The following is a 144,179-nucleotide window of genomic DNA, read 5'->3' as shown; positions in this document are numbered from 1 at the left end:
AGTACTAACAATACTTCAACGACTTCATTTCCTGAATAATTGGTCATTCTGTGAAGAAATATCAAAGACGTAATGCATATTTGAAAGATAACACTAACCACAAGAGTGGTAATAATTTGTTAATACTTACATGAAAAACGCTCAACGACTTTTTCAACAGTTGTTAAAAAAATGCTTACTATTAATAATCACTCATCTCAACACTAAATTCGTCACTCCGTTCAAAACGAAAATCGACATTTTTATTCAAAAACTTACTTTTACCTCTAAATGAGCATAAAGAATTGAATACACGTTACATCTCGACGTTGACAGAACGGACAACCTTCCATACTTCCCGAATCCGGGGTCGAGAATAGCGATTCCTATGAAAAATAGTTAACCTTCACATGTTCTTGAGTGATCAACCACAAGTTACACCTTGCCTGAACGTAGAATTTTTTGTTGTTTCCGAATCCGTGATAAAAAAAGTAGGATACTCCAGGAAAAAACAAAGTTGACCTTCAAATGACCTTGGCGGGTCTCCCGGACCCCACGCATGATAGGTTATTTAAACATAGAATTTTCCGCTCTTTCCGAATCCGGGGTCGAAAATAGGGGTTCCTATTTGAAAAAACAAAGTTGACCTTCAAATGACCTTGGCGGGTCTCCCGGACCCCACGCATGATAGGTCATCTAAACGTAGAATTTTCCACTCTTTCCGAATCCGGGATCGAAAATAGGGGTTCCTATTTGAAAAAACAAAGTTGACCTTCAAATGACCTTGAAAATGACCCTCGAGGTCAAAGTCAAGGTCACCATAATATGTCACCCTCGGAGACGAGTAACTTTTATTCGAAACATTTTTCGCTAGCTCTCATAGTTTTTGGGTTATCTTGGTGCGTAAGTTAAAATGGGACACCCTGTATAAGCTCCAAGGAATGAGTGGCCGATATTATCATATCACAAACAAGTTGTCATGACATGACAGTTGAGAACAAATTCATTGGACGTATGCTGTAGAATGGCTTTCTTGCACTGTGAATGCTTTAGTTTTGATAAAATAATATCGGCTAGCCATTTTTCCATTAATATTCTACAATGCTTGCTTCCACATTGTATTACCATGAACTTGATCCGAACTTTCATGTCATGAAAACTGGTTTTTGGTATGATAATATTGGGGAGACATTCCTTGGAGCTTATTTAATTAGATAGCAAGTAGAATTATTATTCACCACAATTTCCCAAGTTCTATACACTTACAAAAGTCCATATTACTTGCTACTCAATTATACGAGGTGTGTTCAAAAAGTAAGGTGACTTTTCAAATTTCACGGGCAACGTACTTTCGATTATCGATTTTTTTGTTTTGTTATGTTGGTACACTCTTCCCGAACATCTGTACCAAGTTTCAAGTGTATAGCATTTTTTGTTTGGTTGTGAGAGGCGTAAAGGTTATAAGTGTTTTGCGTGCTCGGCGATTTCTTGCTATCGAAAAATATGGATCAAAGGATTTGCATCAAATTTTGTGTAAAAAATAAACTAAAGTGCTCCGAAACACTTGAAATGTTAACGGTGGCATACGGTGAAACTATTCTGAGTAAAAGAAATGTTTACAAGTGGTACACTCTTTCAAGATGGCCGGGAAGATGGCAATGACGAGCCTCGCTCTGGACGCCCAAGCACGTCAACAACTGATGAAAACGTTCAAGCAGTGAAGAAAATTGTTCTGGAAAAACGTCGAATCACTATCAGAGAAGTTGCTGAGGATGTTGGTATATTGCTTGGCTCGTGCCATGAAATTTTTCCTAACGTTTTGGGCATGAGACGTGTGTCAGCGAAGTTTGTTCCGAAATTGCTAAATTTTGACCAAAAGAACCGTCGCATGAGCATTGCTCAAGAACTGTTGAATGACGTCAACGACGACCCAGATTTACTCAAAAGGGTCATAACTGGTGACGAATCATGGGTATATGGTTATGATATCGAAACCAAAGTCCAATCGTCCCAATGAAGAGCCCAGATGAGCCAAGACCGAAAAAAGCACGCCAAGTTCGATCAAATGTCAAAGTTTTGTTCACTGTTTTCTTCGATTACCATGGCGTGGTGCATCAGGAGTTCTTACCATATAGACGTACGGTCAATAAACAGTATTATCTTGAAGTTATGCGTCGTTTGCGAGAAGCAATACGAAGAAAACGCCCAGAATTGTGGAAAAACAATTCATGGCTTTTGCATCACTATAATGCCCCTGCTCACTCATCTTTGCTTGTGAGAGATTTTTCGGCCAAAAACAACACCACAATCATGCCTCAGCTACCATATTCATCGGATTTGGCCCCATGTTACTTTTTCTTGTTCCCAAAACTAAAGAGACCTATGAAAGGACGGAGATTTGCAACGATTGAAGAGATAAAGACTGCATCGCTGAAAGAGCTCAAGGCTATACCGAAAAGTGCTTATGAGAAGTGCTTTGAGGATTGGAAAAACCATTGGCATAAGTGTATTGTATCTGAGGGGGATTACTTTTAAGGGGACAACATAAATATTGATAAATAAATAAATATTTTTTCTTAAAAATACAAAGTCATCTTACTTTTTGAACACACCTCGTATGAGCTCCAAGGAATGTCTGCCCGATATTATCAAATCAAAAATCCAGCTACATGACATGAAAGTTCAGATCAAGTTTACGATGATACAATGAAGAAGCAAGCAGAGTAGAATGATGATGAGAAAATGGCTAGTCTATACAATGTTATCAAAATTCCAGCATATGTCCAAATGAATTTATGCTCATCTGTCATGTCATGATAACTTGATATTTGATAAGGTAATATCGGCCACCCATTCCTTGGAGCTTATTTAAAATTAGGAATCAAGTAGGATTAATTATTATTTACCACAATTTCCCAATATACAGTCACAAAAGTCAATATAAATGCGAAAATAAATTAGATTTTGTTGTATGCTATACCATATATTCTATGAATGATTTTAATTTAGCGAATCTGATGAATGAGTAATTTTAGCGAGAATTATCAGGTAATTGATTATAGTTCAATCTACTTACTTAGCACAACGTGAATTAACCATCTTGAGTACGCAGTAGACAAAGGATAAAGTCTTTTAGTGAGAAAGAAAGGGTAGAGATTGAAACACCGGAAATACCAGAGACAAATACACGGTTGGTGGGAATCCAACCTGGAAAAGACAATGTGCGCGGGCTCTTGGCTAATTCATACATCATCCGTTTGGCGGCGTTAGTCTGATAAAGGGGCGGGGCTGCAGCAGTATCAGCATTCAAATTCAATGTTATTGACAATATTAAATAATTGAGGTAATTGTGGTCAAATAAATGTTTTAACTGCTCAAATAATTATAATTGAATCATCAAAATTTTAGAACTAATATATTCTATGATTGGTAGTACATTTGACCACAATTACCTTGTTTATTTATTATTATTAATAATATCCAATTTGAATTCTACCGCTAGCCCTCCTTTTGTGATTGACCAACTATTCCTAAGCCAACCAATCACAGGTTGTAATTGTATTTTCTTAAATCCAACAGCAGACCTCGAAAGTAGCTCCGCAATGTAAATACAATCTCGTTTGAGGGGACAGAAAGGACGGTATATGAAGTAACTCAGAGAATATAAATCTGTTATTATTAAATTGTCATCTTATTTAGTTCGTTATATCAAAGGTTCGTCTACTTCGCACTCTCACTATAATATAAACATCTCTATTTCCCCAATTTAAATACGCGTCTTCAAGCGGATCCGACGGATACATAGAACAATTTCAATCGCTTGAATCTATAAACTAACTTTACATTCTAGACCGCTGATTCTCTCACCTCACACTCCTATTTACGCAACGCAAGAGATGCAACGTCCCCCAGTATCATCTCCCTTTCACACACAGGGCTCACTTGGATACATACTGGATGATGCTCCGACCGACGGGCTCGCCGTTCGAGTTCCCCAAAGTAGTCCGGATCGATTGACTCCCGTTAGACTTTCACAAGGTAACTTGTGGTTTCGTTCGTAGACAGGACAGCCTCCTGGGCAGAGTGCTCTTACTCGATACTGAGGTTGTGGACCAGAAAGTGTTTCTCTGAGGAGGAGAATATAGCCCCGGACTTGGAGATGGTGTGTCCCCGCCGAGCGCCGATCGACTTCTGTCAAACTGACCGAGCCGTCTACAACCACGACTTCACAAGCATTGCGCCCGACCGGACACACTGTTCACGAGCCCTACAAGCGGGATTTATCGTTTGCGCGCTCGATTCAATGGCACACGTTACAAGGTATCAGTGCGCGGTGGTGCCTTATAGTTCCTATACATATACATATACTCCCGTAGTCACCTATTCATCTATACTATGCTGGACCATTGCTCTCAAGGTTATGATTATGTCTGCCATCAGCAACATGTACTTGTACGTTTACCATAAATGTACACGATACGCCCTAATCCAGTATTTGAGGTATATAATATTAAAATGAAATACTACGTAGTAACGTAGCAATAAAATATAGAGATTGCTTATAGGCGGCGAGAATTTGAAGCGCAAAGACGTTTTCGCGTGCGAACATGTGAGCCTTGCTAACTTTTTGTGCGTGAGAAGAATTTTCATCGCGATAATCGCATGCAAAAACTATCGCGGCCTGGACAATCATCTTTTCGCAAATGTATGCACGAGTCTTTTGCTCTTGTATTCATTAAGGGAAACGATAACTAAATTTTGTAAATATTAGTACTGTCAACTTGGGTTTTGGTATTTTACAATCGGTTAAATATTAATTCACTCTGATGATTTATAACTATAAAATGTGTGTGTATGTGTTTGTTATTTCATATTAGTACGTAAGGATTATTTATAAAGTCGATAAGTGCATTATATGTTATCTCATGCATTCATAACAAGATGAAATCAAATGTTGGATCACTGTGTAAGAATGAGTATTGAATTAATTATGAATCATTGAATGAAATTTATTATGAAATGCATTGTATACAAATAACATTGTATACATATCGAACATTTAAATAATATCATGTAACATATTATAATAAATTTATTCATACACCATTAATTTAGATAAATACTGACAAAGAATGGCTGACAATCGACGGACTCTACGCTCAACAAGACATTACAGAAGGAGGTATCGGGCAAGATTACGGGAAAGGTCTGATAGCGATTCTAGTATAGAAATTCAATGGTATCGTGACAATGCCGAAGTATGTATGAAACTGCTTAATAGTAATCACCTTGAATATTGGTTCAAAATGCATTTCATATTAAAATATGATTTTATTTTTTTCCTAGCAAGCCGTTGTACCTGTGGCTGATAGCTCAAGTTCAGATTCTTCATTATCCGGTAATACTTACGAGGATCAGTCATCAAATACTCATTCTCCTCAAGTAAATTTATATCAAATATTACGTTTATTGAAATTGAATTGTTACCTTACAATTATTTTCTATTATTATTTTCCAGAGCTCTGTATCATCTGATACTGCTGTTCCTGTACCTGTACACGATGACAGAGTGGAAATATCAACGTCGGACGAAACAAGTCAAAACAGTGAAGTAAGTTTTATAAACAATCAAAGAAGTAGTGTAGTAAAGGTTGATAATGCACAGCAGTTCATTTACCAACCACGTGGTTTAGTAGGTACAAAATGGTAATTTTATATTTTGAAGGCTGTTTCATATTCATAACATTTATTTTTATTATCCGATGTGTTTTAAAATTATCATAACAATTCAATTTTGTTCCAAAGGACAAAAAAAAAAGATTTGTTACAGCTACATCAATGTTTTTATATAATATAACGAACTTAATTGAGCATTTTCATATTTTCTGCCAAATGTTTATTTCAAAAGTTATACATATTTGAAGATCTACAGTTTAACAAACTATCAATTTTACTAAGTTTTTGATTATATATTGTAGCACAAAATGATAGCAGACATCGTTCATTTTTAACCCTTAACTGCTCTGTGGGGTAGATTTACCCCAGACAATTTTTAACAATAAATAAAATTTTTTTTTTTTTCAGCAATTTTTTTCAGTGTGTTTAACATTAAAAATTGTTAACTTGAATATTTATTTTTGTAGTAAAAGGTTTAAAATATACTAGAAAAAATTTTCATAGCAAAATATCTAAAATTCTCTGATTTATTCGATGTTTTTCGGGCTGGGGTAGATTTACCCCACCCAGCAGTTACGTGGCCAAAATGAGGTGTACAAGTTAAGGGTTAAAGTGTGCAATTGATAAAAAATTCATTTTGACTAATAACTACTATCCCATTCATTCGTTGAAAAATTCATACAAAAATCCGCTTGAAAAATGGTTTTGGAAAATCATTTCAGTAAATAAATTTTTGGTAATTATAATTGCATGACAATTTTAAATGACGTCTTTCTTACGGGGAAGCATTAGCATATATAAAAAGACGTAATTTGTCCAGTATCAAAGCTATATAAAATTATGTTTTTTCTTACAAAACCTGCTTTGCTAGAATGAGGTTGATAGGTTACTCATTTTTCGATGACGTTATAAAGTTTTTGTCGACTTTTATGATCCCTATTGAAAAAAAAGACTACTTATAAGGACGTACTTGTAGAACGTCCTTTAAAGACGTACTTTCACGTACTAAAATGAGACATTTAGGACGTCTCTTTTTGGATAAAATACGTCTTTTTAAATAAAAAAAGAAGTCATTTTCACCAGCCAAATTATTTTTGATGCAAAAAATGACATCATTTTCAGAAAATTTTTCTCTCTCAACAAAGTCAAAGACGTGATTTTTTATCATTATTTTGCAGAGTTAAGGACGTCATTTTATAAAACACCGTCCGACGAAAGATGTCTTTTTTTAAAATAACGTCCTTAACTCTGCAAAATAACGATAAAAAATCACGTCTCTGACTTTGTTGAGAGAGAAAAATTTTCTGAAAATGATGTCATTTTTTGCATCAAAAATAATTTGGCTGACGAAAATGACGAAAGTATAATCTAACAGTATTATGAAATTTTTTAAGAACGACAGAATCGGTATACGCGATTTATTAAGAAACAAACTTGATGATGAGGACGCAAGCGAAGATGATGTTTTGGAATATCAAAATATCATACTGGGTAGACCGGTACATGCACCATTGGCTCGAAATAGGATAAAAGATATACTATCTGACAAAGAAGAGGAGCTGATGAATGCTGTTTTATCGTTTGCGTCGAAATATCATTTACTCCAAATACGAGGATCGTTTAAAAAGACCGTGCAAAGTCAGAGAGATGACGCTATTAGTGCGTATCAAGGTTATTTTCAGTTAATGGCATATCTTGGAAGAGCACACATCAAGTTTCAGCCAGATCGGCCAATTACTTTGCGTTTTGCATTCGTTTCAATCAAAAAAATCGAGTGGTTGTAAAAAAATGGACGTAAAAGAATTTCGTGTATTGATTAAACATTACTTTTTCAAAGGCAAAACGCCTCAGGCGATTAAGCAGAAGCTTGATAAACATTATGGTGATTGTGCATCTTCGATTAGAATGGTTTATAAGTGGTTTCAAAATTTTCGGAGTGGCCATATGAGCACAAAAGACGCTGAACGTTCTAGACGCCCTGTTGAGGTTACCATTTCAGAAATCATTGATAAAATCCATGATATGGTGATGGCTGACAGAAGAGTGAAGGTGCGTGAGATTGCTAGTACTGTAGGCATCACGAGCGAACGGGTAGATAATATTTTGCACCAACATTTGGACATGAAAAAGCTATCCGCTAGATAGGTGACGCGATTGCTCACGATTGACCAAAAACGAGATCGTGTGAAGTGTTGCAAGAATGGTTTGTAGCTGTTCCAGCAAAATCCGCAAGACTTTAAGCGTCGTTTCATCACTGTAGATGAAACATAGATACATCACTACACTTCTGAGACCAAAGAATAGTCTAAACAATGGGTTACCAAGGGGGAATCTGCTCCGAAAAAGACGAAGACAATTCCTTAGGCCGGGAAGGTTATGGCGACTGTCTTTTGCGATTCGCAAGGAATAATCTTCATCGACTATCTGGAAAAGGGTAAAACCATTACAGACGAATATTATTCATCGTTATTGGATTGTTTGAAAACCGAGTTGCTAGAGAAACGTCCACGATTGGCCCACAAAAAAGTCCTCTTCCACCACGACAATGCGCCAGCTCACGCCTCAGCAGTTGTGGCCGTAAAACTGATGGAGATAGGGTTCCAACTCGTTTCACATCCCCCCTATTCTCCAGACTTGGCTCCGTCGGACTACTATTTGTTCCCTAATATGAAAAAATGGCTGGCGAGGAAAAGATTTTATTCAAACGAGGAGGTGATTGCAGAAACGAATGCCTATTTTACAGACTTGGATAAATCCTATTATTTGGAAGGGATTAACAAACTAGAAATATTCTGTATTTTCAATCCCGAATGTGAAATAGTACATTATTTTGAAGAAGAGTGGGATCATTTTCAGTCTGTCGTTGAAGCTCCAACGCGATATAACGATGATATAAATGAATTTTACAGCGGCTTAATGTATAGGCGATTGAGGGAATTATTATCCGAAAATAAGAAGGATCGATTTGCAACAGCTATATTTAATAGTGACACATCGCCAGTATTTGAAAGCTCTTCATTTTCTGTAACGCCAATTCAAATACAGGTTAATGAATTGCCTTTTAAATTAAGAACATCACAACCAATCGTATGCGGTTTATATTTTAGCAAAAGTATAATTGATGTGAATGTGTTTTTTGAACCGTTTGTTACACGGATGAATACATTTTCCGACAATGGAATGATATGCAATATAAATGGTACGTTACATACCATTTACCTTTATGCGATTTGCTTGTGTATTGATTCTGTAGCACGCGCCCCGATGCAGGGGCGGACATAGTTCAACGGCTATTATGGATGTAGTTGGTGTCTACACCCGGGGTATTGGATTGCTGCAGGTAGAGGGGGTTGTGTGAAATATTTCGCAGTGGACGATCTTATAGCAGAAAGAAATGAAACAGACACTCAAGAATATATGCGACAAGCTCGCGCTACAGGGCAAACGATTTTCGGAGTTAATAATGAATCGGCTTTGATTCGATTAAGAGCCTTTAATATAATTTCAGGTTTTGTACCTGATGCCATGCATTTTATGGACTTGGGAGTAGGAAAACAGTTTATAAAATATTGGTTCGATGTCAAGAATATGCCCTTTTCATTAACTAATGCCGAAATCGATGCTATTGATAACTTTATAAAAACTTTAAAAGTCCCTAACAAACTTTTAAGAAATTCACGATCTATCAAAAATAGGAAATTTTGGAAAGCCAGAGAGTATCAAAATTGGATTCTTCATTACAGTACAATAGCTTTGTTCATGATTCCTCGCATGCGATGCTATGTTATACATTGGTCTCATTTCGTAAGAGCTTACTACATTTTATTGAAAGAAAATATATCTAGATTTGAACTCCGCGAAGCACACCGTTTACTAATAATATTTGTCGTTCTTACAGAATTCTTATGTGAGAGTAGTGCGATGACGTATAACGTCCACCAATTGCTACACGTAGTGCAAAGTGTAATTAATTGGGGTTCCTTATATTATTTCGGGAAAGCTTCGCGCCCTGTGAATAGATGGATAGAATATTTGCAGTTGTCAAATTTTTCAAGAGTTTACCGAAAATTAGTTAAAATGGAATGTATATACTTGTCGTGTAATAAGGCAAGACTTAGATCTAATAATTCATTTGCTAAAACAATCAACAATGATTACATACAAATTGATTCTTTTATAGTAGATATATTGAATGAACGAGAATATACTATCTGTAAGCCTGTAAATGTTGAAAATATCTTTGATATCCACGAGCATGTACCTAATTTTCAAATTAAGAGATTAGTGTCTATTAGTCAAGACTTGCACGCTATCGATACTAATATTATTGCCACAATTTGCGTTCACATGGTTTCTGGATCTGACTCGTACTTGTGTGCTGTTTCAAATAAATATTCTTATTGAAATCGATAATATGTAATGAATTTTCATGTGTAAATAAAATATGTCGAAACAATTGTATAATAAACAACATCATTTAATTTAAATATTGATGAAAAGAATGAAAAACTATTTAAATATTGTCTTTCAAAAATAAGTAAAGAATTACGTGTTTAGCGAGATGAAATGATGTCTTTGATTTCAAAACAGATGTCTTTCGTTTGAAAAAAACGTCTATTTTCAAAAATACGTCATTTTTTATATCCTACAGAATGACTAATTGAAAAATAAGATGTATTTGTAAAATGAAAGACGTGATTTTAAAAGGGTTACCAATAAGTCGTTTTTGAAATATACGTCATTTATTTAGAAAAAAGCGTCATTAAGCTACTCGTATAGAATTAAATTTTCCAAAAAGACGTCATTTTTTGGAAAATACGTTATTTATTTTTCGAAAAGACGTCATTTTATGGAAAATATGTCGTTCATTTGAAAAAAATGACGTCATAAAACGTTCGAATTTCAAACGTAAATTGGCATTTCTAAAGACGTCGTTTATAGACGTCATTTAAAGACGTCTTTTGAAGACGTCTTTTTCTTCAGTAGGGCAGCGCAGCCGAAATCATTCCGCAAGTTATTAAATAATGGGCTAAGATAAATATGTGGTGGGCCCTTAATTTATGTAAACACATTCAAATAAATAAATGTACATAGATTAATAATTATATGAATGAAAGATAGACAGACCTATAAATAAGCAATTAATGAGGGCATCGCTAACAGTAAAATCCAGTGGCTTACCGCCGGGACACAGGCACTACATTCAAAACATATTTATTTATCTTCATTCATTTATTCACCAGACTGTTTCCTAACTGCTATTTCCTTTATTTATGTGTTTTTTACGGTATTTAAATATTTTTATTTAAGTATTTGTAGCACAGAAGTACAAAGTTTTCACCAACAACTAGACAATCGCTACCTACCAGAAGCTGGTTTCTACTGCAAGATAGTTTGCTTTATAATTAATGAATTTGGAAAATCGCTGATCTCTAAGGCTTCAGCAAATGAGGCTGTATTCAAACAGTTTCAAAAGATAACATGGAAAACACATTAGCTGCAGAAGCAGAGACCGGAAGATGGAGTCGTAGAACAAGCAAATTAAAAAAAATGAGTTCACGTGACGTTGATGACTTTCCCGAACTAACGAAAAAAAGACCTGATAACATTGTTCACTGGAACTTATCAGCTGAAGCAAGCAATTTCTTATTTGGCTGAAATGATAGACGCTAATGATGCGATAGATTTGCAGTATCATCAGGAATCTAGTAATATTCTCAAATTGCGAGTAAGATCCAGGCATGTTGAAAGAAAAACTTATAACTCTTATAGACAACAAGCCTAACACGATTGGCTCGGCTGGAATTAACCGATATTGTTGTGAATGTGCTAATGGGTTGCGAACCATTGGCTGTTGCTCTCATGTGGCCGCCATTATCTATTATTTATCACATGCTCGTTATCTTTCTCGAATTGTTCGGCTTGCAGAACATCTTACAAAGATTTTCGAACACGATAGCTTTGTTCCCGTCGTAGAAGAAGATAGTGATGAGGATTGGTGAGTGCCTTACAGTCATAGCTTATAAAATTGATATACATATGCAAAATTGAAATAAGTTATAAAAGCTTTTGAACTCAAAATCAATATTATTTTGTTCAAGATTGCATTACTCCAGGAAACCAAAATAAGACTAGTTCTATGATATCGAGCCATTATATATTATTATCATAATATATTATTATTACAGACAAAACAGTGTGTAAGTTTCTTCCACTGAAATTTACAACTACTCATCAATATTTTCCGAAGAATCGTAGATATTTTTGATAAATTATAATTATTAGTAAATAATTTTTTATTTTAAATATCAGATAAAAGCGATAGAAGGTTTGAAGAACAAGAAAACTGATCGACAGTATGCAGCGACGCAATAACGATCGAAATCCTCAATAATGGAGGATCAGGGAAAATACAGGTGCGTTATTGAGGTACGTGTTGAATCGATTCTAAGACTTCTAAACCTTCCAAAAGATTATTAGGACCCCTAGAAGGTAGCTTCACTTAATACAGTGATGATATTTATTTTACCGTAGGTTCAAGCTACAAGGCTCTAGAGTCAAAAAACCTGTATTTTTTATTGGTTTTTATTTTTTTTTGAGGTTGTTCCACCACTTCTAAAAATCTGGAAAAATTCACAGACATTTCTGAGTTGCAAATACACAATATATATTTATTTCAGAAATGAGTATTTTTTTGTTTTTAAAATATCAACTTTTAAAAATTTCGAACGCTTGTAAAGATTTGAATTTCGTGCCAAACATTTTTTGTCTCACACCACTTGATAGGGTTTGAAAAACTCTACAATTTGAAAAAAAATTTTTTTTTAAACTCAAAAATTGACCGAGATATCGTCGGAAAACTGAAAATGACGTTTTACGGTCTAGAGGGCCGAAAAATGAGATTTTAAATCTGAAAATCGGTTTCGAAGGATAATTTTCGAGGAGGAACATGACGGTATAATCAGTTTTTTTATGCCGCCGGGGTAGTTTTGACCATCTTAGTATACGGCTAGACCCTTTAGTAAATTATAATTCTTGTTTGAAACATTTTATATTCTTTATTATAGCTAGAACAGCTGACAATAAATGAGTCAATAAATATAAGATAATTACATCTAGAGCGTAATACCGAATTGAAATTTCCAGTGTAAATTGAACAAAATGTAAAGAGTTGACTTCGGTCCAAACAGAGTCTAACACTGAAAATGTTGAAAGTAATTGTGAAACAGTGTTACACTATGTTTAATTATTAAAATTTTATAAATTGATATTTATTGTTTTTAATTTTTTTTTAATTTAGATATTACAGGTTTGAACTGAATGCTGAAGTGTCAAAACAAACTGCTGACGATAACAATAACAAAGTCAACTCTTTATATTCTGTTCGATTTGCTCTAGAAATTTTAATTCAGCAACACCTCTTTCTTTGGACTTGATTATTGCCACAGGGTCCTTCGTCGATCATGTCAAATACCTCAAGTTCTTTCTTACGCAAATTAGCGAAGCACACCTGACCGTAAATCGCCTTAAGTCTCGCATTTGTATGCCAGAAGTGTGCTACTTGGGCGTGTTGGTCAATCGTGATGGGAGCCATCCGGACTCAGATAAAGTGAGGCCATTTCTCGAATACCAGACACCAGCAAACCTTAAGAAGTTGCGTAGGTTTCTAGGCATGACATCGTGGTACCGAAAATTCGTTAAAGACTTCGCTTCTACGAGTATTCTCGTTTAGTGGCTCCACTTACTACTTTTATTCGTAAAGATGCGAAATATGAGTGGGGCGAAGAGCAACAGGCTGCTTTTGAGCAAATAAAAGCTCTACTTGCCACTGCTCCAGTCTTGACTAAGTCGGACTTTGACGCCCCGTTCACTGTCGAGAGCGATGCAAGTGACACTGGTCTTGATAGCATCCTGCTCCAACGCGTGGAAGGCGAAGACCGAGTGCTATGTTATGCCAGCCGCATTCTGACTCTTGCTGAACGTTGGCTTTCGGTGACCGAGCGAGAGTGCTTAGCCGTTATACGAGGGTCGTTTGAAAAGTCCATACAAAGTCAGAGAGATGGCGCTACTAGTGCGTATCAAGGTTATATTCAGTTAGTGGCATATCTTGGAAGAGCACACACCAAGTTTCAGCCAGATCGGCCAATTACTTTACGTTTTGCATTCGTTTCAATCAAAAAAATCGAGTGGATGTAAAAAAATAGACGAAAAAGAATTTCGTGTATCGATTAAACATTACTTTTTCAAAGGCAAAACGCCTCAGGTGATTAAGCAGAAGCTTGATAAACATTATGGTGCTTGTGCACCTTCGATTAGAATGGTTTATAAGTGGTTTCAAAATTTTCGGAGTGATCATATGAGCACAAAAGACGCTGAACGTTCTAGACGCCCTGTTGAGGTTACCATTTCAGAAATCATTGATAAAATCCATGATATGGTGATGGCTGACAGAAGAGTGAAGGTGCGTGAGATTGCTAGTACTGTAGGCATCTCGAGCGAATGGGTACATAATATTTTGCATCAACATTTGGACATGAAAGAGCTATCCGCTAGATGGGTGCCGCCATTGCTCACGATTGACCAAAAACGAGATCATGTGAAGTGTTGCAAGAATGGTTTGCAGCTGTTCCAGCAAAATCCGCAAGACTTTAAGCGTCGTTTCATCACTGTAGATGAAACATAGATACATCACTATACTCCTGAGACCAAAGAACAGTCTAAACAATGGGTTACCGAAAAAGGCGAAGACAATTCCTTAGGCCGGGAAGGTTATGGCGACTGTCTTTTGGGATTCGCAAGGAATAATCTTCATCGACTATCTGGAAAAGGGTAAAACCATTACAGACGAATATTATTCATCGTTATTGGATCGTTTGAAAACCGAGTTGCTAGAGAAACGTCCACGATTGGCCCACAAAAAAGTCCTCTTCCACCATGACAATGTGCCAGCTCACGTCTCAGCAGTTGTGGCCGTAAAACTGATGGAGATAGGGTTCCAACTCGTTTCACATCCCTCCTATTCTCCAGACTTGGCTCCGTCGGACTACTATTTGTTCCCTAATATGAAAAAATGGCTGGCGAGGAAAAGATTTTATTCAAACGAGGAGGTGGTTGCAGAAACGAATGTCTATTTTACAGACTGGGACAAATCCTATTATTTGGAAGGGACTAACAAACTAGAGTAGCGTTGGATGAAGTGTATAAGCCTAAAAGGAGACTATGTTGAAAAATAAAAAAGATTTATTAGAAAAAATCAAGCAGTTTTTATTTTTGCACGGACTTTTCAAACGACCCTCGTATGGTCTGTGGAAAAATTTCAACCATACATAGAAGGTTACCACTTCACCGTAGTCACCGACCATTATAGCCTTGTTTGGCTGAAGAATCTGCAACATCCCAACGTAAAACTACGTTGTTCGTCCTTGCGACTGCAATCCTATGACTTTGATATCGTGCATAGGAAAGGCAAGAACAACGTCGTACCTGACGCGCTTTCGCGCATGTTCGAGACTGAAGAGGATCAGCATATAGCCATACGTACATCCCGTTACAACGCAAATAGACATGGGCAAGCGATTAGGCACCTCATGTATTATAGTGTTGTGAAACTACCCTCAGTTACTCCTGTAACGTAAAGTAGCCGATTGGGTGAAGACTTGAGTATTTCGACAAAAATTTGTTATTATACAAATATTATTCAAAAAGAATAATTTACATTAATAATTATGTCTTACAGCATAAATACATTAAATATAAGCGTGCGGAAATGACCCCAGCCACCCCTAAGTCCCTTTGGATATAGCCGTTTCAGTAAAATTTGCAGTTATTCCTCCATAATTTCTTATTACACACTTTTTGTTATACAAATGAGATTTTAAATTGTGCGGCATATCACCGACATATAGCACAAATAACATGCGTGTGGAACCACCCAAAACCATACTTACGTCCATTTGAACATAGCCGTTCTGCTGAAATTTTCAGTTTATCGAGCATAATTTGTTATTACATACTTTTTAATTCACCAATGAGGTTTGAAATTGCGCATTATCAAAATTTAATAAAAATAATATGAGCTTGCGGAACTATCGCCAGTCATCCTTTAAACCATTGAAACAGAGCCGTTCCAATTAAATTTTCAGTTATTCCTGTATAATTTGTTATTAGCCACTTTTTATTTTACGACTGATTTTTTAATTTACGTATTATATTGTAAATTTGTAGGAAAAGTAATACGAGCGTGCGGTACAACACCAGCCAACCGTATGTCCATTTGAACATAGCCGTTTCTTTGAAATTGTCAGTTATTCCTGTATCATTTGTTATTACGCACTTTTTATTTGACAAATGAATTTCCAAGTTACATATAACATCAACAGACATGTAGCACAAATAATATGAGCGTGCAGAACTAAATCAAGCCATCCCAAAGTCCATTTTAACATTGCCGTTCCCATGAAATTGTCAGTTTTTATGAATTTGTTATTAGACACTTCTTATTTTACAAATGAGGTTTTAAATTGTGCATTACATCATCAAAATTTAATAATAGAATAATTAAAAATGAAATGAGCTTACATAATAATAAAAATAATTTGAGCTTATGGAACTATCGCCAGCCAACCCTCAGCCCATTGGAACAGTGCTATTCGAATGCAATTTTCAGTTTTTCCTGTATAATTTGTTATTACACACTTTTTATTTCACAAATGAATTTTTTAATTGCGTATCACATCATCAATATTTAATAATTATAATATGAGCGTCTGTGCACTTTCTCAGCCATATGTGTATTTGAACATAGCCGGTCCAGTGAAATTGTCAGTTTTTCGTGCATAATTCGATATTACATACTTTTTATTTCACAAATGAATTTTATATTTGCGTATGATATTTTCGAAAATTACGTAACTACCTCTAGCCATCCCCAAGTCCATTTTGATATAGTCGTTTCAGTAAAATGTTCAGTTTTTGTGCACAAGTTGTAATTAATCGCTTCTTATTTCACAAGTGTGATTTGAAATTGCGCATCACATCGTCAAAATTTAAGAATAATAATATGAGCGTGCGGAACTGCTCCAGTTGTCCCTAAGTCCTTTGAAAATTGCCGTTCTAGTGAAATTTTTAGATTTTCGTGCATAATTTGCTATTAGATAGCAAAAAAAGTTTCTATTTTCCTATTATATTAGCTTTGCCGACGCTCGGGAACGACAATTTCCCTCTCTGCAGTGGAGAAATAGTGCATATATCTCGATGTTAGCGGTATTTAATTATTTGAACAATTTTAAAAATTTTGATTCACTATGAAAATTGTTGATATGAAAGACGATGTTAATATAGATACATATTTTTTTGGCGATGCTTGAATAATCATACTTCTTTCGTTACGTTCTGAGAAATTTCTCGTATTTCTCAATATTAACTATTTTTATCGTTTTAAACAATAACTTGATATTTTTAATGGTATAAAAATGTTACAATATTGAAGATTATATTAAAACGAACATACGTTGATTCTACCGATGGTTGTCAAAGCCAACTTTCTTTCTTACAGGGGAATAGTGCATACATCTCGATATTGTTAGCTTTTAATAATTAAACAATGTTTTGATATGTTCATGCGTTTTAAACTATGATAACATTGAATATTGTACTAAAATAAACCTACCTAATTTCTGCCAATGTTCGAAAAAGCCTCTGTAACGGCGGCTCGACATAAAAAGAGACCAGGAAAAAACAGGCCACACACTTAGCTCGTAAATTAGGATTATAAATCGCGTACAGCTGATAAATTAGGATTATAAACGCCAGTTTTCGTCTCGCGCATCTGGCAATTTTCGGATGTTTAGAAGTGTACCATAATAATCAGAGCAAGTTTACAATCGCACCATCTGGAATAGCCAGATTGCGAACATCTCAGGAAAATGGAGAGCTGCAGCGCTCATGTGCATCCTATCTATAATACAATAATTTTATTTTAAATAATTTATTTTCAATTTTATTAATTTCTTTTAAATTTAAGGAAGTATATTTGCTTGCAAATCTCTCAAAAATATGCGAGACTTGTCTGTTTCAAGTAGTATTCACGTAAATTACAAAGACTCTTTTGATTAATAGTTTTTGTTTATTGCTCGAATAGCTTTAGTTTTATATATAAATATCAATATAGAAATATATAAGAATTCATTATATATTTCCGTATTAATTAAGATTTTTATAGTGAATTTTGTATGTTTAATCGTTGAATACACTCAACTTTGCGTTAGAAAATTTAAAAATGGCTTGAATGAAAGTTAATGATTATATTCATAAAAACTAACTCCGATTTTTTAGTATATCTTATGGGTTTTTGGTAATTAATTAATAGTTAGAACTATTAAAATCTTGTTTGTTTCCAGATAAATATGATCCTTAACTTTTGTTCTGTTCTTTAGTTTTATTATAGACTAAATAATATTTTTTTATTAGTAAGATTAGAGTACCACGCACACAATTTCATTTAAATAAAATTAATTTAAATTATTAAAGATGAAAATAGTACATAGACGGCCATCTGTGTGAAGAGGGCCCAAAATACTTGAATGAGGCCACTCCCGCATACTCCGCCCCCGACCAATTAAGGTTCGAATTTCGCTTACGCTTGAAACACTCCCCAAATTTTCCAACCAACTAAATCAGGAAAATTTGAGTTCTTCCTACCCAAAAATGACAAGGAATTTAGAGTGGGACTCTCTTGCGAAAAGTATAAAAGGAAGCTCTTGAAGAAAATTAGGCAGTTTTTATTCCAGTTCGTTCCAGTTTGGTATTTTATAAAAAGGACCTCCTTGTGTGTGGAAAATAAGTACAAAAAGTAAGTAAACGAATTTAAATAAAAACACCAAAGCTCTGATTTCTTTCATTTAATTTTTCTCTAATTTTCGGTTAATTTCTTTCCTCATTCTTTTCTTTCCTAGTTTCGCGTACGGTTTTTTTTTATTTTAGATAATTACACTCGATTGCCAAGCGTGTGGTCAACTGCATATTAGATAGGCTCTCTGTTACGTTATTTTATTGCCAAGAGTGTGGTAAAATAACACGAAGCACAATTATATTACCAAGCGTGTGATATAGTAAAGCTTCACTCCTCCGTCGCCGAAAAGAGAATTTCCCGCGATAGTGGCAACGCACGTCCCGGTTATTGTCCGAAAAGATAGACCAAAAAGTGCGCCTGAGAAATGTCTCGTCAACCGACGTCACACCTCTCTCTCTTCAGAGTGTGAATGTAAAAAGTAATTTCCAAATTCTAAAATAATTAATTTCTTCGTTTTTTTTCTGAAATATTCTCTATGTTATTAAATATGATGACAGATCATTTTAAAATACATTAACCTGTTAACCGGGGAAATCTTTTTCTAATTACGCAACATAAAACGGGCGCGTCCTTTTCCACTAAGACGTGTATGAATGACGTATTACCATAGTAATAGTAAAATATACGTCCCACCCGTTCCAGGGCGCAATATAAATATCGAGGACGTATTCATATGTCCTATCCGTAGCCGATATTGTTTACTTTTGACGTATTTATACGTCCCGCTCGATTAACAAGTTAATATAATATATTGATAATAGGTATAATTCATGTTAGCCTTTGTTAAAAATCTGTAATTAAATTTTGAAATTGCTTGACGAATGATAAAAAAAAATTCTTTATTCTTTTATTATATTTTATACCGTATTCATGTCTATTTTCGCCGTTTCATTGAAGCCTATCTAGTTTTCAATTTTGTGTATATAATGTCTTAACAATATATAATTTATATAATTTGTTTCTCCGCAAAATGTCTATTAACGAATGAATTAACATGAAGTGAATTTGAAAAATAAATATTAATTTCTTAACAATTATTTTATAAATAATACTCTATATTTGATAATGCTCTTTTAATAATGTGAGAAAAGAATTTGATAAATGTTGATTTATTAAATGCTGCAACGGGGTGATGATCCGTTTTATTTCTTTGCTTTGCTCGACGCGCAATCGTACCGGAATGCGCGCGGTGAAATCGAAATATTCACGTTTGCTAACCGGAGAGCAAGAGGGAACGGGGATCAGTCAACAAACTTACTACTAATGATAACAGTAAATTTCCGTTTCGATTAAACATGGACTAGTTTATTTTCTATGAAATCTACAATACGCTTAGCCCGCGTGTTTATGTTTATACAGCGCGCGCGACAATATCATGCATCGCTAGTTCGTTTACAATTCTTTGTACGCAACGTTCGTTCGTATGCACGCTACCGATTTTCGCAGAATCGCCGATACAAGGGAAGAGCTATCAAGCGCGGTGGTTGGACAAAACTCGCGACGCGAAGCTGGCCAGCTTACCTTAAGCGTATGATCGCACTATCAGGGGGTTGGGAACAGGTTGTTGCCGCTTCCGATATCTCAGGTCACCTTCTCTCTAAGAAATGTTTATATTAGAGGGTGGAAGGGTTCCACGACCTCGTGGTTGGCCTACGATGGCGCTGTCTCGATCCACTCCACACGAGGACTATCACGGGAATTATTCATTTGCTATCACACACTTGATTGTTCGTAGCGCCGTCCAATCCGTTTTCCGTCTTCCCCGGCCGGTAGATACTGCCCTTGTAGGCAGCCGCGTGATTGAGACGATAGTGCAAACAAGACGTTTCCCGTCACAATGTATTGCTATAACTTGTAACATATAGCAATAGTAAGTGTATATTCATGCACGCGTAACTCACATAAATGGCTACGAGGTCGGAAGCGAGGGCAGCCAAAGCAGCGACGGCGGCATCGAGAACAAAGACTACATTTCTGTCTAGACCATTTAAGGTGTACGAGTCATAAATAAGAAAGAAGAAAACCACAGTATTACTATGCGCATGATTTTTCTATATCAACGAAAGATTTCATAAAATCAATTATTTTTTAAATTTCAGCATTGTTTCGAAATTATAACAATTTTGTCATGCAAACCAGGGAAGAATTCTATTTTATTAAACAAATGATATCGTAATTATTTTAGTTAATTTTTCTTGTGAATGTATGAATCATGAAATAGAATGAATAAAGAATCTTATTAAACTTAATAAATACTCCACTGAATAATGTTTTTTTATTCCAACGCAGATTTATATTGTTAAGATAAAAGTAATTTTTTTTATGTCAAAGTATAATTGTAATTAGTTTAATAAATAAAAAAAAATTTCCGTTTGCGAGTCTTGAACCTGGGAATTAAAATCTATAGCTCAGCACGCTACAACATCGGTCCTGGTGTACATGAAGTAGTATCTTTGAAGATAGTTAATAAATTTGTTGACTCGGGTATTTGGCATAAGAATTTTTAGATAAGGTTGACTTGAACTAATTATATAAATAATATCAGTGGTAATTTTCTGCAATTCAATGAAGGTATAGGAATAAATGGTTATTTATTTAAGTAGTTTACTCCTATTAGTAATAAGTAAATTAGTTTATAATAAAACGACTGTTTATTAAGAATACAATTGACAGACTGACTATAAAATGTTTTTTTATAAAACGAAATGAATGTTCGTTGCTATGCTCACACTTTTTGTTTTTCCACCACGTTCGAATGTTGGTTCGAATGCTCGGTGCGCTCGCCATACTACCCCCCCTGGCAGAGAATTTGGCTACAAATTTAAAATGTCTCGAAATTTGACTCTTCTGCCAAATCGTGTAGTGCGTTCGGGAACTTGCGTTGGCTCTGTAGGCACAACATCAGGAACAGGAACTGGTATTGGTTCTGTAGGTACAGAATTAGAAATAGAAACAGGAACAGGAATTGGTTCTGTAGTGCGCTTGCCACAAAGGCATTTTATTAAATTTATTCAGAATAAAATGCATAAATTCAACTTTTTTAAATCAATAGAATACAATAAATGAATTCACTGAAGCATCACTGACGCAGTACTGAAATAAAAAAATATGTAATAATGCGTATAAAATAGTTTTACTAAAATATGTTGCATGTTTCCTATGTAAACATCTTATTTATCTAATAAAATATTCATTAGAATAATACAATTAGTTGCATGGTAAAATTCGCGTTGGAATAAGTAATATATTTTATAACACTCAGCAGACTATTCATTGGATTCAAGGAGATACTTCATTCATTCTATTGAATAACTCATAGTTGTTACAAATTCTTTGAACTTATGAAGTAATTTTTCAAAATTAATTAAATATTTCATAGACTCTATAAAAGATATAGTTGTCCAGGCAATGTATAAACAATTAAATTCATTTTATTGATCATATAATCTTGTTTCATAAAAGTGCATAAACTTTCATTAATTCAATAAATTATTTAATTCCCAATTCTTTTAATTAAATATTTAATCTTCTCAATAACATTTTTACTGAATCAAAAAAGCGACTCTATGATTTTAACTAAATAATGAAGTATAAAACCAATTTTGTTGAATCAATTAAATCGTAAGTAATTCAATTAAATTTTTTTCTCAGTGTATGTAACGAAAGCTCGTTCGTTAACTATTATTTAGAGGTAGGCAAGTGAGTCGTACTCGCTCATAGCAATTGAGGCGGGAAGGGGGAAGAGGCAAAGAAATAAAAATGGTTAATAATTTATTACACACATACACATTCGTATCTTAACAAATATAATTCCAATCAATTCAAGGTCACATTACACTTAAATTTCGCAATTACCGCACATTAACAAACCGCATAGAATCAGTTGCATTACACGAGCACTTAATCCGATAAACACAACGACGTTCTTAACACCTATTACAAAAAGAACAAATTAACTAACTTATCGCGCTTACTAATCTATACAAAACATGACGCGAGTCGCTCGGCAGATGACCGCCTTGACGACGAACCGACTTAAACTATTTAGCTAAAAGCGAAAGTCGCCCGGTGAGGGATCGCCTGGACGATTTCTCTTTGCGCGATTTATTACCCGACCACCATTAGGGTAGGTAGCCGGCGTGTGTACACCTTGCTACCCACCTAATATAAAATTACGCGCAGTGTCGTCGATGAAAAGAGAGAAAAAGAAAGAAATTAATTTGAAAACTCGACCTTTAGTTCTGGAGCGGGAGTCCTGGCTGCGCCTTGCGCACGGTGTAGCAGGTTGTCGCTGAGCAACTCCTGCCGGCTTTCTGGGTAGCGTCCCGGGCAGTTGCAGGACCAAGTCGTCTTCTCTCGGTTTCTTCTCGGCTCTCTGTCCTCGGCTGAACTTCTGTCGCCGCTGGCCATCCACCGTCCTGTTCCGAACGACTCGGAAAACCTTCTGAGTCTCTCCTCGACTTACTATCGCCTGTGTCGCTCGTTTTTCCTCGCGATCTACAGCTTCTTCCGTCGTTCTTTTCTCTCCCCACTTTACCTACTTATTAGGCGGCGCGCGACCAATGCGCTAATTGATTCGAAACGCGCGCCTGCCTAATATTACGTAGGGCACGCACGCCCCCGACTATTTCTCTCCCTCTCTAACATCTCTATACTCTCTGTCTCCAGCATAGCAGCTTCGGGCCTGCTCGGCCCCGCTCGGCAATCTCCGTCAGCTGAAACAGAGACCATGCATTAGACGCATTCTTAAATGCGCCTAACGCTGGTCACCGTGCCTTGCCGAGAGAGGGAACTTGGGAAAATTCCGACGAGAACAAGCGCAACGCTTGCTCTCATCACATGTATAATAAGTATTTATGCAGGAATTACTTTAAATTTCATTGAAACGGCTATGTTCAAATGGATTGAGAGATAGCTGGTGTAGTTCCGCACGCTGATATTATTTATTTATTCATTTATTTATATTCTTATTATCAGAGTAACTATATAACAATATTGTAACCCATCAGAGGTAATATATATCTGTGCCATGGTCTAGCATATAATTATAAAAGAAAAAAAGAAAAAATAAAAGAAGGAAAAAGAAACTTATAAACTAAGGCAAATAATATTTAGAAAAAACAACAATCGTACAGCTTGCCTAAACTTGGCTGAATACTACCATGTTAACCAGCAAAAATGTAATCTAAATATTGTACTATTCTTCACCACTTTCTTCTCTTTTGCATATATTATGCTTTCTATCTTGTTTAGACGAGCCGGACAAGGCAGTCCAACCGTACATGTTTTACTATAGTGTAAGTTTATTTTTACTATAGTATTTACTATACTACTATTAAAATATTGTTAACGAGTTCAACAGTCATGTTATCAATAGTGTCAAAAACAGTTTCAATGGGTTTGTATTTTACCTTATAATTGGATTCTTCTGATTCTGATATTGAAGTTGTGGCTTTTATAAATTGTATATATTTAGTACCCTTAAAGTAAGGTTTGGTGTCTAATTTTAGATCTATTTTCATTATCTATTAAGTCAGTCCGTCATTCCAAAAATGTATTAGCTATGTCTGTTATAACTTTTAGTACTTCATCACTCTTTTGTTGCATTTTACGATAGTATAGTTGTACGAAGTTACTCTATTATGAGCTCTATTGTATAAGTTGCAAAAACCATGGGCACATAAAAATGTTCTAACGTCCAGTAAAATCTTGTTAAAGAGATTTGTATCCTCATGGACATCCGAATTAGGATACAAAAAATCCTCGAACATGGTGATTAATAACTGACTGATTTCTTTACAATCGATTTTGTGCAAGCGTGATTTTTCAAGACTCTAGTTTCAGGGATTCCTTTTAATTCATGGTTTTAATGTTTTTTAATATTACTTTTGTTGGCCATTGTTTTAAAATAATTTGATAGATTGTTGAAGAGTGTAATAGCTCTGTTTAAACTGTTTTTTATACTAATTCTTATTATTCTTTTAAGTAGTTGTATACTATTATATCTTGTTTTTTTATCTTGTACGCTATAGATATGAGATAAAACTTCATAGTGAAATAATAGTGATTCTAGAAAAAAGGTTTGGTAAATATTTAATAGCTATTTTTTCGTTATGAAATGGTTTTGGTTTACTATTCTCATTCGGCCCGCATGTTTATGTTTACAAAGCGCGCGCGCGACAATAACATGCAGTGTTGGATCGCTCGCCGCTCTTTGTTCGCCGAGTTAATACATGCACGCTTCTTACTGAGTACGGGGAATTAGTTATTAGCAATCATACAGTAATCGCGATATTAACCCATTAACGCTCACAGGACGGTTTTTCGAGACCTGAGTTTGAACTATTCTCATGTCATGAATTCTCGTGGAAAAAATTCAGGAACTATTGTTTCTTATGTTTTCGAGTGTCCTCTTTCCAATGATGCTGGTTAAAATTGTCGCTGAAAAACTTTTACGGTCCAAAAATCAAAAATAAATAAAAAAAACATGATTTTCTGATTTAATTTTTTTTTTAAATCGACTTTTCGTTCCCTAAGCATTTTTTTTAATGCCTAAAACCCTTATAGATCGCGGCCTCGAGGTTTTAACTACAAGTTACTATGGTTCTCCGGATATGAAAATTTTTCGTATAAACAAAATGGCGGCCGAAGTGAAAATATTTATCTAAAACTTTACAAATTTTTTTCTCGAATACTATAGATTTTCATGAAAATTTTTAAAGAACAAAAATGTCTTAGAATTAGTTATAAAATACTCTCAAATTTTTTCAGAATCATCCGAGAAAATTTTGGGATTTCGGAAAATCTCTGAATTGAAAATTTAAAAATTATGTCGGAAAATTTTGAAATAATTTGAGAGCGTTCTTTGTTTGTTTTTAAGACATTTCTATTCTCAGAAAAATGTTCCTAAAGAGTATACTTTTCGAGAAAAAAAATGTTAAAGTTTGCTAAACAAATATTTTGTTTACCAAAAACCATGCACTTTACGAAAGTTTTTCTGAGAATAGAAATGTCTTAAAAACAAACAAAGAACGCTCTCAAATTATTTCAAAATTTTCCGACATAATTTTTAAATTTTCAATTCAGACTTTTCCGAAATCCCAAAATTTTCTCGGATGATTCTGAAAAAATTTGAGAGTATTTTATAACTAATTCTAAGACATTTTTGTTCTTTAAAAATTTTCATGAAAATCTATAGTATTCGAGAAAAAAATTTGTAAAGTTTTAGATAAATATTTTCACTTCGGCCGCCATTTTGTTTATACGAAAAATTTTCATATCCGGAGAACCATAGTAACTTGTAGTTAAAACCTCGAGGCCGCGATCTATAAGGGTTTTAGGCATTAAAAAAAATGCTTAGGGAACGAAAAGTCGATTTAAAAAAAAAATTAAATCAGAAAATCATGTTTTTTTTATTTATTTTTGATTTTTGGACCGTAAAAGTTTTTCAGCGACAATTTTAACCAGCATCATTGGAAAGAGGACACTCGAAAACATAAGAAACAATGGTTCCTGAATTTTTTCCACGAGAATTCATGACATGAGAATAGTTCAAACTCAGGTCTCGAAAAACCGTCCTGTGAGCGTTAATGGGTTAAGCTGGCCAGCTTACCTTATTAACCCATTAAAGCCCACGCTAAGACTGGTTGAGATAGCGACAAACAAACTGTGCTATCTTTTGCATAAGTGAAAAATAAAATATACGTATTTTTTTTTATGTTATTTTCAATTGTTTATAACAAATTATTTAAACAAATTACAAAAAAATTCATAATTATCAAAATCTAAATGCGGGAATCGATTCTGGAGATGAAATCAAGACGAAAACCTATATAACACTTTTTTGTCAGAATTCAATTTGTTAGTGTAACGTAGGAATAAACAATTGCATGTTGGGGAGAAAAAGTGACCATGTCAAGTCCCAAGCAAAATCTATCTGGAATAGCAAAAAATAAACTGTGCTATCCTTTGCATAAGTGAAAAATAAAATATACGTATTTTTTTTTATGTTATTTTCAATTGTTTATAACAAATTATTTAAACAAATTACAAAAAAATTCATAATTATCAAAATCTAAATGCGGGAATCGATTCTGGAGATGAAATCAAGACGAAAACCTATATAACACTTTTTTGTCAGAATTCAATTTGTTAGTGTAACGTAGGAATAAACAATTGCATGTTGGGGAGAAAAAGTGACCATGTCAAGTCCCAAGCAAAATCTATCTGGAATAGCAAAAAATAAACTGTGCTATCCTTTGCATAAGTGAAAAATAAAATATATATATTTTTTCTTATGTCATTTGCAATTGTTTATAACAAATTATTTAAACAAATTACAAAAAAATTCATAATTTTCAAAATCTGAATGCGGAAATCGATTCGGGGGATAAAATTGAGATGAAAACCTATATAACACTTTTTTGTCAGAGTTCAATTTGATATCTTTATGTAGAAATAAACTATTGACAAATAAGTGTTTTCATTCTCACACATGGTATCTGGAATCATATCAGTATTTTTTACTGATAAATTTTGAGATCTTATACTGTAATTGGATAAGTTTATTTCATTTCGTAAATCCTTCCGTGTTAGAGATCACGTTTGAGTGGCGGGCTAACGGTTGAAAACATTTATACATTGGATCTATTCTTTGAAATAATAATTTCGGAAAACTTTTAGTTTTTATTTTGTTCTAAATTGGTAACGTTACTGATAATGCCGAGACGGAGAATTAGCGATCTACCAAATTTAGTTGAAGATTCTGATAGTGATGAAGGTCAACATATTGATATAGCATTCATTCCTAATGAATATGAAAGTTCAGATGGAGATTCGGACGGTGATCCAAATGAAGATACATTATCAAATGAATTACCATCAGGTTCTTACGAACATGCTAAAAGTACATACACAAGTACTCAGAAATTGTTGGAACCGAATCATAAGTACAGTTGGAAAAATGATGCTTTGAATGATATTTCTCCGCATGTCGAGAGCAACTTCAATATTTCACCTATTTCATCATTGCAATCCAAAAATGCTTTTGAGTTGTTTGAGGTTTTCTTTTCGAAATCAATGAAAAACCATATCATTGAAGCCACTTCTGAAAATCATTTTGATTTATGTATGGATGATCTAGAAAAATTTATTACAATCATAATGATTACTATCTTCAATTCTAGAAAAAGTATTCGTGATTACTGGTCAAAAAAGCGAATACTTCAGTGTCCAGTAATTGCGGAACTTATGTCTAGAAATAATTTCGTTGCCATAAAAAAGAACATACGATTCTATAAACTTCAAGAAACTGATCAAAATGATAAAGTCTGGAAGGTTAGAACTCTGTATGATATGTTTCGTGAGAATTGTATGCAATTTGGTTTCTTTGACTATAATTTATCAATAGATGAGATAATGGTAAAATACTTTGGTAGGTTTGGTATCAAGCAATGTATAAGGAATAAACCCATTAGATTTGGAATAAAAGAATGGGCAGTCTGTTCTTCTGATGGGTATATATATGATCTTGATATTTACACTGGTAAATCAGGAATCGATGAACGAAATCCTTTAGTTGCCGTTGGTTTAGGGTCTAGAGTGGTGATAAAGTTACTTTCGAATTTATTAGAAAAAACACAGAGAGAAGAACTGAAAAAGTATCATATTTATTTTGACAACTTTTTCACAAACCCAGATCTTATGATTCATTTGAAAAAAAATGGTTTATCGGCGACAGGAACTGTTCGGCATAATCGTGTGAAAGTGAAAGTCGAAATGCCAAAAAAAGCTAAAAGAGGATACACTATTTCAATGCATGAAGTGAATTCAAAATTGAATTATATTACAGTTATGGACTCAAAGCCAGTATCGATTCTCTCTTCGAAATATGGAAATGAACCAAAAGTTGAAATGCAGAGATGGCAGGAATCATCGAAAAAATCTATTCTTTTTCCTCATTGTTTCTCTATGTATAATGAACACATGGGTGGCGTCGATCTACATGATCAACACTGTAATGCTTTGATGCCTACAATTCGAAGTAAGAAATGGACATGGTGCCTTGTATTACGGCTCATCCAAGCATCCTTAGCAAACGCTACAGTGATTTACAATAAGTTACATCCAGACGAAAGAAAAGGTTCCAAAGATATTGTTCAAGAAGTTTGTGAATATTATATTGACAAGTTATCTTCCAAACGTCCCCCCAAACGACAGAAACAGAGTGAAACTTCATCCCAAGAACACGTGATGAAACATGGGAGTCTTAGGAAATGTGGAATTTCAACATGTCGGACAAGAACGGAATGGTATTGTGAGAAATGTTCTATGCCTGTTTGCAAAAGTCATAAAGAAGGACATGGCAATGAACAATAATTCAATCCCACCGATTATATTTACAATAATTCATGCCAATATTGATGGATAAATACAATAATTAGCTTCATTTTATACGATTTTTTGAAACACTCTCAGGAGGCCGAATGTTTCTTCCTTCATTACAATAACTAATTGGCCTCTGACAGAAAAGTGTTATATAGGTTTTCGTCTAAACTTTACCCCCAGAATCGATTTCCGCATTCAGATTTTGAAAATTATAAATTTTTTTATAATTTGTTTAAATAGTTTGTTATAAACAATTGCAAATGACATAAGAAAAAATATATATATTTTATTTTTCACTTATGCAAAGGATAGCACAGTTTATTTTTTGCTATTCCAGATAGATTTTGCTTGGGACTTGACATGGTCACTTTTTCTCCCCAACATGCAATTGTTTATTCCTACGTTACACTAACAAATTGAATTCTGACAAAAAAGTGTTATATAGGTTTTCGTCTTGATTTCACCTCCAGAATCGATTCCCGCATTTAGATTTTGATAATTATGAATTTTTTTGTAATTTGTTTAAATAATTTGTTATAAACAATTGAAAATAACATAAAAAAAAATACGTATATTTTATTTTTCACTTATGCAAAAGATAGCACAGTTTGTTTGTCGCTATCTCAACCAGTCTTAGCGTGGGCTTTAATGGGTTAACGGTCGCACAGGCAACAAGCGAGGTAGAAAACACCTCCACAGCGCACGCTAGTTTCTCCAATTGTTTATCTGCGAGTAAGGTGTCTCATGCTTTTTGGTTTCACCCTCGATGTCGAAACCCCCCACTCACGCACGTTCACACGCTCACACTCGCTCTTGTTAAATCAAGGCGCAGCTTCTCTCGATGGATCTAACTAACTAACTAATCTATCTAGCTACCTCGTCTCGGTACTCTCCAAAAACTCGGAAAAACTTCTCTATTATTGCTCACTGCAGCTCGGCACTCGGATTGCTGATCCGCTACTAGTTCATTTATATTCGCGCGCGTTCCGTCCCGTCTTGTGCCGAATTCCCTCGTTACATTTTTCCCCAATCGATAGGTGCTGTCCTTGCAGGCAGCCGCGTGGTTGGGCTGCTAGCGTTAATAGGACGTTTACTGTCACAATATATATGTATATATATTGTTTTATTTCAACTTTTGTTACATTTTGGTTTACATTTCCTACTTCACTATATGTGTCTCGTGTCCAATTTGTGTAGTTGCTAATGTATGTGTTTTGTGTGTGTATGTGTGTGTGTATGTGCGTGTGTATGCGTATTTTATGTATATGTGTACGTATGTAGGTGTGTCTGCTAATCTTGTGTCTCTGTCTTCTACACCTGTCTGTTCAGCCTTTCTTCCCATTTTTCAGTTACTTAATCTTCTCTTCCCCTCTCTCTCTTTCCGCGATCTGCCTTTTCCACTCTTCTGTTTCTCTCTTTCTTGCTTATTTTTTTTTCGACTTCTACCTTTGCTACTTTCTTTTGCCTTTTCACCTTTGCCTTTCTTTTGCTTTTGCTCTCTTTCTTGCTAATCATCTCACCTGTTTTTCTCCTTATAAAGGCTTTGAGACCTTTTTCTCATTTGCTATTGCCCCCTCTGCCTTTCATTTCCTCAGCCTCAATTATTTTCCTTAGCGTCTTATAATTTTGTCTTCTTGTTTTCCTTTTTCTTTCTCTTCTTCGTTTCTTCTTCTTTTCCTTTTTGGTCCATCATCCAATACCTGCTTCCTCTCCCTTGTGTAGTTGCTAGTACGTGTGTTTTATGTGTGTGTGCATATGTATATTTGCGTGTATGTGCGTGTTTTGTGTATATGTGTGCGTATGTAGATATGTCTTCGAGTCTTATATCTCTGTCTTCAGTTCCCGTCTGTTCTCAGGGTCTTATAATTTCGTCTTCTTGTTTTTCTTTTTCTTTCTCCTCTTCGTTTCTTCTTCTTTTCCATTTTAGCTCCATCATCCACGCTATCTTTTCTTGGCTTCCTATTATTATTTTTTCCCATTCTTCCCCTTCCTTTTTGCTTTTTTCACATTTTTCTACTATGCGCTTCCAATTTTCTTCCTCTTTCATACACATTCTGCATCTCTTATTTTCTTTCTTTTCCCAATACCTGCTTCCTCTCGTCTCATTACCTAACCTAAATCTTTCTCTTAATTGTAGGCCTTTTATTCTTCCCTCTCCTTAAAATTTCGTTTAATCTATACTTTTTCATTTCTTCTTTCAGTTCTTTCCACTTCTTTATGTATCTTGACTTTTCTAGCTTTTCTTCTAGTTCTTTTTCTTCTTTTTTCTTTAGCTCTTCTCTTATTTCTTCCCAAAACTCTTCTCTCATTTCATCTCCCTCTTCCCTCTCTCTGTATATTTGACTTTTTTCTAACCTTTCCTTTCTCTCCTCTTTCTTACCCTTTTTATCTTTTTCATTTCTTTCCCTTTTCTTTAGTTCTCTCCATGCTTCTTTTTTTATTGAGCCATCTTTTTGTTTTCATACCTCGTTGCTCTTTCTAATGCTGTTTCTTCCATTTCTTGTCTTCCTGTTTTCCATCGTATTAAGTAACTTGACGTGTTTCTATCTAATCCAAATACCCACTTTATGTATTTTAGTTGTGATCTCTCTATTTCTTCATGTCTCTTCCATCCGCAGATTTCTGCTCCAAACTTAATCACGCTTTTCGCCAGTGCGTCGAACAGGTTCATCCTTAACTCCCAATTTTCTCTAAATAGCTTTTCTCCTAGCCCCCATAGTCTTCCGAGTCTCATATTTATTTTCCCTTCTACCTTCTTTATCTCCTTTTTATTTCCGTTATTTCTGCTTATCACATATCCCAAGTAGTTGTACTCTTTCACCATCTCTATCTTCTCACCTTCCCATTCGAAATCTTCTTCCTTCCCCCATCCTCCTCCTCTTCCGCATTCCATCATCTTTGACTTTCCTACATTTAACTCTAATCCCCTTTCTTCCAGGTATCTTTTTAATTTTTTCAGCATTGCTTTCATTCCACTTTCACTCTTTGCCATCATCACTATATCATCTGCGTATCCTAATGTCCATATTTTCTTCCTTCCTATCACTACCCCTCCTTCCTGCAGCTGCTTGATCTTCACTTCCAGGTCGGCGAAGGCAAGATTAAATAGCGTGGTGCTCAAAGGGCACCCTTGCCTTACGCCTTTGTAAGTCTCAAACTCCCCAATTATTTCTCCTCCAACTTTTACCTTACTCCCTCTTTTCTTGTATATATCTTCTATTCTTTTCCTGATTTTCCCATTTATCCCTTTCTCTTTCATGATTTCCCATATTTTCTTCCTCTTTATCTTGTCAAAAGCGGTCTTCATGTCGGCAAAGAATACGTACAGTTTTCCTCCTTTTTCCCTTATTTCCTTCCCTATTATTGTTTTTAATATATATATTGCGTCCATTGTTCCTCTTTTCTTCCTAATCCCACCTGCGTATCGCTTAGCGTTTCTTTAGCTTCTAGTTCTCTTTCCAGGTTTTTCCTCAGTATTTCCGCATATATTTTATATCCCGTGTCCATAAGCGTTATTCCTCTGTAGTTTTCTATTTCTTCTTTCCTCCCTTTCTTATATATTGGTACTATTATTCCCTTCCTCCATTCTTCCGGATATCCTTCTCCGTTCCATATTCCGTTTAAGCTTTTTGTCATATCTTTTATCAAGCCTTCCGTGCCTTCCACCCACGCTTCATTTGCTATACCATCTTCTCCTGTCGCCTTTTTCTTTTTCATTCTTCTTATTACCTCTTCTACTTCTTTTACTTTGATTTCTTCACCTTCCTCTCCTTCGCTGTCTTCGGTTTCTTCCCCTTTGCTTTCTTCCTTTTCTTTCTCTTCCAGTTGTCCCTTAAACTGCTTTAACCATTCTTCTTTTCTTAAATTTTTATCTAATCCAATTCTTTTCTTCCTATTGCAATTCACTTTATCCCAGAATTTTCTTCTTGTCTTATCTTTTCTTATTTCTTTTGCCAGTCTTTTCTCCTCAGCTTCTTTCGCTTTTCTTATTTCCTCTCTGTATTCTCTTTTTGCTTCTAGGTATTTGCCTCTGTCTCCTTCCCCTTTTATTACCTTATTCAACTCTGCCATCACCCTAGCCCTTTTTATCCTACATTCTTCTCTCCACCAGCTTTTTTTCGATCCTTTTTTTCCCTTATCTTCTTTTTTACGACTGCGTTCCTCACTCTATTTTTTATCCCTTTCCATTTTTCTGTTGCCTATATTGCGTCTATCCATCTCTGATACTCTCTTATACCTTCTTCGTTTCAATCGTCTATCATTCTTTCTTATTCATTAACGCGACAAACCACGAGAGTACGAACTAAATTGGAATAATAGGTGATAAGTAAAATCACATCCTGCATCGCTATCTCTCCTCTCGAACTTTGAGTCCTGGCCAACCCACGCAAATAGTTCTCGCTCTTCCGTTTACCGGTGCGATGACGAGGCCCTCTTTAGCAAGTTGAACGTAGATATGTGGGTGCTCCAATCTGTTGACCATGCAACACCCTCGTCTTTGGGCTCCTCCCCAACTACTAGAGGTATCAAAACGACCTGAGCCACCTCAGAGACTTTTCGAACCTCTCGTGCTTCATCATTTGCTACCCTGTGGTTCACCTGATCTGCGACGTAGGCATCACAGCAAAGCGGGCAGATATAGAGAACTCGTTTAGCCTTTCGCAATTACGGCAGATTGGACGAACGAGAGGTGGATTCGGATAGGTCGATCTCCGATGCATTCCAGTGCGGAAATTGAAGCATACTATAGGATCGCCAAGTCGTCGACATTCGGGTTCCAGGGTACCGGGGCCAAGTCTTTAAGGAAGGAACCTCGCACCACCGTTTTCCTCGCTTTGTTTAGCTAACATGGACGTTTAGAGAAAGTAGCCGAGTTCCCCGCCAAGGACAAAGAGTCGGGCCTTACCGGCGTCGGGGGTGACCTACTTGGCGCTAACTCTTTAGGATCTCGCTAAGCCAAGAGTGCCGCAACGGGTTTCTCTCCGTTTCCCAACTCTTTAATCCCGGTGGATCTCATCGCTTTCACCCGAGCGGCCCGCTCTGGCGCTTTCCCAGGCTCCGGAACAATCCGGCGAATAAGCGCCATGATTGTCTCCCATTGAGTTTGTTTTAATTACTCAGAGGGGCGCATTCGGTGAACGCATCTACCGCTTCATTACCTTTTTCCGTTAATCAATACTAGTTTCCTTGGTCATCCGAGAGCCACGCGCGATTCTCATAACTAATGTTAATATCCCACTTATTCCAGAAATCCGGGCCTAAAATCGAGTCGTATCTCATCGTAGAAACGGCTGTCGCGGTCAACCAGTCTGCTTTTCCTCCAATTTCAATATTCAATTTTAGGTTGTCTAATGTTCGCGGTCTCCCGCCTGAGATACCTTACACGAATATTGTCAGTGGCTTTAAACGGTCTTTAAAACGTGAACCTAAACGCGCATACAACTACTTGTGCACCTGAATCTAGCAGCGCTGTATAGATCTGTCTGCCTACGATATACTCACGTTAATGAAAAATCTGTTTTCAACTAAAAAGATTAACGCTTCATCTGATTCCTTTGCGGAGGGCCTAGTTAACCCTGAGCAACGTTTAAGCTCTCTCATCACCGGAACGGACGGTGCGTTGGTATCGACGACCATACGACTTCCCAACAAATGACTCTCATCCTCAATCAAATCTTTATAAAATTTTTTCGCGGCCTAAGGCGATGCTTGCTCTGACGGCAGCGTGGTGTATTCGTTCGTTTTATTGCGCTTCAAACTAACAAAATCGGTAGATCCGCCTTTGTTTTTTCGGCGACAGCCCTTGCTGAAGCCTGCACCGTTATGGGCGAAATACTTGGACCTGCTTCTCAAAAACTCACTTTCAGACGCGGCGCGTTTTGCAACGTTCCCTTTGCAGGTTACGTTGCGTATCATCCTCGATGGGCGAATCTACCACCACACGTGAGTCGCAGAACCTAGCCGCTTGCCGTGCGTCGTTTTGTTCGGACTTTTCCCGTCTCGGTGCTCACGATTTGCCTTGGCGTTATTTTGTTTCATAGCGCGATGATTTACTTGTTCGATCCTATATTCAGTCGTACTATGGAAATTTCTACGATTAAAACCTAATGTTTGAAGCTCATCAAACACCTGAAAAGTGACTTACTAACTTCCCTAACTAAATTCCCCTAACAATCCTTACTAACTTGTTGAGCAGGGGTTTCCCTGCCTTACTTGGTTGCAAGTTGAGCAGTTCCTAAAAACGAAGCCGGCGGTTCCACAAACCTGGCATACTAGGGTAGCCTTCGTCGAAAGTCTAGGGCAATTGTTCGCATAATGCTCGGGTTGCCAGCATTTATAGCAAACTATGCTTTTCTCTACTCTAGCTACTAGATACTGTGTCTTCTTGTGCCCTACGTGGTTGCAGTGGAAACACACACCTGCAAACGGACAATCGAAGTTTCCTGTGTACGTGCTCGACCTAAGGTCGCGCTGCTGAAAAATCAGGCTCGGGGCTACCATTGCAGTCGGTTTCCCCGCTTTACACCCCTTTTACCTGCCTTCTTCTTCGGCAGCGCTTTCCTTTTTGCCAGACCTAGCGCGAGAACCTCCTGTATCGAATCACTCATGCTCTCCACTGCATCCACCGACTTTTGCTTACCGGAAAGTTTTGTTGATTTTGTATAAGCTGATTCCGGTATTAGCATCGCGTCGGCTGGCGGTGGACGCTGCCACTTTTTCCAGTCAGTCATACACTCTTCTTTCCATTCCTGCTTCTTTGAATCCGTTTAGATCCATAAATGTTTTTGTTTTCAAGTACCGCTTGTACTTTGGATAGAGACCTCCGTTGATCATCGCTGATTCTGCCACCTAGTCGATACCGGCGGGTCGAAATGCCCATCGAAGTGAGTCGAAAGTATCGTCTGGCAAGCTGCTACGTAATCAGCGATTTTCTCTTTTTCGCCCTGCGTCCTTTGCCTAAGCTCCAGGTAGAGCTGTTGTTGAGTTGACTCAGTTGAGGCGATGGAAAAATTCGCTGGTAAAACTTTTCCGGAAATCTTTGAACGAAAACCAATTCGCACGATTTACTTCATACATCGTACAGGCCTTGTTACTAAACGCAGTACCTATTGTCAATAACATTTTTGCGTCAGATATGCCATAGTATCGCTGGCAATCATCTATCCCTGCCAGAAAATTCAGCGCGCTAAGACCATCCTTGTTCGAGAAACGCAGATACCAAGCGTTAATAGCGCTCACTCCATCAGCAGATATACCATTTATGTATTTTACCTTCGGATAGTCGCTAACTACGCTTGATTTTTTTCTCTTAACTATCTTCTTCTTTCGCGACGTATCGCTTTCCGTAGCGTAATCGTTGAAGCATTTAAAGTCACGTGGTCAGTTGGCAGCTCCGCCTGAGGTGGCAATGAAGCCTACTGCTCGGTCTAAGCCTTTCTGCTGTGCATCCCTTTCTACTCTATAAGCCGTATTTTCGTTGTCTTTAATTCCTTGCCTAGCCTTTCTAATGTACATGCATTGCGCCACTGCCGTAATTGCTTCCCATAACTGGCTTAGTGTTCTCACATTGCACTCGCTCGGTTGAATAGCTTTTCTTCTATCTGCTTGTCCATTCGCATTTTCAATCAGCCTGCTTACCGCCGTTGAAGATGCGTTTACTCTACCGGGCTCGGCTACCTGGTTACCCGGCGGCTGGGCTTACACAAGGGAAGCGGCAAAATCGGGTCTTACCTATATCACTTTCTCTGTCTTGTGCAGCATTTGATCCGCCAAGGGTGTAGTAGCCATTGCAGATTCGCTACCAACATTTGGTCTTTGCATGTTACTTTCTGCTACAACTCGTTGTTCTAATTGTCTTACTACCGGACTTGCTTCCGTCGCAAAATCTTCCGTAAGCATCGGCGGGTTTAATTCCGGTCGCTCCATACTCAGCATATACCGCAAATACCTGTCTTGTAATTCTTTTAAATTACCGTGTACTTTCATCCGCAATATCGTATGAATTTCAGCAGTATCGTCGGTTTGGCCGCATCTATTTCTTTCTTATAGTGTTTCACACCCGAATCGTGTAAAATTCGTCGTATAATAACTCTTTTCTTGCACGCTAACGACATCCTCGCTTTATTCGGTCCGCCACGGCAATAACGCTAATACCGGCGTAACAAAGAACGGACGCGATATCCGGCGGATATACGCTTAACTTTCAATTCCTTGAACGGGCGAGAACGACCACTACGTCCTTTTATGACGAATATCATTATTGTAAGGAGTACAAACAATAAATAAATTCTAATTTTTTTTTACTTTTCTCAATGGAAACTGGATCTATTATAAGAAGTCCGTTACAATTTTTATGCATTTGAAAATAGTGTATTTTATTGTTTTAATCAGGCTCAAATAATAATGCTAGCATTATTTATTAGTGATATATTAGCATGATGATTTTATTTCATATAATAACAATCACAATCAGTACGCGCTATGTGCCCGGATGCATTAGACTCCGCCGAACAGACAAATCAGACAGTATTTAGCTCTCTTTTATAGGCGTCGCATGGACTAATATGCTTAGACACCGAAATAGGAGTGTCAGGATTAGGAACTATAACGCGTTGTACAGATAGGCATAATACATGAAAATAAGGAAAATTACATCTACTTCATTAGTATACTTTACACATTATAAATTTTTGTCATTTTATTTCACGAAACATTGAATCTATTGAAGAATTAATTCTATTTTTATATACATAAATATTTTTCGAGGTAAAATAGTCCATAGTCGGTTTATATCAGAATAATATTTTACTATTCAAGTTAAGTTTTTAAGGATAGTTTTTCCGATATCAGAGTGGATTGAACAATAGTTTCGAAGAATCTAACGTAATTTCTGTATTCATACATAGTAAATTAGATGTTTTAGTTGTGGTTTCTTTTTCAGAAGTACTGCGCAATATAATTCACAGTAAATTATCAAGAAGAATTTGTAGTACGTTGAAAAAAACTTTTTGGGAGTGGATTTTCTACTTTGAGGGTGGTTCGGACGATAACCTTAGACAGGTCAACTTAATTCTTGTACTCAATCCACGATAATATCTTTTTCAATTTTTGTTGGCTTTTTTTCATGATAATAGGTACAAAAAGATAAAAATTTCATTGAAAGAAATAGAGATTGCAACCCCAACCCCCTCATTGATAGAACTATTTGCATAAGTTGTATATTTACGAAGGGTATTCAAAAAGTAAGATGACTTTTCAATTTTGGCAGGCTACGTACATTCAAGTTTTGAATTTTTATTGTACGCCACAAGGCAAGTGCAATATCATGTGTGTGGCCAAACCTCATAATTCGCACTTACAATATATTCGTCTTTTGGCCCGCGTAGAGCGTCATGGATTGGCGTAGCTGGAAGCGCGAAATATGAATACACGAGCGCAGTGGAACCGCTGGGAAATGGGAAAAGATTCAGACAATTGAAAAAGACGCAACAAATGCAAATAACATCGGCTTTATAAAAAAGAAAATATTTAAAGGGTACAAAGCATACAAGGCATCATACGTAAGCAGCGCAGCAAAGAAAGAGAAAGTGGATAAGCGGAGAGAGAGAGCCTAATCACGAGATGGTACTTACATGTTCGTTGGCAATGTCCTTTGTAAATATCGATGCACTACTGTCTACACTAAATCGCCTCGCGGGTTGAAGAAATGGTTACAGTGGTGGCGGAGTATAGGACTCTTGAATTAGTTTAGACGCACCGTTGGTTTATTAGCTAAGTCCGTACAAGGCACTGCCGTACAATAAAGAAAAAGGCTAAAGTTATCCGCGCGAACAAACACACGTGTTGTCGGCCTCAAGTCCACCAGCAAATTGCCTCTCGCGGTGTCCCTTCTTTCCCTTAGCATTAGTCGCGTGCATCTTGACCTGTCGAAACGCTCTCAGCGCGACGTATATGTTACGGCATATCGTTCTCTCCCTCTTTTTCTCTAACGCGACTCTCTGTTACTCTCTCTCTCTCTCTCACACCTTTTGGCTGCTGCTATATATATTAAGTATAATATAGTATAATATAATAGTATAATATTTATATTAATACATAAGGGGGGAGAGAGATAGAGAGACATAACGAAAGAAACTTAAATTCGTTATAATAAAATACAAGTAGATCGTCCTAAAACTCCAGCTGAATAGACGAGTAAATCTACCTGGATTTACTGCCAAACCCACGTGGATCATCCTAGAAAACCAGCTGGCTTGACCAGTTAATCCACCAGGATTTACTAAAAATCCACGTGGATCATCCTAGAAATTCAGCTGGATTTGAGCTGGATTTGATTTGGAAATCCACCTCCAATCCACATGGAATCCATATCAATCCATATGGATATATATAAATCCAGTTAGATATCCACCTAGAAATCCAGTCTAGATTTCCAGCTGGATATTTGCAATAGGGCTGAGCTGTGATAGATGTAATCGCTTAACATCTCTGACAGTATTGTCTGTAAGGCTTCAAAATTACAACTTGTATAAAAAAGAGCAAGAAAGAGAAAGAGAGAGGGAGAGAGAGAGCGCACGAAAAAAAGGAAAAGATGACAGCACCTAAACCCAAGGACGGAAAGAAAATTATATTATTATTATTATTATTATTAATATTACACAGGTATACAAAATTTTATATCACAAGCGAGCCATAGTATTATGGATATTAGCTATGGCACGCTGAATCCAAATCTGGCCTCAGGTTTTTGAGATATCCTAACCCTAAAAGTGTAAAAAACACTGTTTTTTGACATATTTAAGGTTATGTAGCATCGCAAGTAAATTTTTTTACAAAAAACTATTTAAAGTATCTTAAAGTATTAATCATCTCCCTTTAAATGCCGTTGTGTTTGCCTAAATATAATTTTGTTGGCCAAGATATCGCATTTTGAAATTTTTATATTTATGAATTTCCAAAAATTCGAAAATCTATTAACCCTTTGTTTTTTGGGTTAATTGAGTTAAACAACGAATTTTTCTGTTGAGTGAATTTACTTGAACATTGTTACTCTTTTGGGGTTTTGGGGTCGCTGATCACGAATCTGAAGTCAACGCACATGCATGCATTTTTGCAAAATTCTAACAGCGTAGATCGAAAGTTCAGACAATTTTATGTCAGAAATGTCTATTTCTGATTTTTATTTTTTATAAAAGATTAATTGAAAAGAGGTAAAGAAAATCGTCCATTTAGGACTGAATGGATTTTCGAATTTTGAGAAATTCATAAATATAAAAATTTCTATATGCGATCTCGCAAAAATAAAGATATTTGGGCAAACTCAACGGCATTCAAAAGGGGATAATTTGTACTTTAAGATGCTTTAAATAGCTTTTTGTGAAAAATTTTATTTACGACGCTACATAACCTCAAATATGTCAAAAAACAGTATTTTTTACACTTTTAGGGTTAGGATATCTTAAAAACCTGACGTGATGGAATATCTCTGAGGCCCGATTTGGATTCAACGAACCAAAATCCTTCGGAAATACTATATCTGGCTTAGATTAGAGATTAAATTAGATTTTTTGATTAAATTAATTAAAGATTAAATTAAATTAAATTGGGTTTTACCCACCCTCCTTACCCCAGCCTGCAAAGTGTAATGGACAGTGAAAAAAAAATACTATTCGAAATATCTCTAATTGAACCCTTCAAAAATGCTCATTATTTTAATTGAACCCCTTCAGTTGTCCCAAAAAAAATTAAGAACTATGATAATTTTTTCGTCATTTGAAACTGCGATATCTTTAGTAATACTTAATATTTTTGCAAAGAAACAAGGCAAAAAAAGTTGAACCCTTGCTGGTTTTAATTGCACCCCTCTTACTTTTTCAAAATTATTAATATATATGTCAAAAACAACAATCTAATTTTATTGTATGTTCTTTCCAAATAGATGGGTTAACGCGCGTGCGCGATTTATATATTGGGCCAATCATAGTTTTTAATTCTTTTTGGGACAACTGAAGAGGTTCAATTAAAATAATAGGCATTTTTGGAGGATTCAATTAGAGATATTTCGAATGGTATTTTTTTTTCACTGTCCATTACACTGTTGGCTGGGGTAAGGGGGTTAAGAGTGTTCACAGAATGATTCTGACACTTAAATATGACATGAATTCTGACACCATGACACGTTGAATGTCATGAGCCACTGCGCAGCAAGCCATGCGCAGGTGATTTCTAGGGATTTTAGAGGGGAGCGTATTTTGAATACAAAATGATAAAAATGAAAACAAACAAAACATTAAAAATTGTAATGTTTTTGTTTGTTTTCATTTTTATCATTTTGTATTCAAAATACGCTCCCCTCTAAAATCCCTAGAAATCACCTGCGCATGGCTTGCTGCGCAGTGGCTCATTACATATCCTATTTCAACGTGTCATGGTGTCAGAATTCATGTCATATTTAAGTGTCAGCATCGTTCAGTGAACACCCTAACGATGCCGAATTTTGATAAACAGGTCTTAAAAGTTAGCACCCACAAATTTGAAATATTGAACAAATCTATAAACTATTTACACCATTCGATTGGGCAGCTTTTAATTAATCACATATCGCTTTTGCGTTGATTGTGCTCGTTTTCTTTATGCGAAAAACAGATATAATTAATTATGGGTGCTGCCGCTAGCACCCAAATTTGATTCTCCAATTATAGTGGTTTATATCGTGAAAATAATTTTTTACAATATACCAATCGTTAGTGCGTCTCATGCGTTATTGGCACCCAATATAAAATTATTAAAAAGTTTATCATTTAATTAATTAAAATAAAATAACACTATTTCGTATTTAAAAAGGTTATTATGACATTGTTTTGCGCATGCGCCTCGTAATTTAAAGTATGCAAATATATATTTGTAATAAATCAAATTCATTGTTTAAAGTATGCTAATATATATTTATATACTTTAAAACTATGAACTTGATTTAAATCAGCCACACTTGAAAACAAAACCAATCGCACAGCGTATAGAAATATTTATTTACTTGAAAATGAAAGAGTTACTATCAGACTAGTAATTAAATGTTCAAATTGAGTTCCAATTGAATAATATATTTTTTATTCACTCAATTGAAAAACGTCTCAGTGTCCATCGCCGAAGTTGGTGGACACTGGACAAAAGGAGCACTCCGACTGAACTCGTGAACTCAACAACAATGCTCCAGTTGAATTTAGATTATTTCGGTTTACTACATGGCATTGAGTCTCCGACCGAGCAACAATATTCAATTCGAGACGCATGCGCAAAACAATGTCATAATAACCTTTTTAAATACGAAATAGTATTATTTTATTTTAATTAATTAAATGATAAACTTTTTAATAATTTTATATTGGGTGCCAATAACGCATGAGACGCACTAACGATTGGTATATTGTAAAAAATTATTTTCACGATATAAACCACTACAATTGGAGAATCAAATTTGAGTGCTAGCACTAGCACCCATAATTAATTTTATCTGTTTTTCGCATAAAGAAAACGATCACAATCAACGCAAAAGCGATATGTAATTAATTAAAAGCTGCGCAATCGAATGGTGTAAATAGTTTATAGATTTGTTCAATATTTCAAATTTGTGGGTGCTAACTTTTAAGACCTGTTTATCAAAATTCGGCATCGTTAGGGTGTTCACTGAACGATTCTGACACTTAAATATAATGGCATTGAGTCTTCGACTAATGTAGGGTATGCGATGTTTCATCTCTTTCTTTAGAGGAGAAGGGGTAGCGAACGCTGTAGCGTAAAGTGAGAGAACGTTTCTTTATTCCTTCACGGATCGTCTTAGTGTGAAGATCTGTATCACTGACAATAAATATAGTTACTCTTACACGATCGTCCATTCATTTCCTGAAACACATAAATATATAGATACAGGAAGTAGGCCGGCCTTCGAGTCAATTCTTACATTGGTGATCCTGTCTCCGAGGATTTTTGAGTGGATTTTTCGATACGTGTGGAAAAAACTTTTCTGCATTTTCACTGAAGTTTCGTCCTCGTAATTTTGCCACTTATTGGACGCACACGTGCTTGTGTTTTGTTAGCCGCCCGTCTTACATCGATACTTGCGTTTTAATTTTAAGGTAAAATTGCGTTTTCTTTAATTTTAAGTGTTTTATCGCGAAAAGTGTTCGAAAAGTCGTCGCCATTTGAAAAAACAAAAAGCATTTTTAATGCATATTGTCGCGCAACATTCGAAATATTGGCGACATATTTAACACAACAGCGCTTCTTAGAATTGTGCTCATTGGCGTACATTTGAAAAGTAGAATTTTTCACGCTCACTTTTGTGAACCCTGTCTGAAAATTTTCACATTTACGTTTGTTTAATTTTATTCTAAGCATTTAATTACTATCTACGTGAATTTGCGCATTTAGATAATCTTTCACGTGTGTTATTCCGCATCACACCTTTATTTCGTAAAATGTTTTGTGTTTACAATTTTTTTTTAACCACGGATACAGGTGACTTCTTACAAGAATTCGACTTTGTAAACACGAGTTAATTTTCAGTGCTTTGTTTCTCGGAAATATCTAATACACACATGCCTAGCTTAAATACATTCAGTATATATACATATAAATATAAACTTACGTTTTATGTTTTTGTTATATAGCAATACAGGTTTATGTACATATTCATACAACCTCACAGAGTTATATATGTGCGATATACTAAAATTGTTTTTGTTTTCAATATTAACTCAGTTGAAGTTTATACTTTTATATACTTGATTACATTTTAATGTTTAGACATGTACATAAACTTGCGTTGTTCGAAACATAATTTTATATATCTAATGCTAGTGCGTACATAGAAAATATATGCTAATATTTAAATATTAAAATATAATATAATTTTTAATTATTTTTGGGTTTAATTAAGTTTAATTATGTTTTGCCCACTTAGTCAAAATTAAATTGCGTAAGTGTTTGTAATACTCCTGCGTGCGTAATATAGGTTATACTGTATATACTTCAGGTTAAGTTTGCGTATGTGTTTGTAACACGTCTGCGTGCGTGGAATAGTGTACATTGTAATACGTCTGTGGCGTAAGGTTGTTAGATATTTATTCTAGCTAGTTGTCACGTCGATACAAAGAATAAGTACGTGACGAATTATGATAAGTAAATAACGGGTTATGGTAACAAACCGAGTATCGGTAATTTAATTTCCTATTATATCAACCTTCCCGGGAACATTTGTAAATCTATCTAGCGGGATAGATTAGTCTAAGCACGTCTCCATAATATTTCCGCGAATATTACTCACCGCTTATTAATTCGGCGAAAACACAGGAAGGGGTACATCAGCCTACGGTATAAATGGATCGGGATCCGCAAAAGATAGTACAGTTCAGCAGTTTGGCAGTTCAGAGCAATTCAGTTCGTACAGCATACGTTTCGCGCAGTACTAATTGAGTTATTTTTTTAAGTCTAACTATCCGGCTACTCAGAACCGGAATTATACTCTGCTAAGCATTATAAAAATTGTCTTTAAACAATAAATCGTAAATCAAGCGCAAACACCCGAGACTGTTCGTAAAAACCTCTTCTGAATTCTAATCCTAATAAGGTAAGAAACTAAGTTATCTACTTAAACGCGCTACATATAATAAAGGCGCTATCCCTTTAACCAACCTCTGCTTAACTCCTGACTAAGTTCCAACTTTTACCAACGCGGCAGTATTTGTATACATTATTACGTCTAGCAGTAACATTTCCTCGCCTAGACATAACATAGTCAACATGGCAGAAGCCCTTGCTGCAACTGAGGCTGCGCTTCGCGAAAAAATACATCAAATCGAAGAACTCAAATGCAAATAATGTAAACGCGCTTTCAACAGCTTACTGAAGCTCGCGATCAAATAGCTAATAATAATAATTTAGGTCACGAAGTTCGTATAGAAGGGGCCCGGGTCCCCAAAATTCCCCTGATGTTACATGCGGATCCGCTTTTATGGTTCCGTTAAGTTGAAGCCGCGTTTCGTCATGCTAGTGTCACGGTTGACACTACTAAACTTGATTATTTATGTTTGTCGCTGGATGGTGAGGCCATGGCTTGTATTAGAGACATACTTTTTACTGAGCCCCAGCCCCTTAACGCTTATCAGCGAGCTAAAGATAGGATTATATCCACTTTTTCATCTTCCGCAGAATGTAATTTGCGCAAGTTATTAAAAGGCCAGGTTTTAACCGATGGAAAACCTTCTAGAATTTTATGCAGACTTAGGTACCTTAATAATGGGATGTGTGATGACTACATCATCAAATCAATTTATCTCGATCAATTACCTGTTCTTCATCGCAATATCTTAATTGTCTCGGGTGACACCGATCTAAATTAGTTAGCTGAAGCAGCAGATCGCTTAGCTGAGTCGGCTAGCTATTCAGATACGCATATCAACACGTCTGCCATTAAAGCTCATACCGTTTCGGATACAGGTACCGCAATTAGTCGTCTCGAGCATAAATTTAATGCTCTTCTTAAAACTTTCAATAAAAATTCGCAGGTTCCTTCCATGCCTAACCCTTCGAATGAGCCTTCTTGCGTAAATTGTTTTTCTAAACTAATCAGCACAGGAGCCGTAGTAAATCTAGAGGTCCTCATTCTTCAGGTCTTTGTATTGCCCATAGGAAATATCTAAATAATCCAACTTCGTGCAAATCCTGGTGCTCGAAATATGCAGAATGGCAGTCGCAAAAATAAATCTACCTTCAGTCATGGAAACTGTTTTTGAAGGTATTAGTTCATCTAATCGTCTCCATGTTCGTGACCGTATCGCCGGTCAAATATTTTTGATCGACACAGGTGCAGATATTTCCATGCTTCCTGCTGATCCTAAGATACGTGAAAAACCGTCTTTATTTAAATTATATGCCGCTAACAATTCCCGCATAAACACATTCGGCGAGTCATTACATACTCTTAACCTAGGTTTGCAACGTCCTATTAGATGGAATTTTTGCATTGCCGATGTGCCTGTTGCAATTATTGGCGTAGATCTTTTAGCGCATTACAGATTGTTGGTCGATCTGAATAAACGTCGTTTAATAGATCCTCTTTCGAATATCTATACTTTAAGCGTTTTAAAAGAAGCAGCTGTTCATTCAGTGTATGTGGTTGAACCTCATACTGAAAATGCCTTATTGCTTGCGGAATTTCCGGAAATCTGTGGTTCTTCTAAGCCCATTCCTCCAGAAACCCATGATGTTTTTCATCACATTATAATAACTGGCCCTCCAGTTGATGAGTGACCTCGTCGTTTTGCTCCAGACAAACTTGCTACTGCTAAAGCTGAATTTTAAGTTTGGATGGATGCCGGCATTTATCGCCCATCTAGTAGTCCCTGGGCTAGTCCCATACACATGAGATTAAAAAAAGATGCAACTTAGTGTGTTTGTGATGATTACCGACGTTTAAATGCAGTAACCATTCCAGACAAATATCCCACTGCGCATTTACATGACAGTTCTAGCAACTTGTATGGTACAAAATTCTTTTCCGCACTAGATCTCCGTAAAGCTTTTAATCAGATTCCAGTTGCGTCTGAAGACATTTCTAAGACGGCCATGATCACGCCATTTGGCTTGTTTGAATTCATGTACATGCCCTTTGGTCTTAGGAATGCCAGTCAATCGTTCCAACGGTTCATCAATTCCGTTCTCGGTGACCTTGACTTTGTATACATCTATATTGATGATATACTTATAACCTCTTCCTCTCATGAAGAACATTATAAACATCTTCGCATTGTTTTTGAGAGACTTAAAAAATTTCACCTTCAACTCAACGTCGAAAAAAGCGTTTTTACAGTCGAAGAACTAAAATTTCTTGACTGTATCATCAATTCAAAGGGCATTCGCGCAACCCTTTAAAAAGTCGAAGCTATTAGTCGTTTTCAAAAGCCTAAAACTATTTTAGAACTACGCAGTTTTCTCGGCATGGTGAATTTTTACCACCGCAATTTACTTCACGCTGCTGCAACTCAGGTACCTCTTAATTCATATTTTATCGATTCCCGCAAAAACGACAAGCGTGAGATTGCTTGGATTCCTGAAACTGTAGAAGCATTTGAAAAAGTTAACAATGATTTTATTAATGCGACTCTGTTGGTTCATCCACCCTTTAACGCTGAACTTCGCATCCTTTCTGATACATCCGATTTTGCTATGGGTGCAGCTCTAGAACAGTTATTGACTGAAAATGTTTGTGAACCTTTAAGTTTCTTTGCACAGAAATTTTCCCCTGCTCAGTGCAAATATAGCGCTTACGATCGTGAGCTTACTGCTATTTACGAAACGATCAAATATTTTGCATATCTAGTTGAGTCAACAATCCAAAGTTTCGCAACATGTCAAACTCATACCAGAACACTTTGTTGCACCTGATGGTCGCTTTGACCATGTACATATTGACATTGTAGGGCAACTCCCTAATCACAATGGCTTCGAATATGTCCTCACGATGATCGATCGTTTCTCAAGGTAGGTGGAGGCAATTCCCTTGAAGGAAACGTCAACTAACACTATTTGTAGAGCATTTTTCAAATTGTGGGTATCTCAATATAGTGCACCTAAAATTTTAACTTCTGAACAAGGTTCACAATTTGAATCGCGTTTATTTACGGCTTTACTATCTTTAATTGGTTGTCAACGAATTCGCACGACCGCTTACCATCCAGCGGCAAATGGTCTAATTGAGAGATCGTACCGTGTTTTTAAAGCCGCTATTATGTGTCATCAGGACACTGATTGGACGCGCACGTTATCTACGATTTTACTCGGTCTTCGCTGTCATGTTCGCGCTGATACGAATGCTTCCCCTGCAGAATTTAAGTTTGGTACAACGCTTCGTTTGCCTGGCGAGTTTTTCCTCCTAGAAGATTTTACTCCTGATCCGAACATTTTCATCGAAGAATTTTGCGAGTACATGCGTTTAATTCGTCCAGTTCCTGTAACGCACAAGCATAAAAAACGCGCTTTGTATTTAAAGATTTGTACTTTTGTACTCATGTATTTTTAAAAAATACGACTAAAAAATCGCTCGAAAGACCGTACAATGGTCCATATAAAGTATTTTTGATATTGGATAAAAGTGTTTTTAATATCGATGTAAACGGTAATAAACGTAGCGTTTCTGTAGAATTATTAAAATCAGCTTTCTTTTTACCAGATGATCTCGATAATCTGGTTGTAAATAGCGATAATCAAGGCAATCAGCCTTCAACTAGTCAATCTGAGTCAGAAACTTATTCGCTGCTGACTCACAAATATAAAAAAGTCTTAACCATTGAGCTTGATTGTTCTACTTTAATTTTAAGCATAACTCCAGATTTAAGTTTCACTTCTCCATTGTAAAAAAACAAATTCAATTTGTATTCAGTGTTATCATTCATTTTACGATAACGTCTCTCGGGGGGGGGGGGGGGGAATGTATAGGATATGCAATATTTCATCTCTCTTTTTAGAGGAGAAAGGGTAGCGAACGTTGTAGCATAGAGCGAGAGAACGTTTCTTTATTCCTTCACGAATCATCTTCGTGTGAAGACCTGTATCACTGACAATAAATATAGTTACTCTTACACGATTTTCCATTCATTTCCTGGAACACACACACACACACACACACACACACACACACACACACACACACACACACACACACACACACACACACACACACACACACACACACACACACACACACACACACACACACACACACACACACAGGAAGTAGGCCTGCCTTCGAGTCAAATCTTACACTGAGCAACAATGTTCAATTCGAGGCGCTTACGCAAAACAATGTCATAATAACCTTTTTAAATACGAAAGAGTATTATTTTATTTTAATTAATTAAATGATAAACTTTTTAATAATTTTATATTGAGTGCCAATAATGCATGAGACGCACTAACGATTGGTATATTGTAAAAAATTATTTTCACGAAATAAACCACTATATCTGGAGAATCAAATTTAGGTGCTAGCGCTAGCACCCATAATTAATAATATCTGTTTTTCATATAAAAAAAATTAGCATAATCGACGTACAAACGATATGTGATTAATGAAAAGCTGCCCAATCGAATGGAGTAATTAGTTTATAGATTTGTTCAATATTTCAATTGTTGGGACTTTAAGATCTCTCGCAACCAGCGCATCACGCGGAATTTTTTTGTATATTGCCAACCCCCCTTACCCTAGCCTGCAAAGTGTAATGGACAGTGAAAAAAAAAAAATACCATTCGAAACATCTCTAATTGAACCCTCCAAAAATGCTCAATATTTTAATTGAACCCCTTCAGTTGTCCCAAAAAAAATTAAAAACTATGATGATTTTTTCGTTTTTTTGCAACTGCGATATCTATAGTAATACTTAATATTTTTGCAAAAGAAACAAGGCAAAAAATTGAACCTTTGCTCGTTTTAATTGCACCCCTCTCACTTTTTCAAAATTATTAATATATATGTCAAAAACAACAATCTAACTTTATTGTATGTTCTTTCCAAATAACCCAATAACCCAATAATCTATTTGAAAAGAACATACAATAAAGTTAGATTGTTGTTTTTGACATATATATTAATAATTTTGAAAAAGTGAGCGGGGTGCAATTAAAACGAGCAAAGGTTCAATTTTTTGCCTTGTTTCTTTTACAAAAATATTAAGTATTACTAAAGATATCGCAGTTACAAAAAACGAAAAAATCATCATAGTTTTTAATTTTTTTTGGGACAACTGAAGGGGTTCAATTAAAACAATGAGCATTTTTGGAGGGTTCAATTAGAGATGTTTCGAATGGTATTTTTATTTTTACTGTCCATTACACTTTGCAGGCTGGAGTAAGGGAGGTATATTGCCAATTAATTTTTTTTTATATGTGTGCTCAGATCACAAAGGTACGGCTTAAATAGTACCCCATAAGACTTGGCCTTCTATAAACGTTCAATATTCGTTGGTTATACTATAATAATTGGTTTTTTTACTTTTGTTTAATAAACAAAGAGTCTTACATCTTAATTGAAAATTTCAAATTTTTATAATATGCCAACTCGGGCCGATGATATTTTCAAAGGTTTTCAAATGTATCCTATAAAATTAATTATTAACTTTATTAAATAGCAATTTTATTATTTATATATGGATTATATATGGATTTTATCTTAAAAACATTGTTCAATTTTGTAAATATTTTGCAAAAGTTTTCCTCAATAATTTTCTTAAGTAATTGGATAAATTTGCGTGATGCAGATAATGGAAAAATAATATGGCAAGGTAATGAAGATTTGTAAGTACCCAGTAGTTATTGCAATAAGTTATAAATGTTTTTATATAAAATAACAGATATAGTACTGTAGTATTACAACTAGGTATATTATTTATATGATATAGATCAGTTCCTAATATAGAACATGAAGCTCATGTTCCAAAAAAAATACTGCGTTGTAGAGCTGTTTCAAGAGAAATAAATTTTAGTACAGCAGAACCTATGGAAAGATTTAGATTAGAACAAAAAGTACTTTTTAAAGGTCGTTGTTTAGAAGAATGGTTTTTTGAACTTGGTTTTGTAATTCCAAATAGTACAAATACATGGCAAAGTTTATTTCAAGCTGCTCCTGAAAGTCAAATGATGCCTGCTAATGTGTTAAAGTATGTATGTTTTATAAATAATCATTTAATAAATAGTAACTGATTTATTTTATTTCTAGTGGCAATATGGTTATAGAAACTAAATTTTTTGATGATGATGTTCTTATAACTACTAGCCAAGTACGTTTATTTTATATTTAAATGAAACTCGATCATCGCTTGAAATGTAAATCAAAAAGTGTATGAAATAAAATTTAATAACAATTAGAATATAAAAAATATTTTAGATTATTTTAAACCATTTGTTTGTTTTAAATTGTACACAGAAATTTTTATGAAATATACAAATACATGATACTATTTCATAAATTTTTATGTAATAAATCTTGTTATATTTTTTTATATGGAGATTTGAAAAACTACAAGTGTATGATTGAATAGTTTTTTAATGTTTTTGTAAAACTAAAAAGTATTTTACATTAGATAAAGTTATATTTGCAATGAATAAGATTTTATATATGTAATTAAACTTATAACTAGAGAATAATTAACTTTTAAAAAAAATAGAGATCACTTGATAGTTGAGAGACTGGGAAAGAAGCTGCATTAAAAGCACTGAACATCTTGATTAATATTTATTTAACAATGACAATATATCAATATATACTTGTAATCAGTTGTACGTATCGAGTGAAGAATATATAGCTTGCAGTTATTGTATTTTTTATTTTATTTGAATACGTAATTAGCCTACAATTTACGTTGTGTCGTTATCATTTTTAGGTTATGTCAGTTCAATAACAAATAGAGAATGAGACACTTGCATATTAATATTATTCGTTAATATAAAAATCGTTGTTTATTATGCAGATTGTTGTACAGTATGTCAATTATAATTAAAATTAGATTTGAAAAAATTTATCGCGATGTACATTTCCAACCTGAAACTGAGTCTAAGGGAAAAAATTAGTTAATGCTGATCATGTGTGTTAGTGATGTTCGATTATTCGAAAAGGTATTCGATTCCTAATAATCGAATTACCAAAATAATCGATTCTTGATAATCGATTTTCTTTGAAAATAATCGATTAATCGAATGAATAATCGATGGTTGTTTTAATTTAAAAAAAGAATAAAGTGCTTATAAATATATGGCAACAATATTATAAAAAAATAAGTAGGAAATAAGAACTACTGATAAATTGAACAATGCAAATTACGTTCTGATGGTATTTATTAAAAGGTCATTGCTTATTTCAATCATTTACAATTTAACAGGCAAATATTCAACATCGTCCAATGATTTAAATAAACTTTGAATTGGTTCTCTTGTCAAAAACTTTTCACAATATTGAACAGCATATTCGTCATTATGTTTTAGTAGAAGATACTGCTGCAGTCGTACGTTGGAAATATGAATAGTTGAATTATAATTGACAGTAAAATAAATTGTAAATCTTCTCGGATTTTCAGCCTCTAAAAAATATGTATCGAATTGTATTCAAATTATTTTTTGAGGTTAGATATTTAAAAACTAATAACTTTACCATTGTGATTAACAATTTCATTGTAAACGTGGCCTGCATTATTCATGATGATGTTCTTTTTAGATTAATATTGTCTAGTTTATAAAAATAAATAAAAGATATATATTATATATTTCCAAATTTACATTTGTCGATTGCTAAAATTGATTACACTTACAGGCCTAGATGACACTTGTGACTTTAGTTTTACAATAAACACCTGTAGAATGATTATGGGTATTGGGTATGATTATAGCGTTATGGTAAAATACGTAATAAAAAATGTGCGAAATTTGAAATCGATGTCTTTTTGTCGTTGTTATGATTAAGAAGATCAATTAAATAGTCTAGTTTCTGTTTTAATTTTTAGTAATTGTATTTACTCATAGATGGTTTGAAACAAAATGAAAAAATTTCACCCATATATAACTGAAAAAATGGAAAAAGTCGAAGTACACACTGTATCACCATTTTAAGCATGCATTTTTTGTAAATCAAGTCTCATACAAACCCACACAGTAATAGATAAATAGTTATATATATGATAGTCGAAATATGGTAAAAGCTACAGATACATGATTAATAGAACTTTGGCCAAAGCAATAACATATTACCATTGAAATGATATAAAAATTAGAAATACATTAATTCTATGAACAATTTTTTATTTCGTGCTAAGCATAGGATTTTAAATAATTTTATGAATTCAAATGATGACGACAGTAAACCGATAGAATATGCTGTAAATTATAAATAGTCAAATAAGAAGGTTTGAGAATGAGATTATAGTACATACACCTTTGATTATACCCATGAAAATAAATAAGGTTTTAACTATTATACAATGAAAATGACCTCTTTCAAACACACAACCACCAAACTATAGAATTACAAATTCCACTCTACTACGGAGAACGAACTTAAGAAAACGAGCATGTTTAAATGCATACCAGATAATTTACTACGATGAGATCTATTGATGAGTCCAGCCTGAGAAAATAAGCGTTCAGATAGAAGAGTTGTTGCAAGATTAGATAAACGCTGCAATGCTATTTTGCTAAGCTCTGGGTGATCTCTTTTTTGATTTTTCCAAAAATCAAAAATATTATCTTTTCTTGGTATGTTCGACGACTGAAGATAGGCGTGGATCTCCAATTCCCAACCAGATTGATTTACCTGAAGAATTTCATCTACTTGCTGCTCATTTAATTTATCATAGGCATCCCAAATACTAATACATTCAAGATTCTGATTGATACTTTGATGTGAATTGGCCTGAATTTCTTGTGTCTTTCTTGCTTGCTCTTTTATTTTATTTCTCTCTCGTTTCATCTGTTTCAATTGATTGTCAATTTCTACTATAGCATCAACACGTGCCATAGGGTTAGTAAAATTCTCTTTTTTTCTAAATCTCGGATCTAGAACCGTTGAGCAAGCCAATATCAAATTTTTTTCTAGACCTTCAAAACGTTTTTTCATGTGTTTCTGAACTGTATCTTTGAACGATTTTCCCACTTCTGTATCCAAATGGCAATTAGAAATAATATTTTCCAGTACTTGCACAAGAGGAATAATAATACTACATGTAGGGTATACATCCCCGCTTATTTCGTTGATTACATCTCTGAATGGTTTCATGATTTTGAAAACATCCGCAAGAATCTTCACTTCGTCTCTACTTAATATATCTATAGGATGGTTACATGCACTCATAGCTACGAAAATGTAAGGTTCTAAGATTAGATATCGATCGATCATATCGATTGTTGACGTCCACCTAGTAACGCAATCATTTATTAGCTTTAGAGCATCTTCAATAGTCTTGACATTTTTATTATCATCATCGTCTACTTGACTTTGCTTTAATTTAGCAGTAGCATTATTACTTCTTTTGATAAGTGTGACAATAGTTCCAATTTTGGTAATCAATTCGTTTAATTTTACAGATTCTTTTACAGATTCTGGTAAAACATGAGATATCGCATGTCCTAAGCATGCTAAATGACGCTTTTTACCAACAATATTGATTACGGCTTTTTTTATTGCCGCGCCAGCATCAGTAAGCATTACGCTAATTTTATCAATATCAATTTTGAACTCTTTGAAAATTTTCCTCATTAACTCTTATGCAATGGAATGCAACCCAAACATATCTTTTCAAATGTTGATGTGCTCTCATCTAAGAAATGAAGCGTAACACCTATATATGTCTGATTTGCTCTGTCGGACCAATTATCAGCTGTGATACAGTAGCTTTTGAGACTATTTATTGTAGTTTGTAATTTCGGTTTCAAAACTTGATACTTTTGCTCTAATCTAGTTGTTATTGTGTGTCTAGATGGTATCTTGTATAGAGGAAATGCTTTTTTCAAAAGAGTTTTCAAGCCAACTTTTTCTACTGCACATAGAGGCATATGATCTTTACACAACAGGAAAAGGACTGTGTTAGTAATTTCATCATCCTTTGAACCGCCAGCTGTAAATATAATAGAGAGTTAATAGTTTTGTTTGAATCGTATAAACTGTCGTATTATTATAGCGAAACCTTGAAAATTTATCACTTTTTGAAATGCTGATTGAATACAAGGAGTAAGAGTATTTGTTGATTGAACTTCATCCTGTAAAATAAAATTTAGTTATTTCATACTGTGTATATGTAATTTGGTAGTTTTTTAGCTTACAGAATCAAAGCGTGGCCTCTTTGCCACTTGTAAATTTGTTTTTTTATATGATTTGTGGTTAGCTGATTGATTAAAAAACAAAGAATGTTTTGCAGATAAATGTTTTATCATATTCGTAGTATTTCTATGATATTTTATTTTCTCTTGACAATGTTGACACAAAAGAAACTGTACTTTATTTTCAGTAATTTTTTTACAATGTAACCAGATAGAACTGACAACTCTATGATTAAAACAAATAATTTATTTTGTCAGAAAATATTGATGATAAATTGTTAAGTTAAATTTATACAATTTACCTTGACTTTCTAGAGGTATTAAAAGTAAAATTTGTATTTTCTTTACTCTGTAATGGTAGATCGCATGCATCTGAAGGATTTTGTGTGCCGAATTGATTTTGTTTCATTGAAATACTTTGTACGGTGCTCAATTGAGATCCATTTTTTGAAGTAATTGTTGAAGTACATCCATGATCGATTAAATTCCCCGTGTTATTGGAGTCAGCTGTAACAATAATATTTAGTAGAACTATTTTGCCTATTTCTATCGATTAGAGATAATGATAACAATACTTTGTAAACATACGAATTTGACTAGGACTATCTAATGTTGGGCAAGCTTTGCAACAATAACAAATGTCATCTGGTAGCAGTCTTGTTTCCATTTCATCATCGTCAGTGAACTCATCAATTGGTTCCAAGACACACTAGATAGATAGAAAAAAATGGAAGTGAGATTGTTTAATTTAATTATATTTTTCATAGAACGATAGAAGAATATAGAACACAATTAATATACTTACAAGTCTATACCATCAATTGACTTAAATACAAATTTCAATTTTTCACCTTCTTCCAACAAGTATAGCAAATTACCTTTAACATAGTCTAAAGCTACTTTATTGAACTCTAGAATACAAATACTTAATTATCATGAATGTAAATTGTAATAATAATATGGAAATATTCCAAAATACTTTTTATCCTGGCATAGTGACCAGTGGATATATCATCAACTTTAACTTCAAGATAATTATTTATTTGAAACCATACAGACATCTTTCTAGCTTCTTCTGCAATTACAAAAATTTCAAGTTTATGGTTATTTTTACAATTTTATTGAATACACATATTTATATATATTAACTACAACAATAAAATTTTTAAACTTAAATGTAGTAAATATGTAAATAAAATTTTTTTATGCACCTTGATTTTGTCTGTCTTCGACGAATGGGTTGAAAACATCATGATTATTGTTATCCATTCTTGATTGATGATTCTACCTATTGCAATTACCTCAGCTCACGTCTCACTCTCACCTCACATTCCAATTCAACCGTCACAAATTTCTTTTCTATTCGAACGTATGTAAATAGAGAGAATAATATCCACGCATGCGCAAAATACAAATTGCACAAAGCGCAGATCGATTCGATTATTGGCCAAAAAATAATCGAAGCTGTAATAATCGAATTTCAAAATAATCGAAAAAAAAATCGAATATTTTGTTAAATAATCGAATGCTTATCGATTAATCGCATATAATCGAACATCACTAATGTGTGTAATGTTGAAGAACTCAGAGACCATCGTACTAGTTTTCTGTTTAAAGCTGTAGTGATTAGACAGACTTCTGTATCTTCTGTATATTCTCCGCCGTATAAAACAGAATTAAGTGTAAAGTATAGATTATGTTTTTATTTATCTGTGATATTTATAATGAAATAATAGTTATTTCATATATTGTAATAATGTTTACAGATTAATGTTGACAGAAAAGTTAGAAGTGTAACATGCAGTTGTGTTTAGAACAAAAGTAAGAGATGCAAACATGTTGCAGCTATGATTTATTATATTAATAATAAACACAGCTTTACAAAGACAGATAAAGGGCAACAGTGGGGAAAACCAACTGTTTGTCAGTTAACCAAAGAAAAGTACAGCAAAGGACAATATTTTGTTGAAATGTTTGGTTTAAGAAAGAAAATTTATGAGATAGATATAGAAATTAGCGAAGTTAATCTATCAGAATTACAAACTCATAATAAGGATATAGTTAAAAAAGCATATGAACATTTATTTGATTGTTCCGTAAAGAATGTTAGCGTGCTTGTAAGTAGAAGTCAGTTATGGCTTTGTGCAAGCCTCCATAGCTTCGTTGTTGCAAATAATATTTGCAAAATTGTCGAATTCAAACGTCCGTATTCGTGTAAAAATATACCTGTAGTCGATCACGTTGCGAAAAAATGTAATGTAAGTTGTTTACAGTTCAAAGATAACTATTATGTGCAACTTAAGAAAAGTACAATTTATTATACTCAATGCTAAATATAAATGTACGAATCTGGGATGGATACATGTGAATTATTTATTTATTCACCAGTAGAACAAGGAAGTATTTGTATTTTTATTTGTTGTAATGAGACATTTTTGAAAGAAGTTGTGATGAAATATGAAAATTTCTACTTTCAATATTATTTGCCAGAGTTGTATGTTAGAAATAGTAAAAAATTTTCACATTTTCAATTTTAGAAAAGGATATTTCTAATATAATGTGATAATATTTATTTAATATTTATTTAAATTTTAACAAAGTGAAGTAGTATTTAAAATATTTATTTAAAAATTATATAATATGAGTGTTTAACTCAATTTTAGAGAGAAGGAGAGCGGGAAGTGAAGAGAAAAGTGGAGAAAAGGTACAGGAGGAGTGGAAAGGGGTTTGGAGAAGAGAAAAAGAGAGGGAAACAAAGGGCGAAGGAAGTAAGGTGAGAAAAAAAATAAAGGGAGAAAGGATAGGTTAGGTTAGATAAGACAGAAGGCGGGAAAAGAGGAGCGTAGGAGAGGGGTATAAAGGCGAAGACAAAGGGAATAAGAGAGAGAGTTAAGGCGGGAGCAAGGTGGGGAATTGGAATAGGAAACAGGAACGAGATGTTCACAACGCCAGGAACAGCGAAAGAGAGGGATGGTAAAGGGGATAAGAGGAAGGCAAAGAGGGTGAGAGGTAGAGAGAGCGAAGAGGGCCTGAGGGGAGGAAACAAGGAAGAAGTGAGGCAGATGAAAAGGTACAAAAGTGAAAGCGAGGGGAGTGAAACAGATGGGGATGAAGGAAATGAAATGAACAGAACATTGATAGGGGTGGGTGAGAGTAAAGGAGAAGATAATGCAATTGAAAGAGTACTAGCAGAAATGAGAGAACTGAGAAGAGAGGGGAAGAGAGAAAAAGAGGAACTGCTAAATGAAATGATGAGGCGAATGGAAGAGGCGGAGAAAAAAAGGGAGGCAAAATGGGAGAGAGGGTTAGAAAAACTTAGAGAAGAATTAGAGAAAGATAGAGAGGAAAGGAAAAAAGAGAAAAGAGAAGAAAAAAGAAGACAAGAGAAGTGGGAAGAAAGAATGAATGGATTGGAAGAGGTGAATAAGATGAAAAAATGCATGGAAGGAAGAGAGACAAGGGCAGAAGAAAAAGGAGTAGATAATAGGGATGAAATGGATCACATGAAGGAGAGGATGGATAGAGAAAGTAGGGTAAATAATATAATTGTAACGGATCTGGAGAGAGAACTGAAATGGGAAAAAAAGGAGATGCAGAGGAATGGTTAAAGGACAGAATGGGAATTAAGGGGGAAATAATAAGCCTAAGGAGTATAGGAGGACCAGAAATAAAACAGAGACAGGAAGGGATAGAGTATAGAAGGAAGAGGATGTGGCAAATAAAGTGTGTCTCATGGGAACAAAAGGAGGGAATAATGAAGAAAAAAAGTAAACTAGGGGAGAAAAAAATATATATAGATCACGACTGGACGTGGAAACAGAGGAAAATAAGAGAGGAGGTAAGAAGAAAAGCAAGAGAATTGAAAAATAAGGGCAAGGAAGTTAAAATATGGCACAACGGGTTAAGAGCAGGGGAGGAAGAGTGGAGGTGGAATGAGAGAGAAGAAAGAATGACAAAGAAAGGAATGGAAGGGTTTCGGAAATAAAAGTGGGAGAGGAGAGAAGGGAGAAGAGGTGAAGGGAAGAAAAACAGTAAAAATGTTATTCTGGAATGTGGCGGGAATAAAGAGCTTGGAAGAAGAGGACTGGAAATACATTAGAAATTTTGATATAGTAGGACTTACGGAGACATGGGTGAAAAGAGAAGAAGCAGAAATAGGAATAGGAAGAAATTTGAATGAGTATAACATTGAATGGAGGGACTCGAGAAGGGAAGGAAAAAGGGGTAGGGAGATAGGGGGTGGACTGGTGGCAGTTAGAGAAAGACAAGGGAGAATAAAGGTAAAATGGAAGAAAGAAAGGACAGAAGAAGTCATAGTAGGGGAAATAGAGATAGAGAGAGAGAGAGAGAGAAATGCACGGTTGCATCAGTCTACATGCAGCACAAGAAAAAAGAAAATTATGAGTACCTAACCGAAGAAATAGAGGAAAACAGAGGAAAACATTAATAATAGGAGGAGACTTTAATGCTAGAACAGGAGGCGAAGGAAGAGAATGGGATAGCGAAGGACAGACAGAAGAAATAAAAACAAAGGATGGTATGATAAACGCAGAAGGGGAAGAGATGGTTAAATGGCTAGGAGAGACGGGATTAGTGATTATGAATGGGAAAAAAGAGGGAGATGAAGAGGGAGAAATTACATATATAGGAGCGAGAGGGATGTCGACGATTGACTACATAATAGGAAATATAGGAGGGGAAGAGAGAGTGAAGGAAATGCAAATGGGAGAGAGAATCAAATCGGATCACCTACCAGTAGAAGTGGAGCTAGAAAACAGGGTTGAAGAAGAAGAAAACAGAGAAGAAGAAAGGTTAAGAGAAGACTGGAGCGAAGAAGGAATAAAAGAGTATCACAGATGGATAGGAGCAGTAGAAGGAACGGAAAAATGGGAAGAGATAAAAATTAGAGTGCAGAACGCTATAACAAAAAAGAAAATAAGAAGTAAAAAAGGAACAAGAAAAAGCTGGTGGAGAGAAGAATGTAAGGTAAAAAGAGACAAGGTAATGAATGCTCTGAAAGAACTAAGAAGAGGAATTGGGGATAGAAGCAGATACCTGGAAGCAAAGAGGGAATACAGAGAGGAAATAAGAAAGGCAAAAGAAGAGGAAGGAAGGAAAGTGGCGGAGGAAATAAGCAAAGATAGAACGAGAAGGAAATTTTGGGAAAAAGTGAGCGGAGGAAAGAAAAAAAGAGCAAAAATAGACGAAAAAATAAGCAATGAGGAATGGTTAAAACACTTCAAGAAGCAGCTGGGAGAAAAAGAAAAGGACTACAATAAAAAAGAAGAAAGAGAAGAATGGGAAAGAGGGGAAAAAGAAGAAAGAGGGGAAATAAAAGTAAAAGAGGTAGTAGAGGTGATAAAGAGAATGAAAAAGAAAAAAGCAACAGGAGAAGATGGGATTGCAAATGAAGCGTGGATGGCTGAGACTGAAAGCCTAATAAATGACCTGACAAAATATCTAAATAGAGTATGGAACGGAGAAGGATACCCGAAGGAATGGAGAAAGGGAATAATAATACCAGTATACAAGAAAGGAAAAAAAGAAGAAGTAAGCAATTATAGGGGTATAACGCTGATGGACACAGGATATAAGATATATGCAGAAATAGTAAGGAAAAGACTAGATAGAGAGATAGAAGAAAAAGGAATACTAAGCGATACGCAAATGGGATTCAGACTAAAAAGAGGAACAACAGATGCAATATACGTGCTAAAAACGGCAAAGGGAAAAGAAATCAGGGAAAAGGTGGGAAATTGTTTGTCTTCTTCGCTGATATGAAAGCAGCGTTTGACAGGATAAGAAGAAAGAAGATATGGGAAATAATGAAGGAAAAAGAAATAGATAAAAGGATCAGAAGAAGCATAGAAGAAATATACAAGGAAACAGGATGCAGAATAAAAATTAGAGGAGAGATAATAGGGGAATTCGACACAGAAAAGGGAGTAAGGCAAGGGTGCCCGCTGAGCACCACGCTATTTAATCTTGCCTTTGCGGAGTTAGAAGAGAAAATGAGTAAAATTCAGGAAGGAGGAGTGGTAATAGGAAGAAAGAAAATTTGGACGATAGGATACGCGGATGATATAGTAATGATGGCAAAAAATGAAAATGGGATGAAAGAGATGCTGAAAAAACTAAGGATATTCTTAGAGGAAAGAGGGTTGGAATTAAACGTAGAAAAGTCAAAAATGATGAAATGTAAGAAAGGAGGAGGAAGAGGAAAGGAAGAAAGTTTTGAGTGGATAGGAAAGAAAATTGAAATGGTAAAAGAATATAACTATCTGGGATACATAATAAACAAAAATAATGGGAATAAGAGACATATAAAGAAAACAGAAGGTAAAATAAATATGGGACTAGGAAAAGTATGGGGGTTGGGAGAAAGATTATTTAAAGAAAATTGGAAGCTAAGGATGATGTTATTTGACGCGTTAGTGAAAAGCGTGATAATGTATGGAGCAGAAATATGGGGGTGGAAAAGATACGAGGAAATAGAAAGACTACAAATGAAATATATAAAATGGGTACTGGGTTTGGACAGAAACACACCGAGTTATCTGATAAAATGGGAAACAGGAAGAAAAGAAATAAAAGAAAAAGCAATGGAGAGAGCGATGAGATATGAAAATAAAATTAAAGAAGAGGGGGATGAAACAATAAAGAAAGAAGCATGGAGAGAAATGAAGAGAAACGAAAGGAAAAGAGAAGAAAGAAATGAAAAAAAAGGAGAGAGAGAAGAAAGACTAGGGAAAAGTAAAAAATACAGAGAGAGAGAAGAAGGAGACGATGAAAGAGAAGAGTTCTGGGAAGAAGTAAGAGAAGAATTGAGGAAAAAAGAAGAAAAAGAAATGGAAGATAAGTTGGAAGAATCAAGATATATAAGAGAGTGGAAGGGGATAAAGGAAGAAATGAAGAAGTGTAGACTAAAAGAAATACAAAATGAAGGGAAAATAAGAGGCCTACAAATAAGAGAGAGGTTTAGGTTAGGGAACGAGACAAGAGGGAGTAGATACTGGGAAAAAGAAGAAAATAAGAAATGTAGAATGTGCCAAAAAGAAGAGGAAGATTGGAAACACATAGTAGAAAAATGCGAAATGACAAGAAAAGAAGGAGAAAAGTGAGAAGAAATAATAGTTGGGAGCAAAGAAAAAATAGCATGGATGATGGAACTAAAGTGGAAAAGAAGAAGAAAAGAAGAAGAAAAAGAGAAAGAAAAAGAAAAGTGAAAAGAGAGAAGAAAGAAATTGGTAAGAGAGAATTGTAGTAAGCATGAGTGAAAGCAGAGGGAGCGGAGGATATCGCAGAAAAGGTGTAAAAGCCCTAATACGGAAAGGTGAGAAGACCGGCTAGATAAGAAAGAAATTAAAAGAAAATTCATAGAGTAAAGAAGGTAAAAGAAAAGATTAACGAAAATGGATGAAATTGAAAGGAAAATAACGAAGATAGAAAGAGACAGAAGAGTAGAAAAAGAAAACCTGGAAGAATGGATGGAAATAGAAAGAAAAAAAAGAAGGGATGTGGAAAATAAGGTAAAAGAGTTGGAAAAAGAGGCTAGGAACCAGGAAATAAGACTAAGAAAAATTGAGGAAAACCTAAAAGAAAGCAGAAAAGAAAGAGATGAGAAAGGAGCAGAAGAGGAAGTAGAGAGAAAAAAAGAGAAATACAAAAGAAAAAAAAGGAAAATGGAAAGTGAGAGTGACGAATCACCAGGAGAAGAATGGGACGAGTGGAAAAAAGAATACTGGTAGTGAAAAAGGGATTAAAATGGGAAGAAGGTGTAAAAATAGAAGAATGGTTTGAAAATGTTCATAAAGTGAAAGTGAATCACGTAAAGGAATTGGGAGAAAGGCTGAAAGTAGAGTTTAATAGCAGAGAAGACAGAGACAAGATATGGGACTTGGAAAGAGAAATATATAGAGAAGGAAAAATGAGCTTAGACGAGTGGCTGTCCTTTGAAGAAAGAAAAGAGAGGGACGAAATGGTAAGGGCAGCAAAGAAGGTCCTCAGTGCTTGCCAGGAAGCAGGAGTAGTAATGGACATCGTGGTAGAAAACAGAAGGATGATTATAAATGGGAGGACATACAGAAAGAGGGGAGGTAAGTATAGGAGGGAGAGAGAAAGAGAGAGGATGGGATAGAAGATGGAATGAAAGAGTGAGAAGAAGACGAAAAAGGGAAGGCAAATGGAAAAGAAGATGAGAAGGAAATACAAAATACACTAACACAAACAAAAACACAATCACACACATATACAACATAATCACACAAAACACAAGCAAAAAGAAACAAGGCACGTCACACAATAAAAATGAAATATACTTTGTAAAAAACCAAAATTGTAACATTTAAGTTGAATAAATTCTATATATATAATATGAGTGTTATATATGATGTTATATTATAATTAAATGTGAATAAAAATTTTGAAACTAATACTATTCAGTAGTTTGTTCTGCAAAAATCGGTGGTTGAAGATTTACTAAAACACAAAATATATAAATAATATAATCAATTGAACTGAACAGATATTGAGAAATTTTATGTAATATTTGATACGTTCGTAGTCGTTACATAATTCTTTCTACGTGGATACATACACGAACCCTTGCAATTTTGTGTGTTTCTTCTATTTCTTCTTTTGAAAATTTAAACTCGTTTGCGAAAAAAGGTGGCAAAACTAATGTTACTTTTTTACTCTTCTCGTTTATTGTTCGTTTGATCTCTGGAAACCCTTTGCCAGTTAAAACTACATGTCCATCTTTTAATAAATCTATCAAACCGGATTCAATTGTCATTTGTGAGTCACTTTTTCGTCCTCCGGCCAATGTTGACTTTAAACAAATAAAACCCACTGGAGTTATATCTAAAAACAATTTACCTGTAAAACTTTTTTTTATAATTAGAATAACAGTAGACTTGATTTTCATCATTAACAGGAATTTCAATTTTTAATTCTGCGCAATCTATAATAACCCTCGTATTTATATAATCTAGGTTGAAACATTCTTGCATAGTTAATTGAACTACGTGCTTTTCTGGCAAAAATACAAAATTTTTTGTAGCATCAGCTAAAATTTCCAATGTTGAGAAAAAATTCTTGAAGTAGATGTTATGTGTACAGAAAACAATACACTAATTGTAGCAAAAATCAAGCGAAGTTTTATTAAAAATATTCATTTTCATTATTATTTGTTTATAAAATATTACTTTACATTAAAAATAATAATTGGTTTTCAAGTGAAACTTTGATAATTGAATATGTACTGTATTTCTTCAATCTAGTCAATAAAAGTTGAAAATTACTAAAATTTACACCAGTTAAATCTAAAAGTTGCTCCTCAGTTTTGACAGACTTATAAAGCCAGAAAAATGTTCTATTTTTCGCATGCTCGACATTGGGCCCAGCTGCTTGATCTACAAAAGTTAAGTATGGTACCGCACTTTTTATTTTTGAACTGTATCTGATTAGGTATTTTTACAATAGTAAATTCCTGAATCTCTATTTGGATCTCTATTTAACATCGCGGAAACCATCGCTATTTACAATGAGTATTAGAAGTAAAATTTGTCCTACAACATTGTCAATAACAAAATTCACTCAACATTCCTTATCACTTGTAACTACTTTGTTGTTAACTTTTCCTATTTTAATATCACCTGTTACTCTAGTATCGACTATGGTCGATTGGTTTTAATGTGCTTATGAGTTGTTGATTTTTATTCAATCCTTCGCTTTGTAAAACAATCATGACTAGAAGTTATAAATAATTATTATAAATATTGTTAATTTAATTAATTAATTAATTAATTATATACCTTGCCATTTTGTTTTACTCTCTTTTTAATTTGTCCTTATTGTCAGAAGAAAATATTGTCGGAATATAATTAGGATTCAACACACTATCAGACTTTTGTTCACCAATAAAATGCTCACTCATATATATTCATAAGATTTAGAATACCAAGGTGATCCATCTGCATTATCTGGACTGCAGGGTAAAAGTAAATGATGTGTCAGTTATTATCAACAAATCTGATTCATTTTCATTAAGTACTAGAAGTTATGGTTACTTACTTTACTTTTCTTACATTTGCAATCCATTTTAATTTTTGCGTTATTTTATGTTTTACTTTCGGAAATCTATAAAATTTACACGTACTATTTTTATCATTATTCTTACATTTGTTTACGCAACAACTCCAATGTCCCATTTTAATTCGAAAATTCAATACGTTAGATACAAGAATTTGCCGACAATACTTCTCTTTTTCGCCGCCTAATGCGTTCGGATAGACTCTTCTATCCCCTCCCTCTGCATGCTCACCTCGAATAGAACTAAAAATCAGTCATGGTTTGAAGGTTGAGAAAATTATACAGTAGTATCCTCTATATAATTTCTATGGTATAGTGTAGTATGAGTATCGTGTCGGCCATCATAATATAATGGCTTTACTTAGTAGAGCTCGTGTCTTACGAATTCGCTTTATAAATGATTTGTTTAAATGTGGAGGTGGTATGTAAATTAAATAATTGAGTTAAAAAGTAACCGCCAACTAATCATGAGGTCCTGATCTAAGTCTACAGCGCTCAATCTGGCTGGCTGAGGCGTAGCCGAGAGAGCGTAGTGTCAACCTAGTCCTTTATCTGTCGAGTATCAATCAACAAAATAAGCCGACTTATAGTAAGGAACCGTCGGTATTATTAACTTCAAACTTATCTATTCATCATGAGCAAGCTCTCATTCAGAGCACGGGCCCTCGATGCCTCTAAACCTATGCCCATTTATATGGCCGAGGAGCTCCCAGATTTACCAGACTATTCAGCCATTAGTAGAGCTGTTGCGCCTATGCCTAGTGGGATGCAAAAGGAAGAAGAATGCGTGAGTAACAAATAATAACAAATTAGTTTATGTTTCTTGATTTTTATAACCGTCATCTTAGCTAGCTTCAATTCTAAATTCATATCACCAGGTGGCATATTTTAATTTACCTTATTACAAAAGTAATTTCAACATTATTTACAACCTTTTTTTCAAAAAAAATATTTCTTATGCAGACTTGTGGCCAACTTTAATTTTTAGCTGTACACATTAATCTGCATGTGATTATCATATCACATCAATATTATTCTTTATCTATTAAAATTAACTAACACTTTATTGCAAGTACTTGGATAAAGATATTTGTAATATTATTGTTTAATAGGAACATCATCTTCAAAGGGCAATATGTACTGGTTTGATTATTCCTACCCCAGAAGTAACTCACCTTACAGATGTAGAAGCTTATGAAAAAATTTATCCAGCGGATTATAAATTACCTAGACAGTTGATTCACATGCAACGTATGTATAAACAATTTCAAATTTTTGCTTAACAATTGATCTTTTATTTATCTTTTCAGCTTTTGCAATGGAGCAAGATATTCCAGATTATGACATGGATTCAGAAGATGAAAAATGGGTTGGGCTTCAAAGTCGTAAAATGGATTTAACCCCATTGCAATTTGAAGAAATGATGGATCGCCTAGAAAAAAGTTCAGGCCAAACTGTTGTTACTTTAAATGAGGCTAAAATGCTTCTTAAAGAAGATGATGATCTCATTATTGCAGTATTTGATTATTGGTTAAACAAACGACTTAAAACAGTAAGTTGAATTTGTAACTGCTATCATTGTAGATATAGATCTAATGATATTACAGCTATTATATCATTATACCATTTATTTGAAAGCATTTTCATAACGAATATTCTCTATTTGTTTCAACAAATAAAAATATAGAGTACTGAAAATATTATTTTATTTTATTATTGTAAAAAAAATAAGAAAAATTTATAGAATAATAAAATAGATACTAAGAATACAAAAACCAAAAGATATTTAATGCTTAAAAAAATATTTGAATGGATATGATTTGACTGTTTCAATTAACAGTACATATATTTATATTGTTCTTCATTTCCTTAAAAGTTTTAAATGATCAGTTTCATTTTGATATGACTAGGTTAGATATAAAAAATAAGATGGATTCTTAGATATTTGTTCCACACAAGTAATAGTTTGATTGTTAGCTTTATTGCATAAGTGCTTAAAAATAAGCTTTGTGTTTATTCGTTTAATTTGTTTGAATCAATTTTACAATTATATGCAAGTTGTCTCAAAAAACAAAAAATTAATTGATATAATTTTTTTTATTTCAAAGTAAATTCACAAGCAAATTTTTTAAATATCCATTTAATATGATTGTTAAGGACTCCACTACTAGTTACACTGTAAAATAGAGAAATCAGTAACATTGGTAAAATGTGATTGACTAATATTTAATACTTTAGGTATAAGTAATCATTTTTCAAAGATTTCATAAGTAATTTCTTTGATAAATAAATGATGAAGTTAAGATAGTTTGTTTTTACTTATATATAATTATTTTAATAAGTTATTTTTAAATAAATTTCATTACTTTTCAAACTTTACAAATAATTTTAAGTAAATAATTAGATTGATGATTTCAAAATTGGAAATTTCTTAAATGTTTGTTTGAGATTTATCTGGCAGAAAATAAAACAGTTAAAAAAGAACTGAGACTTAGTGAAACTTTCATGTAACTTTTTACTTTGTCAAAATTGTTTTTAATGGGGATTTCACTTATTTCAAAGTCAGCTATGGTTATTTGTTGCATGTGAACAGTATTTTTTTACCTTGTTGAAAAAACCTCATGAACATTTTTCAAATTTAATATTCTGATAATTCGTTTCCGTTTTCCGCATACTTCTCACTTTACAATGTAAAAAAAGATAAAAGTTTGTACTTTCATCTGTCAAAAATTGTTAGAGAAAATAAATTTTCAGCCTTTATAGAGATTCGTCATTACAATAAAGGAAATTAAATTTAAAAAAATAGAACTTTTTTAGATTTTATGTATAAAATCATTAAAGTAAATTATAAACATTTATAAAATATAACTAATTTGAAAATCTTTAACACAGAAAGTCATTGTGCATTATATGTATCGCGCAGGTTGTGCCTCCTGCATTCATGCCGCAAAATCACAACCGCGGCACTTGATGGATTCAAACTTTCAACTCACGTACTTTTAAACTCAATCTCTTATTAGCGTTACATTGCCTTACGAAAACTTTTGTTAAAACTATTGAAGTTAAACTTGCCGCATATTTGAAATTCAGTAGAAGAGGACAAGATGCAATATTTCATAATGTACTAAATTCTCTATTATTCCGTTCCCCTCGTAAATCTGAATTTGAATTAAATTTTTTGTTAAATAAAATGTGTTTTTCATAGCATTTACTTTGTATCTTAATCTAAATTTTTTATGTCAAATTTATAAGATACAAGAATTTATAAATCTTGAAATTTCCATTTCATTCCCTTTTCCCCATTTACGGGTCCCTGAGTTGCAAAAAATTTGAAAATTTATTAAGAGAGTTATAGTGGTAATACGGTAGTCAAAACAAAAACTGTCTTGCACTTGACTTCTGAGATGCCTGATGTGGCAACACCGCGATATCTGTTTTGGTGTGAGTGTACATGGACATATGCACACACCTCCAGTCAGCGTGTATACGACTTACTATGATATTAAACTGTACTAATTATTTACATTCATTTCGACTGAAACCCATATTGATTTAATATTATTATTACTTGCCATTATACATGAAATCCATTTTTTGAATAGATGTATTACGTTCAAAATTGAGCATTCCATTGGTCAAGCATGTGCGCCAGTTTTTAAATGGGAAGTTTATAACCTGTAAACATATACGGCCAGTGCAGTGTTGCCATGTCTACCACGTAGACTCTAAATATTACTATTTTTGTAGGTTTATTTATTTATTCCTTAATTAACAAGCAACTTTCGAACAATATTAAATACTAAAAATATATGTCAGATATTTTTCAAGTTTAAAAAAAATGTTTCAGTAATATCTAACTGTCAATTATTCTGTTATAAGTAATTGATCACAAGAAAAAAGTACTTTTCCATAAGAGTGTATGTGAAATCGTGAAAAATATTTATTAAAGTATTTTAGCTTAGCAATAACCCCGAGTCTCCAAAATTTGACTGACTCATTTGTACACGTTAAATACCTACGTTGGAAGTTTATAACGAGTGCGACTGCTGCTCGTTATATCTCTCTCTCCCATATAATATACTCTTATAAATTAAATGTGGATTAATATGTATCACTAAGTTTCAGTGGGCTGAAATAAGGTAGGTGAGGGGGAAGGGATAGTCTCTACTAGACTGTGAGCAGAGGAGTATTAGTAGCTCTACCCTTTATCCTTTTATTATTATGTAATAAATGAAATGATTTAATACTATATTTGAAATAATTGCATATCATTTATATAAGTTATATACATCGAGTATGAAATATTAGAGGGGTAATAATTGTTAATAAGTGTTTAGTCAATGAAGTTTTTTTAATTATATTCATGTTTATTTACAACCTGCCTCGCATATTGAGGCTATAAGTAAATTTGATTACAGTTTAGCAAAAAAATATACATGATGTTTAATAGAATACTTTTCGATTGATAGCTCCGATTTTCGTCTCATGAGCCAGTACATTCTCCTTCATTTCAGACTCAATTGCTTGCGTTTAGTGAAGATATGTTCTTTCCAAGTAAGTTTTCGGTCTAGGTGAATACCTAAGTATTTTACTTGGTTATTTTTTGGAATGTATTTGTCGTTTAGTCACGGTGGGAGGGAATGAAAAAGAAGTTTCGCTGCCATGCCGACGAAAAATGAATTAGTAGTTTCTTTCAAAATATAATTACATGTTAAAAAAACCTGGAATCAGAATCTTAGCTGATTGTCTACAAGTTATTTCGGTAATGTACTAAGAAAATTTTTTTTTTTCCAATTAAATAGCAATGGGCTCATGTTTTTATTTCCAATTATATGTTTTTCTTTTTCTATATTACTTTTAATACTGAATCTCAAATAAGCAACAAATAAAGTATGTAGTGGTAATGAAAAAATTTTTTTTTTAATTTCAAAGTAATTATTTTATTAATAAAGGCATTTATATAACAAACGAGTATAAATATATTAATAGAAACACATATTTTTCATGAATATGATATCACAACAAAAAATTAACATATTAAAAATAAATTGCAAATTTTTGTACAACAAAAACGTCTCATGAATCAGCAGGTCTCTAATTATTTACAAATGTCTAGAAGAAAATTCAACTACTGCTTTTTTCAATCTATTAATATATAAAGTACTATGCACATTATTAATTTTATACTTGTTCCAATACTTGAGAAATTCCCTATGGTTCGATTCACCTGCTTGCTCTGACCACAATCCTAGGCCGCTATTAGAATCTAAGAACGCGAAACACTATTCAAGATGTGCTGCGAGCACGTGAATTTTCAATGTTTCTGATATTTCCGTCGCTAAAAAAGATTTTTGCAGTTCTCTAATCTGTAATCGTAAATTTTCTTGAAACTTGACATTACTCCTCTTGACTGAAAAGCAACTTTCAACTATTTTATTCATAGCCTTTAATGATGTAACAAACGGCACAAGTTTCAGTTTACCAACATCACCGCAAATTTCACGATCAAAAAGTTCATCCGATCGTTTTAACATTTTACGGCAAGCATTACCCTCAAAGACATCTCCATGGTAATTTTTTGAGATGAGATTTAATTTCATTGGCCAGATCAAAGCTTTTTCTTTTCCTAGAAGAGGCACCAATCCATTCCAAAATATGTGGTTAACAAAACCTTGTAAAAGGTGTAACTCTGGAAGAATACATTTTTCTAACACATAAATTTCATCACTCTCTTCAAACAAAGGATTATTCACAGTACTATTACATTTTTTGGCCAGTTTTTTATTACTTCCTAAACAGTTTTTAAATAGTTCATAATCTTGTTTTAAGTCACCGTAAGTTTTCAATTTAAAATTTTCAGATTCATCATCCATTAATTCTTTGCGACATTTTAGATCATTTAGTTGTATAAAGCAAAACGGACAGGGGCTAGTTGCAGTAGCAGTCTGCATTCCATTTACAATTAGTGTCAATTTAAAGTCAGCAACAAACTTAAAAGAAATGTCGTTGCTTTTAATCAGATCAAACAATATTTTCACGTTCTCGTAAGTTTCTTTTATATCGGGAACGATGCACAATATAATCAATTTTTTTACACTTGTCAACTTGAACTTGCAACTTGAATGCTCTTTAGTGTCAAGTTTTACTTTTTTACTGGGTGGTGCACCGTCATCATCATTTTGAGGAAAAATTGACAAACAAATTTTAAAGAATTTTTAACCTCCATCTGCCATAACTTTAAAACAAGGATAACCAATAATTTCTCGTTTCTTCATAACTTTCTTAACCATTTTTTCTGCGTTTGTCCAGATAACAGGCCTTCTTTCTTTGTTACTATTATCAGAAACATCAAAATTAAAAAATGCAATGTCGTAAAGGTAATCTAATTGATTTGTATTTTCCGATGCATGTTTGATGTAACGACTTGAGACAGATTGCCTCCCAGATTTCGACCTTAACATACTAGTTAATTTTTTCATATGATTTAAAGATACATTTGTTTTAGTTTGAAACTCGTCTAAACTTTCTTGAGAAAAAGAAACACCATTTTTAATTTGATTTGCGTCTTTAATATAAACTTTCTTTTTGCGACCACCTGTACTCATTTCAATGAAATTTACATTAGAATTTGGTTTGTTTACTTTAGCGAGAATGGTAGTTGCAATTTGCTCTTGCTGCTGTGAAGGTAAACTGTGGACTATGCTACTAATGTTTTTATGTCTTATGTCTCCATGAATATTACAGCGATGTTCCTTACCCTTACCTATTTTCGTAAAACAATTTTTGCATAGTTGGATAAACTCTTGCTGATTGCTTGCTCAATATTTGTAGTACACTTCACTCCATACAGCCCATTTGATTTGTCTATTTTTTTCATTATAGAACGTTTTTCACCAACTTTAAGTTTTACATGCCCTCTGTATGTTGCTGTCTGGCAAATATAACACTCACATTTTATGTCTTGTATCGAATCACCTTTTGTTCTTATTAATTTAGGTAGCAGTATATCTTTGTAATTTAAAATCACCGGTAGCGGTCGTGAAGAGTCGCCATTATCATGTTCTGCTAGTATTTTACGGCACGTTACGCAAACACTTGATGGGAATTTCTGATCTGATAAATCGAAATTTGCGTAAACATAGTTTTTGATTAGTTTTTCACTCCCGATAGAAATACTATAATGTTCTAATTTCTTTTTGCCTACTACTATTTTTCTACCGCAGCACGCACACACTTTCTTTCGGTTTTCATCGTGAGTACAAGTAGCATTTGGTATGGTGATACATAATTGGTATTGTAACTGACAATGCTTTTACATGAAAAACGAAAGACAAACTGCCAAGAAGAAAACATAACGTATACTGATTCACAGACTGGCTTTGCGAGAAATTTTCACATATCAACACTCAAATTATTCCAGTACGTTTGTTTTGATTATGTATATTGTGCAAACGCTCTAAATTCTATGTATTTACTTTTTGTTTTGATTTAGAAAAGTAGCCGCTTAATTTTTGATTGATTTTATAGAGAGAATTTTGCATTTAATAAACAGAGCCACCAATGAATGCATTCATTGTGTAAATATATTTTTTGTTATGTAATAATATAAATATTTTAAACTTGAACATGTTTTTACCATTATACTCCCATAAATATGTATTACTAATACATTATCGTTGCTCATTAGTGATTCAGTATTAAAAGTAATATAGAAAAAGAAAAACATATAATTGGAAATAAAAACATGAGCCCATTGCTATTTAATTGGAAAAAAAATTTTTCTTAGTACATTACCGAAATAACTTGTAGACAATCAGCTAGGATTCTGATTCCAGGTTTTTTTAACATGTAATTATATTTTGAAAGAAACTACTAATTCAGTTTTCGTCGGTATGGCAGCGAAACTTTTTTTTCATTCCCTCCCACCGTGTAGTCTAATAGGTGGGCAGGTATCTTTTCGAAGTGTAAACGTTGTATGTATTGATTTACTTTCATTTACTGTTATTCTCTAGTAGGTTAACCATATTTGAAGATGGTTATTTGTTATTTGAGAAGTTTGAGTAATTAATATCGGTGAGTGATTTGAAGTTAAGTCTAAACATGATGACACTTCACAATAATTTTTATGTATTCCTTTTACTATTGCAAAGTCAATTAAATCCGGAAGCTTGTTTAAGTCTGTTGGCCAGTATGTTAATTCTCCAGTGGATATTGGAATATAGTTGTTTGTTTGTAATATATCGTATAGTACTTTGCCTCTGTATATCAGAGTTGGTGATCTTGATTCCCACCATAGATGCTTGGCATTCTAATCGCCTTCTGTTATAATGCGATTTCCTAATGTGTTAAAAGAGTCCGTCCAATTTTCTTTTGTAATTGTTTTGTTTGGAGGACAGTCAGCAAGTGATATTGTTATTGATCCGTCTTTATCCTTGACGATTACACTGGTTGCTTGTAAGTAGATTTCACTAGTGTAAATGTGAATATAATGGTTTATTTTTGTTTTGATTATAATCGCAGTACCTCCATGTGCTTTATTAAGCGGGTAATTGATTTTATGTACAATGTAGTTTGGTATATTGAGATAGTTTTTATTTGTAAAATGTTTTTCTGATATCAACATAATATCTATATTTTCATAAATTGAAAATGCTTTTAATTCAATGTGCCTCTGCATAAGACTGTTTACGTTCCAGATAGCAAGTTTTAGACTGCTCATTATGTCATTTTGTTTACTAATCTAGTTGAAAGATTTAATATAGTATCCATTCTTTGCATCAGCTGCTCTATCATATATTCGAGCTTATTTGTGTTTACTTCGTTAGTATGTCTACTCAGCTCTGCTTGAATAATTGTTTATTTTGATATTTCTATCTCACTCTAATCGTTTTGTTTTGATATTACTTGTGCATATGTTATGCTTGGTCTAACTCTATTGACGTTGGCATTTAAAGTTAAATTCGAATATTGATGAACTTGAATACTGTTTTGATTTAATATTATTTCTCTTAATCTAGGAAATACTTTTTGCTGTAATTGCTTACGAACTGGGCATTTTTTATAGTTTGCAGTGTGATTTCCTTTACAATTCGCACATGTCACTTTTTTTATTTTTTGTTTAATTGAACATTTTTTAGTTTGGCGTTATTCAGCACATTTCACACACACAGTACTTTTGTAACAATATTTTTTTGTATGCCCATATACTTGGCAGTTTTTAAATTGAGGAAATTCTCTTTTAACGTTCGGAGACTCGAATTACCGTGTTTAATAGGCGGTTTACTTTATACATTTTCTGGCTTTTATAATCATATTCAATTTCAACTGTGAAAAGCGACAATGGTAGATTAGTGATACGATGCGTTCTATTATGAATACGTATTACTATATGTCCATGTTTTTCTATGGCTGTTTGTAATTCATCGGTATCAACTGACAGGTGGATGCTTCTTAATATAAATTTTAAACCTTTGTCTTCTTTGCGCTAGTAAATGTAAAATAGCCTGTTTTTTTTTCTTTCAATGCAGTAATAATTGGCAAATATTTTTCCGAAGTTGTTGGCTTTAATTTTGATTTTGTTTTGTCCTATTACCTTTATTGTGTAGTTGTCTTTTGCTATTTCGTGTAGTAGATTTTCTAGTGGACGATTATTTTCTACATTGTAGACGAAAATCGGCGGAGATTTAATTTTTATCGTATTTAAATCATTTTTATTGTGTTTTCGTTCTCTCTTTGATTTTCTTTATTATCCTGTACTAGCTCGTATTTATTTTTTGTATTAGCCAGTAATTCGATAATTGGGCTCGTCGGTTTCTTTTTCGAATTTGGTTGTCTGGGCTGCCTCTTCGTTTTTTGCCGTTCACGATTTTTCAGTTTTCGTTGTTTTTATTAGGTGTTTTTTGCTTTATCTATCTTAATTGCATTATTTTTGTAACGTATTTTTTCAAATAAATGACAGAGAGCATTATTGACGAACACGGTTTTTGTTACTGGTGTATTTCCATCGTCTTGCTCTAATCGACCACATACGAGGGTGATCCGATAAGTACTTAGCCTACAAAAGAAAAACGAAAATTTTGGAAAAGTGGCGTTTTATTTTTCAACATAGTCTCCTTTTAGTTCGATACACTTGGCCCAGCGATGCTCCAACTTCTTTAGCCCGTCTGAAAAATACGTTTCCTCGAGGTCTGAAAAGTAGGCTTCTGTGGCAGCGATTACCTCCTCACTCGACTCAAATTGCTGCCCGGCGAGTGACTTTTTTTTGTTTGGAAACAAAAAGAAGTCGCATGGGGCTAAATCTAGAGAATACGGTGGATGGGGCAGCAGTTCGTAGCCTAATTCGACCAATTTGGCCATGGCGACGGCGGAGGTGTGAGCCGGTGCGTTGTCATGGTGGAAGAGCACTATTTTCTTCGCCAAATGGGGCCGTTTTTTCTGCAATTCGACGTCGAATCGACCCAATAATTCGGCATAGTACAGCCCTGTGACCGTTTTGCCCCTCTCCAGGTAGTCGATGTAGATCACACCTTGTGAATCCCAAAAAACGGTGGCTATGACCTTTCCGGCCGATGGGGCAGTCTTCGCCTTCTTCGGAGCACTTTCGCCGGGTAAAGTCCACTGTTTCCACTGTTCCTTGGTCTCTGGTGTATACCAGTGGATCCATGTTTCGTCGACTGTTACGAAACGACGCAGAAACTCCTTCGGATTGCGCTTAAACAGCGTCAGACATTGCTCTGAAGTTGTCTCACGGTTGCGCTTGTTGTCTGGAGTGAGCTAACGCGGCACCCATCGCGCCGACAGCTTTCTCATGCCCAAAATTTCATGCAGGACATGAGGTCTTTTGAGATGCATACGATCTTAGCTATCTCGCGCACCTTTAATCATCAATCTGCCAATACGAGATCGTGAATTTTTGTCACGTTATCCTCCGTGGTAGCCGTTTTCGGACCACCTGGACGTGGCTCTTCAAAAATCGACGTGCGACCACGTTGAAACGCGTTAAACCAATTTTTGACGGTCGCCATCGAAGGAGAAGAGTCACCGTACACAGCATCCAAGCGCTTTTTGATTTCGCTGCGCGATTTCCCTTCCAAAAACAAGAATCGAATCACCGACCGATACTGCTCTTTTTCCATTTTTCAAAAATCAACGGACACACTTGCTTTCACACGCTCTCAAAAATAAACTACAACTCCGATCCGGCTGAAATCTTGACAGTAACAATCGAGAAGGTTGTATTACGTGATAGAATATTTTTTTTGCGAGAGTGGCGCCATCGGGCGGTGAGGCTAAGTACTTATCGGATCACCCTCGTATATGAATCATATTATGAGGTGGTAATAAACATAAATCCCGATATCAAATTACTATACGAATTTCATCGCTACTGTTGAATTGTAATTATGGATAAGGCTGATGTGCATGAACTTCGTAATGAGCAATAAACTTATCAAAGGCGACACCTGAATGAATGCTTAGAATTTCGTCCATTTTGTCGTTGTAGGCAGTACATTAATATGCACGATATTTTCTTCCACGATTTTCGACGACTTTTAGTCTTAGGCTTTTCAGAAACTGAATGTTCTAACGTGTGAGTAGGGTGGTACCTCGCTGTCGACTGATCGCTGATCAACATTTTTGACTCTTAATATACCCTCGACCAGCCTTAATATTGTAAATGATTCCCATTACTATATGGTTTTTATATGAACTCATACTGGGACGATTTCTCGAAAGTTAACTAGGTTTCTGTCTTGATAAACTATAGGAATTTGAAATTGATCAATGCTTCTCACAGCGACTGGGGAGTAAATGACGTAAGAGGGTACCACTATAACCTTATATCCAGGTGGTACTGCTGGAAAAAATTCGTATATAGTATGTACTTTGCGATCGTATATGTAAGAACCCGTAGTAATATTATACTTTACACGTAAAGTGTTGACTTTTTCGTCGTAGTCAGAACTATACGTTTCGTTTTCAACAAGTGTGCGTCTAGTGAATCACGTGTGGAATCATCCACAGCGCGCGCAGCGCACATATAAACTTCTAGTAAATGTAAATTATTATACATCGAAACAGACAGCTTTGTATATGAAATCGAAGATGTTTATACAGGGTGTCCCAGACCACTCGTCCACCCCTTCTAGTTTTTCAAAAACGCATTTTCAGAAAATATGAAACATACAAAAAATTTCAGTAAATCAGTCAAGGATTTCAGCGGTGACCTTTAATTTGACCTTGGAAATGATTATCAAGGGCATCTCAAGGTCAACTTGGTTTTTTTAAATAGTAACCCCTACTTTTTACCTTGAATTCTTAACCCTTTAACGTGCAAATGGCCAAAACTTTAACATCAACTTCAAGCTCGTGCCTTTTAATTATAACCCGTGTGAAAAAAATATTGGGTATAAAAGTTTCATCTTTTGAATGGCATCAGATTTATCAATAAATGAGCACAAATTATTTATTTTTAACAATAAACAAAAAAAATGGAGATTTTCGATTTTTTTTAATGAATCTTTTAACTGTTATCGGCTCTCAAGAATATTCTAACCCATTAGGATGCGGGACCCAAAAGTTGTACTTCAAAAATATACTTTGACAAACTTTGATTTTTATTGTTAACCAATCCAAAATGGCACCCGAATGCATGAAATTATTGCAAAATCACAGTAATGTGCACTTTTGAAGTATAATCAAAGTTTTAGCAGGAAAAATGACTTTTCTGAGTCTTATGACAATAAATTGGATGCATGTTAGCAAAATTAGCTCAGAAAATTGATTTTCAAGATGGTGGCCGTGATGAGTCAGATAAAATAACGTACTTACACAGTTTTATAGACAATGTATAGTCTTCAATCCTCTTTATTCAATAGTTTTATGAACTCTCAGCACCATTATTATCTTATCAAAATTCATTATTATCTTATCAAAATTTAAAATGGCGGATCCAAGATGACGGACTGCAAACTCAAAAATAGCAATTCAGGAAAAATAAAAAATACAATCGTATTCTACGTGAAATTTGGAATCAAAATTCTTTCATTCTCTTTCTCGGTCAGAGCCGCCATTCTCGAGTAAAAAATTATCAAAATACCGGAAATCAACAGAATCAAGTATAATCACATTAGATATCAAAATTTTAATATATACAATTGCGGCCATCTTTGTCTCAAATTTCTTTTAAACAAACTATAGAAGAGTCGATTAGTATAAAAAACGCTCATTCAAAGAATAACTGTCTGTTAATAGGAATCTTTCATGGAGAATACATTGACATTGAGTCTCTCGGGAACATCATCCGTATTTGAAACACATTATTTTCCATCGATCGAATTAACACCAAATAAAAAATACATTCTTGGTCTAGTTGAGTTATTTACATTTAATTTAATACCACACATTGACGTTGGTAATAATAAATTTTATATCGTAGGTTAAGAAGCGATCACTTTACCGACTGACAGCTACGAAATAGAAGGTATTGAAAACTTTCTCAAAGAAGCATTAACATTAAAAAGTATATCATTTAGTCTGAAACCAAACAATACTATGGACAGCGTGATTCAGTGTAGTCATAAAATAAATTTTGATCCAAAAGATTCTATTGGATCAATTTTGGGCTTCACTAGACGATTCCCGGTCATTTTCCCAAATCCCAATTCCCGAATGAACATTTTCCCAAATACTCTTTTTCCCGAATCCCCTTTTACCGAATGGACAAGTTCCCGAATAATTTTTTTTATTAACATATCATAGGCAACGTAACAAATTTATTTATACAAAATACACGAAATTAACCGAAAACAACGTTGTGAGCAATAGCTTCAAGGTATTCCAGTGGTTCGTCATACTCTTCATATTTTTCAACAATATTTCTGATTCGTTGCTGTACTTCTTGCCACATTCTTTTTGGAGCAGCCTTTACTACTCCACCAAGGCTCAACTTAACGATACATATCTCCGTGTCTCCTTGCTCTTTTTGGAATTCCTTCAATGCAGAGTACAAATCGGGATGATTTTTTCCCATAATGAGATGAAAGTGATTACACCACCCTTCACTGATATTGTTCGTGCGCTGCATTCCTGCGAGGGTAGCCTCATACTGGTTCCATACGTTGATGGGATAGCGAGGTGGTACAGCCCTGGCTCGCCCTCATCTTGGTTTACCAATAACGTAAAACTCCGCAAAGTAGTCGATTACGAGTTTCAATTCATCAGGTGCTTCCCGTTTTATAAGGTTAAATACGGTTGACACAGCATCTTCTGGTACAAAAGCAAGAGCGACTAACATATGCGAATATAATTTTATATTCCTAATGTCAGCATCATTATACTGCTCTTGTAAACCCGCGGACTGAATATGACGATAAAAGGACTGGCTCAAATGAAAAAAACATCCAGCTTTCTCAAAGTCAGTCATGATTCTTCTTGGCCTACAGTTTCGAATACCATAGCAGCCATCAGCAACGGAAATTACAGACGATAATACTGCTTTGTACTGCACGGTTTCCTTGGACGACAGCAGGATGTAAACGAAGGGCAAAGATACAGTTTCTCGGGACGCATTGGGATTTCTACGATTCCCTTCTATTGAGCCTAGTATTATAAAAACTTGCGTAAAAATAGTCGGTGATACCTAAAATGTAAGTAAAATGTAAGTGTTGTAAGTATTTTTTATTGCATTTTATTGGTTAATAATTAACTAACTTTGAATGTTCCGTCTAGATACCACACGTCACTTTTCGCAAGTAGCTCAAGATTGCGCCTCGTAGCAAATACAAGAACTCGTCCCTGCTCAATGTCCTCTGCTTCGTTAGAGTCGTATATTAGAAATTTATCGTCCGTCGCGATTTTTGTGTATCGTTCCGGAATATCACGCAACTCCGTCAATGATTTGGGATTTGGTGGTAAATCACGTCGCCTTGCTCGTCGAATTGACTTCTTTAAGTTACTTTGTTCGGAAAGTTGATTAAGAACTCCTGTTGACACTCCCTCTAATACCGAGCGCAATATTTGCGCAGGTGGCTCGTCAGGATGCTCTTCTGCGCGCCTTTTCATCCTTTGTTTGCGAATTTCTGCTTCTGCCTCTTCACGATTTGGCGCGTATTCATGTGGCGAGATGGAATGACCTTTGATTATCACCAACTCCTGTCCGTTCATCGTAGTGATGGCTCGAGCTTTGCACTCCCTGGCTCTCACTCTTTAAAAATGAATTGAAAATTATTATAATTATTTTCTTACCTCTACATATATTTATATATTTACTTACCTCTGACAATCCCAGTACGTGTTGGGGTTATCTGCAGTCGGTTTTTTAGAGCGAAGGTGAATGAATCCATCCTTTATTAATTTCGTTTAATTGACAATTTGTGGGCGGTCCATAGTTAATATATGACGTAGAATTTAAATTTGAATAATACACGAAATTCTGAAAAAAAATATTATTACGCGGAATGCATGTAGTACGCGCTGAGACACAGCAGCAACAACAACAACAAATCGATTTTTCGTTGCTACGGTAACATTCGATATTCGACATTCAAATAAAAGTAAAACATTCGGGTTCGGGAAAAAAGTGTTTCGGGAAAATAGTAGTTCGAGAAAATAGTACTTCGGGAAAATTGATTCGGGAAAAGTGGATTCGGGAAAAAATATATTCGGAAAAATGTCCACTCGGGAATTGGTATTCGGGAAAATGACCGGAATTGCTGTAGATTAATGTGTCCAATATAAATTGTTATATTGTATTACAAAAATGTAATTATATTTCGTTAATTAATTATTTATCTAAGTATAGAGCAAATTGTAAGCAATTAAGGCTATACACCAATATAATTGAAAATATTTATTTTTGCAAATGTAATCAATCTTGAAATAATTCTTTGTAAACATAATTTTTTATTTTATTCGAATGCATTTGCTTTCCAAAATAAATTTTTATAGAATCTCACAAGCTAACACAAGAGAATGCTACGTACAATAGCTTATGACTAAAAACATCTTTTCGTAAATCAATCACGACTTCTTTTAAAAGCAAACGGATAATCGTTATCTCAATGTAAAGTAACGCGGTTCAAGAAAACTACTTGTCCCGATTTGTCATCTGTTAAAATTTTACATTCTAATAAGTGATTTGATAAATCTATTATTTGCAATTTTGTACCATTGCATAGGCCTTCATTAATGCTGATATTTCTTATTAACATTACGATACAAGTTTTTTAAAATGTAATTTGTAAGGTGGTAAGCATGATGGATTTAAAGAATTAAAATGTCCAGGCATAATGACGTCATGGAAATCACCATTATTATTGTTTATGACAGTATCAATAGCAGTGTATAAACGTTGATCTAATAAATCAGTTATTTGTCTATTGATATTATCGACGTCTTCATTCCTGGCAGATAAAATTGTACAATTACTCATTTCATCAAATCTTTTATCTCGAATTAGTTGACAACAATATCATCTATTATGCTTACTGTTTCGGGAAGTATACAATGACGAGGAATATCTATTTTATCATTTAGTGAACCATTTTCAACATTTAACAGAAAAATTAAAAAATCCAATTTCACTTGGTAGTATCCTCATATTAGTCGTTAAAATATATTTTGTGAAATGTTTCCACAATGGACTATATTTTATAGAAAGATTTAATATTTCGTTTCGTGTTGCTCTCACTGTAATTGGTAATAACTGTTTGAAATCTCCACCTAGAACCATGATATTTCCTCCAAATGGTAAATTGTTTTCCATAACATCTTGTAAAACTTTGTTTGCAATATCTAATGCATCTGGGAACCATTGGCGCTTCATCCCAAATAAAAACCGTCGTTTTTCTAAGCTTTATTAGATTATTATTAGCTATTTAGCTTTTTTAGATTGAGCTTTGATATTAGAAGTTGAATCATTAGACATGGTAACTGGATGTAAAACAATGTAACTGGTAAAATGTTATGTACAGTTTTTCCGCAAGGAGTAAAGTTGTAGCAATACCAGTATAAGCCATTGTACATACTGCTATATTTTTGGATGTTAGTAAATCGTACATTGTTTCATACACATACGTTTGCCCTGATCCTCCTGATCCCTCTATAAAAATACACGTAGGTCTTCTACAATTTTCCTCTTCTACAGCATTGCTAACTAAATCAATTATTTCTTTTTGTAAAGGATTTAAATTATTATACTTTCAATTCCCTCTATCAGCTATTTCTTGGAATGAGATATTTTCTCGAACGTGAACAACGTCTTGAAATAGTAGTGGCATTGAAGGAAAATCATCTAAACTTTTACCTTCGTCGTTTAATATCCTATTAATATCTTTATATGCCATTTGATAAGCAATATCTTTCTCCCATGTTCTCAGAGAGTCTTTTGATAATGCATTTTGAAAAGTTGTCCATAATTCTTCTGGTTTAGTAGGCTGACAATGTATTAAAATTCTAACGAATAAGAAACGGAGTCTTTGCGGCATCATCCAATGCTCTCTTTCATTCATTGCTATATTTCATTCATCATCGTTTTCAATTAAACCTAAAGCTAAGCAAGCTGCAATGAAAGATGGATGTATAACGTTCAACTGTTTTCAAATGCTCAAAACTTACAGCACCTTTTACATGCAATAGCAATAATCTTAAATGAAATAATTATAATTGAGCTGGACTTACAGAATATATTCTACCAATTATATTAAAATGTTTTTTTCTAGGTTGCCATTTTGTAACAATGATATCATTATTTTTAATTTTTTTATGTGTAAAGTGAGATGGAATTTGACTATAATACTGTCTTGCTAATTCATTATCTCTATTTAATTTAAATTTAACAATGATATCATTATTTTTAATTTTTTTATGCGTAAAGTGAGATGGAATTTGACTATAATAATACTGTCTTGCTAATTCATTATCTCTATTTAATTTAAATTTAACAATGATATCATTATTTTTAATTTTTTTATGCGTAAAGTGAGATGGAATTTGACTATAATAATACTGTCTTGCTAATTCATTATCTCTATTTAATTTAAAGTAGTCTAATAACAAACTGCTTATGTTTATCATACTGTTTACATTAATTTCATTAACTGATTCGGAAAAAATTATATTTTGTTCATTTAGTAAATGTACAGATAATTTAAAAATAGAATGGCTTTTATCTTGTAAAGGTTTTGCTAAGTATGCACCAACATCCTTCAACGATCCAACATAACGTGCATCAAGAAATTGATGGATTTCATTATGTGTAACCATAGTTCCATTTTCAGAATCTTGGATTATAACTGTTGCTGTATCATGATCTTCGTAAATGTACTTATACAAATATTTTACAGCACAAATGCTTGATAGAGCTTCAACATTTATACGACGTGTGATCAAAAAGTAAGGTGAATTTTGAAATTTAGCGGGCTACGTCCGTTCGATCTTCGACTTTTTTATTTGGTTATGTCGGTACACTCGTCTAGAACATACGTTCCAAATTTCAGCTTTCTAGTATGTTTGGTTTGTTTGTGAGAGGCATCAAGGTTAGAAGTGTTTTGCGTGCTCCACGATTTGCTGCTGTCTAAAAACATGGATCAAAGAGTTTGCATTAAATTTTGTGTGAAAAATGGAATCAAATATTCCAAAACACTTGAAATGCTGAAGTGGCATACGGTGAGTCTACTTTAAGCCAAAAAAATGTTTACAAGTGGTATAAACTCTTCCAAGAAAGCCAAGAAGACACCGACGACGAACCTCGTTCTGGACGCCCCAGCACATCAACAACTGATGAGAATGTTGAAGAAGTGAAGAAAATAGTGTTGGGAAATCGTCGAATTACCATTAGAGAAATTGCTGATGATATTGGCATCTCATTTGGTTCGTGCCAATCAATTTTGACGAGTGTTTTAGACATGAGACGTGTGTCAGCGAAGTTTGTTCCGAAATTGCTCAATTTCGACCAAAAGAAACGTCGCATGAGCATCGCCCAAGAGCTACTGAATGACGTCAACGATGAACCAGATTTACTTAACAAGGTTATAACAGGTGACGAAACATGGGTATACGGTTATGACGTCGAGACTAAGACTCAATCGTCCAAGTGGAGGCATTCTGGATCACCAAGACCAAAAAAAGCACGCCAAGTTCGATCAAATGTAAAGGTTTTGCTTACAGTTTTCTTTGACTGCAGGGGCGTGGTGCATCATGAGTTCTTGCCACAGGGTAGAACAGTCAATAAGGAATATTACCTGCAAGTTATGCGCAATTTGCGCGAAGCAATCCGCCAGAAACGTCCGAATTTGTGGAAAAATAAAAATTGGCTTTTGCACCATGATAACGCCCCTGCTCACACATCGTTGTTTGTGCGCGAATTTTTGGCTAAAAACAACACCCCCTGTGACTTTTTCTTGTTCCTAAAACTGAAGAGGCCCATGAAAGGACGGCGTTTTGCCACGATTGAGGAGATAAAGACGGCATCGAAGGATGAACTAAACAAGATCACAAAAAATGATTTTTTGAAATGCTTTGAGGATTGGAAAAAGCGTTGGCACAAGTGCATTATATCGGAGGGGGATTACTTTGAAGGAGATAAAATAAAAATTGATGAATAAATAAATATTTTTTGAGAAAAATAAAAATTCACCTTACTTTTTGATCACACCTCGTATTTTGTATCACTTAATATGACGGAAGGTGCACCTACCATGCGGTGCAATTACGGTGATCAGCCGTAATTGCTGTTGCAAAAATTTCAATTGCCGCTGCCCGTCTATTATCAGCTGCGCTGCCTCAATTCGCTTTTATCTGCTGCAACCTGCTACTTCTGCACCGCTGCTTGCTGCAGCAATACTGTCGTTGCATGTGTAGACTGCTCAGCAGTCAGAGGGGACTGCTGGGCGCTGACTCCCTGGGAGGCGGTAATAGTGACGCCTCCCACCGTGACGGAAGCACGACCATCTTGGGACCTGACCACGATTGTGGTATCTGGAGCCATACGCCCATCCACATGGACCGTGAGCATTGGTCCAGCGTCAGTAGCTCCCGGGGCAATTTTCTCCTGAGCCGGCGCCGGGAGCGCTGCGGGGAACTCCTGTCTTTTGTCTACCCGCAGTAGGACTTCTCTGTAGGCCCTCTGACGCTGAGCCATCTCTGCCCACTCCCCGAGCAGTTCTTCTGCACCCTGGCGGCTCATGAAGCGTCTCAGGTGCTCCTGCACCTGAGACTGGAGTTCTTGAGCGAACCGCCGGGCACTCTCCACCTCGTTGATCCCCAGACGTACGTGTCTGAAGTCGAGGAGGAGAGTAGGCTGCTCCGGGATGCGGGGGTGGTTGCAGACCCAGTGCAATGCCTCTCAGGTTTCCCTGGCTACTGGGCATTGGCTCGCACTGTCCGACGTCAGGGATACGCCGGACTTGAGGGTCTGCACCCCCTGGTCCACTGTGGACTTGGGACGCTCGACACTGTCCTTGTCCTCCGTCTGTGTCGAAGCGTCCCGGGAAGCCTTCTTCGGGGCGACCCACGATGAGTGGGTGGTCCCCTCCAACTGGACCCTGGCGAAGCTCCGCAGATCTTCAATTAACTGCGTAGCATCAGGGCCCAATAGCATCTGCGTGACCACCTCGAAGGTCTCCTCTTCAACGACGATTCTACGGTCTATCTGAAACATTTAAAACAAAAAACCTCGGATGAATCTCCCTGCGCGAAGAGAAACCCTAATATACGCCGCATCCCACCGAGTTATACGTTCCCTCGCGATTCTTTGCGGGAACGTCCTGGCCCTCGTCGGTTACCGTTCGGGTTTATCGGCCCAACCGTCCTTTACACAACGGGCACGGTCTTTCGAGGCCTACCTCTCCCTCTTGTTTCCTTCATGGGAGAGTTGTTGCCTTTTACTGGACCAGTGACCGTCTCTGGGACCTTTCGAGGTCGACCTTGACCTCTCTTGATTGGGGCAGATACCGGTAAATCCGACGTCTCGGTGGGATCCTTATCTACGGCCATGGGGGCTGCTAATTCGATCCGCTCGCTTGGTAAATCCCCTCCCGGATCTTCGCACGCATTCGCGGAATCGTTCGCCTCCTCCGACTGTTCAACTTGCGGCTCGCGAGGATCGATGACCTCCTTACTTTCCTCATCCACACCCGGACCGTAGTACGGTTTAAGATCTTTGGCATGGAAGAGCTCGGACAAGATCTCCAGCTGATTGTCTAGTCTGTACGTGTTGGATCTACAAACCTCTTCAATCACATACGGACCGGCATATTTCGGCGCCAATTTGGCTGAAATGCCTTGGGCAGCCGAAGAGAGAATCCTGTTCCTCTTCCAAACCCAATCTCCGACCTTAAACTCGGGTTGCCGTCTCTTCCTGTCATAATAAGCCGCCTGACGCGTAGCTTCCTCCTTTGACTTGGAGTTGGCCCTCTCCCATAAATTAAGGAGCTTCGCCATATGTTCAGCCCAATCCACCACAGCTTGACCCTCCGAACATTCAAGGGCCTGCTGATCTTGGGTTCTTCTGAACGTCAAAGGAGGTACCGGCTGACGTCCAAACATGAGCATCGCAGGACTATATCCCGTGGCGCTATGAGTTGCCGAGTTCAACGCGAAGTTGAACTCTGACAGGTGTTCATCCCAGCTCTTATGATCACGGCTTACGTAAGACGTGATCATGGTTTTGAGTGTCCTGTTTACTCGCTCTGTGGGATTCGCTTGGGGATGATACACGGGAGTCAAGGCGTGCTGGATGCCGTTCGTCTGGAGGTATGAATCGACTTCCTGATTTTTGAATTCGGTTCCATTATCCGACAAGAATACCTCAGGCGCGCCAAACCTAGTGACAATCCTCTCGTGTAATTCCCTTGCAATTGTCTTCCCATTGGCTTTGCGTATTGCAATACACTCTACTCAGCGAGCAAACAAGTCTACAAAGACTAAGATGTACTCAAAACCTCGAGAGCTTTTAGGAAATGGAGAGATATCACCGGCCACCACCTGCCAGGGTCGTGACACTTGTCTACGACAGATCAGCCCGCAAGGTGCTCTTTGTTCCATCTTGCATTGCTGACACACCGGGCAACTCTTTACATACTCCCTGACCTGATCATACATCTTGGCCAGTAGTACAAGCGCCTAGCCCTGGAGAACGTACGCTCTCGTCCCTGATGCCCTGCTGTAGGAGCATCATGGACCTCCTGGAGCACCTGGTGCCTTTTCTCCCTAGGCACCGCAAGCTTCCACGCTTCATCGTTGTCGATGGACCCTTCACCGTCCTCATCGGGCTGATAATGATACAGCCTACCTCCCACTACCTTCCAAGTGGGGTGAGAGTGTGGGTCTTGGCATACGTCCTGGTATTGTTGCAAATACCAGGCGTCAGTGGTCTCCGGCCGACTATTTATGGCACTCACTTCAATCTCCTCCTCCTCATAGGCCCTAGACAATGCGTCAGGCACCTCATTGAGATCCCCTTTTCGATATTCAATATGGAAGACATTGCCTTGCAATGCTAGCGCCCATCGCGCTAGTCTTCCCGTGGGACTTCTCATATTGTGGAGCCATTTCAGGCAACTATGGTCAGTGATGACCCTGAAGTGATGCCCTTCAATGTACGGCCGGAACTTTCCAATAGCCCATACCACAGCAGTTATAATTTTTTTGTATCGTAAATCTACTTCTTGGAACGTAATCTACAAAATATTTTTATAATGATACCCGCTTGCTAAGTTACAATAGCTTTAAAATATGATTTTAATTTCAACAACAGCAATCTACACCACGACTACCCCTTGTTACATTTGTAAATCAATTTTTTAAATATACTGTAACGGAGAATCTCGGCTAGGCTGATTTCATTCGTTTAAATCTCGCAAATTTCCACGCGCCGCGCCGAGCTGAGAGTGTGTGCGTGTGGCACGAACACTCATGCTTGAATTTTGTTTTCGAGGTGCTGTGTACGGGCTGAGCTGACGGCTAGAGTGATCGAGATGGCGCTGAGGAGAAAGAGAGAGAGAGAGAGAGAGAGAGAGCGCGCGCGCTCTAGTTGCGGATCACCGCGGAAATTTCAGAAGTATCTGCTGGGCTTTAGCGCGCGGATTTAACCAAAGTCAACGATTTCCCGGAGTTGCCCCCGCGACCTCGTCAACATTCGTTTTCGACACGCCCGATGCGCGGACAAGAATTAGAGTGTTGTGGCTGGGTCGCGCCCAACCGTGTCCCGAAGGATACCCGGCACCGGTGCGTGTGGATAACCGGCGAAGTGCGCGCATGAGCGGACTTCGTCGCTGTTTCAGACACCGAGCAACCGAAGGGCAACGGAAATAACGGCAATCGCAGCGGAAGCAACAACAACAGCAACAAGCATAATAATATATTGAGGCAGCAATCTTACAAGGGAACCACCCCAACCCTTCGCCTCCGATTTTTCTGCAATTGAGATATGTTATAGTTCGTAAAAAAATAAAAGACCCGTATTTTTTTTTATCGGTCGAAAAAGCTATCTAAGGAATGAAACCCACCCCCAAACAACAGCCCCAAAAGCAGTTCTATTGCAATATCTTAAGTTGTAATGACTATTTTTTTATGAAACAAAAAACACAAGATACTTATAAAAAAAGTAACTGACACACATTTGGTCCCCGGAGGTTGCGAACCCCTTCGTTCTATAGAGGAAAAACTGTATTTTTTAGTGTATTTTTATCTTACAAAATCAAAAAATTATGTTAATGATATTCTAGTAGAAAATGATAAAACAAAATTGACGTGTTTCGGGATTTTCCTATTATCTATTATTTTGAGAGTGAACCACCCCTTAATGTTATTAATACAATATAAGCAGTAATTAATCGCATATTATGCAGGTTCTTTCATGTTCTATGACGCTCAAAAAAGCCAAACACATGTATACTTTTGTTCTGTCGAATAAACTATTTAGAGGGTGAAAGCTACCCCCGAAAGTTACCCCTCAACGCCATTTCATAGCAAAATTTTCGTATTTTATGCACAGTTTTCGACGAAACAAACTCTAAAAATCTCTTTTAAAAAATTTCAGCTAAATATATGGATTTCGTTACAGGGGTTGCAACCTCTTAAGTCACCTGAAAGAAAAGCTACGTTTTCAAGTATTTTCTTGCAAAATTTTTTCAGAAGAAATGAAGTTTATGAAATTCCGTTTAAAATCTAACACAAAAGTATACAGTATCCGTCACCAGGGGCTGCTACCCCTTGATTGGAGAGTGAACAGAGCATTCATTTGTTACCCTGATCCACTACCACCCCGAACCTCATTTCCTTAAACCTCAAGCTGGTTACCCTGCCACGCTATAACCCGTAACTCCTACACCCCAATTTCATCAACCCTCGAGCTGGTTACCCTGCCCCGCTGTAACTCCAAACTCTTAACCCCGATTTCCTTAACCCTCGAACTGGTTTCCCTGTCAAGCTCTAACCCCGAACTCCTACACCCGAATTTTATCAACCCTCGAGCTGGTTTCCCTGCTACGCTGTAACTCCAAACTTTTAACCCCAATTTCCTTAACCCTCGAGATGGTTACCCTGCCACGCTCTAACCCCAAACTCCTACACCCGAATTTCATCAATCCTCGAGCTGGTTACCCTGCCACGCTCTAACCTCGAACTCCTACACCCGAATTTCATCAACCCTCGAGCTGGTTACCCTGCCACGCTGTAACCCCGAACTCCCACACCCGAATTTCATCAACCCTCGAACTGGCTACCCTGCCCTTTCCAATTTTCTAGTCCAACACCCGGTTATCTGTTATTTATAATCCCAATTTCGACATATTTGTAATATCTCTGAAGAAAAGGACATAGTCGAAATAATTGTAGAAGATAACGTTAAATTTATTTTATTTTTGTTATATTTACGTTATATTAATTCGTCATTTCATCTGATATTGAGATTACATTTTTTGAATATAAAAATCAACCCTCGAGTTGGTTACCCTGTCATGCTGTAACCCGTAACTCCTACACCCCAGTTTCATCAACCCTCGAGCTGGTTACCCTGACACGCTGTAACCTCGAACTGCTGCATTCCAATTTTCTGAAATCCGGAACCCAGCTCCCTGTTATTCATAATCCCGATTTCGAAATATTTATAGTATCTTCAAATAAAAGGACATACGAGGTGTGTTCAAAAAATAACGAGAATTTTCGTTTTATGAAAAAAATATTTATTTATTCATCTACATTAATGTTGTCGCCTTCAAAGTAGTCCCCTTCGGATACAATACACTTATGCCAACGCTTTTTCCAATCCTCGAAACACTTTTGAAACTCGATCTTTGTAATAGCTTTTAGCTCTTTCAGCGATTCGCTTTTAATGTCATCTATGCTTGTAAAACGACGGCCTTTTAATGTTCTCTTTATTTTTGGAAATAGAAAAAAGTCACATGGAGCCATATCTGGCGAATATGGAGGCTGAGGCATCGTTACAGTTTCGTTTTTGGCCAAAAATTCACGAACAAGCAATGAAGTGTGAGCAGGCGCATTATCGTGGTGCAAAAGCCATGAATTGTTTTGCCACAAATCCGGGCGTTTTTTTCGGATTGCTTCACGCAAACGACGTTGAACTTGTAGGTAGTACTGCTTATTGATTGTTTGACCTTGTGGCAAGAATTCATAATGCACTATGCCATTAAAATCAAAGAACACAGTGAGCATAACCTTCACATTCGACCGCACTTGTCGAGCCTTTTTCGGTCTTGGCGATCCAGAATGCCTCCACTGGGACGATTGAGCCTTAGTTTCGACATCATATCCGTAAACCCATGTTTCGTCACCTGTTATAACACGTTTTAGTAGTTCTGCATCGTTATTGACTTCATTTAGCGACTCCTGAGCAACTTTCATTCGCCGCTGTTTTTGTTCGAAATTCAACAATTTTGGAACGAATTTTGCTGCCACACGTTTCATACCCAAAACATTCGAAAAAATTTGATGGCATGAGCCAACTGATATGCCAACATCATCAGCGACTTCTCTGATTGTGATTCGGCGATCGTTCATAACCATTTCTTTCACTTTTTTCACGTTTTCATCGGTTGTTGATGTGCTTGGGCGTCCGGGTCGTTCGTCATCTTCAACGTTTTCGTGGCCATCTTGGAAACGCTTATACCACTCATAAATCCTTGCTTTACTCATAGCAGACTCACTATATGCCTTTGTTAACATTTGACAAACTTTACTAAACTTTATTTCATTTTTTACGCAAAATTTAATACAAATTCTTTGATCCATTTTTTTTTTTCACAAACGAAAATCGCCGAGCTCGAAAAACACGTCTAACGTTAGCGGCTGCCACTTAAAAAGTAAGCAATGAATATTGCTGAAAATTTTATCGTACTTCAGGGGCATGTGTACCATCATAATAAAAAAAAATTTTATACAAGCGGACTCTCCAAACCCGCGAAATTTAAACATTCTCGTTACTTTTTGAACACACCTCGTATGCACATTTTTTGTAGAAAATAACGTTTAATTAATTACGTATATTTATGTATAGGTTGGAAATAGCAAATACAACTACGAAATCATGCAAATTTTTGAAGTTCGAATTAGCTACGAGAAATTTCATTTTGAAATCATTATGTTCAACAAATATTACTACTATCCCTGAGGAAATTCAATTATTATATTATTACGAAAAAATTCATTAGACAAACTAATTTTACCATACTAATAGGTATATGTACATATTTCGCGAGGCGGTTTTAGCCAATATAAAAATACTGACATGAGATAATGTTACTCTTATTTTCCACGTTAAACACACTCGAGTATGTGCGTGGGAAAACAAAAGTGAACTGTGGCATGACGTGGAAACCACAATCAACGAATGCGGTTCATGTGGTTCAAATAGCAAGATTGGAACTGCATCTGTTTTTTTCTTTGATAGAAACCACAATCAACGAATGCGGTTCATGTGGTTTAAATAGTAAGATTGGAACTGCAACTATTCTTTCCCTTGATAGAAATCGCAATCGTTGACGTATGTGATAAGCCAAGATCTAACAATGGAGGAACCTCGGGCACCTTAATTTGATATCGGTTTGTGTGGTGCCAACTTCAAAACATGTTTTGTTCACTTACAGTATATATAAGCATATTCGATCAGCATACTTCTGTAAATTAGTAATAGAACTTTGCTTTACATCTACGTTTTGGAATATCAAAATTGCGTTAGAATGGCAATTGAAATTCACAACGTCATTCAAAAATTACTGAAAACATTCCATATAAGTGCGGTTGTAGAAAGCATACCTATATTAAACGATGCAGAGAAGCAGCTACACGATTATGTTGAAGATATATTGAGAAAAAGCATTGAAACGAATTCAGGTATTGAATGTGAGCAAATGAGAACATATGTTTCCTGGATAATGATTTTGATATTAATCCAGAAGTAATTGACGATCAATTTGAAGAAATACATGGTGTAGTTTATGCTGAGGTATCTACTTGTACGGTAACAAATACGGTACTTGACAATGCATATAAAAGAAAAGCTGTTGAATACTGGGAAAGTGGTAAGAAAAAGAAACTGTCTTTGAGTTCCGTCCAGAGTAAATATAAACAAGTTTTGTCAGAACGTTAGTTGAGAACATAGAAACAGCAAATTTTGACAGGCGGGACCAAAAGAGAGAATCTGTTTAAAATTTCAGACTATACTTTACAACAACTCAAAGATGCTTTAGATCGCAAGTTAACAGTGCATGATTTAGATCTTAAAAGATGGGCTTTACAAAAAAAGTAAGAGTTAGATATGCCTTGGTTTAAAGCTTTACCCAATTGGATATTACTATTCAAAAAAAGCATAAAATTGTATCGCGTAAATAACTAAATATGTGACTAAAGTATCTGTTGTAAATGAGGCTAGTTTAAAGTTAGATTGTCAAAATTTTATCAACCTCTTAAAAACAGAATTATCAACCAAAAGTGCAAGTCACATATATAATTCCGATCAAAGTGGATTCAATTTAGAAATGCATACTCGCAGAACATTGAGCGAAAAAGGTAAGAAGACAGTCGAATCAGTAGTACAATCAGTATCATCGACTACGTATAGTTATACGATTCAACCGACAATATCTGCAGAAGGTACATTGCTATCACCCCTTTTTATGGTATTAACCCATTAACGTCCAAAATGTCAAAATTTCTTGCACGTTTTCAAAGTGATTTTTTCCTATGTAATTGGCGTTGAAAAAATTCTTGAACCACATATTCTGATGTAAAATTGCATGCTCTTTCAGAATCCGTTGCCAGAATCATGATAAAACTCACAGAAAAAGAGATATGCTCGATTGAAACATAAAAAATACCTAAATTTTCGAAAAAAAAAATTTTTAGGATTTTTTTTCGAAGTGTTACGGTGAAAATATCACCTTGCGACCGTGATCAAAGGTGATCATGGGATTTGAAGTTTAACAGGGAATTTTTTTGTTTACCTTGAACCATCGCTTCTTTACAAAATGGCGGAAAAAACGAATTTTTTTTTTTTTCAATCTTCATCAACTTTTTTCTCAAAATCTATGGTCTTTAGAAAAAAATTCATAAGAACAAAAATGCCTTAGAATCGCTCGAGGAATATTGTCAAATTTTTTCAGAATTTTTTGAGACATTTTTGAAAATCCCATTTCCCAAATTTCCCGGAAAATCAAAAATTGTCTTAAAAAATTCTGAAAAAATTTGAGAATGTTCCTCGAGCGATTCTAAGGCATTTTTGTTTTTATGAATTTTTTTCTAAAGACCATAGATTTTGAGAAAACAATTGATGAAGATTGAAAAAAAAAATTCGTTTTTTCCGCCATTTTGTAAAGAAGCGATGGTTCAAGGTAAACAAAAAAATTCCCTGTTAAACTTCAAATCCCATGATCACCTTTGATCACGGTCGCAAGGTGATATCTTCACCGTAACATTTCGAAAAAAAATCTTAAAAATTTTTTTTTTCGAAAATTTAGGTGTTTTTTATGTTTCAATCGAGCATATCTCTTTTTCTGTGAGTTTTATCATGATTCTGGCAACGGATTCTAAAAGAGCATGCAATTTTACATCAGAATATGTGGTTCAAGAATTTTTTCAACGCCAATTACATAGGAAAAAATCACTTTGAAAACGTGCAAGAAATTTTGACATTTTGGGCGATAATGGGTTAAATAAACAAACGGAGAATTTAGACTCATTGTTTCACAAAAACTATTCAATGCACCTAATATATTTTTGCGAGCAAGTGCATCAGGAAAGCTGTCGAGTGAATTACTTCAAACATGGTTGCAACATGTATTTTTTCCTAACTGTGGGAAAACAGCAGTTTTATTACTAGACTCATGGAGTGGACAGTATGAACGAACTGTAAGAGAAGTGACACCAACAGATACAAATTTTCGATTCATGACAATTCCTAAGTGTACGACAGGCAAAATTCAACCACTGGATGTATTCGGTTTTCGATTTTGGAAAAACTTTGCAAGAAAAATATCTGATGCCATTATTTGATTCGGATCAGACATCAGTTTACATAAGAGAAATAATATTATAAAAATACAGTCTATCACATATAATCAATTATCTTCACCTAGATTCAAAAGCGTCTTTAAATATGCTTGGTACAAAAGTGGGTACTTGAATAAAAAACCTGATGCGTTCGACAATCCTGTTGAATATTGCTTCGAAATTTCAGAACAGCCTATCTGCGAGATTTGTGAGAAAATAGCAATTATAAAATGTGCACGGTGCAAGAAACTAATATGTCTACAGCATTTATTTATAGAGTATCATTATTGTTCACAATATGTACAGTGATAATGAGCGCGGATCGTCTTTTTATATTCAAAAAATGTAATCTCAATATCAGGTGAAATAACGAATTAATATAACGTAAATATAACATAAAAATAAAATAAATTTAACGTTATATTCTACAATTATTTCGCCTACGTCCTTTTCTTCAGAGATATTACAAATATGTCGAAATTGGGATTATAAATAACAGAGAACCGCGTTTCGGACTAGAAAATTGGAAAGGGCAGGGTAACCAGCTCGAGGGTTGATGAAATTCGGGTGTGGGAGTTCGGGGTTACAGCGTGGCAGGGTAACCAGCTCGAGGGTTGATGAAATTCGGGTGTAGAATATCGGGGTTAGAGCGTGGCAGGGTAATCAGCTCAAGGGTTAAGGAAAATAGGGTTAAGAGTTTGGGGTTGCAGCGTGGCATGGTAACCAGCTCGAGGGTTGATGACATTCGGGTGTAGGAGTTCGTGGTTAGAGCGTGTCAGGGTAACGAGCTCAACGATTGATGAATTTCTGGTGTAAGAGTTCGGGGTTAGAGCGTGGCAGGGTAACCAGCTCGATGGTTAAGGAAATTGGGGTCAAGAATTTGGGGTTACAACGTAGCAGGGTAACTAGCTCGAGGTTTGATGGAATTGTGGCGTTAGCGTTACGGGTTAAAGCGTGGCAGGGTAACCAGCTCGAGAATTGATGAAATTCGGGTGTATGAGTTCGGCATTAGAGCGTGGCATGATAACCAGCTCGAGGGTTGATGAAATTCGGGTGTAGGAGTTTACTAGCCCGTTAATGAATAGACGGGAAATTGTAATAATTAGCTTTAACAAGAAATCGGCAGGCTGACCAGCCACCGAATCACCTTCCCACCCGCGTTTGTTATTGTGCCGCTCGTAGTATATCGGCGTGAGATCGCCGTCTTGTAGTCAATTGTTGATAAGTAAAAGATCAATGTGTTAATCCGGAGTTGTGTTTATTTGCCGCTGTATCACTCCTCATCCCGACTTCGAAACTATGCGTTAAACGTGGTTTTGCTCGACACGTTATTCAGTCATGGAAATGTCTTTTGCTTCCCGAATTCCAAAATGAATAATTTGTGCGGATGGCCGTGAGCTACCTAGACGGGAACGGCCGATTTCACCATTACAATATTATTATAAACTTACTTTCACACATAAACGAAAGATAGCGTGAATGATTGATTGATGCCAAAGAACATGTGCCACAACACAGTTCTTTTGTTAATTTTTATTTTCCTATACCTATAATATATTTCTCACAACTGAAAACAGTTGATAATAGTTTTTTTATTGGATCGACGAACGATTAATCGATTAATCGTCATAATATAGATAAAATTAATAGTTAGCATTACGTAAGCTGTTTGATATTTTGAAAGAATTTAAATTTTAAAACTAAAAATAATTTTGAAATAGGAATAAGGTGATAAGGCGTCAATATAATATTTACTTTTATTTATTAATGATATTTTAATATTTATAATATTTAAGATATAGTGATGTACAATAATTCATACATAGAAGTTTCTATTGTTATTAATATCACGGTGAACGATATACGTAAATATATTTTATAGAAATCTAATATTTAATACTTGAGTACTTTGTATTATTCATCATTTATATATTTTTTTTATTATTCATACGTTTTGAACTTACTTTGTATTTTAGTACTATTTTTCTCGCTTACTTTGTATCAGTGATTATTTGTATATGATTTTTCTTAGTCATACATTTAAAAAAATGTAAATATTTATTGAAAACTACCCGCCTTTTTCAATATAAAATATCAGTTGTTTGCTATGATGAAGTGTTTGAGAATAATTTTATTAAGTGTAACGGGGTGGATTAGCTGGTACAAAATGGGTTTATTAAAGAACAAACTTGCACGATGCAGAGCTAACCGCCGCTCCGTTAAACTCGTATGAGTATACGTGTATTCGCCTTTATGTTTGATACTTTTGATCCGATGTCTTCTTTCCAACAGAGTTGAACTCACCTTAAGTCACCTGACTTGTGACACTCGATCTATCAAGGTGTGAGTGACCTAATGTTTACTCAAACTAATCCCCTAGATGAAATCGGTTTAAAATTTAATGCTGCTGCTCGTTTGCTGCTGCTGTGTTTGCTGCTTGCAACTACTCGCGCACGTATCAAAAAAAAAACAGAAAAGTTGATATCAAAAGGCAAAACACAGTGGAAATCTATTTGGCGATACTCTTACAAGCAATAGCTGAGGCTTAACTGAAAAATTGAACTCTCGTGCGCCCTCTCTCTCTCTCTCTCTCTCTCTTTGTCGTTCGCTCTAGCATCGCGAGTGTACCGAACGACTAAAAACGTAGATGTAAAGCAAAGTTCTATTACTAATTTACTGAAGTATGCTGATCAAATATGCTTATATATACTGCTTATATATATGCTTATATATTTATATACTTATATATATAAGTGAACAAAACATGTTTTGAAGTTGGCACCACACAAACCAATATCAAATCAAGGTGCCCGAGGTTCCTCCACTGTTATATCTTGGCTTATCACATACGTCAACGATTGCTATTTCTTTCAAGGGAAAAAACAGTTGCAGTTCCAATCTTGCTGTTTGAACCACATGAACCGCAATCGTTGATTGTCGTTTCTACGTCATGCCACAGTTTCATTTTGTTTTGCCATGCACATACTCGAGTGTGATTAAGGTGGAAAATAAGAGTAACATTATCTCATGTCAGTATTTTTATATTGGCTAAAACCGCCTCGTGAAATATGTACATATACCTATTAGTATGGTAAAATTAGTTTGTCTAATGAATTTTTTCGTAATAACATAATAATTGAATTTCCTCAGGGATAGTAGTAATATTTGTTGAACATAATGATTTAAAAATGAAATTTCTCGTAACTAATTCGAACTTCAAAAATTTGCATGATTTCGTAGTTGTATTTGCTATTTCCAACCTATACATAAATATACGTAATTAATTAAACGTTATCTTCTACAACAAATGTGCATATGTTCTTTTATTTGAAGATACTATAAATATTTCGAAATCGGGATTATGAATGACAGGGAGCTGGGTTTCGGATTTCAGAAAATTGGAATGCAGCAGTTCGGGGTTACAGCCTGGCAGGGTAACCAGCCCGAGGGTTGATGAAACTGGGGTGCAGGAGTTACGGGTTACAGCGTGGCAGGGTAATCAGCTCGAGGGTTGATTTTTATATTCAAAAAATGTAATCTCAATATCAGATGAAATGACGAATTAATATAACGTAAATATAACAAAAATAAAATAAATTTAACGTTATCTTCTACAATTATTTCGTCTATGTCCTTTTCTTCAGATATATTACAAATATGTCGAAATTGGGATTATGAATAACAGAGAACCGGGTGTCGGACTAGAAAATTGGAAAGGGCAGGGTAGCCAGCTCGAGGGTTGATGAAATTCGGGTATGGGAGTTCGGGGTTACAGCGTGGCAGGGTAACCAGCTCGAGGGTTAAGGAAATCGAGGTTAAGAATTTGGGGTTACAACGTGGCAGGGTAACTAGCTCGAGGGTTGATGGAATTGGGGCGTTGGAGTTACGGGTTACATCGAATCGATTAATCGAATTTTATTTATTGGAAATTATTACAACAAAAAATAATTACACTTATAACAAACGATGGTTCAATACCTGTTATCAAAAGAGAATAATTCCTGAAACGGGAAAGAAAATATATAATTTATTAAAAAATAAATCGCTTATAATAAAATGTAGTCTTACCTTTTTATTAGTTTTCATCCAAAACATTTCGATGTATATTTCCATTGAGAATATATTTCTGCAATAATTTAGTCCTCAATTTTGTACCTGGTTTGAATGAAGCAGTCTTCTTTCTACTATTTGGATTGAACAACGGATTTTTCTCCAACAAAATACTACTTCGAGGATCACCTATATCTTTTTTATTTTTTTCGGTAATTCGTTTCACAATATTTTCAAAACTTGCTATTTCATGAAATTTGTTTTAATTATTACTATATTCAGAGGTGGTATAATGGTTTCTATAGATTTTATAATTGTTGTACCTTGAGATTGTTTTGGTATTGCTGGAGGTGGAATTGTAAAATAGATATTTTTGATTAGATCCTCGGTTGCTATAGTAAATTTCACTCTTTTAGCTGATTTTTCTACTTTTCATCTTTTTTTAATTTTTTCTTTTTTAAACTTCTTCATATTTTTCACTTTCATATCTATTTTTTTCTTCCATTATTCTTCTTTTTTTCGTTGCGTCTTTATGTGTAAAAGTTTTTTTTTACTTCAGATCTCATTGCTTTTTTACTTCACATTTCACCGCTTTATTTTCACTAATACTTTTGTTTAATATTTCGTTTGATGGAAGAGTATTCTTATGATTATTTGTAGTGTTAATTGGATTAGGGGTCTCCGATGCATCTGTGCATCTGTGAATCTCTCTGTGCATCTGTGAAAAGAAAAAATAAGTGTTTTAATGAATATATATGGGACGATCCATGTCAACCGGATCACTGCTGTGTCGAAAATTTGATGTGACAAAAAAAATCGTGCAACGACTCATTTTAAAGCTTAGGATATCTACTTTCTGATGCTGTGTGCGCCTTTGCAAAATCCAACATGGCGGCTCCAATATGGCGGCTACAAGAGACATACTCGTAAACAAAAAATTTTATTTTTCAAATTTTTAGTAATAAATGTTAAAAAAATTAATATTTCATATTTTTTTATGAAAATCTGGGTCATTTCCTACAAAAAAGTAACAGAGACCATTTTCGCTAAAATGAAAAATAAAAAAGTTAATATTTTTTGAAAGTTTTCAAAAATAAAAAACTTTGCGATTTTTTTACTCAGAAGGAAATGACTTTGGAATAAAAATTTAAGGAACAAAATTTCTTGAAATTCATCAAAACACAAGTGTGAATTTTTTCGAATTCCTTTGAGCGATTTTTTGCTTTTTGGATTTATCGGATTGTTTGAAAAATTAAATAAAAAATCTAAAATAGACCAACTAATTTAAAAAAAAGTTCTTATAATTAGTTGTAGACTACGTATGAATTTTTGTAAAAGATCTTGGGAAGTTTTTTAATTTTTCAAACAATCCGATAAATCCAAAAAGCAAAAAATCGCTCAAAGGAATTCGAAAAAATTCACACTTATGTTTTGATGAATTTCAAGCAAGTTTGTTCCTTAAATTTTATTTCCAAAGTCATTTCCTTCTGAGTAAAAAAATCGCAAAGTTTTTTATTTTTGAAAATTTTCAAAAAATTATAACTTTTTTATTTTTCATTTTAGCGCAAATGGTCTCTGTTACTTTTTTGTAGGAAATGAGCCAGTTTTTCATAAAAAAATATGAAATATTAATTTTTTAACATTTATTACTAAAAATTTGAAAAATAAAATTTTTTGTTTACGAGTATGTCTCTTGTAGCCGCCATATTGGAGCCGCCATGTTGGATTTTGCAAAGGCGCACACAGCATCAGAAAGTAGATATCCTAAGCTTTAAAATGAGTCGTTGCACGATTTTTTTGGTCACATCAAATTTTGGACACAGCAGTGGTCCGGTTGACATGGATCGTCCCATATATATATATAATATTTGTAACAGGCTGCCGCCTAGTCGATAATCCCTTGAAAGTGCCTTTATTACGACTAGACGAAGCCTTGTTATCTCTGTGCTCAAAGCACAGTAACCTACCTTGCCTCGGAGTGCGCCTGCGCAGAGTCTCCTTACTATTCCGAGTTGGGTTCCCTCAACTCACCGCTTGGCGGCGCTGTCGCCCCTTGCTAGTAGCGCTCGTGCGGCCGCCGCTGGAACCTAAGTTGTCGATTCGCGTCTATCGGTATTCGCACGATTCGTGCTACGCAACCGGCGAATTCGAATCCACTGTAAATAAACACTGACGCGACCTCCGGACAAAGGAAAGACACAATAACTGAAACTCGTTTAAATGAAACTAAGGAATGATTTATTTAATAAAATCAAAGACAGCGGGAATCTGCCGAGAGTCTTGCGCACGCTCGCGTGAATGACAATACACGCCGTAAATGAGAGAGAGAGAAAACCACGGATGCCGCGAACTAACCGCTCGCGCGCAACAAACAAATTCTTCGCGCTCGCTGCGCGGATTCGCACGCAAATTGTAATAACAATAGAAAGGGGGAAAGGTGCACCTACCGCAAGAACGATGAGGATACGGTGGCCAACCGTATCCGACTAGCAAATCGTTAAAACGCCGCTTCGCTGCTTGCCGCACCACCGAAATTACTGCTGTTGTTGTCGTTGCTGCTGCGGTTGCTCCTGTTGCTGCTATAGCTGCTACTGCTGTTGCTGCTGTTGCTGCTGTTGCTGCTACTTCGGCTGCTATTGCTGCTGCTACTGCACCCACTCACTCAAGTTCGCAAAGTCACCAGGAAAAACGAGGAACTCACGAAAATGCGGAAGAATGGAGGTTAGCGCGACGCTGACAGACTGAGTGGCACAGTCATACTGCCGGTCGGAGCCTCCCCTCCCGGTCATTGCCCCTACGCGCTCTCTCTCTCTCGCGAACCGAACGCGCTCGCTCTTACTCCGGTACGCGGATCTAAACGATTTTCGATAATCGTTGCATATTCAATATGTATATATATATATATACATATTGAAATTTAAGTAATATTTAAAATATAATTTCCATCATGGTTAGTAAGGATAATAATTGGAATCCTATACTTCTAGGTAATCACCGATGTAAATTACGATGTAATGATATCACACTGAAATTCATGAAACATCATTGTATTTGATTGCTATAAAACCAATAAATAATTATATAATTTATTTATATTATATATAATTGTGTAATGTTTTAAAAATATACCAACTTCCATTTTATTCAGCTTTGATGACGATATCAACTTTAATTAACGGGATTTCAATTCAGCTTCAATTAACAAATTTCAATAAATTTATACATAAACTGTTTTCTTCAAACACTGGAAATTCTTCGAAAAACAGTTTTACATATTATCGAGTACACAATACTGCACTACGATTAAAATGATGTTTTCACTAGTAAAATTTTATAATAACTGATGGAATTGCTCCTGCGGAAAACTGTCCTCCTTTAGTTGCACTCACTCCCTTTCAAGTAGAAAACGCTCTCGACGAATAAGGATGGAACTTACCATTTTCAGGAAACACCCTCGTTTGATAATAGGAGTAGGATTAGCCACTTTTAATTTTTTTCTCACAGTTTTCGAAGATAGCTAAAAACTTGTATACTACCGTATTATGGGTTACGGTCGCGGTATTCTGTCTAGATTATTATGATAAGAAGGGTCTCGCTATCCATATGGAAATCCTAGTATCTGTACTGCTATAGGGTATTACAGAGGCCTTGACTAGTCAAACGATAGTCTAACGACCACGCTTCTCTCTCTCTCTCTCTCTCTCTCTCTCTCTCTCTTTCTCTCTCTCTCTCTCTCTCTCTCTCATTCTCACTCTTTCTCTCTCTCGCTTTCTCAATATCTCCGAATCAGTGATGCGTATATAATTTTTTTTATTTTTTTACATAATCTCCTTGAAGGTCGATACATTTTATTAAACCGCCTTCCAGTTTTTTAAGCCATCAGAAAAATATGATTTCTGAAAACCCTCAAAATAGGCATTTGTTTCGGCGATGACATCTTCATTTGACGTGAATCGTTGTTCGGCAAGCCATTTTTTGAGGTTAGGAAATAAGAAAAAGTTACTGGAAGCCAAATCAGGCGAATATGGTGGATGGTCAATTAATTCGAACTTTAAATCATTAATTTTTGCCATCGAAACTGTACACGTGTGAACTCGAGCATTGTCTTGAATAAAGAGGCATTTCTTTTGTTCAAGTGAGGACGTTTTTCTCTGATTTTTTCTTTCAGCTGACCTAATAATGAGGCATAATATTGTCCAGTGATCGCCTGGCCCTTTTCCAAGTAGTCGATGTAGATGATTCCATACGCATCCCAGAAAACCGTGGCAATAATCTTGCCAGCTGACTTTACTGTCTTTGCCTTCTTTGGTTCTCCTGCGGTAATCCATTTTCTGGACTGTTATTTGGTTTTAGAAGTGTAGTGGTGTACCCATGTTTCGTCTACAGTTATGAGTCGATGCCAAAAGTCTTACGGATTACGATGTATATGTGCCAAAACAACCTCAGAGGTGACCTCGTTTGTTTGCAATAGTGAGCAAACGCTGCTCTCATCTTGCTGATATTTTTTTCACGTCCAATTTTTCAAGCAAAATTGAAATGATTGTACCCTTTGATACCCCTGTGGCCTCAACTAATTCTCGCAATTTTAACCTTCTATCACTCAACACCATATCGTGGATTTTGTTGACCATTTCGGGCGTACTCACTTCTACGGGGCGTTCTGAACGAGGTTCATCTTTTGTTGTTGTACGGCCCCGTTCAAATTTATTTACCCAGTTATAAACAGTCTTAAACACAGGGGCAGACTTGCCATGAACGGCGTTCAACTTAACTATGATTTCTTTTGGTGGAAGGCCTTTCAAATGAAAATGTTTTATCACCGCTCGAAACTCTGTTTTTTCCATTTTTCAAATAAAACAATAACTTTTTGTTCAATCAACGCTCACAAAAAAACGTCTTAATGAACCGAGCTGAAACTTTGTACGATATCTAATTAGTAGTATTGCTTTCCAAAAACGTCATAATTTAATCGTGACGAGCATCATCTCTTGGATTTTGTAAAGACTCATTGACCCCCCCCTCGTATAAACCAATAATTTAATTCCCATCTGTGATATTAAAATTAATATTAATATCTTGCAAATTGGTTAAAAGAGAGAAAGTGATTTTCAGTCTTTACAGTGTTTATAAAAACATAAAAGGCGCTAGACAACGTTAGTACGTTAAAATCTTCAATAATAATCTATATTAATTCCTCGCCTCTTCCGCCTCAGTCGTATCAATCACATCATCCGTCAACTTCCACCGTATCCTCATGTAGCCGTCACCTCGCATGCGTACTAGTTACGTCATGGGTCAGCTCCAATTGTATCATGACGATTATTAATTGATAGATTAATATCCCACTAACAATTTATTGACAGCTCCCATTATCGTATCCTAACGTCGCCGCCGTTATGGCCCAGCTCCCATAGTATTATGACCTCATGGAACCAGCTCCCATTCTGATGACTCATTTCTGGGCTAGAATAAACATAACTACACTATTAAGACCTTTAATCCAACTTTTATTCATCCCCGAGTCCTGTAACCTGTGAGGCTAGAACCTCTGATACTGAACTCTAATTTGCTAGATCCTTGAGTTCATTTTCCCCACTCATCCACTCTAAATTAGCTTTCAAATGATAGAAATCATCCTTAGAAGACGATGAAAGAGAAAATCTCTATTTATGAAACATATCAACAATACAGTTACATCAACGATGAATTCCGTGATGCCCTTGAATTTGGTCTTGAATTGAACATTGAAGATCGATTCAAGGTCTACCTTTTCATGTACGACTTCACGTCTTACATATATTACTGTATCAGAGATATCCTTCGTTTCACAAGCTTATTACAATAACGAGGTGAGTTTTCTTCTTAGATCACAAAAAAATGTTATACGAGGGTCGTTTGAAAAGTCCGTGCAAAGTCAGAGAGATGGCGCTACTAGTGCATATCAAGGTTATTTTCAGTTAGTGGCATATCTTGGAAGAGCACACACCAAGTTTCAGCCAGATCGGCCAATTACTTTGCGTATTACATTCGTTTCAATCAATGAAATCGAGTGGTTGTAAAAAAATGGACGAAAAAGAATTTCGTCTATTGATTAAACATTACTTTTTCAAAGGCAAAACGCCTCAGGAGATTAAACAGAAGCTTGATAAACATTATGGTGTTTGTGCACCTTCGATTAGAATGGTTTATAAGTGGTTTCAAAATTTTCGGAGTGGCTATATGAGCACAAAAGACGCTGAACGTTCTGGACGCCCTGTTGAGGTTACCACTTCAGAAATCATTGATAAAATCCATGATATGGTGATGGCTGACAGAAGAGTAAAGGTGCGTGAAATAACTAGTACTGTAGGCATCTAGAGCGAATGGGTACATAATATTTTGCACCAACATTTAGACATGAAAAAGCTATCCGCTAGATAGGTGCCGCGATTGCTCACGATTGACCAAAAACGAGATCGTGTGAAGTGTTGCAAGAATGGTTTGCAGCTGTTTCACCAAAATCCGCAAAACTTTAAGTATCGTTTCATCACTGTAGATGAAACATGGATACATCACTACACTCCTGAGACCAAAGAATAGTCTAAACAATGAGTTACCAAGGGGAATCTGCTCCGAAAAAGGCGAAGACAATTCCTTCGGCCGGGAAGGTTATGGCGACTGTCTTTTGGCATTCGCAAGGAATAATCTTCATCGACTATCTAGAAAAGGGTAGAACCATTATAGGCGAATATTATTCATCGTTATTGGATCGTTTGAAAACCGAGTTGCTAGAGAAACGTCCACGATTGGTCCACAAAAAAGTCCTCTTCTACCACGACAATGCGCCAGCTCACGCCTCAGCATTTGTGGCCGCAAAACTGATGGAGATAGGGTTCCAACTCGTTTCACATCCCCCCTATTCTCCAGACTTAGCTCCGTCGGACTACTATTTGTTCCCTAATATGAAAAAATGGCTGGCGGGGAAAAGATTTTATTCAAACGAGGAGGTGATTGCAGAAACGTATGCCTATTTTACAGACTTGGACAAATCCTATTATTTGGAAGGGATTAACAAACTAGAGCAGCGTTGGATGAAGTGTATAAGAGGAGACTATGTTGAAAATAAAAAAGATTTATTAAAAAAAATGAAGCAGTTTTTATTTTTGCTCGGACTTTTCAAACGACCCTTGTATACACAATTTTGGAGGACACCAAGCATATTTTATAATTGCAGATTAACTACAAAATGCGCATTTGGTGTCAACATTCTGAAAGCAGTATTGTACAGGGGTTTGAGATTTATTTAGTTGATCTGTCACGTAGTATTTTTCTATCATCTCTATTCAAAAATATTTATGAGTCCTGACGCCGTAAACTGAGCCGCTCTTCGCACTGACGCAATAGTATACTGATACTATAATACTAATATACTGATACTATAATACTAATATACTAATATAATACTATCTTCAATTTTAATGCAACTATCTTCATCTCCTTTTAGTTCTAATTTCAACATTTAGTTGTTTGGAAAGTGGATTATTCACATATATTTCAACAGCCATGTCAGCTTCTATAAATTTTGCTGATTTTTCATAATTTTGTTCTATAGTCATGATCACTCGGATTGTGTACAAGTTTATATTTGAGACAATCCTCATTTTAAAAAGTGCGTGAAATTTTTCCTGAATATTTGTCAGCCGCAATCGCATGTCCTACAATATCACAGGTACACAAGATTTTATATCACAAGCGAGCTATAGTATTTCCGAAGGATTTTGGTGCGCTGAATCCTAATCAGGTTTTAGAATTGTTCCATAACGTCCGGTTTTTAAGATATCCTAACCCTAAAAGTGTAAAAAACACTATTTTTTGACATATTTGAGATTATGTATCGTCGTAAATAAATTTTTTCACAAAAAGCTATTTAAAGCATCTTAAAGTACAAATTATCTTCTTTTAAATGCCATTGAGTTTGTCCAAATATCTTTATTTTTGCGAGATATCCCATTGAGACATTTTTATATTTATGAATTTCTCAAAATTTGAAAATCCATTAACCCATTAAGCCCTAAGAGGACGATTTTCCTTTACTCTTTTCAATTGATCTTTCATCAGGAATATAAATCAAGAATAGACATTTCTGACGTAAAATTGTCTGAACTTTCGATCTATGCTGTTGGAATTTTGATAAAATGCGTGTGTGTGCGTTGACTTTAGATTCGTGATCAGCGACGTCAAAAACCCCCGAGTAACAATGTTAAAGTAAATTTACTTAACAAAAAAATTTGTACAACAATAGATTTTCGAATTTTGAGAAATTCATAAATATAAAAATTCCAAAATGCGATATCTCGTAAAAATAAAGATATTTGGGCAAACTCAACGACATTTTGAAAGGAAATATTTGTGCTTTAACATGCTTTAAATAGTTTTCTATGATAAAATTTATTTACGATGCTACATAACCTTAAATATATCAAAAAACAGTGCTTTTTGCACTTTTAAGTTAGGATATCTCAGAAACCTGACGTGATGGAACTGGTCTGAGGCCAGATTTGGATTCAGCGTACCAAAATCCTTGAAAATACTACAGCTAGCTTGTGATACAGAAAATGATCTATTATTTGTATACCTGTATAATTATTACATGTGTGTAATATTACAACTGCAATAGCACTAAGTATTTTTCAAGCTAATTCCTTACCACTTACCGTTTATACGAGGGTTGCTACTTATATTTTGAGCCTTGGCAATACTAAGTGTTTAGAGGCGCCATCTGACGTTTCCAGTGGAAAGTTTGACATTTTTAACCATAACCTTCTTCAGAACATTTTTTCATTTGAGTGCAATTTGTGTTGTTCACAGTAACTTGAAAAATTCATCTCGGGCAAAAAATGGAATTAACTCGTGAGCATTTTCGTGCGATGATTTTCTACGACTTTCGACGTGGGCCAGAAGTGCTTGGTGAAATACGAAAAAAGAAGCCACAACGAAGGATCATTCTTCATCATGACAATGCAAGCTCTCACACATCAGCTAAAGCAACCTCCTATTTGACTGGCCAAAACGTTGAATTGATGGGTCATCCTCCATACAGCCCTGATTTAGCACCAAATGATTTCTTTTTATTCCCGCATATCAAGAATAAATTGCGTGGACAACGTTTTTCGACGCCTGAAGAAGCCGTTGATGCATTCAAAAACCATGTTTTGGAGGTACCTCAATCAGAGTGGAAAAAGTGTTACGAAAATTGGTTCGAGCGCATGCAAAAGTGCATTTATCATCATGGAGAATACTTCGAAAAACAATAAAGCCATTTTAGATAATAAATTACTGTCTTTTCATTATTAGGCCCAAAATATAAGTAGCAACCCTCGTACTATTATAAGAATGCCTAGTTCCTCGTTTTTACCAACCAACGTCAAAGGGTGATTTCAGCTGGACTGACTGCTGATCATTGTTGAAATAATTTGTCTTAATGATGAATGATTTTTTAACATACAAAAAGTTATTCAAGTTTTATAAACATTTTATTGTCAGCTTACATAAATATGTAGTAAAAATTTGTGATATTATTAATAAATATATCTAATAATAAAACCATAGAATAACATTATTGCTTAGTCTTTGTACAGTAAGTATAAATACTGTGTATAAATATAAATTATGAACGGATAAAAATAATCATTGTTGTAAAAGTATAGTATAGATCATTAGAAATACGTTGATTTCAAAATAGACACTGCAAGCCATATTCATTTTGATGAAAGTTAATGGAAAAAATGATAAGACGTGTGAATTTCTTTGATAAATCTTTGTTGAATGAGGCTTTATATTAACCCATTAACACCTAGGTGATCAGAATTTTTACTAACTTTTTAACATGTTTATTTATTATGTTATTGGACTGAAAAAATAATGCAATACCTCTATTCTTACGCGAAATTTAACGCTCTTTCAGATTTTGCGCTTGAAATTTCAATTTGACACCGAGAAATAAAATATGGTCAATTGGAACGTGAAAAACGTAGAATTCTAGAAAAAAAAATTTTTTCACATTTTTTTTACGATACCGCAAAGGTATCATCAACTTTTTACTATGATCAGAGGTGATCGTGGAATTTGTATTAAGAAGAATTTTTTTCAGAAAAATCCATCGACATGTTTTTTCAAAATGGCGGTGAGAATGCAAAAATTTTATAAAAATTATAATCTATCGTTTTTTTAAAAACTTTCAACGATAGTCGATTCGATCAATCGATACGTTCGCGATTCAGTAGCACTCGCGATGCTAGAGCGAACGTCTAAGAGAGAGAGAAAGGGGCGCGCAAGAGTTCAATTTTCAGTTAAGCCTCAGCTGTTGTTGATAGAACCGTCAAAAGTTTCCTATTGTGTTTTCGCCGTTTGCTGATCGAAAATTTATTGGTTTTGTACGTGCGTGAGTGATAGCTAGGTGCTTTCAAAGCCGCAGCGAATCACATCAGCACCGAAACAGCAGCATTATGCAGCAACATTCGATTTGGTAGCGAGGAGAACCAGCGCAGCCTTTCCAGAGAAAAAATTCGTTTGCAACAACAATTACGGCTGATCAGCGTAATTGCACCGCAGGGTCGGTGCACCTCTCTTTTTCTGCGCGACAAAATACTTGTGAAAGTATTTTGTCAATCGCGACCGTTTATGCATTCGAACCGAACGTTAGTTTTCACGGTAGAATTTTGAATTCTCTTTCTCTCTCCCCGAGTAATTGTAAAATTTGTAAATCCTATTCGCGTGCGCAAGTCTTTTGGCCCATCAAAGACTGTAATCTTCTAGTCATAAACGATTTTGATTTTATTCGCCGTATTATGTTATTTCGTTCCCTTTTAACTTAACGGATCCGTCACCGGTTAAATTTTGAACGGATTTCATTTAGGGGATTAGTTTGAGTAAACATTAGGTCACTCACACCTAAGATAGATTGAATGTCACAAGTCAGGTGACTTAAGGTGAGTTCAACTCTTTTGAAAAGAAGGCACTGAAACGAAAGTATTAAACGTAAAGGCGAATACACATATACTCATATGTATTTAACTGAGCGGCGGTTAGCTCTGCATCGTGGGAGTTTGTTCTTTAATGAACCCAATTTGTACCAGCTAATCCACCTCGTTATAAACTATAACATTTAAACAAAATTTCTAGGAACAAAAATGTCTTGAAATTAGTCAGAGAACACTGTTAAATTTTTTTCAGAATTTTCGGAGACAATTTTTGATTTTCGGAAATTTCAAAAAATCCAATTTTTCAAAAACACCAAAAAAATTTCTGACAAAATTTGTGAGTGTTCTTTAATTACTTCTTTGCTGATTCTGTGCAGATACATTGTTTTTTTCTACTCTTAGCATTACCTAGAGATAACGGCGTGGACGTGGTAGAACTTTGTCTCCTTTCAGGTGCTTTTTTTCGTGAGTCCCCTTTCCTCTCACTTTAACATTTCTTTTATGAGTGCTTTTTTTGACCAATAATTATTTCATACATATAGATAACATTTTTCACAATAGATTTTTGTTCTTATTTGACATTTTTTATTTGAACAATTTTTTAATTTGTCCCTATTAGATTGTGTATAAACTGTTTTACTTATTTGACCTTTTTGAATATAATATTTAGTAATCGAAATAATTAACTGTTTTATTCCAACTTTTTTCTTTCCATCACGTGTAGCATTGAAAATTACGTGGGCATTTGTAATGGATGCCTGTATAAATTTTATAAAAATGACCCATGTCCATTTTTTGGAACGTATACTTGTAAGTACATTATTGAAGCGTCCATCGTGTACGTCAACACCGCCCATAAATTTTTTATGCAAATGAAAAGCTTGTGGAAAATGTATATAAGTTTTGGATCGAACCTCTGAACTATATCTTCTCGAAGTTAATAGTGGACTTATATCAACAGTTATTGCAACAGTTGAAGCTATTGAAACGGGCTTCGAATCCATAATAGTGATGAGATTTATGTCACTATTTTGATCATGTTTTACAACATAAGTACCCCGTGAAGCGTTTTTTTCAAGTATATTCTTTTCTTTGACTCGATTGTCTCTTACGAGGTGTGACAATTAAGTAGTGAGACTGATTTTATTGCCGCGCTTGTGGTAAACCTGCGACCTTGAAATTTCCTCCCACTTCCCCGGCATCCTTCCCCTCTCCATTAATATATTTAACATCGCTCTAGCTTGTTTAGTTTGCCTGCTGTGTCGAGTTGAGTAGACTTGTGTTGGTGGTGCTCATCACGAAAATGGAGAAACGAAATCAAGAGTAATGCGTCGCGATAAAATTTTGCGTCAGATTAGGGGAAACAGCTTCGGAAACGTACGCTAAAATTGTAAAAGTGTATGGTGATAGTGCTTTTAGTCGTGCCCAGGTGTTTTGATGGCATAAAGAGTTTAAGGAGCGACGTGAAAGCATGGAAGATAAGGCGCGGAGCAGGAGACCAGTCGAGGTGCGTGTGCGCACCCTAATCCATGAAGATCGGCGTTTAACAGTGCGAATGTTGGCTTCGAAACTTGGTATGAACCGTGAAACAGTCAGACAAATTTTAATCGACTATTTTGGGATGAAAAAATTGTGCGCGGAGATGGTTCCAAATAACCTTTCTGAGGAGCAAAAGCAGCATCGAATGACCGTCGCAGAAGAGTGTTTAGAACAAGTGGAAAATGATCCCACGCTGCTTGATAGAGTTATTACAGGCGATGAGAGCTGGTTTTTCCAATACGACCCGGAAGCCAAACGTCAAAGCTCACAATGGTTGTCTCCGCAACCCTCCGCCCGAAAAAAGCTCGCATGAGCAAGTCGAAGGTGAAAACGATGATTATTGCCTTTTTCGATAGCCTTGGAATCGTCCACAAAGAATACATTCCATCGGGGCAACCGTAAATCCAGACTACTATTGTCAAATACTCGAAAGATTGCGAAAACGAGTTAACAGAGTGCGCCCAGACATCGCTCGTATCTGGATCCTTCATCACGACAACGTGCTGTGCCACACCAGCCTCAAAGTGTCCCAATATTTGGCCTTTACAGAGATCGCCGTGTTGCAACAGCTGCCTTATTCGCCCGATATATCACCCTGTGATTTTTTTTGTTCCCTAGAACAAAATCGGTGGTCAAAGGAACCCATTTTGACTTCCAGGCGACCGTGACGAGGGTACTCGCGGACATTCCAGTCGAAGCGTTGCAGAAATGTTACGAAGCATGGAAAACGCACTGGAATCGCTGAATAGCTGCCCAAGGGGACTACTTTGAAGGGGATGTCAGAGTTGTAGAATAATTTTTAAATATACGATTTTTATGGAGTCAGTCTCATTACTTAATTGTCACACTTCGTATACTGCCAGTGCATTCCAAATGTAATTTTTGCAAATGTAAAATCAAATCCATATTTGTAAAAAAATTATCAAAGTACAAATGAAATGCAGGGATTTTATTATAATTTATTAGCCAAAAAAAAAGTTCTAATAAATGCAATACTATGCGAGTATCTAAAGCATTTTTTTATAATTTATTAGCCGAAAAAAATGGTTCTAATAAAAGCTACTACGCGAGTACCTAAAGCATATTTTGCTAATTTGTTTCCGATTTGGGAATTTTTACCGCAATATAAATCTAAATTCAGTAGATAGCCGTCTGAAATGCATAAACCCCAAAATTTCAAACCAAACTTTATTGGTTTTCCTTGAATAAATTGTTTCAATACAGTTTTTACATAAGACTTGGCCATCATTTCATCATTAGATATAGAAAATTTCCATATTCCGAACTTTAAGAGTTTGTTTTGGAAAAGTTTCAACCCACCACCCTCTATTGATTGGATCCTTGTCTTTAGCTTTTAAATATTTTATTTTAGACTTAATTTCTTCAAACTTACCACGAGTCATTGCAGAAGAAACAATTTCACTAGATAAGAATGGATCAGATGACCAATAATCTCTCTAAGATTTCCTTATATTGAATGAACTGAAAATAACTATACCTATAAAAGTGTTAAGATTTTGTAATTTTAGTTTATAATTATTCTCTTTAGATGCATCAATTATATATTGATACATTTCGGCGGGAAAAAAGGTTTCAAACAATTGGAAAGGCTCGTACGCCTGTATATTCTTTTTTGCAGCTTCAGATAATAATATTGTTTCTTCACAAGTATTTGGATATGATTTCTCGTCATTGATCCAAATGAATTCGTGATTTTTTTCAAGTTTATTTAAGTTTTCAGAATAAGTAGCACAAGCTTTTTTATAAGTAATATTTGGTATTGTGAATTTATGTTCAGAATCTGAATTAGATATCGAATCACAATCGGAATCAGAATCATCGGAGCCTGAATTGTCTGCATTCGGAATCAATATTTTCGTCGGATTCATTATCCGAATAATCTGATTCATATTCTGCATGCGATGAAGCAGGAGATTTTGAACGTTTTCGTGACATAACAAGTGTATTGAAAAAGGAAAAACCAATATTTTTATTATGTGCTTTACTTATCATTCATATAAAAATTGTATAGAACATATGTGTCTATGCACAAGTGAAAGGATGTACGAGTTTGTTCTTGAATTTTTCAGTGGTAGATAGAAACAAAATTTCATGTACAATTCAAGAAAAAATTTTTTCTCTAAACCTACAGACTTTACGAAAAAATTTTTAAGAACCAAAAAGTCGTAAAATTAGTCAAAGAATACTCTTAAATTTTTTCAAAAAATTTTAGGTATTTTTGAAAATTGGATTTTTTGAAATTTTCAAAAATAAAAATTGTTTCCAAATATTCTGAAAAAAATTTAACAATATTCTTTAACTAATTTCAAGACATTTTTGTTCCTAGAATTTTTTTTTAATTTTACAGTTTTTAAAAAAACGATAGATTAAAATTTTTATAAAATTTGTGCATTCTCGCCACCATTTTAAAAAAACATGAATGAATTTTTCTGAAAAAAATTCCTCTTAATGTTTAAATGCCACGATCACCTTTGTTCATAGTAAATAGTTGATACCTTTCTAGAACCGCTCTTTAAATTCCGTTTTAAAATGATTATAATCAATAATATCATATAATATCAATAATATTCGCAATGACATACGACCAATCCCTAGCTTCTGCCTCTAACGCTTGGCTAATAAACGCGATACATTTATGTTTATGAATTTTTTTGACAGATATATATTTATCTAAATCGTTCAAAAATTTTACCGGTCTTTCCGTTTCTGTCCTTTTAAACATGAGTATCAATATTTTAATTTTCGTTATTAGAAGCTTGAAATATTCGACACATTATGCATATTTGACTTATCAATCATATTTTTTATCTTATATAATTTTTCTTCTAATTCGTTATTGGTTTCATCTCTGAACGTTTTTACTTAGAAAATTAGTTGATCTGTTCCCTCCGAATCAATGTACAAGTGAAGTTCCTGTTTAATTTCTCGAATTTGTCTGATTAAAATTTTTCAAAATTCTCTGCTAATTTTTTGAATTTATCATTCCACGATTTCATTGTATCTGATAACGCATCTAACTCATCTTTACGAATATCCGACTCCAATCTTTGAGTTAATTTTTCTTTCTTTTCCGTATCGTCTGTTAAAAAATCTAATTCGCAAATTCTATTACTTTGCTCTCAATCGATGCGAATTAAAGTATTTACCCTCGCATTCTCATCAATATTTTCATGCTAATTTAAACGCGAAACGCTCAAGCTAAAAATTCAGCTGTTATTCGTTTCATAATGTGTACGGTCTTTAAATGCCAATGTTTTCTTTCTGTTCGGTTTGTGTAATAAAGACGTCAAGTCACGTCAGTATGTAAAATAACTATTATATCGTACAAGAGTCTAGGTTTTTGTTTTGACTCTTGCCTGTATTTATTTACATCTTAGAATTTCTAACCGAATCAAACTTTTTAAAGCAAATCCAAAATGCATTTGCTAATTATTATTAAATAGCATTATTTCATTAAATTAATTTTTGTGAACTAATATCCTCGGCTGTCGATTAATGAAAAATAATGTTTAACATAGCACCTTCCGTAATAACGCATCTTAATAATTATTCCACGAATATAAACCATCGGGTCCCTGGTCGGGCGCCAATTTGTGACCTTTCCGGGCAGGTTAGGATTTTGTAGACCCGATGCTCGAAAGGCGAGATACGCATAAAATCGAATCAGTTTCCGTTGGCGAGCCAACAGCTTTGTCGTAACGCTTCTGGGATTCCTCAATCGGTTTTGAGAATGAAATCAATTATTCTGTTTTTTTTGTATTAGGCTCGTTTGTTACCCGGTCACGGGAGTCCAGCGGAGCACCAATGCCCTAGCTGACTCCATTCTGGTCTAAAAGGACATTGGTTAAAAAGTACTTGTGTGATATCTCTCCTTTAACGGCGGGAATCGTTCATTATCGGAAATTTCATATCAAGTCGGTTGGATGACCAGAGCAGAAGTACCCGACCAAGCTCGCCCGCTCTTATATATATATACGTTTTCGATGCGATGCGCCTTGTTTACATTTGCGCTTAAGCGCATCCTTAATCCTTTTCTCCTAATCTCACCCGCCGTATTATTGTCTATTAATCTTTTGCTTACTGTTATGTGCGATCGGTATTTGTATTTGTTACAAGATATTTTCAGACAAAACCTGAATTTTATAGTGAATTATCAACCATTTTTTCACAGGATTTTGGTTGTAGGTATTATAATAAAACTAATAGGCCCAACGTATTTCATGCCAAAAATTATCAATAACATGTTTCACAAGTTATAAAAAAATACTAAGTTGTTATGAGATTGAAAAAATCAATTCCTTTTACCGATCATGGCGAACGTATTATTTTAATAGCAATAACTTATTTCCAAAAGTGTGATACATGTTTTTCACATTTTTTTAAATGTAAAATATAATGACGCTATTGGATTTAACATGTAACTTAGCTAAAAAGGCAAGAAACGAAAAACTAGTTAAACAGCACCAAAATCTTAGTTTTTTAATTCTACCGTATTATAGGGTAGATTTTATGATAACTTTGATAACACTATTGTATTTTACGCGAAAAATACATAGAAAACGGTATAGGTTTGACATTTTTTGTAATTAACCCATTAAGACCCAAGCCGAATCTGGTAGAGATAGCCTTGAAATAACTATTGGGTTCATGTTATAGCTCAAAAATAATTTACACGTGTTTTTTTCTTTTTGCATTTTCAATTGTTTATAAAAAGTTATTTAAAGAAATTGACAAAAGTTTTAGTTTTTTGAAAAACTATTTACGGCAATCGATTCTACGAGAAAAACCAAGGCGAAAACCTCTTTAGCCTTTTATCATACAATTGTAATTAGAAATCATAAAGCAGTTTCCATCATTTGAATTTTACGAACCGAATGTGAACTAAAAATAACTTGAAAAAGATTTTCTACGGTTGTACTGAAATAATCACACCATCAGTAGAAATTCCTCATAATTTTATAATTCTTTCTAATTTTCATTTCTATCTTCATTTCAAATGTAAATCGACTAAAGTTCGGTGTCATATACTATTTCGAAGATAGCTTGTCACTCAGTGAAATAGAAGACCATTCTATTATATTGAATAAATTACTGATTTTGTTCTTTTTATATACTTTAATATAAAACTGTAATACCATGACGAGGCGAAGAATTGCTGATTTGAATGAGATGGTTGACGGTGATGATATAGATGGTGACCATCATGTTGATATTGCATTTCTTCAAACAGAGCATGAGAGCTCAGATGAAGGTTCAAGTAATGAAGAAGAAGATTATACTTCACTTCGGCCGCTTCCTACAGGATCGTATGAACATATAAAGAGTTCTTATACTAGTGACCAGAAGTTACTAGAACCGAATCATAAGTATGATTGGCGTGATAATGCTTTGAATTATGACGATCTTCCAGATGATGACTATGATTATTTACGTTACGTTTTTTACGTTAACGCTACGTTATGTTTTTTCAATAAGAAAAGTTTGTTCCGTGCTATGCGCCGATTGCATAGTTTCAGGGGCTATCTAGCTTGGCCCGAGCGCTGATCCGGTTATTTGATCCGGCCCATCAATTATTTTAAATATGTATTTGATATTTGTTATAAATAATATACTTTTGAGCTTCAAATTATATCTTGCTAATATATTAAACGAAAGAGAATTGGTTTGTAATGCACATAACCTAATTATTATCATGATTTAATAACCCATTAATACCCAAACCGAATCTAGTCGAGATAGCCTTGAAATAGCTATTGGGTTCATGTTATAGCTCAAAAATAATTTACACGTGTTTTTTCTTTTTGCATTTCCAATTGTTTATAAAAAGTTATTTAAACAAATTGACAAACGTTTTTTGAAAAACTATTTACGGCAATCGATTCTACGGGAAAAACCAAGGCGAAAACCTCTATAAGATTTTCTTGTTAGACTCGATTTTGTTGGTGTATATTCGTTATAAACAATTTGAAACTGAGAAGTGATACTGACAAAAACCTCTCTAACATTATTTTTTTCGACCCAACTGTTTTTGTTAATCATTATGGGTAAATGAACTACTTTATTCAAAACAGATCTTTAAAAACAATTACAAATGATTTTCTCTGTGAGTTTTGCAAAAATAAATATCACATTTTGAACAACAATATTCAGTCAATACTGAACAATTTTCGTTGTCACACTTTCTACGTTTCCCAACCTTTATCTGATGTTCCTCTGTCGGAGTTTCAACTTTTTTCTGTCGTTTGGATCGATGAGTATTTTCGAGTTTTTGAATATAATATTCACAAACTTCCTCCACAATATCTTTTGAACCTTTTTTCTCATCTGGATGGAGTTTATTGTAAATAACAGTAGCATTAGCTAATGAAGCTTGAATAAGTCTCACGAAGAGACACCACGTCTATTTTTTGCTTCGGATTGTAGGCATAAGTGCATTACAATGCTGGTCGTGTAAGTCTACTCCACCCATGTGCCTATTATACATTGAGAAAGCTTGAGGAAAGAGAATTTTTTGTTTAGTTTTATTATGCCATCTTTTCATTTCAACTTTCGGTTCATCTCCGTATTTAGTTGAGAGAACTGATACGGGTTTTGAGTCCATCACCGTTATGTAATTCAGTTTTGAATTGGCTTCATGAACTGAGATAGTGGTTCCTCTATCAGCTTTCTTTGACATATCGATTTTTGCTTTGACGCGATTTTGACGAACAGTTCCTGTAGCCGATAATCCAATATTTCTTAAGTGAATCATGAGATCTGGAGATGTAAAGAAGTTATCAAAAAACAAATGATATTTTGCCAGATTTTCATTTTTAACCGTCTCCAGGAACCTTTGAAGTAATTTTATAACCACTCTCGATCCCAAACAAACAGGAGCTAAAGGATTTTCAGATTGAGTACCAAACTTGCCCGTATATATATCTAAATCATATATATATCCATCTGAAGAACATAGTGCCCATAGCTTTATCCCAAATCTTATAGGTTTGTTCCTAATGCATTGCTTAATGTTGAATCTTCCAAAATATTTGACCATAACTTCGTCAATTGACAAATTATAATCAAAAAATCCATATCTCATACAATTTTCCCTAAATAATTCAAATAAATATCTGACTTTCCAGACTATATCTTTTTCATCTTTGTCTTGAAGTTTATAAAACCTAATGTTTTTTTTTATTTTTACAAATTTTTCCTTTGGCATAAGTTCTTTTATTATTGGACACTGCAAAAGTCGTTTGTTGGACCAATAGTCAGACTGCTTTTTCCTAGAATTGACTATAGTAGTCATAATGATCACGATGAATCGGTCTAAATCATCATTGGTCAATTCAAAGTGGTTTTCGGACGTAGCTTCTATAATAAAGTTTTTCATTGATTGAGAAAAAAAGAGTTCAAACAATTCCAAAGAACTTTTTGAGTAAAATGATGAAATAGATGAAAGATCATAGTCATCATCTGGAAGATCGCCATAATTCAAAGCATTATCACGCCAATCATACTTATGATTCGGTTCTAGTAACTTCTGGTCACTAGTATAAGAACTCTTTATATGTTCATACGATCCTGTAGGAAGCGGCCGAAGTGAAGTATAATCTTCTTCTTCATTACTTGAACCTTCATCTGAGCTCTCATGCTCTGTTTGAAGAAATGCAATATCAACATGATGGTCACCATCTATATCATCACCGTCAACCATCTCATTCAAATCAGCAATTCTTCGCCTCGTCATGGTATTACAGTTTTATATTAAAGTATATAAAAAGAACAAAATCAGTAATTTATTCAATATAATAAAATGGTCTTCTATTTCACTGAGTGACAAGCTATCGTCGAAATAGTATATGACACCGAACTATTTAGTCGATTTACATTTGAAATGAAGATAGAAATGAAAATTAGAAAGAATTATAAAATTATGAGGAATTTCTACTGATGGTGTGATTATTTCAGTACAACCGTAGAAAATCTTTTTCAAGTTATTTTTAGTTCACATTCGGTTCGTAAAATTCAAATGATGGAAACTGCTTTATGATTTCTAATTACAATTGTATGATAAAAGGCTAAAGAGGTTTTCGCCTTGGTTTTTCTCGTAGAATCGATTGCCGTAAATAGTTTTTCAAAAAACTAAAACTTTTGTCAATTTCTTTAAATAACTTTTTATAAACAATTGGAAATGCAAAAAGAAAAAAACACGTGTAAATTATTTTTGAGCTATAACATGAACCCAATAGTTATTTCAAGGCTATCTCTACCAGATTCGGCTTGGGATATAACGAGGTTAGCATCACTTCTCAGTTTCAAATTATTTATAACGAAATTACACCAACAAAATCGAGTCTAACGAAAAAACGCTACAGAGGTTTTCGCCTTGGTTTTTCCCGTAGAATCGATTGTCGTAAATAGTTTTTCAAAAAACTAAAACTTTTGTCAATTTCTTTAAATAACTTTTTATAAACAATTGGAAATGCAAAAAGAAAAAACACGTGTAAATTATTTTTGAGCTATAACATGAACTCAATAGTTATTTCAAGGCTATCTCTACCAGATTCGGCTAGGGTATTAATGGGTTAATAAATCATGATAATAATTAGGTTATGTGCATTACAAACCAATTCTCTTTCGTTTAATATATTAGCAAGATATAATTTGAAACTCAAAAGTATATTATTTATAACAAATATCAAATACATATTTAAAATAATTGAAGGGCCGGATCGAATAACCGGATCAGCGCTCGGGCCAAGCTAGATAGCCCCTGAAACTATGCAATCGGCGCATAGCACGGAACAAACTTTTCTTATTGAAAAAACATAACGTGTACTCAAAATTTTATACTAAAACTGAGTATCTTTCTTCAAAGTGCGATTATTTGAGCTACATATATACAAAGTTATCGTGCGTCGGCTTATTTTGAAATGTAAGTGGGTGTATTTAAATAAAACGATGACATTGAAATAAAGTTTTCGATTGTCAATTATTGTTCTTTTCCCCGTTTAAACCTATCGTCGCTTTCTAATATTACAGATGTTCGTCAATATATAACAATGAATGCTTTTTTATTGCAAATGAGTATGCTACTAAATACTCGTGTTAGCCGGCACTGGTAAAACCGAAACTATAACACAGATATACAAGATCTTATATCACAAGATAGCTATGGTATTTCCGAAGGATTTTGGTGTGCTGAATCCAAATCTGGCCTCAGAATTGTTCCATCACGTGAGGTTTTTGAGATATCCTAACCCTAAAAGTGTAAAAAACAGTTTTTTTTATAATTTTATAATTAACTGTGATTGAAATAGTATAAAATGATAACTTTCATATACCATTATAGAGTACATTTATTGTGCTACATTACTACATAGTTAGATAATTAAATATAACAATCAATAATTATTTATAACAAAAAAAATTTTTTTTGATAAAATTTATAATAGTATTTACTGATCGGAAAATAATGTGTTGCGCTCCGTGTGATACATAAACATTGAGTACGCTATTTATTCTGTATTAACCGATCAGTTATCATTCGCCAAGATGCCGAAACGGACGTCATTAGACAAACGTGAATTGGTTTTGAAACTACACAATGAAGGTAAAACTTCACGTAAAATATCGGCAACTTGAGCTATAGGAAAATCAACAGTTAATGATATAGTCAAAAAACTTGAGACTACTGGTGCTGTAGAAGCTAAACGCAATCATGAGCGACCTAGGAAAACGACTCAGCGTATTGATAGTGACAAAAAGAAAGGCTGTCTCAAATATGAAGAAAAATGCTGCTATTATTGCACGTGAATTACGTGAAGAAAATGAAGCTGACATTAAAGTACCGTGTTTCAAAGACTAGTTTCAAAACGAAGTAGGATTTTTTGGACGCGTTGGTGTTAAGAAACCATTAATCAGTAAGAAAAATAAGACCAGACTAGAATTTGCTACCGAACATCGGAGCTGGACTGTTGAGGACTGGAAAAAAGTACTGTTTTCGGATGAAACTAAAATCAATTTATTTGAAAACGATGGGAGAAAATGTGTTCGACGACCTAAAGGTACTAGAAATGATCCACGATATCAAACACCAACTGTGAAACACGGTAATGAAATCATCATGCTATGGGGAGCTTTCATTTATAAAGGCGTTGGTCCAATTTTCAAAATTGACGGCATTATGGACTCTGCCAAGTATAGGGACATTATATTAGATGTAATGCTGCCTTATGCATGTAAAAATATGCCAAGAGCATGGATCTTTCAGAGGATAATGATTCAAAACATCGATCACAGCTTTTTCAACAAGTTTTTACTCAGAAAAAAGTCCGAGTTCTAGAGTGGTCAAGTCAATCTCCGTATTTAAATCCTATAGAACACTTATAGCAAGAATTAAAATTAAGAAGAGGGATTGGAACTTGTGCTATTAAAGCTAATGTGTGGGAAAAAGTTCAAGAAAAGTAGCGAAATATCTCTCAAGAATGAATTATAAAATTGATTGAATCGATGCCTCACGGATGTGCTGCCATGATAGCTGCAAAAGGTATGGCTACTAAATATTGATGAACAACATGAATCCTTTTATTTATTTGTAAGTTTACATATACTGAGTAATTTTTGTTTGGCCGGATTTTTATGAAATGTTAAAAATTTTCGATTTTGTTATAAATAATTATTGATTGTTATATTTAATTATCTAACTATGTAATAATGTTGCACAATAAATGTACTTTATAATGGTATATGAAAGTTATTATTTCATACTATTTCAACCACACTTAATTATAAAATTATGATTGGCAGGATAATTTTGCATGCAACTGTATTTAACCCTTAACTTGCACACCTCATTTTGGCCACGTGACTGCTCGGTGGGTGAAATCTACCCCAGCCCGAAAAACATCGAATAAATCAGAGTATTTTAGATATTTTGCTATGAAAATTTTTTCTAGTATGTCTGTATTTATTAATTTCAGCTTACATAGCCCAGAAATAGACTTGGTTAAATTATACATTTTTCTTATTCCTATAAATATTTATATAAATAATTAAATATTTTATCGCTACATTTCACATTTATAAATTTATTTTATTACATTTTTCGATAATTTTTGCTTAATACTAGTACACAAAATTTCATTAGCTATTGTGATCTGTCTATTAAATATTTTATATCATCTCTTATGTTTTATCTTTTATGATACATATTTTTACCTATTTTTACATATTTTTACATATTTTTTTTTTACATATTTTTATCTATTTTACATATTTTTTCTATTTTACATATTTTTGCATATTTTTACATATTTTTACATATTTTTACACATTACTACATATTTCTACATATTTCTTCATATTTCACATATATTTCCCATATATTACATAGATATTTATACATTTTCAAATATTTTTACATGCCATTTCTACATATTTTGCCTCTGGTGCTAAAAGGCATTACATTATCCTAACATTTGTGTGATTTTTTTATTCGTTTTCTAAATTTATATCTCGTTTATACCTGCGTTCTTTTTCCAACTTTCTAATCCATTTTACTACCACATCGCTATTTTTTCCTTCCCAGATTTTTTCTATATCTTTAAATTCAATTTTTCGTGTACCCATTTCCCAATTTTTCGTTACCTCGCAATTTTCAATTAGGTGTTTTAATGTGCTTTTTTCTTTTCCACACAGGTCACATATTTTTTTCTCTTCGGTCTCCCAGTACTTATTTGCATTTTCTAAATTTCCACATCTCAGTCTTGCAATGTCTTTGTAGTTTCTGTATCCCTTAGTCAAGTATTCTGGTTTACCACTAATCATTATCTCTTTATACCTTACATTATATCTCGACCTATATATTTTATTAGTTATGAATTGCCCTTGTATATTTATCTCTCTCTTTAGAATCTCTTCGTGTACTTCTTCTTGACTTGTCATGCTTTCTATTGCTATTGTACTTAATCCTATGCTATTTAAATAATTTTCTTTTTCTTTCATATATTCGTCTTCTAGTCCGCTTTCTCTTTTTTCGTTCCAGCACATTTTTATTAATCTATTTTCCTCTTCTTCTCTTATTCTTGTTTCAAATTTCAGTGCCCTAATGGCAAACCTTCCCTTCATTTTTTCACTATTGCTTTCTCTGTAAATCAAATATCTCGCCGTGCAAAAATCTAAGCCTAATGTCCATCTCCAATATGTCAACAGAATTTCTTCTAATTCTTTTCTCTCTTCTCATCCCCAAATTTCCACCCCATATTCCATTACGCTTCTTACTAAATAATTAAATAACAACGTTCTCCTATTAATGTCATTTTTGAATGCTCTTTCTCCTAATCCCCATACTTCTTTAACTGCTGCCATACCCTTCTTTTTTAGTTCTTTTATGTGATCTCTGTAGTTTCCTTCTGAGTTGAATATAAATCCTAGGTACTTGAATTTCTTAACCTCTTCCATGTCACTTCCTTCATATTTCCAGCTTTCTTTTTTTTCATTTGTCTTTTTGTTAAAAACTAAAATTTTGCTTTTCTCTGTATTCAATATCAAGTCTCTTATTTTCAAAACCCTTTTAAGTGTGTCCATCATATCCAAAAGTGCTTCCCTATTCAAGGCTAATAATACTAAATCATCAGCATAATCCAGACTCCAAATTCTAATATTACCTATTTTTATTCCCCCTATGTTTCTTTTTCTAAATTCATTTTCAAGTTCACTTATGTATAAACAAAATAATATTGGGCTCAACACACAACCTTGTCTCAACCCAAGACCTATCCAAAGGTCTTCGGTAAAGCCTTTATCAGTTCTAATTCTAGCTTTAGTTTCTTCGTACATTCCCTTCAGCCTTTCAATCAGATATTGACTAATTCCTATTTTTTCTAAAATTTCCCATAGCTTTTTCCTATTAATCGTATCGAAAGCCTTCTTTAGATCTATGAATAAGGCGTATAACTTTTGTTTTTTCTTTTTCGATCTCCTAATTAGATGGTCTAATACAAATATGTTGTCTAAGGTCGATCTTCCTTTCCTGAATCCGGCTTGACATTCTGGTAATAATTTTTTTTTTCTACTTCATCAACAAGTCTTTTCCTGATTACTTCTGCGTATAATTTATACGCTGTCGGTAACAAGGTTAATCCTCTGTAATTATCGGTATCATTGGCATCACCGTTCTTATATATCGTAACTATAACTCCCGCTTTCCAATCTTCCGGTATCTCTTCCCCGTCCCAGATCTTTCCGATTATCGCTACTAATTTGTTTATTATTTCATCACTCCCGTGTATCCATACCTCGTGTGGTATATCGTCCCATCCCGGTGCCTTTTTTTTCTTTAAGTTTTTCCATGCCAGTTTTATTTCTGTAGCCGTGATTCTTTCCCTATCAGTAATTTCAGATTCTAAAATTCGCTTTTCACCTAAAATTCTATTATTAGACCCTTTTAAAAGCTTTTCAAAATGATGTTTCCATTGTTCTAATGTAATTTCGTTTTTACCCATACCCTTTCTACTCTTCTTCCTAAATTTACCTATGTATTCCCATACTTGACCTTCTCTTTTCAAGTTTTTCAGTTCGTTTAATTGCTCATCCTTCCATTCAAGTTCTCTTTCCTTGCATTTTAATTTCCAGAGTTTCCTTGCCTCTAGATAATTTTCTTTTTCTACTTTACCTAATTTCCATTTTCCAAATTCTCTTTTTGCTTTATTTTTTAGTTTTGAACAGTCTTTATTCCACCACGTTTTATAACCTAGTTTTCTTTTTTTTATAATCTTTTTTTCTACCTTTGTCCATGATTTTTCAATAATTTCTTTAGTATCTTTCCATCTAGTTTCAACACTATCCTCCTTTTTTTCTTCTATTTGATTGCACAGCTCCCTTGTTTTAGTTTTAAAATATGCAATTGTCTCGTCGTTCCAAATAATAACTTTTTTTGTTGCTTCAGGTTCTCTTTCTATTTTTTGACTTTTTTCTAATATATTTTCTCCTTTTATTTCTAAAATTAGTGGTAAGTGGTCTGATTCTACTCGTTCTTGGATTTCAAAATTTATATCCTTTTCCCATATTTCATCATTGACTAATATATAATCAATTACAGTGTTTCCCCTTGTGCCTATAAATGTGAATTCTCCTTCTCTGTCGCCTTCTGTATTTCCATTTAAAATTTTCCATCCCTTGTTTTCACTAAGGTCTATCAATTTTTCCCAGTTATTACTACACTTTTTATCCTTGCTTTTTCGGTGTACGTATTCCCCACCTCTATCAAAGTCTAAGTATTTTCCCTCTTCACCTATCCTTATATTAAAATCTCCTCCTATAACTACTTTTTCTCTTTCTTTGTGTTCGAATTCGTCAAGTTTTCCTAGAATTTTTTCAGTGTTTTGCGAGTTATAAACTGACCATATTACGTATTTGTCTTTTTTATCTATAATCTCTGTTTTTACTAGCCCTTCTTCTACTTCTTCTATTTTTATGCATTCTTTTTTTACCCAGTTTTTCCTTATTCCTATAATGAAACCTCCTGCGGCCCTTCCTTTTTTATGTTTTTTTCTCGCATCTATTATTTCCCATTCAAAGTTTTCCGGGAGTATCGATTTCACCTTTTCTGCATTTTTATTTTCAATCCAAGTTTCCGTCAGGCTCACAAAATCATTTTCATCTATGTACCTCCAGAAATCCATGTCTTTACTAAATATCCCTGCCACGTTCCAAAACATTAACTTTTTCCTATTTTTCTGTTTTTCTTGTTTTTCATTTTGGCGTACCGTCTTTTTTCCTCTATCTATAGTCTCTTTTGTCCTAAATTTCTCTAGCTTTTTCATCGTCCTATTGGTTTGTCGTTTGTTTTGTTTTTCTTCTGTGCAAAATATGATTTGCTTTTTACTATATACTCATCCCTACTTATTTTATCTACGAACCATTTCCGGGCTGTTCGAAATTTTCCCTGTTTTCACAACTATCTTGCTTTTCTATCCCTTGATCATTTTCTTTCCTAACTTTGTCTAATCTATTCATCTCTTTTTTTAATTCTTCGTATTCTATTTTTCTAATTTTTTCTTTCTCATCCCATTTTATCCATTGTCCCTCTACATTGATTCTACCTATTCCAATTCTAACATTGAGACCCTTACCTTTTCTTTCATATACCCATTGTTTTATTTCTTCTTGCTTCCTCCTTTCCTCATACGTCAGATCATTTTCGATATATATAGTGGTGCCCTTTAATTTACTTTTATTCCTCATAATATTTTTTTTTACATCTTCATTTTCCAATTTAACTATAATCACTCTTTCTTTCCTACCGCTCACCCTTGCATTGACAGCTTTCACTGAAGTTCCCAGCTTGAAGCTTAAAAATTTTTCCACCCACCCTTTATAGTCGCCTTTTGATTCAGTGTTCTCGTTTTTTTCTATCGCTTCTATATGTTGATTAGCACCCTTTATAACAATATTGCATGCTCTTTCTAATTTATCCTTGTCATACATCATTTTTTTCATTTTCAACACTTCCCTATCAGTAAAACGTTCCGAGTTAACACTTACCCAGCTAGTCGCCCCACTGGTAGCGCTCACGCCGCACGCCAAACTTCGTCTGCTCATGTGGCTTCTTCCGCTTTTCACACTCCACGTCGAACCTTTGTCCCCGTCTGTGCTGTCATCAGTCGGGCCGCCTTCGTACTGCGATTCTTCCGTCTCCGACTCCCTCGCTGTTTCCACCGCCAGCGCCGCGTTTAACCTATCCTTAACCTCTGATATAAGTTCTTCCAGATTTCCCATTTTCACTTCCATTTCCTTTGATTTGTCAATCAGCTCTTTAATATTCTCTTCTTGTTCCTTGCATTTCTTTTTCCATTCACTTTTCTCCTCTTCCGTTTTTTTACTTTCTACCTTCAATTTTTCCCTTAATTTCCTATTTTCCTCTTTCACTCCTTCCAAATCATTATGCAATTTATCCAAATCCGGATCTATGAACGTCACTTTCTTCGTACTTCTTAATTTGCCGTCAAGCGTTTGTTGGCCTCCGCTTAGCGATGTCTTCGAAGCGCCTTTTCCTCCCATAGCTTTCCTATACAACGGGCAATCTAACCTCCAAGAACCCCTCCACACCAAAATCGTTTGTTTTGCACTTTTTCCTAGGCTTTCACCCAAACTTTATTAACTACGTCGTTCTTCGCTCTTTTACGCTTCTTTAGATCACTATTAAATTATTTTCTAAAAAGAATTACTAGCTCAATTTCGTACGGATGTTCAGAGTCGCTCAAGGCACGTGCGCACGCTCTCGCGTCATCCAACCAAGTCTAAAATTTTTTTCTAGTATATTTCAAACCTTTTACTACAAAAAAAATATTCAGGTTAATAATTTTTAATGTTACACACACTGAAAAAAATTGTTGAAAAAAATAAAAATAAATTTTATTTATTGTTAAAAATTGTCTGGGGTAAATCTACCCCATATAGCAGTTAAGGGTTAAGGTTATGTAGCATCGTAAATAAATTTTTTCACAAAAAACTATTTAAATCATCTTAAAGCATAAATCATCCCCTTTTAAATGCCGTTGAGTTTGCTAAAATTTTTTTTTTCGCCGAGATATCGTATTTTGAAATTTTTATATTTATGAATTTTTCAAAATTCGAAAATTCATTAACCCTTTGTTGCGCGAATTTTTTGGTTCAGTGAATTTACTCGAACATTGTTACTCGGGGTTTTTTTTTGGATCGCTCATCACGAACATGAAGTAAACGCACACGCACGCATTTTTTCAAAATTCTAACAGCATAGATCGAAAGTTCAGACAATTTTCCGTCAGAAATGTTCATTCCTGATTTCTATTCCTGATAAATTTCTGATAAAAGATCAACTGAAAAGAGTAAAAGAAAACTGTCAATTGGGACTTAATGGGTTAATGGATTTTTGAATTTTGAGAAATTCATAAATATGAAAATTTTAATGCGATGTCTTGGCGAAAAAAAAAGATATTTAGGCAAACTCAACGACATTTTGAAGGTGAATATTTGTACTTTAAGATGCTTTAAATAGTTTTCTGTGATAAATTTTATTTACGATGCTACATAACCTCAAATATATCAAAAATTAGTGCTTTTTGCACTTTTAAGTTAGGATATCTCAGAAACCTGACATGATGAAATAATTCTAAGGCCAGATTTGGATTTAGCGCACCAAAATCCTTCGAAAATACTGGTTGTGATATAGTAAATGCTGGTTTGTGATATAGTAAATGACCTATTATTTGTATACCTGTGTAATTATTATTTATATTTTCACAGATATACAATGAAAAATTATAATTATTTTCGACAGAGAATAACATCTCAATATTTTCTTCTAAACAATACTAAACAACGTTTTGCCGCGATGTGCATGAGGATTGCTGGTACTATAATCTCGCACATTTTCTCGCAAACTTCCGAAAAAATTTTAAAATATAGATTTACGGAAATTCATAGAAATATACTTTGAACCATTATAAACAACTTTCTTACTGTTATGATAAATTTTGTAATAATGGAAAGAAGGGAAATAGTGAGAGCTGGAAATTCACTTAATTTTAATTATATTCAGCAACGTTTTGTCAGCACATTTGCTCACCTCTTTAGATTATATTAACAGAAGAACAACAAATTATTAATAATAAAGTTGTAAATGTAATCGGGATAGCGCTCTTCCAAATAATTGCAACATCTTTAAGAAATGTTCTTGTGTTAAGAAAACATGATATTACTCCAATCCCTTTTTTATAAAAACCATTACAAGAGTTCGGGAGTGGGTTTCGACTCATGGAAGGGAGTAGTCGTGCCTTGACTATGAGTGTGAGTTTTGGTGAGAAAGTTTGAGAGGAAAAGTGTTTGAGGAGAGAGATAGAGGTGAAAAGAGCGTGGAGGTGGTAGACAATTGGAGTAAGGAAAGAGGGGCTTGGAGAAGAACAGGAAAGAGAAGAGAGAGAAAGAGAGGAATAAAGAAAAAAGACAAGTTAAGATTAAGACAGAAAATTAAAAACAGGAAAGGCAAGCAGAGAGGAGGGGCGGTAAGAAGTAAAGGTGGAAACAGAAAAGGTAAGACAGGGAATAAAGGTGAGATCACGAGTAGAAGTAGAGAGACGAATTAAGGCGTACGGGATAGTGATGGAAAGATTTGTGACAACAGAAAAATTAAGAAATAAAGGTGGAAGGATGGATAAGAAAGGTCCAGAGGAGAAAAAGAAGAAAAGAGTAAAGGTGGTGAGGAGGAGAGAGAGCGGAGAGGGGCTGAGGGAGAATATTAGAGGAGAAATGAGAGAGTCAAAAAGATGCAAGAGTGAAAGTGAAGGGAGCGAGATGGAAGGGGAGGGGGGAGAAGGATTGCACAACACGATAAGAGAAGTGTGAAAAAGTAGTAGCGCAGAAGATATAATGGAAAAGATACCGGTAGATACGAGGTGTGTTCAAAATGTAAGGTGACTTTTCAAATTTTACGGGCAACGTACTTTCGATTATCGATTTTTTCATATTTCATCATATTTCGAAAGTTTGAAATGTTTGTGTAAACTTATGCTCATTTTGAATAAAAATTGAATTTGTTTAATAAAAAAATGCTATTTTGATAGAAAATTTGATTTTTACATTTTTCTTGACAAATTTTTCAGTGCTTTTTTCGAAAAAAGTCGGCATATTTTTTTTCTTGAAATCTAATAATCATTCTGACTTTAGAATCTTGTAGTGCGTACCCAAAAACATAAAGTAAGCCATTTTTAGACATATTCTTGATGTTTAAGTACTTCAAAAATATACGCAAAGTAAAGTTAAGATTTTTGGCTCTTTCTTTAAACATTTCTGTCTGTCATGTTCTGAAAAAAAATAGGAAAAGTTAGGAGAGAAGAAAGAAGGAGAGAGACGAAAGATGAAAGGGAAAAAGCAGAACTTAGAGAAAAGAAACTGCAGGAAAATAGGGGCGAGAGGATGAACTAGTTGGAAGAAGCGTGCGTGAAACTAAAAGAAAGTATAGAAGGAGGAAACGAGAAGCAAAGAGGAATAGAAGTAGGCAATAAGGAAGAAATAGAGTATATGAGAGAAAAAATTGATAGAGAAAGTAGGATAAACAATATAATAGTGACAGACTTAGAGGGTGGGTTAAGATGAGAAAAGAAGGAAGAGGCAGAGGACTGGTTAAGGAAGGAACTAGAAATGAAAGGGGAGATAGTGCATCTGAGAAGAATAGGAGGAACAGCGGGGAGGGATGATCGGAGAGAAAGAGGAAAAAATATGCGACAAATTAGATGCGCTTCATGGGAACAAAAAGAAGGAATTATGAAGAGGAAAAAGAAGCTGGGACAGAAAAAGATCTACATGGATTAGGACTGGACGTAGAAGCAGAGGAAGATAAGAGAGGAAGTAAGATGGAAAGCGAGAGAAATAAAAAGTAAAGGTAAAGAGGTAAAGATGTGGCATAACGGGGTGAAGTCAAAGGAAGAAGAATGGTGGTGGAGCGAGAAAGAGGAAAAAATGGTCGGAAAAAGGGCGAAGGGTTTCGAAAACAATAGGGAAAAAAGAGAGAGAGAGAGGGGGGAGGGAGAGAGAGGGAAGAAAGGTAGTAAAGATACTGTTCTGGAACGTGGCATGGATTAGGAGCATGGAGAAAAACGACTGGGAATATGTTAGGGAATTTGATATAATAGGACTAACCGAAACCTGGGTGAAGAGGCAAGGAGCAAAAACTGGGGTGGAGAAGCAACTGAAAGGGTATAACATAGAGTGGAGAGACTCAAGAAGGGAAGGAAGAAGGGGGAGAAAAATAGGAGATGGAATAATGGCGATAAGAGAGAGGAAAAAGATGAGAAAGGTTGAATGGAAGAAAGAATAGCAGGAGAAATAAAGATCGGAGGGAGGAAATACATGATAGCAACGGAGTATATGCAACATGAGAAAAAGGAAAACTATGAATATTTAAGCGAAGAGATAGAGGAAAACAGAGGAAAAATAATAATTATAGGAGGAGACTTCAACGCAATAACAGGAAATGAAGGGGGAGAATGGGAGACAGAAGAAAACCAAGAAGAAATAAAGGCCAAGGATAAAATGTTAAACGCTGAGGGAGAAGAAATGATAAAATGGCTAGGAGAAATGGGCTTAGTGATAACGAATGGGAGAAAAGAAGGATACGAAGAGGGAGAAATAACATATATAGGAGCGAGAGGAATGTCAACGATAGACTATGTAGTAGGTAACGAGGAAGGTGATGAGGCAATAAAAAGGGTTTAAATAAAAGAGAGGGTAAAGTCGGACCACTTACCTGAAGAAGTGGAATTGGGAGACAACATAGCAGAAGAAAGAAAAGAAAAGGAAGAATGAATGATAGACGACTGGAGCGAAGAAGGTATAAGAGAGTATCAGAGATGGATAGACGCAACAGAAAAATGGAAAGAGGTAAAAAATAGAGTGAGGAACGTAGTCGTAAGAAAGAAGATAAGGAAAAAAAAAGGATCGAAACAAAGCTAGTGGAGAGAAGAATGTAGGATAAAAAGGGCTAGGGTGATGGCAGAGTTAATTAAGGTAAGAAAAGTGGAAGGAGTCAGAGGCAAATACCCAGAAGCAAAGAGAGAATACATAGAGGAAATGAGAAAAGCGAAAGAAGTTGAGGGGAAAAGAGTGGCAGAAAAATGAAGAAAAGATAAGACGAAAAGAAAATTCTGGGTTAAAGTGAATAGCAATAGGAAGAAAAGAATCGGATTAGATGAAAATATAGGAAAAGAAGAATGGTTAAAGCACTTCAAGGGACAACTGGCAGAGAAAGAAAAGGAAGAAAGCAAAGGGGAAGAAACCGAAGACAGCGAAGGAAAGGAAGGTGAAGAGATCAAAGTAAGAGAAGTAAAAGAGGTAATAAGAAAAATGAAAAAGAAAAAGGCAACAGGAGAAGATGGTATAGCGAATGAAGCGTGGATGGAAGGCACGGAAGGCTTGTTAAAAGATATGACAAAATGCTTAAACGGAATATGGAACGGTGAAGGATATCCGGAAGAATGGAGGAAGGGAATAATAGTACCAATATATAAGAAAGGGAGGAAAGGAGAAGTAGAAAACTATAGAGGAATAACGCTGATGGACACGGGATATAAAATATATGCGGAAATACTGAGGAAAAAGCTGGAAAGAGAACTAGAAGCTAAAGAAATGCAAAGCAATACGCAGATGGGATTCAGGTAAAAAGGAGGAACAATGGACGCAATATATGTATTAAAAACAATAATAGGGAAGGAAATAAGGGAAAAAGGAGGAAAACTGTTTGTATTCTTTGCCGACATAAAGGCCGCTTTTGACAAGATAAAGAAGAAGAAAATATGGGAAACAATGAAAGAGAAAGAGATAAATAGAAAAATTAGGAAAAGAATAGAAGAAATATATAAGAAAACACGGACTAAGGTAAAAGTTGGAGGAGAAATAATTGGGGAGTTCGAGACTTATAAAGGCGTAAGGCAAGGTTGCCCTTTGAGCACCACGCTATTTAATCTTGCCTTCGCCGACCTGGAAGTCAAGATCAAACAGATGCAAGAAGGAGGGGTAGTGATAGGAAAGAAGAAAATATGGACATTAGGATATGAAGATGATATAGTGATGATGGCAAAGAGTGAAAGTGGAATGAAGATGATTAAATGCAGGAGAGGAGGAGGAAGGGGAAAAGAAGAAGAATTCGAATGTGAAGGTGAGAAGATAGAGAAGGGTTAAAGAGTACAATTACTTGGGATATGTGATAAGCAGAAATAACGGAAATAAAAAGCAGATAAAGAAGGTAGAAGGGAAAATAAACACGAGACTTGGAAGACTATGGGTGCTCAAAGAAAAACTATTTAGAGAAAATTGGGAGCTAAGTATGAACCTGTTCGACGCACCGGCGAAAAGCGTGATTATGTATGGAGTAGATATCTGGGGATGGAAGAGATATGAAGAAATAGAGAGATTACAACTTAAATACATAAAGTGGGTATTGGAATTAGATAGAAGCCCGCCAAGTTACTTAATACGATGGGAAACAGAAAGACAAGAAATGAAAGAAATAGCATTAGAAAGAGCAATGAGGTATGAAAACAAAATAAGAGAAGAAAGAGATGGCTCAATAAAAAAAGAAGCATGGAGAGAATTAAAGAAAAGGAAAAGAAATGAAAAAGATAAAAAGCGTAAGAAGGAGAAGAGAAAGGAAAGGCTAGAAAAAAGTAAAATATATAGAGAGAGGGAGTAGGGAGACGAAATGAGAGAAAAGTTTTCGGAAGAAATAAGAGAAGAGCTAAAGAAAAAAGTAGGAAAAGAACTAGAAGAAAAGCTAGAAAAGTCAAGATACATAAACGAGTGGAAAGAACTGAAAGAAAAAATGAAAAAGTATAGATTAAACGAAATTTTAAGGAGAGGGAAGAATAAAAGGCCTACAATTAAGAGAAAGATTTAGGTTAGGTAATGAGACGAGAGGAAGCAGGTATTGGGAAAAGAAAGAAAATAAGAGATGCAGAATGTGTATGAATGAGGAAGAAAATTGGAAGCGCATAGTAGAAAAATGTAAAAAAAGCAAAAAAGATGGGAAAGAATGGGAAAAAATAATAATAAGAAGCAAAGAAAATATAGCGTGGATGATGGAGCTAAAATGGAAAAGAAGAAGAAACGAAGAGGAGAAAGAAAAAGGAAAACAAGAAGACAAATTATAAGATACTAAAGAAAATAAGTGAGGTTGAGGAAAGGAAAGGCAGAGGGAGCAATGGGAAATGAGAAAGGGGTGTCAAAGCCCTAATAAGGAGAAACACAGATGGAATGATTAGCAAGAAAGAGAGCAAAAGCAAAGTAAAGGCAAAGGTGAAAAGGCATAAGAAAGTAACAAAGGAAGAAGTCGAAAAGAAAATAGGCAAGAAAAAGAAAAATAAGAGCGGAAAAGGTAGATCCCGGAGAGAGAGAGGAAGAGAAGATTAATCGACAGAAAAATAGGAAGAAAAGCTGAACAGACAGAAGCAGAAGACAGGGACGCAAGAGTTGCAGACACACCTACATACGTACACATACACACACCCACACACACACAAAACACATACATTATCAATTATACAAACTGGACACGAGACACAATTGTAATATAAGAAATGAAAACTAAATGTAACATATAAGTTGTAAATAAATTAACTAACTAACTTACCATTACAAGAGTTCATTCGTTTAGGAAAAGATAAATCTGATTTATTAGACAACACTGATATTATCTACAATTTTAACTGCAAACAATATTCAACGGTCTACATAGGTGAAAGTAAGCGATTCTTAAAAATTAGATTAAATGAAAACAAAAAAAAAACATTGACTCAGATACAATAGTAGCTACACATAGAAGAACTCTCTCACATGAATTTTACTAGGACAAAGCTAAGATATTGGATTATGACAAAAATTATAAGAAATGCAGAATATCCGAAATGTTGTACATCGGCTTACATAAAAACACTTTGAATAGAAAAGAGGATATACAATATCTTAGTCATATTTATAAGCCTTTATTAAGATCGATGAGAAAGGGATGATAGATGAAGAATAAATATATATGTGTTGAAATACTTGATTTCTTACTGTATTGTAACGTGACTGGCTACGAGCTATTTGTTTTAGCCTATAATAATTTGACTACGAGAGAAATCAGGTACACACATATACATATAATTATATGCCATTAAAATTACATTTGCAACTTTATTGTTAATAATTTGTTGTTTTTTTGTTAATAAAGTCTGAAGAGGTCAGCAGATGTACTGACTAAACGTTGCTGAATATAATTAAAATTAAGTGAATTTCCAGCCACTATTTCCCTTCTTTCCATTATTACAAAATTTATCATTTAAGAAAACTATAATGGTGTGACGTCCGGGTCACTCTCAGGAACGTCTGAGGCGGACGTTTTCTCAGGTGCTCTGTTTGGTTTGCGTATGCGACGTCTGAACCGGGACGAGCAAATTGGTGAGGAAGGCTTCTACAAACGCGTGACGCGAACGCGGTAAAATTAAGTTTCTTTTTTAATGTAACAGTTCTAGCGAATATCTTAATTCACCGGAGTCGGCTCTTACATATAACTATCTCAGACCATGCCAAAATAGCCACAGAAAATTTAATAATTAACGAATGCGTTGCGAGTGTCTTGTTGAAAAATATTCCAAACCATGTCGGTCTATTTTTCAAAGACAAAAGAAAACGCGGAGGAAGCTAAGTTGTAGTTGAAAAGGAGAGGAAAGTGTAGAGAGAAAAAAAATTGTTTTTTTTGACTTCCTTTTATTCCCTTTTTTTTGAAGTTACTTACTGGCACTTGGAAAATTGGACCTTATTGGAACCGGAGGTGGCACTAGATTGAACTAGATTGCCTTTTTTCGATAGTGCACGCCCTTTTATAGCATGGGAGTGGTTGGGAGGAAAATCCCTCTCTCAATCCCTCAAAATTTGGGAAGAGTGGAAATGGCAGCAGTTTTTAACTGACTGACTGAGATTTTTCCACTTTTCCCTTTCGGCTTTTGAGCCTTAATTGGTTCAGGGGCGTGGTGGAAATTGGGGGCGTGCGCTCAAGGGTATGGGCCCTAACTCGTTAGATGGCTCTCCAAGTACCATTTTCGTTACAATTTTAACTTATAATTATTAATTGATTTATTACATAAATTTCATGGATCATTCTTAACAATACCACGGCTTACATACTATCTAAAACATATTTTATTCGAAAATTTTTAATTCTAGATGTTTATAACTTGTAACTTAAATAATTTGTTGTTTAAATAATCCGGAGTGAGAAGGGAGAACTTGTGCATTATTTATGGGTTGTACTAAAGTCGTTTACATCAACTCAATATATTATCGAGGGTGAATTATATATAATATAGTTTCCGAAATTGTTTTTTTTTTCGAGTTTTGTTGGTCCTTTGATTTATTTAATTTCTGCACAATTAATTTTTTTTTAAGACTTGAATATAAAAGGAAAATTTTTAACAGGTTATTTTTATTATTTTGTTTATTGTAATATATTTTGTTTTCTACAAATACGATTTTAATTTGTGTCGCATAATGGACTAATATACTATCATTTATTTATGTAATTGTCTTTTGTTGTAACAGGCTGCCGTTTAGTCTAAAATATCTCTTGAACGTACCTATAAAATGACTAAACGACGCCTAGTTATCTATATGTTCGAAGCACATCAACCTACCTTGTCTTGGAGTGCGCCTGCGCAGAGTCTCTTCGATACTCCGAGTTGGGTTCCCCCAACTCGCCGCTTGGCGGCGCTGTCGCCCTTGCTTAGTGGCGCTCGCGCGGCAGCTGCTGGAAACTCTGTTGACGATTCCCGCCTACCGGTATCCGCGTGATCCGTGCTACGTTACCGGCGAATTCGAATCGAATGTAAACAAATATAGACGCGACCTCCGGACAAAGGAAAGACTAAATAACGATGACTCGGTTAAGTACAGACTATCGTTCACTTTATTAAGGAGATTTAATTACACGGGGGTTTTGCCGAGAGACTTGCGCACGCTAACGCGAATGACAATCTACGCAGTATGAGAGAGAGAGAGAAAACCCGTTCGCCGCGAACTAACCGCTCGCACGCAACAATTGATCTCTTCGCGCACGCTGCGCGGGATCGCACGCTGTTAACAATAATAGGGGAAGGTGCACCTACCGCGAGAACGATGAGGATACGGTGGCCAACCGTATCCGAACAACAAACTGCTGAAAAGCTGCTTCGCTGCTCGCCGCACCGCCGCGATTACTGTTGTTGCTGTTGTTGTTGCTGCTGTCGCTGCTATTGCTGCTGCTGCTATTGCTGCTGCTTTTGCTGCTGCGGCTATTGCTGCGGCCACCCGCGCACTCAAGTCACGCTGTTCGCTTAAGCACCACCAAACGAAACCACACTCACGGCTCGGAAAAGGGTTAGCTCGACGCTGACAGACTGAGTGTCACAGTCATACTGCCTGTTGAACGCTCCCCTCCCGGTCATTGCCCCTACGCGCCCTCTCTCTCTCTCTCGCGAACCGATCACGGCTTCTCTCGTTCAGGCGCTCATTAACCTCGCGCGAGTCGAACGATTTTCGGTAATCGTTGCATTGTATATTTATTAAACTTTCTAACTTATTTAGGAAAAATAGTTTCAAAACTTTTGGATATTTTCGTTAATTGTGCGGAAATTACGAGGGTGGTCCGATAAGTACATAGACTACAAAAGAAAAACGAAAATTTTGGAAAAGTGGCTTTTTATTTTTCAACATAGTCTCCTTTTAGTTCGATACACGTGGCCCAGCGATGCTCCAACTTCTTTAACCTGTCTGAAAAATACGTTTCCTCGAGGTCTGAAAAGTAGGCTTCCGTGGCAGCGATTACCTCCTCATTCGACTCAAATTTCTGCCCGGCGAGTGACTTTTTCAAGTTTGGAAACAAAAAGAAGTCGCACGGGGCTAAATCTGGAGAATACGGTGGAGATACGGGCAGCAGTTCGTAGTCTAATTCGACCAATTTGGCCATGGCGACAGCGGAGGTGTGAGCCGGTGCGTTGTCATGGTGGAAGAGCACTATTTTCTTCGCCAAATGGGGCCGTTTTTTCTGCAATTCGACGTCGATTCGACCCAATAATTCGGCATAGTACAGCCCTGTGACCGTTTTGCCCCTCTCCTGGTAGTCGATGTAGATCACACCTTGTGAATCCCAGAAAACGGTGGCCATCACCTTTCCGGCCGATGGGGCAGTCTTCGCCTTCTTCGGAGCACTTTCGCCGGGTAAAGTCCACTGTTTCGACTGTTCCTTGGTCTCTGGTGTATACCAGTGGATCCATGTTTCGTCGACTGTCACGAAACGACGTAGAAACTCCTTCGGATTGCGCTTAAACAGCGTTAGACATTGCTCTGAAGTTGTCTCACGGTTGCGCTTGTTGTCCGGAGTGAGCAAACGCGGCACCCATCGCGTCGACAGCTTTCTCATGCCCAAAATTTCATGCAGGACATGACCCACGCGGTCTTTTGAGATGCCTACGATCTTAGCTATCTCGCGCACCTGCAATCGTCGATCTGCCAATACGAGATCGTGAATTTTTGTCACGTTATCCTCCGTGGTAGCCGTTTTCGGACCACCTGGACGTGGCTCTTCAAAAATCGACGTGCGACCACGTTGAAACGCGTTAAACCAATTTTTGACGGTCGCCATCGAAGGAGAAGAGTCACCGTACACAGCATCCAAGCGCTTTTTGATTTCGCTGCGCGATTTCCCTTCCAAAAACAAGAATCGAATCATCGACCGATACTGCTCTTTTTCCATTTTTCAAAAATCAACGGACACACTTGCTTTCACACGCTCTCAAAAATAAACTACAACTCCGATCCGGCTGAAATCTTGACAGTAACCATCGAGAAGGTTGTACTACGTGATAGAATATTTCTTTTGCGAGAGTGGCGCCATCGGGCGGTGAGGTTAAGTACTTATCGGACCACCCTCGTACGTCTGATCAAAAAATGTACGGAAGGTTTCAGGGAGCTGCGAATTTTTCCTATCATTCTGTTATTTTCTTAACATTTTATTTAAAAATGATTATTGAATTTTCTTTCCTATGATAAATTTTTTAGCTTTTAAAAGTGGAAATTTTTTGGGAGAAATCGTGTAACAGGATGTAGTTAAAATTCCGCTGCTCCTTTACTCTATACCTAAACCTACTCAAAAAAAACTTTACGATTTTTCGGAGTAAAATTTGGAAACCGTGTGACCAAGGACCACCTGTTTTCAGGTTTTTTTTGTTTCAGCTGTGCTCTGATTATTCTCTCCTTCTTCTCATTCCCAGAATTAAAATCTAAGTCACATATTAAACGCACACAAAAAAAACATTTTCGCTAACATTAATCGGGCCGACGTTACAAGGGAATCAAGACAGTATGTTACGTATTTCTTACTGATAGTTATTAACGGGTACAAGATTTTTTAATTTTTTGTCAATAAGAAAAGTTTGTTTCGTGCTAAGCGGCGATTGCATAGTTTCAGGGGCTATTTGCCTTAGTCCGAGTGCTGATTCAGTTATTTGGTCCAGCCTTTCAATTTAAGATTCCAATTGTAAAGAAAATTCAAGTCGTTATTACCGGAAAGTTAATTTTTTTAGTTACTTTTCATTTACCTAAATGACTGATCGAACTACGCAAATAGATAAATATCCGATTGTCATAAATAACTGCAATTATCTAGAAGGTCTACAAAAAGAAATATTAGAATTTGATATTATTTTCAGCAACATCCACTACTTTTAACGGTTAAAACTGAAAGCCGCCATGGTCTGACTCCAAATAACCCATACTTGGCTTTTAGAAGAAGAACTGAGAAAATGCAAACTCGCAAAAATCGTAAAAATGACGAAACTAGTTATGAAAAAATGTTAAAACTTCGAAGAGACCTGAGTAGAGCTGTAACTCTATTAGAAATGGTAAAGAGAAGAGAAAAAATTAAACGAGAACATTTACATCTAACAATTGAAGTATTTGAAAAGAGGTATGAAATTTTTTATATATATATGGATTTCTTTAGTACTATAAAATGGATTTTTATTAGAATATATTCAATTTGTAACGTAATAATTATTTTTATCGATTTGAATAGATTACAATGAAAAGTAATGTATATTTTATATATAGATATCAAGCGCAAGATTTCAGTGGGCAAATACTTGCTGAAGTGTCAGCACTTAAAGCAATAAGACCAGCATTTGCTCCCCTTTTTACTAATCAATTCGGTGTCCACCAGAACTGGTCAAATAAAGTTTGTGGAAAAGTAAGCAACTTCAATTGTAAATTTAATATAATATAATTACTTTAGAATATCTAGGTAAAAATGTAATGAATTTTCAAAAATTAATTAATTAGGATGAAATGATACCAAGAAAAGAAAAACGTCAGTATAAAAAAAGAAAGCATAAAATAGATATGAGAAGTGGAATTTTGGATGATAGTATTCACCATAGTCCTACAGTTAATAGCGAAAATAACAGAATAGTTTTAGCAGATGGACTGGACCCACTGGGTAGTTCAGATGACGACAATTTACTTCCATGTCACTCAAATTCAACACTTCCACGAGACCGTGACGATGAAGATATAGCTGATGAAGGACACTTTGCTTTCCGTAGAAATAGGAATAATAACTATTTACCTGTAAGAATACCGTTGCAATATTTAACATATATATAATATAGAGACTTGAATACTTATGTAATATTGATTTCTCAATTACTGCATTTATTAATTTTTTGGTTCGCAGCCTATATCAGAAGGACTTGGAAACTGGCCTAGGATAAATAAACATGACGAAAATATGCTTGAACAAAAATATAGATTTGCTTTAACTAGCATAAGGAAACCTTCACCGAAGTGCATTGGACTAGCAAGACGTCGTTTAGGCCGTGGTGGGAGGTATAATCATTAGTTTATAAAGTAACATAAATTATTTATTAATTTAACTAAAAGAACAAACCAAATTTTTTTAGAGTGGTTCTTGATCGCTATTCTAACGACCTAGATGCTATATGGTCATCTTTAGATTTCACAATACATGAACCGAAACAGGACGTAGGACCCAGTTCTTGTACAACTAATGATATTAATAAAGATTGGTATGGTATTTGTATTTTGATACTCATTCTTCTAAACTAAAAGATATAACAAACTCTATGAATCTATAGGTTACATTTTCGTCCAAAGACACCTCAACTTTTAGAACATAGTCATAGTGAAGAAAGTAGTGATGATGAACCTGAGACAAGGAAAGATAATTCAAGGCCACAACCTTTTTCATATCCATTTCCATCTGAGGCTACATCTATTTGCATAGACATTGAGCCAGATCAAACAGATGATGTACCTCCTTTCTCATCCGAGTTCAATATTTCTGACTACTTTTCTACTGATAACTTACCGGATTTTGATTTTGCATTTGAAGCTAGAAATAAAATTGAATTACCAGACAACAATAACTGGCAGAGCGATGAGTTAGGATGTTCACGCTTCTTAATCCTGCCAGAAGTCGAAAACTTATTTGCACCATCGATTCGACCTCAATTTAGTGATACTGTTAATAATGTAACTATATCAAACTGCTCTAGTATGTCTTCATCGTTAGAGATCGATAACCAATTGATATCTGCAAATTTTTCAATGTCTACGCAATGTACAAGTGTTGATGTTGAAATTCAATCGAACAAGCAATTTAAACAAAATAGGCAATTACTAAATGATAATAACGTTGCTTCTATGCTTTCCAAGTCTCTGATTGGTCCAACTCACAATAGTAATAATATTGGAAATGTTCATTTGTTGAGTGCAACAGGTACAAGCTGTAGTAGTGATAGTATTACAAACATCGATAATGGCCATCATGATTGTTCTATTGATCTAGCACACCATATAAAAAATTTACCAAATAATATGCATGTAATAAATAATCAATCAACAATTTTTGTATCACAAAAACATTCATCGTCCAATTTGCTACCTGGTTATAGTAAATTTACTAGTCTTGCTAGACAACAGCAACAATTCCAAAATCAAGTTCAAGAAACTCTAAAGCCAGGAGAAATGACACTGAATCAGAATAGGTAGGATTCTAGAGCCAGGTTCTTAGAGAGTTATAAATCTATGTAAAATTGTTATTTTTTATCACAGATGTTTGAAGTCAATTCCTTTTTCTAGTTGGTAGTAGTGCCTTGATTTGTATTTCTATTATGAAGCTTATATAGTATCTACACTCATTTCAATTCTTACTATTTATCTATCAAGAAACTTTGTAATAAGCCGAAGCAAATGTACCTAAGGTCGATAACTCGCATACCCTTATATATTGCTCGCGCGCGTGTTAATTTTTAATTTTTAGTATATTATTGTTTACTTCGTATAATACAATGTAAGTAATAATTAGAATTAGAGCCATATATTATGTACACTAGGTATTAGATCTCTGAAGAAATTAAGAAAAAGGACGTTACGCGTGATGCAAAAATTTATTTAATCTAAAATGTGTATTATACAATAAATTGATCCTACCTCCTTGCAAAGTCGATTTTAAGGTGTGGAATATTCAAATATTTGGATTTAATTAAATTCATATTTTTCATATGTTTTTCATTTTTTCATACGGATTATGTATTTTAATGTCACGAAATTTTTCTTATTTATAAATTGTATTCATTTATTTATGAGTTATAATTAATAAAATTACAAGCTGTAAAATTTGATACATTACAACTTATATATTGTATGTATATAAAGCATAACTTTGATAACGTGATTGATAATAACTTTTAAATACTCAAAAATACATGCTATAAACTTTGATGTCTATTTAGATAAAGTACTTAAGAAAAAAATTTTCCGTTATTACCATCAATATTTATAAATTATCAGTTTCTGATCATCTATAAGCTATAAGTAATAAAAAGTGAAGAAACAGTTTTGTATTTTTTTTCAACCTTAAATTTGACGTTCTGATATTTTATTTCGATATATGTACCAATAATTTAGTTGCACTAAATAATGATATCATTTACACAAAGTTTCAAAGAAAGATACTGTGTTAATAAATAAATGGTTCTACCAAAACCACCTTAGGTGTTAATGTAAGAAACCTAATTAAGTAAGGATAAGTCATTTCAATACTTACAGCGAGAAAAAAAAGGGAGAGAGATAATCGCGCGCACTCACCATTTTCTGTAGTTAAGAAAATAATTTGCCGTTATTACTATCAATATTTATAAATTATTGCAGGTTTTGATCATCCATAAGCTATGAATAATAAAAAACGAAGAAATAATTCTGTTTTTTTTTTCAACCCTGAAATTTAATGTTCTGATATTTTTTTCAGCATGTGTTTAAATAATTCAGTTGCTATAAATAGTGACATTATTCACACATAATTTCAAAAAAAGTACTGAGCTATTGAATGAACGGTTCTACCGAAGAATACTTAAGATGATAACGTAATAATCTCATTGATAGAGGATAAGTAAATTAATTACTCACAGCGATAAAAAAGAGGTAAAGAAATGGTCGCGCGCTTACGTCGTTTTCTGTTTTATGTAGTTATATTACATTCGGCTAGGCAAGGTAGGCCGAGTCAGGCGCTGTCGTATGTTTTTTTACTCTTTTTCCATGCGTATAATTCAGATCCTCGTCTCTGGATTTGACAGGTAAAATCTTATAGTAATTTATTTAATTATTTACTCCACTGTAAATCAATTAAATAATAATTAATTCTTATATTTTGGGAAGGATTCATATATATGAATAATATAAGCAGCGAGAAAAAGAGGAAAAAAGATGGTCACACGCTCTCGCCGTTTTTCGTTTTATCTAGTTATCACATTCGGCTAGCCAAGGTAGGCCGAGTCGAGCGCTGCCATACGTCTTTTTATTCTCTTTCCATACGTATAATTCAGATCCATGTCTCTAGGTTTAATAGACAAAATAATTTAATAACAAAATAATTTCAATATCAACCCCTATAACCACCCTTATCAACCCCTGAATAGGCTAACCCACCTGACCCAGGGTAGAGCGAGATCAATCAACTATTTCTTTTTACAAAAATCTCACATGATACAGGTATTGTTACGTGACAGTTTTGATGTCTTTTCAAAACGGGCACGTGTTAGACCGTTTTTAGCTCCGAGTGGTCCTGACTCGGGCGAATTAAACCTTCGATACGGTACCCCGACCGTGTCAGCGAATGGATCGCGTATTTGCCGATAATATCCGAGGTTCGTCCGCACGAGCGGTAAGCGAGAGTAATGGGAAAGAAAAAGAGGGGGGGGGGCTCTCTGGCTTATTAAAATAAACTTACACGGGTACGTTGGATAGATTTATATATATTCTGATATATCAAATAACACGGTTATAATAATATCGCGCTACTATCTAGTTCGCGACTTATTAAATAAGTATTCTAAAATGCGCGGTCGGTCGTGCTTACACACCTGGTCCCGGTACGCAAACAAATGGATTTACCAAAAGGGGAACCTTGAATATGGTAAGTAGTATTGAAGTAAAGAGAGAGAGATAAAAAAACTACAATAAGGAAGAGATTTCGGTTTATCGAGAATTGAAGCCGGAAGTACTCACTCTGTTGTTTTGGTCCGAAATATTGTTTGGTTCGTGATATGGCCAATATATTTCTTTTTATCCAATAGTGTAGTTAATCGCAAGAAAGTGATAATTCGTATGGTCAACTTGTCCAATATATTCTTTTTATCCAATAGTGTAGTTAATCGCAAGAAAGT

The 144,179-nt window shown here is 35.0% G+C and overlaps 5 protein-coding genes and 1 long non-coding RNA gene across 11 annotated transcripts; 4 read left to right on the top strand and 2 right to left on the bottom strand.

The window, feature by feature from the left end:
* The first annotated feature begins 45,631 nt into the window (after positions 1–45,631).
* LOC131673921 (uncharacterized) lies at positions 45,632–46,198 on the top strand. The gene has a single exon (XM_058952317.1). The coding sequence runs from the start codon at positions 45,632–45,634 to the stop codon at positions 46,196–46,198; it is 567 nt and encodes a 188-aa protein (XP_058808300.1).
* A 687-nt stretch (positions 46,199–46,885) lies between these two features.
* On the top strand, positions 46,886–48,301 carry LOC131673915 (uncharacterized). Its single transcript, XM_058952304.1, has 4 exons — positions 46,886–47,149; positions 47,268–47,428; positions 47,480–47,926; positions 47,995–48,301. Exons 1-4 carry the CDS (start codon positions 46,886–46,888, stop codon positions 48,299–48,301), a joined length of 1,179 nt encoding a protein of 392 aa, XP_058808287.1.
* Positions 48,302–49,839: 1,538 nt separating this feature from the next.
* LOC131674237 (retinal rod rhodopsin-sensitive cGMP 3',5'-cyclic phosphodiesterase subunit delta) lies at positions 49,840–50,830 on the top strand. Its single transcript, XM_058952781.1, has 4 exons — positions 49,840–50,033; positions 50,174–50,236; positions 50,341–50,598; positions 50,658–50,830. Exons 1-4 carry the CDS (start codon positions 49,993–49,995, stop codon positions 50,737–50,739), a joined length of 444 nt encoding a protein of 147 aa, XP_058808764.1. The 5' UTR covers positions 49,840–49,992; the 3' UTR covers positions 50,740–50,830.
* Positions 50,831–51,728: 898 nt separating this feature from the next.
* On the bottom strand, positions 51,729–56,571 carry LOC131674245 (E3 SUMO-protein ligase ZBED1-like). 5 transcript variants are annotated; one of them, XR_009302803.1, is made up of 11 exons: positions 55,954–56,571; positions 55,722–55,817; positions 55,548–55,653; positions 55,331–55,451; positions 55,045–55,249; positions 54,746–54,968; positions 54,610–54,682; positions 53,015–54,540; positions 52,243–52,284; positions 52,086–52,159; positions 51,729–52,014 (listed from the first exon to the last, which is right to left on the bottom strand). XR_009302803.1 is itself a non-coding variant. In XM_058952811.1 (10 exons), exons 8-9 carry the CDS (start codon positions 54,180–54,182, stop codon positions 52,247–52,249), a joined length of 1,206 nt encoding a protein of 401 aa, XP_058808794.1. In that variant the 5' UTR covers positions 54,183–54,540; positions 54,610–54,682; positions 54,746–54,968; positions 55,045–55,249; positions 55,331–55,451; positions 55,548–55,653; positions 55,722–55,817; positions 55,954–56,571; the 3' UTR covers positions 51,729–52,159; positions 52,243–52,246. The 5 variants fall into 5 exon arrangements, 4 of the variants coding, with proteins under 4 accessions (XP_058808794.1, XP_058808807.1, XP_058808777.1 ...); XM_058952811.1 differs by having other exon boundaries at positions 51,729–52,159; XM_058952824.1 differs by lacking the exon at positions 52,243–52,284.
* Positions 56,572–63,026: 6,455 nt separating this feature from the next.
* Positions 63,027–65,027, bottom strand: LOC131673807 (uncharacterized). 2 transcript variants are annotated; one of them, XR_009302745.1, is made up of 4 exons: positions 64,817–65,027; positions 64,558–64,730; positions 63,339–64,492; positions 63,028–63,220 (listed from the first exon to the last, which is right to left on the bottom strand). It is a non-coding gene; the product is annotated as an uncharacterized LOC131673807 (long non-coding RNA). The 2 variants fall into 2 exon arrangements; XR_009302744.1 differs by having other exon boundaries at positions 63,027–64,492; positions 64,817–65,018.
* Positions 65,028–65,087: 60 nt separating this feature from the next.
* On the top strand, positions 65,088–142,701 carry LOC131673787 (enhancer of polycomb homolog 1). Its single transcript, XM_058952067.1, has 9 exons — positions 65,088–65,621; positions 65,947–66,085; positions 66,145–66,386; positions 139,149–139,405; positions 139,549–139,684; positions 139,777–140,064; positions 140,171–140,322; positions 140,397–140,522; positions 140,592–142,701. The coding sequence occupies exons 1-9, from the start codon at positions 65,469–65,471 to the stop codon at positions 141,505–141,507; spliced, it is 2,409 nt and encodes an 802-aa protein (XP_058808050.1). The 5' UTR covers positions 65,088–65,468; the 3' UTR covers positions 141,508–142,701.
* Positions 142,702–144,179: the final 1,478 nt, after the last annotated feature.

The sequence above is a fragment of the Phymastichus coffea genome, unplaced genomic scaffold (assembly GCF_024137745.1).
Source record: "Phymastichus coffea isolate CEN01 unplaced genomic scaffold, Cenicafe_Pcof_1.1 PCOF00014, whole genome shotgun sequence".
NCBI classification, from domain to species: Eukaryota; Metazoa; Arthropoda; class Insecta; order Hymenoptera; family Eulophidae; genus Phymastichus; species Phymastichus coffea.
Note: the sequence above shows the minus strand (reverse complement) of the source record. Positions and strands in the feature narration are given on the sequence as shown.

Bases quoted from the DNA above. Each gene is read 5' to 3' on its own strand.
- LOC131673921 (XM_058952317.1), top strand. From the start codon at position 45,632: ATGGCAGTCGCAAAAATAAATCTACCTTCAGTCATGGAAACTGTTTTT.
- LOC131674237 (XM_058952781.1), top strand. From the start codon at position 49,993: ATGCCAACTCGGGCCGATGATATTTTCAAAGGTTTTCAAAT. The intron at 50,034-50,173 runs GTATCCTATAAA...AATTTTCTTAAG, and splicing joins ATTTTCAAAGGTTTTCAAAT to TAATTGGATAAATTTGCGTG. The intron at 50,599-50,657 runs GTATGTATGTTT...TTTTATTTCTAG, and splicing joins ATGCCTGCTAATGTGTTAAA to TGGCAATATGGTTATAGAAA.
- LOC131673787 (XM_058952067.1), top strand. From the start codon at position 65,469: ATGAGCAAGCTCTCATTCAGAGCACGGGCCCTCGATGCCTCTAAACCT. The intron at 140,065-140,170 runs GTAAGAATACCG...TTTGGTTCGCAG, and splicing joins GGAATAATAACTATTTACCT to CCTATATCAGAAGGACTTGG. The intron at 140,323-140,396 runs GTATAATCATTA...AAATTTTTTTAG, and splicing joins CGTTTAGGCCGTGGTGGGAG to AGTGGTTCTTGATCGCTATT.
- LOC131673915 (XM_058952304.1), top strand. From the start codon at position 46,886: ATGGTGAATTTTTACCACCGCAATTTACTTCACGCTGCTGCAACTCAG. The intron at 47,150-47,267 runs GTTTGTGAACCT...TTGCATATCTAG, and splicing joins AACAGTTATTGACTGAAAAT to TTGAGTCAACAATCCAAAGT. The intron at 47,927-47,994 runs GTATTTAAAGAT...ATCGCTCGAAAG, and splicing joins AAGCATAAAAAACGCGCTTT to ACCGTACAATGGTCCATATA.
- LOC131674245 (XM_058952794.1), bottom strand. From the start codon at position 54,182: ATGAGGAAAATTTTCAAAGAGTTCAAAATTGATATTGATAAAATTAGC.